This window comes from Pinus tabuliformis, chromosome 5_2 (assembly GCF_031772625.1).
Source record: "Pinus tabuliformis cultivar Carrire ecotype Pingquan chromosome 5_2, CPIR1, whole genome shotgun sequence".
NCBI classification, from domain to species: domain Eukaryota; kingdom Viridiplantae; phylum Streptophyta; class Pinopsida; order Pinales; family Pinaceae; genus Pinus; species Pinus tabuliformis.
Window position 1 is genome coordinate 486661980 of NC_142306.1, and position 132848 is coordinate 486794827.

At 37.6% G+C, this 132848-nt stretch overlaps 2 protein-coding genes across 4 annotated transcripts; one reads left to right on the forward strand and one right to left on the reverse strand.

Annotated features, from left to right (window-relative positions):
- Window positions 1–17713: 17713 nt before the first annotated feature.
- Window positions 17714–21028, forward strand: LOC149159814 (uncharacterized). Its single transcript, XM_089434431.1, has 2 exons — window positions 17714–19090; window positions 19274–21028. The coding sequence occupies exons 1-2, from the start codon at window positions 17714–17716 to the stop codon at window positions 21026–21028; spliced, it is 3132 nt and encodes a 1043-aa protein (XP_089290557.1).
- A 16279-nt stretch (window positions 21029–37307) lies between these two features.
- LOC149159815 (uncharacterized) lies at window positions 37308–111169 on the reverse strand. 3 transcript variants are annotated; one of them, XM_089436578.1, is made up of 3 exons: window positions 110969–111124; window positions 39031–39112; window positions 37308–37885 (listed from the first exon to the last, which is right to left on the reverse strand). In XM_089436578.1, the coding sequence occupies exon 3, from the start codon at window positions 37852–37854 to the stop codon at window positions 37567–37569; it is 288 nt and encodes a 95-aa protein (XP_089292704.1). In that variant the 5' UTR covers window positions 37855–37885; window positions 39031–39112; window positions 110969–111124; the 3' UTR covers window positions 37308–37566. The 3 variants fall into 3 exon arrangements, with proteins under 3 accessions (XP_089292704.1, XP_089292705.1, XP_089292706.1); XM_089436580.1 differs by having other exon boundaries at window positions 37762–37885; window positions 110969–111169; XM_089436579.1 differs by lacking the exon at window positions 39031–39112 and having other exon boundaries at window positions 110969–111121.
- Window positions 111170–132848: the final 21679 nt, after the last annotated feature.

Genomic DNA, 132848 nt, shown 5'->3' on the forward strand with positions numbered 1-132848 from the left:
AAACTAAATGGAATGACCAACCATTCATACAAACATTGCCTTGTTTTAAATGCAGTCTTCTAGGGGTCTTCTTCCTTAATGCTTACCTAGTGGTATCACTATTTGAGATCCAACTTGGTGAAGTATTTTGCACAAGTGGTCTAATAGATCATTGATCTTGGGTAGAGGATATTCAGTCTTGAATGAAATATTTTTCAATGCCTGTAGTCAATACACATTTTCCAAGTTCCATCCTTCCTTAGTATGATTGTGATAGGTTATCCACAAGGTGAGGTTCTTGGTCAAATCATCAAAATACACTATAATAAATAAATCTAGATGTGGGTATAATACATCATTTATCAATCTCATAAATTTAGTTGGTGCATTACATTAACCAAATTTCATGACCAACCATTCATATAAACCTTGATTTGCCTTGAAGGTAGTCTTCCAGGTATCATCTTCATTAATGCATACCTAGTGGTATCCTGATTTAAGATCCAACTTGAGGAAGTTTTTTTTTTGCTACAACTGATCTAATAGATCTTTGATCTTGCACAGAGAGATGATTCTTGAGTGTAATATTGTTTAATTATTTGTAGAACACATTCACCAAAGTCTCATCCTTATTTGGTACAATTATCAGGGTGACCCACAAGGTGAGGTGCTTGGTTGAATCATACCTTGTTACAAAAGTTGATGCAACTAGTTCTTCACTTCATTTGCTTCCATAAAAAAATTCCTAGATAACCAAATATTCAAAAATGGGGAGTTTGGCAATATCTTTATTTCATGCGCCACTTCCCTCTTAGTTAGTATCCCTTTAGGTTCCCTAAAACACTCCTCTATATATGCTCGTAGCAACTTATCCAACTGGAATTTTTTCTCTTTAGTACACCCTTCCAATGTTGCCTTTACTCTTATTGATTCATCAATAGATTGATTTTATCTTAAGAAAACAAAAGATATTTCTTACTGAAAATAGTCAATTTCTTGGCTTGGTTGGCTCTTACCAGTGAAATATTTTGACTTTCCTTTATGTAAATTGATGATATAGAACTTCCCATCCTTGATTAGGCAGTATTGGTTGGCTCTTTGCATGAAGATTGCATCCCTTATATACTCATGGGGGATTCCAAACAATACTCCATATACGTCAAGGGGTACTACATCTAATTCCACTTCATCGAAAAAATCAACACTTACAACAAATTTGATCTTACATTGTTTCACGATCTTAACCAAATCCGTTACTATGACTTGGATCTTAAAGTGTCTATCTTGGTCTTCTTGACTTGGATCTTAATGTGGAAGAGTTTGGTCACTCCCCTTCTCTTAGTAGTGATGAATGCTACTCAAATTCACCTCCTTTTATATTGATGTGTAGACAATCTTCTCATTCCCATCAGAACTTCTTTTGACATGATTGCTCGAATATGTGGCTAGAAGATTATTTTTGTTTTCATCCTCCTTGCGGTTTTTTGGGTTCAACTATGGATGTAGTTTCCATCACTTTTCCTCAGAGTGACCATAAATATTTCAATGGTTACAATTATTGCAAAGATCCTTGCACTGATGTGCAATTGTGGTTCTTTTCTTATCCTTCACCCCTTTCAACTTCTACTTCCCCTCCTTGGAAGCTTCTTGGTGCTTTTTCTACTTACAACTACTTGGACTATTTTTTTGTGGCATATGTTTTCTAGATATTATGCCTAGACACATGCCTCATCCACTATCCTTGGCTTGAAAATAATCACTTGCTTTCATAGATGACTATGTAGACTACCTAGATACTTGAGGAGTACATCTAAGTTATTCAATGAAATATCTAAAATGATGGCCATATTTCTGAACTTGGTGGTGTACTTTTATGCATTATGTTGTTTCCTTTGACTAATGTAGTGCCATCATATATGTTTTTCCTTTTCATACCCAATTGGGTGGAATTGGGACTAATGAGGGTTTTGAAGTCCTTCAACCTCGTTACTAAAAAATCACCCTCCAACCTAACTGTTTTCATATGACTTTCCCACCAAGTTAAAACATAGACCTCTAACTTCAATCCAACAAATGATATATTTTGTTCTTCATCTATATGGTGAATGTTAAAATAAACTTCTAGTCGTTGCAACCAATGATTTTGTTTTAATGCATTGATATCACCTTGGTATGGCTTTATGTCCACTTTCTCTTCTGCCTTGAATAGGGATTGTGAAGTGTTAATGACACTAGAACTTGGTTGTTGTTTCTTGGGCTCTTTCCTTAACTCCTTTCCAAGTCTTAATTATCTCTTTGTTTCCCCTCTAATATAATCTTTGACCTAGAACCTCTAACTTATCTTAATGGTCCAATATCGCTTGCTAAAGTCGTCATGATGAGATTCATATTGTAATTGATGTTGCCAACTTGTGCTTCCAACCTCACAAATCTCTCTTTTACTAGATCTCAAGGGTTATTGTGAACAAATTCATCGATCATGGCTAAGGTTCTACATCTTTCTTCTTAAATCAGTCCTTGGATCCTTGCAACTTCCCACAAAATGCTCCAAAGAAAATTGCTTTGATACCAATGTGAACTATAAATATTGCCGTGGATATTCCACTAAAGTAGTTTTTCACAACAAATCTAATAAAATACTAAAATCTTTATTGTGAAGGTTAATTTCTTTGAGAACTTGTAATGTTTAAATATTGGTTTTATGCTTTAAATGTATGAAATAGCTAAAATACAAAAAAAATAGAGAATACAGAAGTATTCACATGCCATCCCCAAATAAACACAAGATTTGCATTAGGAAACATGTATGGGAGAAAACACAGCTAGAAGGTGAGGTTGCTCTGCTCTCTTTTTTCTAGTAACAAAGTTACCGATCAAATGAGAACTATTACCTCAAAATGGTAACTCTAGCCAAAAAAACCCCAAAAAACATGAAAAAGCAGCCCAAAAATGAAAAGTGTTGATGTTGCATGAACACTTTTTTTTTCAAGGTAAATTTTCAACATTTTTTAAAAATGGCAGTAAAAACCAATAAAAGTAATTTTTTTGGTGCAAAAGACACCCTGAAAACGAAAAGTTTTGATGTTGGAATACATCTTCTTTTATCAAAGTAAATTTTTAATTTTTTTGAAAAATGGCAGTAAAAGTCAATAAATTTATTTTTTTGGTGCAAAAAACACCCTAAAAACGAAGTGTTGATGCTGAAATAACATCCTTTTTTTTTTTCGGAGTAAATTTTCAACATTTTTTAGCAATGGAATTAAAGATAAAATATTATGACTCTAAACAAACCTTCAAATTCCAACGATTTCCACGCATGGCATTAAAGATAAAATATCATGTCTTTGAAAAGCCTTAAAATTCCAACTATTTTAAGCCATGGTGTTAAAGATAAAATATTTATAATTGTTTTCAACCATAACATTAAATATAAAATATCATGACTCAAATAAACCTTAAAAATTTGATAATTTTTCAACCATGGAATTAAAACCAAAGATCATGACTACAAAAAACCTTAAGTTTTCAACATATTTCAACCATGGCATTATGGAAAAATTATATGACTAAAAGAACTTTAAAAATGAACACCTGAATGAAAGAGTCATTATACCAAGAGTAATTTATTTTTTAAATGCTAAAAGTATAGCTATTTTAAAATCTTATCCCCAACAACTTAACACGTTGCAACAAAAAATTAAAAATCAACCATCAAATTGACATGCAGTATAGGCGAACTAAACCCATTGCAATGAAAACTTAAAAATCAACCATGAAATTGACACATTGTGGGGCGGACTCTATCCATTATAACAAAAACTTTAAAATTGACTATCAAATTGAACATAATGGAGATGAGTTTCTAGTCGAGGATCGACATGAACCTTGCAAGAAAAAATAAAATAAAACAAAATAATAAATAAATATATAAATAGATAAAAATGAAAAATACAAAACAAAACCAAAATTAAAACATTCAAAAAACATTAAAACAAAAACAAAAACATAAAGTTGAAAAAAATAATAATAAGTAAAACCCCAACAGAAAAAATCAAATGTAAAAAAATATAAGGAAAATAAATTAATTAATTAATTAATTAATTATATATATATATGAATGAAAAAATAAGAAAATATTTCCAAAAAAACATTAATTTAAGAAATTATGGTGTAACATCATTGTGTTTTAAAAGTAAGGGATGGGGACCAAAGATTTTGATCTCACTTGCTTACCATAATAGAGTGGTTATGTCTGCCCATTTAAATATATAAATAGAGATTTTTTGGACATATTTTGTTGATTTCCTTCATTATGTTATATATATATATATATATATATATATATATATATATATATATATATTTTGCTTGTGGCTCTTCCTTGGCATGTTACTTGGAAAACTAGTCTATAGGAAGAGTTAGAGACTTTATGTTCATAATATCAGCAAAATTAACAAAGTTGAAACTTGGCCCGCAAGCATTGTCTAGGCATATGATAAATAGTGGTAGAAAACAAATATTCAATCATATTTCCACCCAAAGATTAACAAGAATCAGATCCCAATTATCTAACCAACAACAATATAAAGTGGAGTCCCTATAGGGAGAACAAACATAGAAACTAGGTGAAAAGGGAGGCGCCAACCTCAATCAAAGCCTAGTTAGCCTAGTGATAATCATTAGGGCCAGGACCGAAAAATCCCCTAGGCTCCAATCTTACAAATCATTTGTCCATATCCCGAAACTGCATAATCACATCATCCAACACCATTATAATTTCATTCTTGGTGTCACCCATGTCCAATGAGACTCGACCTAAGAGTGTGTCCATTCTCCAATAGAGTTCTATTTTGTGTAAGTACTAACTTTGTTGTCTGCATATATTACCCATGTCAGGAACCCAATATGCTATGAATGCCATTACATCATAAACTGACATGTATTCTTGTTCCACTACAACATCTTCTTCCACATCCTTCAACTCTTCTTTAATTTCGTCAAAGGTATGCTCATGGAAGGCACAAGTTGATTTTGCAACTGCATTCAAGCTCGTGAACCACTTGTGGTACCCCAACCCCCTTCACCTCTATCGCCTCCACCTATGCAAAAATAAGCTCTCCATTGCACCATGATAACCAAGAACATACTATCAAGTGATTAGCCTCATATCCTTGGATTTCCTTGGTTGCAATGGAGCTAAAGGCTAAACTATAACCAAAAAAATAGATTCCTATCAGAAGCTGACCAAACTAGAAACAGAGCATAAAGCACACTTGCCAATTACTCGAGATGGAGGAGATATCACAATTCACAGTCATACCGTATACGAAATCATACTAGTGCATTATCATGATTCTCGTTGACTTACTCCACTACCTCAAGGAACCTTCAACATTAGAAACTTAACAACAAACCATTTGAGAATCAAGCTAGCACCTGCTACAATCCAACCCTGGATACAAATCATCACCCATGAGATTAAGTTGACAAGTTGTACCATTATGACATCTCCTTGAGACCAAACACAGAACCATGTTGATCATGTATAGCTGAGGGAGGAGGCACATCCCCCATACTCATTAAGTGAGGTGGCAGTGTACCTACCTTCCTCACTCATGCTCCCTTCCCTAATCACCCCATACAAGGGAGAGAGGTCTTTACTAGCACACTTTTTACAGTTCGCTTTGAGTTGGGAATTCAGGAGGTCTTCACAATTACTACAAAGAAGATGATCAAAGGATGAACAACCTTTGTTAGTGATTTTGTCCATTATCTTATTTCCCTTTCTTCAATTGTGATATGTGGGAACAACTTGAATACTCAAAAGGATCGCTATGTGGTGCAAAAAGGATTCCAATCTTTAACTTTGTGCTAATTTAGTTGGGCTAATGTCAAATGATAGTTTTTTAATTATTGAAATCACTTGCTTGGAGTGCCCCTCAATGAAGAGCTTGTTGAAACCATTTCTATTTGTATGTTGGAGTCCACATTCAAGTGCTTTGAGTTTAGTGGAATTGTTACTTTTATGCCCCATTGAACTAGCATATACCCTTAGAATGTCACTGGTATCATCTCTAAAGTATCCCCCAAAACCAATAGCCCAAGGGTTCCCTTTTGTATCCCTCTCAAAATTGAGCTTAATGAGGCTTGGAGGGGGATAGGACCAATGATCATGGGTGCTCGAGGCGGGGCATGAGGCAAGGAGAGGGAACTCACTTCCTTGGGAATTAAATGGAGTTGGGAGAGAATATCCAATTTCTAAGTTGATGCATTCCAATCTTTTGAGCTCTAGTGATTCGAGAGGATTGTGTCTTGGACACTAGTGGTGATCAAAGACCAAATTAAATCCTTGGTGGAGCTTCAATCCTTGAATATTTGTTGATTTCTCTCCTTCCAAATCTACTAAAGGATAAAACCAAGAAGAAGCAGTCAACTTTGTTAAGACCAGGGCACTCAAAAGTTGTATCTCTCTAGTTGATGATGGTTTCCTTAGTGTTGCTAGGATTTTTGTGAGTTTTCCCAAAGAAAGTTGTGGCTTGTACCCAAAGTGCATCCACAAATTGACATGAATTTAAAAGGTTCTCTGTCATTTATTGGTCCTCCCTATAAAGGGGACACATGTATGGCCCTTCAAATCCATGCTTTAGAATTATGTGTGAAAATTTCAACTATCACAACAAATGGAAATTATTTTCCTAATTGTTAATTTATTTAACAATTTATCTGCTACAGATAATTCACACTGTGATTTTCACCAATAAACTATGGAAGAAAAATAGTGCTGGAAGCTGAGAAAATATAGCACACACACGTGAAAATATGACAGTTATTTTTGGACAAAAGTCCCCGGAGAAACCCAACTTAGGAAAACCAGTGCAACAAATGAGGGTTTTAATTATTATGCAGCAATGAAATAATTTGAGTATAGTCTAGATACCAAAAACTGGAAATCCACAACAAGAAAATCTGGCCGAAATTATCTAAGGGAATTTCCCTTCCTCTGTAAGAAACCTCGACACTCATGTTTCTTGCACTCATGTTGCATGCACTTGTGTTGCTTGCACTTACTTTGCCCGCACTCGCTCTGCCCACACTCGCATTGCTTACACTCGCTCTACATGCACTCATGCTGCCCACACTGGGAATAACTTGACCTCTTGTTGCTGCATCTCCGAATCTGGAAGTATTCCTCTGGATCAGTTTCCCTACCCCTCACTGACATTGCGTCTCTCTATGGATCAAACTTTACTATTGCTAGCTTGATCTGCAAAAGGAACTACTGTTCAAGTGTATTCTCCATCTACCCATCAAATTTTTCTTATAATCTTCTATTGGACCTCCAATGGCCAATATTAAATCTTAATCAAGGGCCGACATTATTTCTCACTCAATCTGTGTGAGTTTCTAGATGATTCACACCTTATCTTATTTAATACAGATTAATTAACCATATTCGTTAAGTTTAGACTTAGGAAATATTTGAAAATCAACTAATAATCTAATTAAGACATCTCTAGGTGGGATTTCCATAAACGATTTCTGGGTTATGGAGATCTCATGTATTATAGCCTCTCCACGAAGTTTTGATGCTAGAACACCCTCGATGGTACAAAAACTAACACTCCCTCTTAGAAAGGAAGGCGTTCTAGTGTTGCACCACTGCCGCTGCAACACCTTGTCTCTGTATCACCCCTCTGTCATGTTGTTGATGTCTGGCCATTGTGACTAACTGTGACTACCCACCAACCACTACGCAACTCTGATATTGCATTTGTGTTGTTGTTGACACTACTATACTGCTACCAACTCTACATCTGCACTACAAATCCCTCTCATCTGTTGTTGCTACAACTAAAACAACTGCAACTAAGAAGCATCCAAAATATTGAATCAACATTTTTCAATTTGATGCATATGTCTCCCGAGTCCGAACTGCTACTAGCCTTTTCACTGTCACTGAAGAATCTGCATTGCTACTAACTCTGCATTGCTACCAACTCTGCACTGCTACCAACTTTGCACTGCTGCCAAATCTGCATTATGCTCCGTCACACCTGACTGCTACTAGTATGCAGTTGTCACTCTAGAATCTGACTGCATCTCTGACATTGATCCATCCTACTCCTGAATATTGTGGGCCCTCGTAGCCAGGTAATTATCCATGAGGTGGATACCTCAATGGACCATGCCCATCTAGAACATTATAGTATCAATCTCCTCCTCCACCTTTATCTGGTGCCCAACTATCTCCTTTCAAGTCTAGTCTTTGGTTGGGACCTTCGCCTTGCAACTCGTACTGGATATCTCATACTTCCTCTGGCACCTGTCTCTGACAACTAGAAGTCGATCAACTATCCATATCTGCATTCTGGCTAACTCACACGACCTCCTCTGGAAATCTTGTACATCCATCTCTAGAAAGCTACAAAATATGCGAAGCCCAAATAACTGGAAAAAATAAACAAGAATATCCTCCTCTCTTGCTGGGCTACCTTCTTTGAAATTTGCACTCCTTTCTAGAATGTGCAGTCCTGCCTATTGGTTTGGCCTCTGCAACTGGAAATTTTATATTTCCTAAAAATGGAAACCCTCTGAGAAAACTTTGTTTACGTGTGCTCTTTCTCATCCACCCAACGTTGATTATGTTGCTGCAAAACCCTCTACGTCCAACCAAGGAATCCGCTCAACGAAAATATGAGTTGTTATTGCTCCCTCTAACTGTTGGAATCGTTATTTTGGGCAAATTGATTTTTCTTCCAACCTGCAACTAAAAAGTGAACCCTTACCTGGTAATTCGATCTGCTTGTCTAGGTATTGTGCAACCTCTGAGAATTTCGGTTTACTGTTCCCTCTTAACAGTGTAATTCCCTTCTCCGCTTCTAAGCTTCATGGCTGAACACTTGTGCTTTAATACCATGTGAAAATTTTAACTATCATAGCAATTGGAAATTATTTTCCTAATTGTTAATTTATTTAACAATTTATCTGCTACGACAAATATTAAATAATTCACACTATGATTTTCACCAATAAAATGTGCAAGAAAGATAGTGCTGGAAACTAAGAAAATCTAGCACACACACATAAAAATATGACATAGTTATTTTTGGAAAAAAAGTCCCTAGAAAAACCCGACTTGGGAAAATCGGTGCAACAGATGAGGGTTTTAATTATTATGCGGCAATGAAATAATCTGCATACAATCGGGATGCTAAAAACTGGAAATCCACAGCAAGAAAATCTAGCCAAAATTATCTAAGGGAAATTCCCTTCCTCCGCAAGCAACCCTGACACTCACATTGCCTGCACTCATGTTTCCTGCACTCGCGTTGCCCACTCTCGCTCTACCCACACTTGTGATGTTTACACTCGTGTTTCCTGCACTCACTATGCCCTCACTTGCGCTACCTACACTAGCTTTGTCCACACTTGTGTTGCCCGCAATGGGAATAACTCGATCGCTTGCTGCTACCTCTCCAAATATGGAAATCTTCCTCTGAATCATTGTCCCTGCCCCTCACTGACACAGAGTCCCTATCTAGCTTGAACTCTATTGTTTCTAGCTCGATTTGCACAAGGAACTATTGTTCAAGTGTATTCTCCATATACTCATCGACTTCTTATAATCTTTTGTTGGACCTCCAACAACCAAGATTATATCTTAATCAAGGGAAAAGATTATTTCCGAGTTGATATGTGTAAGTTTCTAGATGGTTCACACCTTATCTTAATTAATTAACCATATTCCCTAAGTTTAGACTTAGGAAATATTTAAAAATCAACTAATAATCTAATGAAGACTTCTTTATGTGGAATTTCCATAAACGATTTTTGGGTTATGGAGATCTTATTCAATCTATCCTCTCCACAAAGTTTCGAGACTATAACACCTCCAATGCTACAAAAACTAACATTATGTCCCAAGTTAGAGTCTTTTATGGGCCAGTAACTGGAGAAAGTGGGAGGATTTTGGCCAAAGGTGATGCTTCCATATTTTTACCCATATTGGTGATTTCCCAAGGTTGTCATGCCTAGAAATTAAGTGATAATATTCCTTCACTAATAAGGTGGTGCCATTTTGTTGGTAGCCCCATCATAACATGTCTTGATATCTATCCACCACTATTTTCGTTTTCTTCAAAGTTCCCCAGAAAGTATCATAGTTCGTTGAAGGAGGAAGAGGTATCCATACACTATGTGGAATGCATTCTCTCCACTGATGATCCATGTCATTCTGAATCCAATAATCTACCACTATCCTTAGACCTTTGGAGATAAATTTATTCCTTAAATCACCAAGGTTTTGCTAAGGTACTAATTTAAGGAATTTATTCCATGAATCTTCCCAAAAAGGCACCCTTTCTTTGTTCTTGAATTCCCCAAAATAGTGTTGTTGGATAATGAAGCAATCATTGTTAGCTAAATTTCAAATGGAGGATCCTGTAGTATGATGACGTTCTTTAATGTATTGTTCCTACGAGGAGATAAGCCCATATTTCATATCCTAAATTTTTCTCTGGAACTCCCTTCCCCCTTGAAGCCACCTCCACCATTTTTTAGGCCCCTAGGAATAAATCGAGAATTTCAAGGTCTCTAAAACCCAGACCACCCATCATCTTAGGCATACAAATCTTATCCCAAGCCACTAATACCCATTTCTTTCTTTGGCAGCACCGCCCATCAATTCGATCTGCTTGTCTGGTTATTACGCAACCTTTGAGAATTTTGGTCTGTTGTTCCCTATGAACAGTGAAATTCCCTTCTCCACTTCTAAGCTTCCTGGTTGATCGCTCACGCTTTGATACCATGTGAAAATTCCAATTATCACAGCAATTGGAAATTATTTTCGTAATTGTTAATTTATTTAATAATTTATTTGCTACAACAAATATTAAATAATTCACATTGCAATTTTCACCAATAAAATATGGAAGAAAAATAGCACTCGAAATTGATAAAATCTAGCACGCACATAAAAATATGACACGACTATTTTTGGAAAAAAAAATGTCCACGGAAAAAACTTGGGAAAATCAATACAGCAAATGAGGGTTTTAATTATTATGCAGCAGTGAAATAATCTGAGTATAATCTAGATGCCGAAAACTAGAAATCCACAGCAAGAAAATTTGGCCGAAATTATCTAAGGGAGTTTCTCTTCCTCCACAAGCAACCCCGGCACTCACGCTGCACTCGTGTTTCCTGCACTCACGTTTGCTGCACTCGTGTTGCCTACACTCACTCTACCCTCACTCGCAATACCTGCACTTGCTCTGCCTGCACTTGTGCTTCCCGCACTAGGAATAACTCGACCCCTTGCTACTAACTCTCCAGATATGGAAATATTTCTTCGAATCAGTGTCCTTTCCCCTCACTAACACAGAGTCCCTCTCTGGCTCGAACTCTGTTGTTGCTAGCTCGATCTATACAAGGGACTACTGCTCAAGTGTATTATCGATCTACCCATCGACTTCTTCTTATAATATTATGTTGGACCTCCAACAACTAAGATTAAATCTTAATCAAGGGACAAGATTATTTCCCAGTCGATTTGTGTGAGTTTCTAGATGATTCGCACCTTATCTTAATTAATACTAATTAATTAGCCATATTCCCTAAGTTTAAACTTAGGAAATATTTAACAATCAACTAATAATCTAATGAAGGCATCTCTAGGTGGAATTTCCATAAACGATTTCTAGGTTATGGAGATCTCATGCATTTTATCCTCTCCATAAAGTTTCGAGACTAGAACACCTCCGATGCTACAAAAAATAACATTATGTTCCAAGTTAGAGTCTTTTATGGACCAGTAACTGGAGAAAGTAGGAGGATTTTGGCCAAACGTGATGCTTCCATATTTTTACCCATACGGGTGATTTCCCAAGGTTGGAATGCCTAGAAATTAAGAAATAAGCTTCCTTCACTAAGAAGGTGCCCTTTTGTTTGTAGCCCCATCATAACATATCTTGATCTCCATTCACCTCTATTTTCATTTTCTTCAAGGTTTCCCGAAAAGTATCATAGTTCATTGAAGGAGGAAGAGGTATCCATACATTATCTGGAATCCATTCTCTTCATTGATGATCATGCCATTTTGAATCCAATAGTCTACCATTATCCTTTGACCTCTGGAAAGCAATTTGTTCCTTAAATCACCAAGATTTTGCTAAGGTTCTAATTTAGGGAATTTATTCCATGAATCTTCCCAAAAAGGCACCTTTTCTCTATTCTTGAATTACCCAAAATAGTGTTACCTAAATTCCAAATGGAGGATCTTGCAGTATGATGAAGATCTTTAATGTATTGTTCCTACGAGGAGTGAAGCCCATATTTCATGTCCTAAATTTTCCTCCAGCACTCCCTTCCCCCTTGAAGCCACCTCCACCATTTTTTAGGCCACTAGGAATAAATCGAGAATTTCAAGGTTTCTAAAACCCAGACCACCCATCATCTTAGGCATACAAAGCTTATCCCAAGCCACCAATACCCATTTTCTTTCTTTGGTAGCACACACCCCACCCCCACCCCGCCCCCCAACCCCGACCTCCCAAATAGAAAGGAGAACTAAAGATAATTGATGGCTTTGTGAATTGATTTAGACACAACCAAGAATGAGAGAAGATAGATGGCCTAAGATTGAAGAATTGTTTTGAGAAGGCGAATTCTTTCTATGTTAAGAGAAGGGAAAGCCTAGCTATCAATCTTAAGAGAAATTTTGTAACAACACCTTCCAATGCTTGGTGTGCAATGGGTATTCACCAAAGGGGTCCTAAATAGTTGATCAATAGAGAGCAGCACTAGAAACCTAACAAACGAGAGATATGTTGTTGGCTAGGAACTAGAGTATTAAGGAAAAAGATTTGTGACTTTGAATGATTGATTTTGTTCCTAAGGATTCCATAAAATCCTCAAGCACTTGGGCAAAGGCCTTTGCTTCTTTAATGGTCAGAACACCCATCAACAAAGTATCGTCGATAAATTGTTGATGGGAGATTGAGAGGTCCTCTCCAAAGAGGCAAAGACCTCAAATTTTTCCTTCAATAAGAGGAGATTTTAACACTCTCCCTAGCCCTTCAACAGTGAAGATAAAGAGAAAATGGGAGAGAGGATATCCCTACCTTATACCCTGAGAAGAATTAAAAGTACACGATGGGGAGCCATTTACCAAGGTGACAAAGAAAGTCGAGGAGATAAGAGATCCTACCCAATTAGCCCAAGTCGCAAAAAATCCAAAATCCATAAGTGTTTGATGAATGTAAGACTAGATAAGAATGTCAAAATATTTAAAGAAGTAAAGTTTGATAAGCATACATGCATTCTTGGTGTGTTTGAAAGAATGAATAACTTCATGAGTGACCAAGATACCATCGAGAATATGCCTTCCTTCTACATATCCTATTCTCTTAACAAATAATAGTGATGGAAAAATGGGCTTCAGGTAATTGGCTATTAGCTTACAAAGGACTTTATCAATGACATTGTAAAACATTATTTTCCTAAAGCCACCTCGCTCCTCTGCCTCTTCAGATTTTGGAGCCAAGGTAAGGAAGATAACATTTAGAGCAAGAAGGAGAGAGGGAAACCATCTTCATTCTTCCACCACCTTCCTTATATCTTTGCCCCAAAAAGGACCAACAAGCATGATTAAAGTTAGTTACAAATCCATCCAGCCCCAATGCTTTGTTCTTGGGAATTTCCTCTAGTTCCTCTTGCAACATGCTCATGTATGTATTTCTCATTGCCATCGATGTCCAAATTGAATCCACTCGAGGAGCAGAACTGAGTCGAAGTACCTCAAGTATGCATCTATTGTGAGAGAGTACAAGTTAATATATGCAAGCATCCATTGTAAAGTTGCACCAGTACATTTCTTCCTCCATGCTTTAGTGTAAGTTTTGCAATTTTTTGTCGACTCGCTTAAAACCCTTGTCGATAGGGATTCAAATTCTCATCCAGCCGGAATCGAACTGTAGAGATCTAAGGTATGAAGCTAGAAAAACCCCATCTGAATTTTGAATTGTTTTTATTCCACCGTAGAATGCACTGTGGTTTGAAGATTTTGGTAGAAGTGAATATTTGGAGAAATGAAGAATAATAGATAAGGGAGTGGACAAAAACAAGAAAGAAGACAATCATCAAGAGTTCCAATATGGTGGAGAATATGCAGAAATAAGCCATGAATGTGCTTTCCAAGTAAAATTTCATTAATATTTAATGCTATGTAATTTATGAGGTAATTTCTTCGAGATCAATGGAAGAGGGCCTTAGATAAATCCTCGCCTAGGAGAATTTCAGGATGATTGAAAAATGCACTATAAGGCTCAAGGAGAAGTTTGGGGGCTACCATGTTGATTGGTGGATCGGACTAGTAGATCATACTTGAAGATTGAGTGATCTCATTTATATCTTTCATCAATTAGTAAAATTGGTGATTTAATCTATTTTTATCTAAGTAGTTGGTACAATGGCATGTTATCCCCTCCACCTAGTTTCAAAGTCAAGAGGGACATTTTTTGCCCTTTGTGCTAAGGCCCAAGGAGTGGGCTCCCCTCTTTATGGATTCATAGAAACTTTATAAATTGGAATTTTCTTTCTAATATTTTTGTGTTCATTTTGCAATTTTTAATATATTTTATTATCAAATTTTCATAATTTTAATTAATTATAAAATACAATTTTTAGAGAAGTTCAATAGGCGAATTTTGTGAAAATGAAGTGTTATGTACTAAGAGATTTAATCTATATATTTATCAATTAATATAATAGGTAAATTATTACTTGTTTCTAAAGTATAGTTAAGCTTTATAAATTGGAAATTTTCCCTAATATTTGTGTCTTCATTTTGTAATTTTTAACATATTATAAAATTTTCATAATTTTATTTAATTATAAAATAAACAATTTTTGGAAGTCTAATTAGTAATACCTAAACACCTAAGGCCAGAGGTATGGTTGAGCACGTGGTTTAACTTCAATGCCACACACCCTCACGCAGCTCTGGTCATTAATCCGCCTCTGCTCTAGCTTAATGTGACTTTAATGTTGCCTGTACATTCACCTACGCCGGTTAATTTCTTGATCATGGCGCTTTCAACTTGCCATAATCGCGCTTATTCTCTACCATCTGGCTCCTCCTCCATTGCAGTTGCAGCGACGCGTTTTAGGCCTCTCTCCAAAGTTAATCGGGCTCTGGTTTGTTGGCGGAGCTTCTGGCTTTGCCTTCAAGCCATCCTCTGCCTCCCCTGCTCCTTAGTCCACCTTCCACTCGCTGCCCTGAGCTCTGAAGCCGAGTTTGTCATTTTCCTTCTCTGCTTCCGCTGCCTTCTTCGAAGCCAGGATTATCACACCCTTCCAGCCATGCCGAAATTACGACAGCGTATGAGTTGCAAAGGGGGCAGCTCGCGCGGGAAAAATGGGCGCCAAGCCGCCTCCTCCCTGATAGACTCTTCAACCTCAGGCCCAGACCTTCGCTCAGACAGGTACCCTGCTACTCGGAGTGGACAGGGTAGGGGCAGAGGCTTACAGATAACAGCTCCGAGCTCTTTCCAATCCATGACAAACGCCGCTCGTCTTCGCTTCCCCTGCAGTCACGGCTCCTCCTCCTTTATGGCCACGGTTACAATCGAGATGAGCGAGCTCAATTCAGGTCAAGGGGCTGGTTCCTTCAGAGCGACTTCGGATAGGCAGGCGGAAGAAGAACCAGGCCCCATCCAGACAAACCTCGATCAGAGCAAAGCCTCAGGTTCTGGTAAAGGTAAAGCTCCTCAAAGTATGAAGCTTCAGGAGAGCTCCTCTGATGATGACGAAGACTACAAATATGCATGCCGCATCACCGAGGAGCCGCCTGACACCTCTCCTGATGCTTAAGCAGGTTGGTTCTTTCTGGTTTTCATGGATTTTTGCCAGCTCGAGAAGGTTCACTCATCACTGTCTTAGATATGTTGACAAATGCATTAGCTCACACTGCCAGTTTTTCACACGAAAGGGGCATTCTGCCAGCCTACATCTTCCAATTTTGGTCGAAGTCACAGTCACCTCTGTTTACAGTTATGGGTTGTCGTGTAGCGATTCACAGCTACCAAGTCTACTTTTACTGTCTGGGTTGTCGTATAGCTCTGGTTTATTTCTCAATTCCAAGTTTTCGCTGTCGTATAGTCCAGGTCTATCTAAGTACTATTATGGGGTTTTCTGTATTTTTGCCTCACTCATGAACAGGCTCTCCACAGTTCTTAAGGGCACTACTCTACTGCACTTCAGCATACAGATATGCCTTGTTTGTAATCATGCCGCAATTTTGGGCTAGCTCAACGAGGTCACGGCCTCGGTGTAAAATATTTTTGTATTAATATAGAAGTAGCCTTATTCAGGAAAATAAATAAAAAATAAATAAATAAAAAAAAAAAAAAAAAAAAAAAGAGTTAGAGTCATAGTGATCAGAATCCACTCGCGATAGTAGCCAGAATCGACTCTTTATCACGCCATACAAAATCAGCCCAATTAACACTCCATTAAATAAAAAAAAATTATTAAATTTAAAAAAATAATTTTAATTTAAAAATATATATATATATATATATTATTTTCAAAAACATTAAAACAAATTGAAACAAACTAACTAACTAAATATTACACCAAAAAAAACCAAATGTTAAGAAATTTCATTGAATAAATTCATAACTCCGTACTATTTTAAAACAAAGTTAATACGGCAAGGACTATTAAGACGTGGCATATAACAATGGTTTCATGGACCATGAATATAAAATCAACGAAGACATTAGATCGTATAATTTTGAGCTAAAATAAGTGTTATTATATTTATAATGGAGCAATAAATAATATCATCGACCATAATCATAAAATAATTAAAGATATTATTGAGCCAAGAGATTTATCGAGTAGAGAGGTTCATTTTATAGTGTGATGGGTAAGTTTTTCTGTCTTTAATTTAGACATACCTGTATTCTTATTAAAATAAAAATAAAATATTCTCTAAATAGATTTATTTTTGTGAATATCAATTTCATTTATTTTTATATATATAAAAGAAATGCCATAAAGTAATATTTTAATGTTATACATAATAAAATATCCAATGTATGTTTTGAATAAAATATTTTAATATGAATTGATATTGATTGTATGCATTCAATAATACAATTTAAACAATGAAAAATTATTATTTTTTTACGCTAAATAAATTTGCATCTAAAAAAATTTGATCCTTCTAGACTCATGATAGATCCGTGCTTAAAATGGATCTATTTTGATCATAACATAAAATCATAAAAAACATTAAATGACTAAGTACTAAAAAATTTACACATAAAGGCATTTTTATTTTAATTAATTTGAAATTATTTTTATATTTAATTTATATGTTTAATAGAATTGGACTGCTATGTTTGTTATATTAATAAATTATTATGGTTAAACATTTTTATTTTGTAAGTTAATTTGAAATTATTATCATATCTAATGCATAACTTAAATTAATGTATAATTTGAAGAAGTAATTATATTTGGACTTGAGGGAGGATGCGCTCTGCTAGGGTTTGCAGGAGCCGCCACAGAAGGGCCTGACTAGAGGACATTGCTGGAGTCAGCGCGAGCAAGGCTGAAGACGACAAGATAAGGAAGCGAATCAGGCAGGAGGGGCAGACCCGTTTGCTGCGGTTCTTTCTCACTTATTGGGCCAGGATAACGACAGAGAGACAGGCACTGAGAGGAAATGGAAGAGCCGAAGGGGGGGGGAGAGATCCCCTCCTTCAAGAATGTGGTAGCCGGGGAGAACAGCGGGAGTGGAATGGGGCACAACCAGAAGGAAAGCCACGTCCCGGTCATGGGTAATTTATGGCAGAAAAGGATGAAAGGGAAATGTCTACCGCGGGCTCAAAAAAAACCACGATATGTCATCCCTTGTAACAAGCTGGAGGAATACAATTGTTATATGAAGTACCATGCCTTGATTTGTAAATTCATTGGTTATTGGCCTTCGGAGAAAGAGCTACTTCGATGGATTGACCAGAAATGGAAACCTCGAGGTCATATTGATCTGAAACTGGGAGCCAAGGGATTTTTCACAGCAATCTTCACGAACGTGGAAGACAAGAACAGGATATTTGAAGAAGGACCGTATTTTTTGAACAATGCAGGTCTGTTCATGAAATATTGGGAGGAACGGTATAACCCAGAAAAGGAAAAGCTGCTGGAGGCACCAATCTGGGTCAGGCTCTTTGGGTTGCCCGATGAATGCTGGGACCCTGAAATATTAGAAGGAATCGGCAACACAATCGGGAGTTTTGTTAAGGCTGCAGAGGCTACAAAACGGGGTAAGTATAACGCCTTCGCAAGAATCTGTGTATACATGAATTTGGCGGAACCCCTTCCTGACAGCATTGAGGTGGAATATCATGATGAGGTTTGGGAACAGCCATTAGATTACGAACACATCCCTTTCAGATGCCGAAACTGTCATGAATACGGCCATTTATACAGGCAATGCCCGTTGAACAATGAGGAGGAACAAAAGAAAAGTCAGGAGGAAGTGTCTGGGGGTTTCCAGCAGGTTACAAGAAGACGCAGGCAAAACAAGGAGGGCCCCAGATCGCAACATCAGAGGAAACCAGCTCCAATGTCAAGCCAGAACAAATTTCAGGTTTTACAGGAAGGCAATGAGGATTATGAAGTAAATTTAGAGGATGATGAGGACCCCGGGAACAGCCCAATGGAAATAGTAAAGGAAGGTAAAGGAAAGGAAGTAGACCCAGGGAAAATCGATGGAGAACGAACAGAGGAGCAGCTGGAAGATACCGCAATGCAATCACAAATGGAGGTGGAGAACCAGGCAGAAAACGAGGTTGAGGAAGAGAGAATAATGAAACGGCTTCTTCAAGAATGGAAATACCTTGACAGAAGATTCATACCTGAAAAACAGAAACAGCTGTATAAGGAAGTATTCCAGAAATATAAGGAGAAAAAAGGGGAGAATATAGTCAAGCAGGTGATGACTGGAAATGATCAGGGGACAGAATCGATGGGAGTGGACAGCTCTGGCAAAAACAGTAGAAAGAGGGGTCGTAAGACAATGAGCGAAACCATCCAAACGGTGGGAGAAGAATTGATTAATTCAGGTAAAGTGATACCTCTGTCAGAGGTTTTTTTCCCCTCTTATCAAAAGTTTTAAATGATTGTTATCAGTTGGAATATTAGGGGTTTAAACAGTAAGGGTAAACAAAGGTACATGAAAGACAAGTTGAAAAAAGAGAAACCTAGCATTATGATTTTGCAGGAGACTAAAATACCGGTTCAACAGCTTGAGGATATTATAGGAAAAAATAATCTTCAGTACGAAGTGATGGGATTGGATGCTATTGGATCTGCAGGAGGTATAGCAATTTTGTGGAACCCTAATGATATCATCCTGGATAGATGGACTAGTATGAGTCGAATCCTTACTAGTCAGGGTAGGATAGTGGGAACCAAGGAGCAGGTTGTTGTTTCAGGGGTTTATGGCCCCCCCTCCTTGGGTGAAAAAGAAAACTTCATAGCAAGCATGAAAAGTATCCGTAGACTGTATCCTGAAGCTGCCTGGATCATTGGGGGTGACTTTAACTTAATCAGGTCCTTGGATGAGAAAAAAGGAGGGGTTAGGAAGGTGGACCAAATCATGGATAGATTCAATGAGACGATAGAGGATTTAAGACTAGTTGACATTCAGACTATCAATGGGATCTTTACCTGGAATAACAGGAGAGGAGGTAAAAACCAAATCGCTTCTAGGCTGGACAGATTCCTAGTTTCAGAAGCTATTATGAATAAAGACATTTTTGTAGAAGCAAAGATTATACCCTCCTTGGGGTCTGATCACTGGCCGATTAGATTAGAGATCGACATCAAAAAGAATCGTGGGAGGAGACCTTTTCGGTTTGAATCTTTCTGGTTGAGAGACCCAGAATTCATTAAGAGAATAGAGGAATGGTGGCGACAATCTTCTATGCAAGGTAAAGGAAAAATGCAAACGTTCCAATTAAAACTGAAAGAGCTGAAGGGTAAAATTAAGAAGTGGAACAAAGAAGAGTTTGGAAACATCTTTGAGGACAAACAAAAACTCGAAGGAGAGATGGAAAGCATTCAGCAAAAGATGATACTGGAAGGTAGGACAGAGGATAGTATCTACAAAGAAGGGGTCATACTGGGGAAATTAGAAGAAAGACGAAAGCAGGAGGAGGTTCTATGGAGACAGAAATCTCGAATAAAATGGCTAAGAGAAGGAGAACGAAATACTAAATTCTTCCATCAGGCAATGATCAAACATAGACAGAGGAACAAAATCCTATCCATTAAAGATAGGAATGGTAATAGAATGGTGGAGCAGGAGGAGATAGAACAGGTTCTTGTGGATCACCACAAAGAAATATTGTCTGAACCACAGGTTGATAGATCTAGAGCCATTCAGGAAATCTGCTCGGCCATTCCCAGCCTTGTCACTGAAGACCAAAATAAGGCTCTGATGAGAGCTGCGACCCTTGAGGAGGTAGAAGAGACGGTGAAAGCAATGAAGAAGGGTACTGCCCCGGGACCAGATGGCTTCACAGTAGACTTTTACCAGGCGGGATGGCATTTCTTGGGGGGAGAGATCCTTGATCTGGTTGAAGAATCAAGAAGGAATCAAAAGGTATGGCCGGCTCTCAACGCTAACTTCTTTGCTTTAATTCCTAAAGGTGAGAACTTAGAGGATGCAAACGGCTATAGGCCCATTGCATTATGCAATGTTATTTACAAGATTGTAACGTCCCTGATAGCTAAGAGATTAAAACCCCTTTTAGACCAGCTAATATCTACAGAACAAACGGGTTTTGTTGAAGGGAGACAGATCCTTGATGGTCTTGTTGTAACTCAGGAAGTTTTGCACTCTCTTAAGGTTAAAAAACAAAAAGGCATGCTGATTAAGCTGGACCTGTCTAAGGCTTATGACCAATTGAATTGGAATTACCTGGGCAAAGTCCTAGAGAGCTTTGGGTTTAATAAGAGGTGGATTGCCTAGATCCATAGTCTAATCTCCTCTCCAAATTTCTCTATCCTGGTCAATGGAACCCCCACGAAAACTTTTAATGCTTCTCGTGGAATTCGACAAGGAGATCCTTTATCCCCTTTTCTGTTCATCCTTGCTGCTGAAGGTTTGGGTCGCTTTATTAAACAAGAAAGAGAGGCAAACAGGTTGAAGGGTCTCAAGCTTTGGGGGAATAATCTGCCCTTAACCCACCAACAATTCGTGGATGACATTATGCTTTTTGGAGAACCAACAGTCAAAGAAGTCAGACATATCAAAAGAATTCTGGATCTCTTTGCGGAGGCATCTGGCCTGGAAATTAATAGAGACAAATCATGTATCTTCATATTCAACACAATTGATCAGGTAAGAAACCACCTCACCAGACTTCTGGGTTTTAGAAGAGGGGAATTACCTACGAGGTATTTAGGTAATCTTCTAGACCTTACCTCTAAAAAGATGAAAAACTGGTAGGGGGTCTTGGATAAATTGAATGCAATGGTTGCAAACTGGGCCTTCAGAGCCTTAAACATTGCAGGTAGAATCGTCTTGGTGAAATCTGTCTTGCAAGCGATCCCAATTTATCCTCTCTCAATAATGGCCGCACCTTTAGGGGTTTGTGCTAAAATCAGAGAAATCATAAGGAACTTTATCTGGAGAGGGTCTGACCAAAAAAAGAAGTGGGCTCTTGTATCTTGGGAACAGTTAACGAAGAGAAAGGAGAAAGGTGGATTAGGGCTGAGAGACCCTGAAACTCTCAACAGGGTCCTGGGAGCCAAGTTGTGGTGGAGGTGGCTCAGGGGAGGCAATGATCTGTGGAAGAACATATGGAAGACTAAATATAACATGCCCGATTCAACGTTAGAGATCCTACGACAACAGGAAACGCCTAAAGGTTCTTCTATTTGGGACCTGGCTCGCCTGAACAGGGACCTGGTGGAAAATCATGCTTTCTGGGAGATCCGGGGAGGAGCAGAGGCAAATTTTTGGGAGGATAGGTGGCAACAGAGAGAAAGACTGAGTCGACTCCAAGATCTTAATCAAATCCGAGCCAGAATAGAAGGAAACAGGACTAGGGTTAAAGACTATTGGAAAGCTCATGCTGAGGAAGAAGGGTGGAGAGTTTGGCTTGATCCAGTGGAATGGGACAGGCAGATTGAAGAAGACCTGCAAGATAAATACAAAAAAGAAGTTGGATCCAGGAAAATCAAAGCTCGTGATGGCCAAGATATCCTTAGGTGGGGGAATTCTATGAAGGGTCTGTTTACCACCAAAGAAGCTTATTACTTATTCGATCCTCCGATTGGGGATGCTGGAAACCTGGATTGGAAAGTCGTTTGGGAAAATAATTGGTGGCCAAAAGTCTCTATTTTCATATGGTTGGCTGCAAAAAACAAGATCCTAACCTGGGATAGAATCCAGAAGAAGGGCTTCCAGGGGCCTTCGATATGTTGTCTTTGCAACATGGAGGGGGAGACCAGGGATCATCTTCTGATTAAATGTCCATTTTCTAAGCATTTGTGGACGAATATTAAGCTGACCTTCAATAAACCAGGATTGGTTATCAGTGATTTTAATGAATTGGTCTTCAATTGGAACAAGGAAGCCTTCCAATGCAAGGTCGTTAAAAGAGCTTGGAATCTTATTCCAGGGTTTGTTATGTGGATGATCTGGAAGGAGCGAAATCGGAGGATTTTCCAGAATTTGTCAAAGGATCAGGAGATATCCTGGGTAAAAGCTGTAGAGCTCATGCGGGAAACAGTCCTGGTGGAGAGATGGTACGAGGATGATTGGAAGACCAATCAGGAGGAACAAGAAATTTTGAGGAAGTTAAACTTAAAACTGGAGATGGTCCATCACATGCTATCCGTCCCCCAGGACATGAGAAGCCAGAGCCCTGACAAATTCAGTTACCCCAGGGATACCTTTGTTAAGTTAAATTTTGATGGGGCTTCGAAAGGAAACCCAGGAGAAGCAGGCTTCGGAGGCATCTTCAGAGATAGTAATAAACAGGTCAGATGGATATTCGCAGAAGGGGGAGGAGAGATGACTAATAATGAAGCTGAATTCTGGGCCCTCCATCAAGGATTAAGGATTGCAGTTAGAAATGGTTATCCTAACCTGGAAATCACGGGCGATTCTCAGATTGCAGTGGACATGGTGAGGAAATTAAATAATGGAAAAAGCTGGGAAAAAGCCACCAACAGTTGGCGTACTGCGGGAATCGTTCAGGATATTGCAGTTCTATTAAAAAAGATTGAATATAAGATAGTAAGTCATGTCCGCAGGAAAGGTAACCAGGCGGCTGATTACCTGGCCAATTGGGGCAGCAGAGGGAGGGGAAACAGGGTTGATCAACAATGGAAGGCTGTTTGTGGAAACAGCGAGTGGAACGAGTTGGCTGAGATCATTAACTCGGATTATGACCAAGCCACGTAAGCATCTTGTCGGATCATTGAGCTGGCATCAGCAAAGGACGTGGAGATCCCGGTTGTTGATCAGTGATCAATCGGGGAAGCTAAATGAAATAATGGTTGAGTACAGAGCTGTACTTTGGCAGTGTGCGAAGGTAATGGCACTCGATCTTGCGCAGGGTGAGATCATGAATTTACGTATTTTCAGTGGAAGGGATGGTGGGCTGTCAGAAGCCTCGATAACAAACAGCAAACAAGGAATAATTACCATTAATGCTGCCAACCGCGAAAGCAAATGGCGGCATTGGTTCGCCGGTGATAATCGGTATGGGAAGGTAAAAAAATCTACTTATATCAAGATCGGGGAAGGCGACCGGACATCTGTTTGTTTCCAAATTGGGAGAGGAGCGAGTAGTGTGCTGGAGTGCCATCTGGCCTGGATTGAGCGCGTGGAGTACCAGAGATCACCCAGCAAGTAAAGCAGGTGGATTATGGAGACCAGACAGCGGACTAAGGAGATTGAGGAGCAGCATAGAGTGGCGACGGAGACGCAGGATAAGAAGGGGAAGGGCATAGCCCAGGATAGTCACCCGACGAAGATTTGGGAAATTGATGATGAGTCGGAGGAAGAACTTCCGCTGGTTGGCGAAGGAGGGTGGTCGGCCACGCAGCTAAGGGTTGCTGTTAAGGAACTGCATCAGCAGGGTGAAGGATTCTCTGAACCGAAAGGGAGGAAGGAGCGGAGCCCGGGGATGAGGAACCGTGCGGGAAGTCCTGCTGAGGAAACGACGGCGAGCAGAAAAAGAGGTTGGGGCCCGAGGAAGCGGACGCGGGGGGAAGGCGAGGTTTCGGGGCGGAAGCCGAATCCTGAAAAGAAGACAAGGCATACCGTGAATTACAGACTCAGACGGGCGGAACGAGCGTTCCAGAGAGAGTCCGATCCCGCGGTTCGAAAAGTCATGCAGTTTTTGGAGGAGGAGTCCCTCCAGAACCAGTCTGCTGACGAAATGGAAGAATGGGAGTCTCTGCTCCACGACCCTGGCCATACTAGGGGGCGAATGACTCTTTTTAAACAGTCACTTCACATTTACTGGGTGATGAAGGGGTTACTGGCGAAGGCGCTCGAGCAGGTGGCTAAAGAGATGGTGGAGCTGGTCAAGGGAGAACCGGACCTGCGTAGAGAGCTCAGCTTCATTCGTATTGTTGTGGAGTGTCAGGAGGAAAAGATGGAGGCCATGCATCAGCTGCTGAGGAGCATGCAACGTGATGATGCGGGAGGGACAAGTCAACAACCAGACATGGATACTGCCTGATCTAAGATATGCTAGAAAATCTTTACTGCCTTTTTAGCTGTAGTTTTTTGAGATCCTTAGAGAAAGATACTTGTTTTTTGCAGATCAATAGCATTAGGAACTCTAATGACTGTTTAGTAATGTTGGCTAAGATCCTGAGACTGTGGGCCTTTTATTTTTGGGCTGCCATCAGAAACTATAGGTGGTTTATCACCCGGTTTCCCCATGTGGGCGGGTTTTTTATACTTTCCTGATGACATGTAATGTTCTAATTTCTATCGAGTAATAGAATGGGTTCCACCGTAGCTTACAAAAAAAAAAAAATTAATGTATAATTTAAATTGAATTAATTATATTTGTATATCAAGTTAGAACTTGTTTTCTCGTACTCAATGTAATTTCTAGTTGAACTTGGGAGATTTGAACTTGGAATCTCATAATACATAATACTTTATTTTCACGAGAATCACCAATTAATTTGCCTCCAGAGAACTTTGTCAACTTAAATTTTTAAATAAATTAAAATATGACAATTTTAAAAGATGATACTTTGATTTAAATAGTAAGATAATAAGGTATATAGAGCATTGTACTATTCATCAAAATTATTTTTGAAAGTTTATATGTGTACCTTTATTTTAATTTTAAATATATTTGCATAAAGGGGTAAGCCATTTTTAATAAAAGAATAACATTTTTATCATTGTAAAAATTAAAAAGAGTTTCACATTATAAGAATGTAATATTTCTAAAGGGAGACAGAAGCGGGAGGGGTCCTCTTCAGCCCCGATGAACGTTTGGAGCTCTTCACCTTGTGGAAAGGCTTGGATCTCGTTATCGCTCTCGAAATAAAGAGAATAAACATCATGGGGGACTCCATGTTGGCCATAAGAATCTCCTCAAATGTTCATTCTATTGACAACAATGCATCCATCGTCAAACGAATTAACTATCAGCTGGAAAAATTTGAGCAACATTCCTTATTCCATGTTCTCCATCACTTGAACGCAGTTGCCGACGAAATGGAAAATCATGGGGTTCGTTTGGGAGTTGGGAGATATGAGCTAGATGGGAGAAACGGCAGCCACCTTCCCATTCCATAAATTAATGATGATCAGAGCGGTAATTACTATCGGCATGGCTCCCGAAGCTGGAGGGACGGCACGGAGGAGCGATCTCAGAAGGCCGGACAGGTGGAGACTGAATAGGATGCATAGCGCCCTCCCGGATCTCCAAGACAATCCATCGTATGGCTTAAAGATATTGCCAATTTGGTTTTTGGAGGATGCGATTATCCCATCGTTTCAAAGAGTGTTCAGGAGCGCGAACAACAAGAATTAATGAGGAGGAGGAGTTCTGCTGCAAATTGCCTGAGAAATTGGTTTGTCAGATCCCTGGGTTAGAACGTGTATTTAATGGGGTTGCAGCTAGAGGATCTCCATGGGATAATGGCATGAGCAGCGGAGTTTGGCTTGATAGAAGAACAGATTCTATATAAGGAACCACCACCCTTTGTTGTGATGTTTGCAATTAAAGGCTTGTTGAGAAGTGGTGACAGTAGTGAGAGTTAGCAGGACACAGACATCAGTGTGCTAGGAGGTCATGCTGGGAACCCTCCCGAGGAGGACCTGGCGCACTGGAAGAGGCCACCAAATTCTTGTTCAAGCTGGTTATGGGGAGACTCGATCTCATCACCCGTCGAGTGGAACTGCTGGAGAAGGATTGGACCACCGATGCTGAGAGAATCAACGCAACGCGGAATTTGAGGCCGTGGAGGTGTCCTTGGAACCTAAAATAGTGAAGATGGAGATAGACCTCCTCACCGCCAACTCGAAGTTGGTCAGTGGCAACATATTCGTCGAGGTTAAGGAGATAATTGCAGGACTCCCGAAGGAGGTTGTGGCTCAACTTCAAAAAAATAAAGGAGTTTGTGACTCTGGTGCAGGACCGAGCAGCCGAGGCGATACTGTCAGTGAGGACGAGGGGAAGTCCAAGCTTGGATAATGTTTATTTATGCTTTTTCGATGTATTTTGATATTAGGACTGTATTTTCAACTTTAGGGTGGATTTCATTGTTTTCTAATAGTATATAAGGGTAGCAGGAAAAAGAAAATAGTTTCAAGGTTGTATTGGGACATGGAAGCCTATGCTAAGTTTGAAGAAAATTTTGTTGATATAATGTAAAATGGTTATGGCCATGAAATCCATATTTTGAGTACAAAGTATGTGTTCTGTTTTTTTTAAATGTAATAGCTCAACAATTTGATCAATTATATAACTATGTGTAAAATGGTACATTTATAATAGAATATATAAATAATGTATCTAATTGATATTGTTATTGCTTCATTTATATTCGGCTCAACATCATATATAAAATATGTAAATTATTTTTTCGGATGACATCGAACATTATCCAGATTACATCTGTGGCATATCATAAAATTATGTCTCATACAATCATATTTGACGGCCTCTTTAAAAATATATATATAAATTGAAAATACAACAAAATAATTTTTAAAAAATTATTGGTTACAATTACAAATAAACCATATCACAGCATTGCAACCAATGTAAACTTTGAAACAAGGACTATAAACTCAAAACGAGAACTCTAGCCAAAAAAAAATGAAAAAATTGTTCGAAAACGGAAAGTGTTGATGCTAGGATGGGTAAATTATCGACATGTTTTAAAAATGGTAGTGAACACCAATTTTTTGTGCAAAAAACAACATGAAAACAAAAAATGTTGATGTTGAAATAACGTCTTTTTTTCAGTGTAAATTTTTAACATTTTGAAATAATGTCGTAAAAGATTTTATCATGACTCCGAAATACCTTAAAATTTCAAAACAAAAATGAAAAGAAAATTACAAATAAAACCAAAATATATATATATATATATAAACCCAAAAAAAACAAACATAAAAATGTAAAAACAAAAAACAAAACAAAACAAAATTGACTTAGAAAAGATAAAAAATTTAAAAAATATAAAATATAAAAGAATAAATAATAATAATAATAATAATAATATATTCTAAAAAACATGATTAAAGGAAAAAAATTAATGAAAGAAACAAAACAAATAAAAAATACTTTATTGAACAATTTAAAAAATAAAAAACAAAAACAAAATAAAACTATATATATATATATATATAAATATCAACAAAATAAAAATAAAAAATAAAAAACAATAAGAAACATTTGAAAAAAACAATTATAAAAAATACTTAAATAAATATGAAAAAATAAAAACATTAAAAAAAATAATTTAAATATTTTAAGATATAAAAAATTAACATAACAAAAAAAACATAAACCCAATTAAATTTATAAAAAAACAATTATTATTATAAAAATAATAATTAAAAAGAAAAATAAAGTGCGCCCCTCGGGCCCCTGGGCAGGCTCAACCTGATTCCGAGAATCGGGTTAGGGGCCCAGCTGATTCTCATAATCGGGTTGAACCCCCCAGGGGCCTAAGGGGTCGTCGCCCCTATGGCGTTGGGCCCGTTGGGCCGCAGGGGTGGGGATGCAGCCCCCACCTGCACGACCCAACAGACCCAGGGGTGAAGGTCGATTCTCCACTGATTCCAAGAGTCAGGGCTCACCACCTGGGTCAGTTGGGCTGCGACAGTTGGGGCGTAGGGGACTATGTGCAGCCCCTTCACCCCCTCCCACCCCCGCAACCTAACGAGCCCAGGGTGTCAAGCCCACAAGTTGAGTCGTGCGCGCCCATGTGCAACAAGCGCCTGTATTGCCAACTCGAGTAAAGTGCGACAACGGGACGACATTCGGTTAGAGGCGACTGAGTTGTAGCTGGTGAGCTCATGTACGACAGGTGCCCGCACTACCCAACTCGAGTTGATGTGCGACGTGGTGAATGTGTTGAGTGAGCGCGTTGGTTAAAGGCGTTGGGCGGGCAAGACGTGCAGACGAGTCGTGCGACGGCGGTTGGGCGAGTCAGGAAAGCAGGCAACGGACTTGAGTAACCCATGGTGGAAGTGCAACAAGTCATATGAAGTGTTGGTCGAGTAAATACGATGGGTGAGCCAAACTTATATGGGAGGGACAACTTGAATATTATAAGCAGGCCGACGTGTTGGATTTATGGATGAGCCGACCCATGGTGAAGTGAAGGGTCGCGTCCCTTGGAGGTGCCACGACCGTGTGGCATGGATATAAATAGAAGATGGACGAATGGTGGAAGGATCATCATCGAAGTCAAACAAGCAAACATGGAACAAGAACTTGGGTGCAGGAAAGCGAGCAAGGAAGGCCGAACTACAACGGGCGGAGTGCAAAATGTAGGGTCGTGTTTGCTTGGCCGAAATTCGGGGTTTCTGGGTAAGACCACAGGGTGGTGCGACGGGCGGACAAAGTTACAGGCCGCTACACGCAAAAATGCAATGCGCTGACAGGTGACGCGACCCAAGGGCGACTAGACCTGAGGGCAATCAAACCCGAGGACGACCCGATGCGAGGGTGACCTAACCCGAGGGCGACTGACACGAAGGGTATGGGTGCAGAACTGTACGACATGTGCAGAACGGTGTGATGGTGCATTGAAAAGTGCAATAAGGCACGGGAGTGGGCCAAGAAGTGAAGAGGGCGTGCAATAGTGCGACAGAACTACAGAAGGGCGCGGGTAGACCAAGACGACGGGTGGTGGGCACAACAGTGCCAAGATAGTTCGAAGTTTGGGCAAGTTGTGCACAATGGTACGACTTGGTTAATGTCTGCAGGCATGACTTGTAAAATAGTAGTGTGTTGGTCATCTTTGTTAGCAGCACAACATTTGTAATTTTGTGGACAATTGAATTACATAACTTGATTTTATATTGATATTGGGTAGACTTCAATTCATGGGAGTTGCCCCTCCCATTATGATAATGTGTTGAATGTTTTTATCCGATGTGCATATTTATTTGATGAAGTTTATTTCCACTGTGATATAACACTTGAAGTAAAAATTGGCTAAGTGTTTGGTTACGAATACTCCGCACATTTGAGTATTGGTGAAAATAAAACGTGTGGCGGTGTCACACCTGCCTATGAGTGGTTGAAAGACTACCACCGGGATAGGGGCGTGATAGTTGGTATCAAAGCTTGATTCAGGACAAGTCAAGTTAATTGAAGTGAAAGATACAACTACCACTTCGTGAAAGTTGGTATTAGAGACCACTTCCCGCAGGGCTTTGATTGAAGTTGAAGAAGTTCAACAGGGGCTTTTTGCAGGGTTGAAGTTGAACGGATTGGTGTATGGTCTTAACAAGATCACAAGCAAAACTAATGGAAAACTAGGTGGAAGAACCTCAGGTGACAAGTGAATCTAGCAGGGATGTCGAGATAGCTTTTATAGATGAGGTATTGGACGGTATGGAGAAGTTTGTTGCAAAAATGGCTTCGTTGAAGGCCAAGAATGATGAGTTCTAGGATAAGTTCACGAAGTTGGAAGAAGCACATGAGAACCTCAAGGTTCGATATGAGTATACTAAATGGCAGTATGCGCAAACAGAGAAGGAAGTCAATAACATTGGGGCTGCAAGAGATCAAGGTTTGGACGAAATCCTGAAGTTGCAGAAATCTCTCAACGATGCTCGGAATGAATAAGTTGTTTTGAAGAAAGTAGTTGGGCAAGGACCAATTGGAGGGACTACTCATGTGAAAGTCAAGGAACATGATTCTTATGATGGGATAAGGAGCGCAAAAACACTTGGAAATTTCTTATGGGATATGGAGCAATACTTGGAATGCTTTGAGATAGCTAATGATGAAGCCAAGGTCAAAGTAGCTACTCAATTTCTAACTAAGGATGCTAAGATGTGGTGGAGACAGAAGTTAGATCAGATTACCAATGGTGATGCTAATGACATTTTTACTTGGGACGATATGAAGAAAGCTTTGCAGGCTCATTTTAGCCCACAAGATGAGACTTGGGATGCAAGGACGGAGATTAAGTACATTAAGCAAACAGGGAGTCTACAGGCATCAACGGGAATTCTTGAGTGCGATCTTGGAACTACTTGACATGGCAGAGAAAGACAAGGTGTTCAATTTCATCATAGGATTGAAACCTTGGGGACGCAATGAGGTGAAGAGGCAAAAGATCAAGACTCTAGAGGAAGCATTTGTTGTGGTTGATTGACTCATAGAACATTATGATGAAGGGACCGAAGAGAGATAGAAGAAGTTCGTTAAACCAAAAGAGAAGTCTACAAAGGAGGAGCATTCGAGATTGAATGACAAGTCGAAGACAAAGAAGCCTCTGAAATGTTGGTTGTGCGAAGAGAACCACACGGTGAAGAATTGTCCTTCTGAACCAACGGTGGTTGCAGCAGCACAAGCCGAGGCAAAGAAGAAGGAAGATCCAGCACTTGGGGTGATGCAGATTTTTGGAGATGCGGAAGCTACGGAAGTTGTCCCAAGGCAAGATCCTGAAAGGAACAAGTTGGAATATGTTAGCATGAAGGTTGGGCAAGGCACTTTACTCACTATGGTGGACAGTGTTGTGACTCATAACTTCATCAGGGAGGAAGCTGCGAGGAAAGTTGGGTTGAAGTTCTCACCAAACCAAGCTCATCTTAAAGCAATGAACTCTCCACCAGATACAATTATTGGCATGGCAGAGAATGTGGATGTGAACAATGGTGAGTGATCTAGGAAGATCGAATTCATGATTGTACGAATGGTTGACTATGAGGTTGTATTAGGTATGGAATTTTTGAAACAATATGAAATTATGATGGTGCCACACATGAAGAAGTTGCACATTTACGACGGACGGGATGATGAACCTTTGGAGGTATCGACCATGACAGTTATGTCAGCGCGGTGTATATTGACAACGATGAATGTGGAGGACATCAAGCGGGATGAAGAACTCTATGAGAGGTTGTCTTCTGTATAGACAAAACTTATGGAGCAGTCACAGATTATTAGAGCATTTTCTAATAGTATCGTGGATTTGACAGGATGGTTAAAGGCAATGGAAGGAAATGATACTAGACCAGAAACTCAGGAAGAGAGTCAGGAAGCATACATGCAAAGATTGGAAGAGGAGGATCTAGATAGGTGGATTGAGCTATTAGCCAAGGATGAGGGAGATCCTTTGGCCTCTACATCCTCACCTTATTCTTAGACTGACATGGGGATGAGGCTCATTGTCTATTGCTCATGGCAGTGAGTCCTCTATACTTATGAGCAGACACTTGGGGCGAGATGGACACGATTGACAGCAGGATGCGAAGATGGTCATGATGATGTAGGGAGCATGCGTTCTTGTGGAGTTACGGTTGGATTAGCTACCCAACTAATCACCATCACAAGGGGATCCAACACATGATTTTCTTGCAGAGTTTGACAGATTTGTAGCATGGAGCAGGTCATGGGTGGAGCTATCTAGGTGCCCACACATATGGATATGTCTTAGCAATGGAGGTTGTTGAGATGGTGTTGTCGAGGGCAACAACATTTTTAGAGTGGTGGAGGATGTCAAGCCCATGAGTTGAGTCGAGTGCGCTCATGTACGACAAGCGCCCGTATTGACCAACCCGGGGAAAGTGCGACGATGGGACGACATTCGTTAAAGGTGACCGAGTTGTAACAAGCGCGCCCATATGCAATGGGTGCTCGTACTACCCAAATCAGGTTGATGTGCGACGTGGTGAGCGCATCGGTTAAAGGCGTTGAGCGGGCGAGCATCGAGCAAGACGTGCAGACGAGTTGTGCGACAGCGGTTGGGCGAGTCAAGAGAGCAGGCGAGCGACCCGAGCGGCCCACAGTCAAAGTGCGACGAGTCATATGAAGTGTTGGTCGAGTTAATACGATGGGCGAGTCGAACTTATATGGGAGAGCCAACTTGAATATTATAGGCAGACCGACGTGCTGGATTTATGGATGGGCCGACCCATGGTGAAGTGAAGGGTCGCGTCCCTTGGAGGTGCCACGACCGTGTGGCATGGATATAAATAGAAGATGGACGAATGGTGGAAGGATCATCATCGAAGTCGAACAAGCAAGCATCGAACAAGGACTTGGGCGCAGGAAAGCGAGAAAGGAAGGTCGAACAACAACAGGCGGAGTGCGGAACGTAAGGCCGTGTTTGCTTGGCCGAAAGTCGCGGTTTCTGGGCAGACCGTCGGATGGTGTGACAAGTGGACAGAGTTACAGGCCGGTACACGCAGAAACACGACGTGCTGATAGGGCGACCAGACCCGAGGGTGACCTGAAACGAAGGTCGTGAGTGTAAAATTGTTCGACCGGTGCAAAACCATGTGACATGTGCATAACGGTGCCACGGTGTGTTGAACGGTGCGATAAGGCACGGGAGTGTGCCGAGAGGTGAAGAGGGCATGCAACAATGCGACAAAAGTGCAAAAGGGCGTGGATAGACCAAGACGGCGGACGGTGGGCACGACATTGCCAAGGTAGTTCGAAGTTTGGGCAAACCATGCACGGTGGCATGACTTAGTTAATTTATGTAAGCATGATTTGTAAAACAACAGTGTGTTGGCTGTGTTTGTTGGCAACATGACATTTGTAATTTTATGTACAATTGAATTACAGAACTTGATTTTATATTGATATTGGGCAGACTTCGGTTCAAGGGAGTTGCCCCTCCCATTATGATGATGTGTTAAATGTTTTTATCCATTGTGCATATTTATTTGATGAAGTATAATTGAAGTTTATTCTCATTGTGATACAACACTTGAAGTAAAAATTGGCTAAGTGTTTGGTTAGACGTAGTCCGCACATTTGAGTATTGGTGAAAAGAAAGTGTGGCAGTGTCACACCTGCCTATGAGTGGTTTAAAAGCTACCACCGGGATAGGGGCGTGACACAGGGTTGCTGGATTTTATTTTTTTTTAATTAATGTTTTTTAAATACTTATTTTTTTATTTTTATTTTAATTGTTTTTAATGTAATTTTGTTAAATTTTTAATTGGAAGTTTTATTTTAATTTTTTTTTAATGGTCTTTTATTTCTTTTTTAATGTTTTTATTTATTCATTTTTAATTTAAATTATCTAATATATTCATAAACCTTTGTTTTTCATTAATTTTTTTATTTTTATTTTTATTTTTATTTTTATTTTGGTCTTAAATTATGTTTTTTTTTGGAAATATTTTCTTGTATTTTATTATTATTATTATTATTAGTTTTGTTTTTTTTATATGATCATTTTTGTGTTTTTTATATGTTATAATATATTTGCCTTTTGGCCATGCTTTTTAATTTTGTTATGTTTTAATATATATTTTTATTTACTTATTATTATTTTTTTAATTGTTCTCTTTTTTTTCAATGTTATAACTTTTTTATCCCGGCGATTTGAAAAATGGTTAAATAATCCAGATTTAAAAAATAAATAAAAATTGTGCATACTTGGACATAAGAAAATTTAAAATGTCAAAAATGTCTTAAAAAAATGTTGATGTTTTTCAAAATCCATCTGAAAATTACCAAAATTTTTAAAAAAATATCCACTTAATACATTAGAAAATTTAAAGTGTTAAAAAATAAACCCTCTGAAAAAAGGGGTTGATGCCTCATCAACACTTTTCAAAATCAGCATGAAAATCATTAACATTTAAAAAAATAGTTCATACTTAAAAAATAAGAAAATTTAAAATGTCAAAAAAATGCTAAAAGAAAGGGTGTATTATGAATCAGCGCTTTTCAAAATCAAATCATTTTTTGCTACCTCAAAAAAACAAGTGCTTAGTACAGTTCTCGTTTCAAAGTTTACATTATTTGCAACTGAATAGATGGTTAAAGAATCTAAAAAATGATCAATGAATGAGAACACTTACTTAGTTCTCAATCTTCATACTTCGATGAGTTCTCAATCTTTATACTTCGATGCTACTGCAGTTTTTTTGTATATAGGTCTTTGGGTTTTATTGGATATGCTACTTATATATTTAATACTACTTGGTGTTTCTTCTTGTGGTCTATTGCAATAGTTTATCTGTGTCAAATTTTATGACACTATTTGGCTATGATTTTGAATCTATTTTTAAGAAAATAACCTTATTTTAAGTATTAATCTTTTTTTTTTTTTTTTTGAAAAAAATGGCTTCGTTTTGAGAATAGATATAGGGAAGGTAAATAGGCCCTCTTTAAAGGTTATTTGTGAAATTTTATGACACCATTTAGACATGATTTTGAAGCTCTTTTTAAGAAAATAGACTTATTTTGAGTATTGAATCAAATCATGAATTTTTTTTTCCAAAATAGACTTATTTTGAGTATTGAATCTCTGTTTAAGAAAAGTCTTGTTTTGAATATAGTTATACAATAGGCTCTCTTTAGAGCATAGGAGAACCTAATACTATTCAACTAGATTCTTCATCTAATTAAATGCTTTTTTTTTAAGTTTGCTTTCTACATTATTACCAGATAAATTATTTATCTAATCACGTGCTTACTCTTTTAATTTTATGAGTATCAAGGCTGTTTTAATTTTTGCTTTCTACCGAATGAGTATCAAGGCTGTCTGTTATCCAGAAAAGAAAAAAAACAGAAAAAAACGAACTTTAATTTACAATATATATTTTTTTACTATCAAAATCTTTAATTTAAATGACTAATTATATATGCATTGTTTATATGACCAAAAGCAACTCTATATACTATTATGCATTGTTTATATGACCAAAATCTTTAATTTAAATGACTAATTATATATGCATTGTTTATATGACCAAAAGCAACTCTATATACTATTATGCATTGTTTATATGACCAAAAGCAACTCTATATACTATTGGTCTGGTTTTCCAGATGACAGGCCAAGGCCAATACCCACAAGGGGAATATTTATAATTTTGTTATGAGATAATATAAATCTCCACATGATATTACCCCCCACATATATATATATATATATATATATATATATTAAGGAAAAAATACAACAAGTTGTTGAATTTTTTTATGACCTTTGTCCCTTGTGAAATAAGGTATTTGACTTAAGGTAATCATGAAAATAGTTCTCATTGACGCCATTTTCTCTTAGTAAATTTGAAATATTCAAAGGTAAATTTAATGCAATACATAGTTAAGTCTTCTTTATAATCCCTAGAAACTAAAGACAGTGATTCCAGTGGTAACCAGCCTCATTTTGGCGTTTACTTGAGAGCCGTGTCTTTGCTGCAAGGATGAACAGCATTCCATTTCACCCTCTGTTGTATTCGTTCTTATGGAAAATTGAATTCCTTGAACTTAATTTTAATTAATTATTAAAATTATTTGTACACCTGAAAATTAATTGAATAGTGTCTAAATGGGTACTTCAGAAGTAGAATACAACACAAATAAACTCTGATCAGAAATCTAATGTGCCCATGATAATTAGTGGAAATTATTTAACCAAATATATGTTTAAATACGCACTTTAGGAGCAGAATATACGTATATATATAAAATAACAAAAATGTTGGTTTTTAAATCTTTCAATTGTGTAAGATCACAGTTCATTTTCTGTTCCTGAAAAGTATGCAGAGAACTGTAGACTGTTTCAGTGAATTTTGTTTCAGACCTACTGTTAGTTTTGTATTGGTTATTTTTTAGAAGCTATGTGAAGTTTGAAAAGCCTACTAGGTGGGATAGAGAGTTCCATCTTTTTGGAGATGTAAATCTTGAGGAAGGCTAGCGGTTTTAAAACTCTCTGATCTGATTTTTGCATTGCAAGTGCACCTTCACATTATAAGAATGTTTTTCATTCTACTTGAATGGAAAACATAATTTTATTCTTTGAAAAATAAAATGTAAATAAAATATCAAAAATCGGGCATGTCTGCTAATGAGCGTGCTTTTGATTAGTATATAGAAACCTTGTGTGAGTAGCTTACGGTCCCCGCTATGAGACTATCCTAAACTAAGCTAGGTAATCATTTTCATCGATAATATTTTCTGATATACCATAATCTTAGTTCCATGCCACCATAATTACTCCAACATTCTCAACGACCTGCTAACAGTAAAGAAGCAGGCGAGAATCACTCAAGTTGTAAACTAAATTTCTGGACTCTCGCAACTCTCGTGCTCTGACAATCAAAATGACATAATGCATATTCTACAAGTTCAGATGGTGCCCTGCCCTGGAAGGGAGAGACAACTTAACAATTTCTCATTGCTCAAGTCCAGTGACATCTCCAGGAAGACTGAAAGAGGTGTAACATACACCATATATGCAGTTCTGGACTGCAGGCATTGCAAATAATCTATATTAGATCAAATCATATAATACCATTTTCTGTTACTCAAAAACACAGTTTGAATGATAATAGAGATCTAATCAGTGGAAAGTCAAGTTCGTCTCTCTTAACAACAGAAATTGCACATTACAAAGAAAAATGACATTATACATCATTACCCCAGTGGATATGGTCAAAGAAGAGAGCATTACAATAAATTTGATACTGGCTTGCTTTAATACTTCTAACTTAACCCACTTTGCCAAATATAATTGTATTACCCAGGATGCCTTTTAAATAAGCACGAGTGCCAAACCCACATTTTCATTCATAAAAGAAGAAAAGACGAACAGGATTTGAAACTGCGTGCAGCAATCACATAAAAACTGCTTGAAAACAAAGCAAGTCCATGCTCAGAAGGGCAATTAATTTCTGTTATACTATATCCAATCTTCAAGTACCGAACCAAGATTTAAAGCTTCTTATAGAAAAAGAAGACATGGTATACATTAATACAACAAAAAGATTCATACTTGAAAACAAGAATACAGAATTTTACCCAAAATCCATCCTAGAGCAAGACCAGTCCACCTAACAATAAACAATTTCCTTCATCGACGTAACTGACGCCCTTCCATAGCCATTTCTTCAAAGTGCCAGTCCCTAAAGATATCCCTTCTCAAAGCAGGACAACGTAACAAACGAGGTGTTACAGCAGGTTGGGGAGCCACCTTGGAGCTCATTGCGCTATTAGTAGCCACTCCAGGAGTCTTTTTCAGCCAGCAATTTCCTACTGCTCCACATCGTGCATCACTCTCAGAATCTGAAGAGGTCGAGTAGCTCCTGAATGAATCAGTCGAATTCCCTACACCATGGCACGCTATACATCCAAGGCTCATGGCTTAGAACACTAAACAAACAACAGAAAACCTGTGATACACACAAAACAGAGTAAATTAAACAAGAATGAGTAGTTGCCAAAATATTGATACTATAAATGCGAATTTAGTGACAAATTATTCAAGTTTAAAACAAATACATCAGAAATCTAGACCTGTCTCCAGCTTTTGACAAGGTATTTAGAATGTAAAAGGACATAAACAAGGCTGTGGTTCACGGACACCCTGGTCAATGGGTGGCACTACATCCACGGAAATATCTGGGCTGATCAACCCTGAAGGGAATCTAGCCCCGCGGCCCACTAGCAAGGCCTGACCCCAAGGGCTTCGGGGAGATTGGACCCTGTGACCTCCCGATGGCGAGGCACTGATTTTGACCAACTGAGCTAACCCTTGGGGCTATAAACAAGTTAGTGTTATTTCAAGGGCTTTTCATATCCAGAGCCACCAGTCATCCCAATATAAAGAAGTTGGCAAAGAAGGAAAGGTTAAATACACTTGGCTGCAGTGCAAAGGAGATCACATACTTGCTCGCTATAAGCCTTAAGGTTAAAGGAGTAAAATATACACAGAGAGAGTGCCAGGGAGATCTCAGATTTGCACGCTATAAACCTTACGCTTAAAGGAGTGAAATCCCCAGCAAGTCTATCTTTCTCCCAGCTAAACTGAAACCCAAGTCCCCAATCATATACAGGCCAAACTCTTAAGGGTGAAATATACCCAACAGCCGAGCGCCCAATTGTATACAGGCCAAACTCTTAACAGTATATTGTGACTTACAACCATTCATAATATTTCAAGAAATAAAATTCAATAGGGTACCTACCCGCTTTCTCCCGGTGAATAAGAATATTTCAAACAAGTCTATAACATTAATTTCACAACCTTGTGCGCGATCAAATAAAACTGATAAAAAAAATACACTAAAGCAAACAATAAAATTGTTATCAGGATAGACTATGTGTAAAGCCAGAGGTTTATTCAAGGATATCCCAAAGTTCAATAAAACCTCTACACTTAACTGCATTACACATATTGACCTAAAAGATCCAAAAGACAATTTAAAAGGGCAAAATTTAAATTGCAGTGGAGCAATATTAATGGCATAACAGAATAAAGTACTCTGAACTTCTGAAGTGAAGGAAAGAAAATGGACATTTTTTCCATGTTTACTACCTGTTCCAATTAAGTGTTCTTTTTTCTTTCCAAAGGTTGATCCAAGCACCCAGGCATAGGCTTGATGCGCAACAAAGGATTCCTACAAGTTCCAAGGTTACAATTAAGTATTAAGGTGACTATATAATAAACTAGACCAAGCATGATGAAATAGTGAGATAGCACTTTCAAACAAGGACAGCTAAATAATATAATACTAATGTTTCACCAAGTTTCTAGGGCGTGAGGACACAGGAGCAGGGACACACATCCAGGTGATGTGTGGAAGCACCCCTAAAATTAAAACATAAATCATAGAAATTTTATACATGACAATGCTCTAATAACATGCTACATTACATGTCATAATAGATCATAAATGATGCATGTAATGATATAACAACATAATAAATCATAGATGATGTATGTAACAACACAATAATCATGATTCACAAATCATCTATCACCATTGCATTTCTCATTATATTTATAAAATTCAGAAGATACGGATCTAAGTATTAAGCTAACTGTTCTAAGAACAGAGCAAATGACAAGAATGAGCATCATTGCTCAAAGCAATGCCCCACTAGACTCTACATCAAGCTACTGCATGAAGGAATAAGGACCAGCCATGGGATTGTCATTATTTGAATCAGAATCATTTGCATTCACCAAAATACTCAATGGCACACCAACCAAATCCTTAAGAAGCTGGAGATTTATAGGAAAAAGAGGTCCATTCAGTAATCATAAATCTGAAAGTCCCCAAACAATGTTGAGAAAATAGTTATTCATTCATAAGTAGACAGAAGAAAGAGGATGTTAAGGAAGCAACTAGTGATGAAAAAATATGATATATCGATAAGCAAACCTGCAAAGGCGAAGATGAGCATAAAACAATTTCTCCATGGAGATAATAGTGATCAGCAGGCAGTATTACTGTGTGAATTTGATAGCAATGATGTTGAACGACCACCACCCTCAGATGTCAGATTAAGAATGACATCATGTCAAGGAATCATAATTTCAGAACCTATTCAACAAAATTTAATCCTCCTATCTAACAATAACGAATATTTTGAAAACAAAAATTCGTTAGTTCTGCAAGACGGGTCCTAGGAACAATTTCAACTTCACCACCTTCCAAAGGAAGCATTCTCGAATTTTCAAGGTCATCCTCCTGATTCACGTCAAACGTATGATACTATTTTGATTGCCTGTGGACATCAATTCTTCCAGTTAAAGACATTCCAAGCATAAAGTTTCTTGGCCATTCTGGATCAAGAATATGACATCCTTTTTGTTGATAATGCATCATATATTACATAAAAAAACAGTATGCCTCAACAGTGGCTTGCCATGTCAATGAAAGTGGGTAGCTAATATAGTCCCCACCCAGGGTCAAGTCTATCCAAGTGACATGCTTATGCTTGTGTTTGTGCTCACACTTGTGGATGGGCACCCCACACATGTGACAGCAGTTGATCTCAAGTGTGAATCCTTGGTGACTTTGGTGGAATAGATACCCTCCACTTGCAGTTGTCTAACCTAAAGGCCACCAGTTTGAATGATGCTAATGGGTCCCCCATAATGATAAATCTGGGTGCATTAGCATCATCCTGTTAAACGGAAGCTTAGTTCAAAAAATTCAATATACATGTACATCAAGAGTGACATATCCAAGCACCAGAAGAATAAATCTTGCTCTCTTAGAAAAGGACACTCAAGTTTTGCTTCAGCAAAACACTGTCTGATCTCTTAATTGAATATATATTTATTCTTTATTTCTGAAAAGATATTATTATTTCAGACATGTTGAAATAATCTATCATTTTCTATAGAAATCATCATAGTCTGATACATTCAAATTGATCAAGACAACTGAAATGTTTAAGCCCAACTTAATGACAAGTAACTAACAGGGTGTGAACCATCTATCCTTCAACCAAGGTCCAGATTGTATCTTTTGGATTTGTTCTATCCAAATTAACAAGGGCATTAAATGGCATTATTGACTCTCATATACACGTCCATTACGTGAAGATTAAGCAGTTCCAACCAAATTATTTTGTTTCATATGACAAAGTTTGGCCATTTAAAGTTCAGTTAGCTACCAAACAGCTTTGAGTACACACACGCACAGTTTCAGCCCCATGTGACACCCCAATCAGATTATAGAAGAGGGACCAAGCCTCAATATCAAGAGGTGTGTATAACTAAGATGCAAATCACTATGGCTCAAATACAATCACCATGTTCTTCATGGATGAACTCACTCTCCCTTCTCCTTGTCTTCAAATACCATGGTTAACAAAATAGCATATATAGATAAATACTCTTGCTTAGACTTCATCCCAGAATTGAGGAACCACAGAAAAAGTAAAGAACCACTTTAGGGTTCATATCCAAGACTGTTCATCATTATTGAGGTGTTTTCTAAAATCAAGAAACACACCCAAGTCATTAATTATCCCATATAGATAGTTGTCAAGTTCAATTTGACTAGGAATTTGGGAACCAAAACAAGATGAAATTGCTCAGAATCCAGATTTGGCACCCCAAGATGCTTTCTAGACTTTAGAAATGCATTTGGTTCCCATGGCTAAACCAGGGACCTTGGTTCTACAAAACACTTCCCGTGGTTTCCGGGCTACATTTGTCAATTCAGGAAAACAATTCTGCACCTGGACTTGTGTATGCTTCATCTGTTGATGATCTTATGCAAGATACATAACCTCCATTATCCTATTGATCCATACATAGTATATTCACCAAATAAACCCATGCTAAATCATTTTGGTGGCCCCTAAGAATTCTAGATCGTGTGCACTCTAAGTTATCAGGATTCGGATACAGATACGGATCCGGATTCGCTAGATTTTTGAAAATCCAGGATCCAGATACGTCAAGTACAAAAAAAATATAATATTTAAAAAAAATTAATTGAGTTCAAAAATCAAATCCATTTATAAATCACAACATTTAGAACTGAAACCATTAGATATATTATAAATATGAAGAATGAAACACTGAAATGATGAATCCTCCCAAGTACAAAAAGGATGATATCATAAATGATAGTAGTAAGTACAAAAATGAGTATCCCATCCATGATCACTCTATTAATATCATAATGTGCAGTACGTTTAACTACATATCCTCAAATGGATCTACATTCTCTTCAAATTAAAATTTATTATCAATACACAAAACTAAAAATTAAAATACACAAAAATTAAAACTTAAAAAAAATTATCTAAGTGGGAGTGCCTGCTGTTGATCACCAAGGGCTTATATAAAATTTATATGATTTTAAACATAAGTTTAATTTATAAATGTAAGTCTGTAACTAAGATTTATGTTTAAACTCTTAGTTTATAGACATTTTGTATATTATAAGTTGGGAGCAGTGTTACTTGGGAGCGGGAGCAAAAGCGGGGAGGAGCAAAAATGGGTGCAGGAGCGACATTTTCAGAAGCTCCCAGTTTGGGAGCGAATCCCGGAGTGTTTTTTATATAATATATATATATTTTATATTTTTATATTTTGATACATATATGTCAACAAAAACATGTAGAATGATGAATTAGATATAAAAAACATAGATTGAACCATATAACAACAATCATCTAGAAGTTATAATCTTCATCAACCACGTCCACAAGTTAGTAACATAGTAACATACAACATATTGAGTCTCATGATTCATCAATGTTAAAGTTTCAACCTTTCAAAATTCAATATATAACATTTATCATCATTGATCACCAAAGTTGTACTTGTAAGCTAAGTGTAACCTTTACAACAAATAATATCTAACATGAAATGAAATGTTATAAAATGAAATGAAACAACTTTCAACTTTCATGAAGCATCATATTCATAATTCATTACTAATAAGTTATAATTGCCAACTTCAAACTTAAATTGTCATATATTGTTTAAAACAATATCATAATAAATATGAAAGAGTCAATAGTTATAAAAACTACTAGAAACTATAAAAGACATGTATATCTATTATCTATTGCTTATGCTTGGGCCTCTTGCCACCACGAGAAATGTCTAATTTTTTAGTCTTGTTGGAAAATCAGGATCTTTGTCATTAATATCACCCTCTTAAGAGTTAATATCCAGAGTTATCTTTGTCATTACCTCTGTCTCTGTATAGGGATCTTTGTCATTAATATCACCCTCTAAGCATTAATATAAGATAGAAAAAGCATAGCATGTCAAGTCAAGATTTTGTTTGAGTGATGCGTACATTTTTAGGAAGGTCATGATAGAGGAGTTCGACAACCAATGTCACTAACATCAAGGTACATAGAGGGATTGGTGCTCTTGATTAAATATGAGTTTCATACCCTAATACATGACAAAATTCAATGGAAACATTGTAATCCTGAAAAACTGATAAGTCTGCTAGATTTTGAATGAAATCTAAAATTCTACTTTCTGCATATGAAATCCAATGAGGTCAGAACCACTCTCAAACATCCTGAGTCATTTCATGGTAATATTAAAAATTTAAGTAAAAGGATGGAAATGAAGATTACCATGAATCGCATATCAATACTAGGGCCATAGACTTGATCATTAAGCTGCCCCACTCAAAACTTATTTGTTTTTTTGAAAGAAAAAAAAATTGCATTTGGAACATCATTGCAAAAAAGGCAAAACACTCCCGAAATCACTCCCTTTTCGGGAGCGATTTCGGGAGCACGCTCCCGACCCACTCCCAAGTCGCTCCCGCCCGGAGCGCAGATTGGGAGCAAGATCGAGGGGGGGGGAGGCGCTCCCCCACAACACTGGTTGGGAGTATGTAAGCATCAAGCCCATATGTATCCAGCTTCTCAATAGACTTGAATTGTATGCAAATTTGATACCAGCAGTTAATATAAATTGTTTTACAAAACTTCAACATAGGAGAAAAGGATCCTGAGCTCCCTTTCTTTTAGCAGAGGGAAAAACAAGAACATTTTTGTTGGCAAATAAGCGAGTCAAATTTCTGTGTGCGGCAGGTAAAAGAGAGGCTGTTGAATCTATTTAGGGCTGGTGTGAAGAGGTGGTAGATTTACTCTTGGCAACCCCAGAGGAAATTCCACAGAATTCCTCTTGAGGTCTGCAGGATCCGTCTATCTAGCACAGGATCCGTTTCCTCAGCATATGATCCATTTCCTGCAAGCATGGATCCGCCATGTCGCCGTATTTTTCACAGATCCGGATCCAGATCAGATCCACAGATCCTGGACTTCCCTGTGCCAGATCCAGTAACATAGTGTGCACTATGTTCAATCTTTTGCTTTTAGAGTACGTCTTGAAACCCTCGAATATTATTAATTTGGATACCTTATCCCATTGGTCGACATATTACTTCACCCATTGTGGTCTTTGAGTAGCCTTTGGTGGATTAAGTGCTTGGACACTAAATCCTGCCCAACTGTAGCTTCTCCCAGATAATTAGGCCAATTAGGATCCTAAACCATTCAAATTAGCAAGATTTTTTTAGTCAACCAGAAGACTTCTGTAATATCCCAAATTTGGTTCCCTAGTTGAATAAGGTTACCATGTGTAAAGCTATGTTATGCCTCTTGATGTAATTGGAATAATACCCTATTATTTGTGATTGTTCCATAAAAGGCACTTTATGATGTATATTGCAATAAAAGGAAAAAGATCCATGCTTTGTGAATAAAACATAAAAGCACAACAATTGCCTAGGAGTGAAAGTGAGGAGAAGGGGTGGGGCATGCAAGACAGGTGGCACAGACAAGTGGCAACCACCTATACCATGCACCCACTTACTGGTTTAAAAGGAGGCTTACATGCTGCTTCTGCTACCCATACGTAGTCCAATTGCTACTTTGAAGAAAACCACTTGCATTAAACAGGACTTTTCTGAAAAACAGCAACTAGATTAACATATACAGGCATTAATTTCGAAAGAAGAATGGTTCTTCCAACATTCATTTTGGTGGCTCACTCATTGGGTTGACAGCTCTCTCATGCTTCAAGAAAGTGAGCTTGGATTTCGCTTGTGATTGTGGGCTGGTGATTTTGATCATTTCTGCAGGGGATTATGGCAAAAGAGAAAAGCAAAAGAATTCACTGCAGCAGTGGTGCTTCTCCTAATCTCCGTGGAGTTGCAGCAACAAGAAGCAAGGAGGAATCTAATTGCTTGTATATTTGTGAAATAGCAACTCATAGTTGGGGCCAACAGGAGGCACTGCATACAGTGGGAAACTCATAGTTAATTAACTGGCCTTCAATCAGTTGAGGTCAACAGGAAGCACTGCATATGGTGGGAAAGAACATCAACTTGCAAGGTTGAATAAGTGGTCATTGCAAAGTGCTTGGTGGAGATCAGGATGGTTCTCAAGTCTTAGATAGCCACATCCTTGATTTGGTAAATCTAGAAAGGATTTTATGACTGAAGAGTTGCATGTCTTTCCGAACAGATGCTTGGCATTTAGGATGAGAAAGAGATGCCCTTGTCACACTATGGCACATAGCTCAGTGGTGGCTCAGCAAGATGCAAGCCAAGGGCTGGATAGAAAATCCTCTAGAGACGGTTCATTGTTGCAATGCTTTAAGATATGTATTTGTCTCTTGGTGTGTGTGATTTTTGCCATTTGCCTTGTGAATTTATTTATGCAATTGTGATTATTTAGATTTCTAGACCTGTCTATTGAAATATCCATGCATGTTAAACTTAAATATATCGTTACATGCAAAGATTCTGGATTTAATGAATCCACTTAAATAATATCATGAGTAGATCATACGTTGTGTGTTTCAAAGTTTCTGGTGTTATGCTCGAAATTGAAGGGATGTGCATATTAGATCAGAAAATCAAAGACAAACAGTGTGGATTGAGGCAAATTGATACCCCTGTTAACCCCTAAATTTGCCCCTTGCAAATTTGAAGGTTTAAAAACCAGCACATTTCATCAGTTTGCTTAGGCTGGGGGTTCATTCCCATGAAAACTAGTGGATTTCAAACAATTTTTGCATAGATTGGAGAGAGTTACTAGCTTTAGCAAGTCCCCTACTTTGTAAGAGACAGAGTTCTAGGCCTTGTATGGTGGCACTGATTACAGATTCAGAGTCCTTATAAACTCAGGATTCCAGTGAGGCTTCTCCAAGCAACATGCATGGCACTTAATAATTTTAGGTTTCATCCAGAGACTTGCATGTTAGAGATAATGGTACATTTGGAATCCTTGCAAGATTTTGAGACCAGTGAGCTACTTTCAGGCAACATGCAAGCAATATTTTTAGCAGTACTTGCATATTGATTTTGATCACGGTGCATGTTAGAGATAATGGTACATTTGGAATCCTTGCAAGATTTTGAGACCAGTGAGCTATTTTCAGGCAACATGCAAGCCATATTTTTAGCAGTACTTGCATATTGATTTTGATCACGGATTCAGATTCCTTACAAAAAGACAAATCCAATGAGTATGGTTTAATGAGAATCTGAGCACTTCCAATTTTTAGCAGTGGTCACATGTCAAATCTGGTTATGTATTCAAACTCCTCATTGAGTTACAAGTCCGATGAGAGTGATTTCATTATAATCCAAGACATTCATTTTTTAGCAATATTGGCATGGCACTGCTGACAACCTATTTTGATTCTTCATCAAATTTTGAATCTAATAACATTATGGACATGCTGTCAGATTCTATTTTATTGCGGTGCCTATTTTTAGGCGTACTATATATGGCAGGGTCGCCTAATATATTCCAGTCATTTTCTAGGGGGGCTGCTATTTTTGTCATGTCTATTCATAGCAGGCTGATGTGGCAGTATGGGGGTTGACACATGGCAGCAGATGGAATGAACAAATAGCAATATTTCATGAGTCATCCATGAGGTGGAAAAGCACATGGGTGTGACATCACAATAAAGGAAATTAATTTCCTCCACTATATTTTTCTCTGTCCTAGTGCATTTCCCTTTCCTCTTTTCTCTCCTATTTCCACTCCACCTATCACTCTTTACTTTCCTCATTTCCTCCTTGTTTCACTCGAACCTTTCCTTAACAAAAAAGCACATTTTTCCCTCAACAACTCAAACTCCTAAAATTATATCAATTCAAATTTACTAAAATTTGATTGAGGGGGGAAATAAGCTAGCTCAAATTGCTTGAGATAATATTAGACAACTCGACCTGTAACAAAATTGCTTGGAGGATGTTCTTATCACAGCGGATTTGCATGCACCCAGATTCAGATTTTTGGGGACTCCATGCTCACTATTAACTGACCCAATAAAACTCAAGCTTGCAAGAATATTATTCTCATGCCTATAATGGAGGAAATCATGTGAATTATTAATATCTTCTGTTTTTTTCATATGCAATCGTATTTACAGGGAAAGGAACAGGACTGCAGACAGCCTCTCTAAAGAAGGCCTCAATATGGACCAAGGCCTGTGGGGTATTACAGAACAGATAGATGGACACGTGTATGAGTTTTTTCACCAGCCATACAGGGATCTTCCTCTTGGACCAATAGCAGATTAATCCTTCAGATATCCAAACAGTTTCTGATTTTTTGGAAAAAAAATCTACTTTCAGTGCCTACAGATTGCACTCTTTTGTTTCTTTTTTGGACAGATTTCTTGGGTTGTAATCATTAGTCTCAGTTTCATGGTTCCCAGCACAAAAATGTTGTTTATAATGTAAATGGGCACTTAGTCGCAGGAGCTCCTTTTTATCCCATGAGCTCTCACTGTTATTTTTGGTCTTTTTCAGAAAATAAATACACACAGAATGTGTATATGAAGAATGTAATTTTCTATCATCTCTCTGAATGAAATTACTGTTTTTTTCCTGGGCAAAATTCACAGTGAAATTTACTTGAAATATTCCAAGAAGCTTTTTACCAAGTCGAATTTGTTTAGCCTCAAGGATATTTTTATCTCATGACAACTAAAAGATACTCCAGTTAAACTCAAACATGTGCCACTTCTTTTGATTTTATCCTTCAGTTCAAGCTCATTTGACTCAGCAATCTTTTTTTGAAGCACAATGATAGCCCATTATGGAGAATTCAACATCCTCTTCTCACTAGTACGAGTTTAAGGGGGGAAACATTATAAATATAAGGGAAGGCAAGCATCCAGTTCATTTTGTCTTGAGCAAGCAATTAGCCTTACTCTCTTTTCTTCATCATCATTCTTTCTTCTCTCCTCTAGATTTTTGCTATCTTGTGTCTGAATATCATTGCCTTCAATTCTATAATAGTCATCTTGGAGCAGCCAACCTTTTGCCTCTTGCGAAATAAAGCTCAGTTTTGATCCAATATATCCCTCTGGGTTTGTTTGATGTTTCAATGATACTTCATGCAATTTAGTAAGAGTTATTTCAGCTATATATTTTGGTATTTACCATTCAAATACGCTTTCTATTCCCTCTATTTTTCCATACAAAACATTGATTTGCTGAAGATTATTACACATATTAGACTTTAAGAATTTTGCAATCTTGTTTGGTCACTAATTTGCTGGCCAAACAGCCATTACTTTACTGTTTTTTCTACATTATATCACAGATTTTACAAGTTAAACAAGTACTAAGGCTAGGAACACCCTGCTAAGATCAGTAAGCACCAACCAAAATTGAGAAGGAGATTCACTACTAACACTTAGAGCAGATTTTTTCCTATTTGTTCGTTGATTTCTAAAATTGATTTTCAAAGATCATATTATTAAAAATGGGTGTAGAAATTAGTGCTAACAATTTGGCGTTGTTGCCAAATTGTCGCCAATCCTCGATTATTGCAATGATATTGGTGAGTTTTTTTCAAATTGCTATATTTTATTTTCTCACTTGGCAACTCCATTGTAGATAGGATCAAATCATATTGGTTGAAAGGAGTAAATCCCCACAATTCAATCATACTAAGGCATAGTTCCGAGCCTGAGCAAACCTAAGTCGCTTTTTTCAAACAAGATTAGATTTCGACCAAGAATTTCAGCTAGATTCTTAAGTGTATTATATTCTTTAGTAAGTTCACTGCACTCCACATTTAATTTTCTCAAGCTCTCCAATAATTGTATCTTCAACCACTTTTTTCTTTGGTTTCATGCATATTTTTATCCAAAGTAAATATTATGGTTGCATTTTTTCTTATTTTCATCTTTGTCTTTCAAAATGGGTATCAATTGGAAATCCACTAAGGTCTACCCAAATTGTTTAAAACCCATCAGATTTCACTGGATTTTTTTATCAACCTCATGATTTGCCTTTAGATTAATTATTAGAAGTGTTTGCCAAAATTTGCAGGAAACAATACAGTCACAATGGACGATCGATCACCTTGATGCATTTTTAAAATTTGTGGACAATTTTGAAATAGAATATGAGAATGTAGTGATGAAGTTGTTCAAGCAAACCCCTTGAGGGGAATGCACGGACATGGTACAAATCTCTTCCTCATGCTTCCATTGGTAGATGTTATCCATTTCAGCAAAACTTTACAGAAAAATGGGACCACAAAGAAGACAATTCATTCTTATTAACTAAACTTGATTATATACTTAAAGAGGAGGAGAAATCTGTATTTGAATTTAATGACCGTTTTTCTAAACTTTATTTTAAGATTCCCCAAAATGTGTATCCTAATGATGAGTTTGCATTGCATTGTCATTTCAAAGCTCGTGATGAATAACTTGGCCTCTTGATCAGGGAGAAAGATGTTCATAATTTGGAGGAAACACAAGTTGTTGCTATCAAACTAGAGAGAAATATTACTGCAACTTGGAAAGGCCAAGCTGCCCAATCCAAGTTATTTGATCCACGGAGTACAACACCACAGGAAGTGAAGAAGGAAGCTACCAGTGAGAACACTAAGGTAGCAAAACAATTTGTTGATTTATTGGAAAAGTAATCCAATAAGGTGACCCTATCAGAAAGAAATCAACAGAATCAACCATCTGCCCCGCAACAACATGATCCATCATTTTTGCTTATTTCGAGCTTATGCTTTAAAGATCGTGAACTATTAGTTGCACCTCTTGATTCATATACAGAACTCCATGAAGATGAAGCTGAAAAGCCAAATTTTTAAGTGGGTTCATTGGTTCATTCAATTGATAAAGATCAAGAGGAAGAGAAACAAATCAACCATGCAAATAGATCAACAAGAGACTTTGTCAGTCTATCCCCATGGTACTTCAGACACAATTTGATCAAATACCATTGCCGTAATGAGAGGAACTTTTGGTTCAACCAGAAGATGATTTTTCTTACAATTCACCCATAGTCCCGCATTCAGATTTTGTTCTTCGAGGAGATCTTCTTACAAACTGTTGCTTTGGTGACAAGGTTACTCATGATGCAGTTGAACTCAAGATGAAGAAGGTGTTTTAGCATGCAAATTCGAATGGTCTTGGCTCTTATACTCTATTGTCGATCATTGTTGAGGTACCATACTCCAGATTCCATTCGATAATTTATATTAGTTTCTTAAGCAACAAACACATGAATGCATACTTCCGGCTTATGAGACTTAATGATTGGTTGCACTGGAGGGTTGACTATGTCAATCTTTTCCGTCTATCCAATCACTTGGCTGCATGGTTACATTGTTCATTCAAGTACATTGGTTCATCATGGCAACGTTTGAAATATTATTTCCAGTGATATCTAAAAAACAAAGAGAAAAGGAAAAGATTTAAGGCAAAGTCTTGGGTTATGGGAAGTACATTTGTTGCTGACTTTTTAGTGTCACTTTTAGACTTCCAAATCGTTGATTTTAGTGTTTTAGGATAGCAAAAAGGGTCTTTTCTTTGCAGATTTTTCTTTTACTTTGGTAGCCATTCAAAGCCAGTTAGTAATATGCGGAAATTTTTTCTTTCACATCAGCATAGTGTCTTGTGTCGTTGCAAATAAAAGACTTTATAAGGCTGGTTGGTCCTTCTTTGAGTCGTATAGGTCAATAACCTTGTTGTCCAGTGTTGTTAAGGGTTAAACCTTGAGTCCTATGTCATTTGTTCATCCAACCTTCTCTTCAACTTGTGCTTAGGTCAACATGGATAAGGTCCATTCACTGCTTACTGCTGAGTTTTGAATCTGAGTGTTAAGGAGATAATAGGATAAGTCTTGAGTCATATTTTTGTCTTGTCTCTTTAGTTTGCATTGAATCATTATTCTCGAGTGAGTTCTCCTCCCTCATCCAATACTAGGGACATGATGCCATATATTCATACTTAATGACAATTACTTTGATTTGAAGAAAAGGAATCCATCATTGCCTTTCTTTTCAACAAGTTATACCCCATCAGCTCCAATACATCATCTAGAGGGTGATCTAGAAGTTGAGCACCTTGGTGGTCGTTAGCCTCATTAGCGATCACTTCGCATCTCACAAGGTCAATCATCATTGGACCTTGATCGGATGATCTTGTTAGTTGTTCAACTCTAGCACATCTATCATAGATTGAGATTTATGCTCATACCTTAGGGCTCATTAGCTTCATTGGTGGGTTCCTTCATGATTAATAGGTGTTTTGCTCATTTGAATTTGACCAGACGGCTAATTTCATTGTGTGAACTATAACACATCATCCACTAGAAGCAATATAAGAGTTATGGCGTAGTAGATTGTGCTTTTGAACGAGCATGTGTATGGATGAGACTCCCTTTCAACTGATTAGTTGGGGCTCCATAATTGTTGACTCCATTGTCCACTGGATAGGATCATTGGATGGGGGTTATCGCACAGTTTTTGTCAAAGTTCCAAGGAAGCAGAAGTACCAAATTTTTCAACAGGATCGGATCATCTATCAACAATTTATGTGTCATTGTAAACCCATTCTGCAAGTTATGTAATGTAAATGATGCTAGTAAGACCGTGAATGTATGTAACAACCTAGGTAAGCCTATTATTTTGGCGAGAGTTTCATCCTAGGAGGTTTTTCGTCTCACTGATTCATTTGTGTTTCTAAACACGGATGGTTGGCAGAGTTTTTCCCTCCAACCTCACCCCAAAGCTAGGGTGGAATTCTTCGTCAAAGTCTTAGGTGAGTCCTAGTGTTCTAGTCGAGTCTTATGTAAAAGTGATTTGGGAATAATTTAAGCTAGTTGGCTAAATTATTTTATTACAAATCACTTGGTCTACTAGATCATATTGTGTCGCAGATTGGGTATGTAATTTGAGGGTCTAAGCCGAATGGTATTCCCCTTTGAGAGTTGAATTGTAAAAAATCTTATGTAAAAAATATTTTAATGCATAGTCCTTAGACACGATGGTTAAAATATTAGAGGGTGGAAAAAATAATTAATTCCCTCAAGTGTCAATTAATTAAATTTTCTGGCAAAATTAAATTAAAGTCCTAAGCCAGAAATTTAATTAATTAAAGTCAAATTAAAATGTCTTGGAAAAATGAAATTCTCCAAGTGACAAATTCATGGGTCTTTAAAGAATTAATTTTTAGAGGTCCTCCACCAAGGGAATATTGGATATTTCAAGAAAAATTGGACCCTTGGACCTTGGTGGTTAAGTCATTTGAATTAAATTAGCTCAAAATAATTAATTTTGAGCTCATAAAAATGGAATTAAATGATAAATTCGAAAATTCCTCAAAAATGAAAATTCAACGACTAAGATTAAAAGATGATCAAGTATTTTTCGACAATCGAGATTATTTTGACGAGGATTAGGCAAAATAGCTATTATTTTTCACTTGGAGGATTTATCTATCAATAAATTAGAGTCATTTGAGTTTCTAGCGATCTAATTTTTGGCTAAAAAATTGTTACTGAAGTACTTGTGTAAACTATTGTCCCATTGGGAACTTTTATTTCTATCATAATAAAGACTTTGGAAAGCAATTCAAGGTGTTCCATGTTCATTGATTTGTGGTATGTATTGACTACGAGCTTTCCTATGTTGTGCTAATAAATGGTAAGATCTGTTTTTTTTCATTAGATGGAGATAAAATCATTCTATTGATAGTTTTGGGCTAATCTTAGGTGATTTGATTCGCCATATGATTTAACAGATTTTCTTGAGATAAATACATAGTGTTTGCAGGTACTTCAGTCCTTAGTCTCCAAGTTCACAAATTGTGGGCAGAGGGATCAACTTTGCTTGGATCCTGAATATTTATGTGGTGTATTTAATCTTGATAACGCTATAGTGTGCACGAGGTTTCTAAAGTATTTTTAGCCATTTATCAAAAAAAAAGCCATAAAAAAATTCTATTTCTCAAAAAATTAATTTTTAAAACCCTTGTATATTTGTATATTTGTAAAATAATTTTGTAAATTAATTTGTAAATTATTTTTGCTAATTTGGGTTTTGGGTTTTTGAGATTTTGTATATATTTGGGGTTTTGGGTGTTTTATTTCCATTCTTGCAAGTGAGGTCAAGAGAAGAGGTTGAAGTAGAGCTATATCTAGGACCTTGAGGGTAAAATTTAGTCTCTACAATTTCATGTGGGGCCAGCTATTGGAAAAATTGCAGCAAAATTCAGATCTGGAAGAGAAAAAAAAATCTGAAGCAAGGGTTTCATTTTTTAGGCCTCCCGAGCCCGGACCAGCGTCTCCCTTCCCTTGGCCTGCATCAGCCTTTTCAGCCTCTGTGTCATCCTTTATGGCCTCTAAAGGGTCCGCGTCAGCCCTTTAGGGCCTTGGGCCTCCTTTTTAGGCCCTGCATCAGGGTTTTAAGGCCTTCCTAGGCATACCCATGAGGCATAGTGGCCTCGGCCTCCCTCTGTGGCCCTCCTTCCTTAGGTCTTGGCCCTTGTGGGGCCCACGACATTCCTTTAGGGCTTTTTCCCTAGTCATCCAACCCTCTAGGGTTTCCTCTCTCCTGTGTCAGCCTTTTCTTGGCCTCTTCTACCTTCCTCAACCCATTCCTCAACCTCCTAGCCTCCTTAGCCCTCAATGCTAGCCCTATTTGGCCTAGCGTTGGCCCTCCTTGATCCTAATCTGCCCTAATTTCATCTCTGATTTTTTTGGACTGAATACTTAGTGGTTTTGCAGGTTTTGGGCCTCAAAAAATCTATTTTTCAGGTGGCAACTTGATCCCAAAGTTTCAGCAAATTTTGACCAAGGGATCTTCAAGGCCTTGGGCTTAGGGTTTGCTCTCTAAACCCTAATTTTCATTGTTTTATTATTGCTATAATTTTCAGTTTATAACAATGATATCATAAGCCCTAAAATCACATTTAAATTCATAAAAATAACTTAAAATTGCAAAATTTGAATTTTCCTAAATTTTGGCCACTTGGGCATCAAGGATTTAGCCTAGATCTAAAGTTTTGTTTGCTAGAATTTTCTGCATAAATCACTGAATCAATTCTGAAATTTTCTGAATAACACTCTAAAAGGCCTAAAAACTTGATTGTTCAATTTTGGTAAATTTTTCCAAGTTTTGGGTTAATTTTGGCATTGGTTCAAGCATTAATAGCTCATTGTCCATGCACTTTCCTTACTGCTGTAATTAACATTTCAGATCTGATATAACAGTGGCAAAATATATCTTAAGAGGGCTAATACATCTGATTCTTGAGTTGGCTAAGTTTATTTGGTAGTTGGGTTTCTCTTTATGACATTGGGCAAGCATATACACTTTGAATTTGATATCTAAAGCGAATTTACTTGTTGTCATAAGTCTCTTACTGTTGTCATAATAGTCACTTATTGCTCATAAAAAGATCATTGGAACATAAAGTACATAAGTGTTTTCATAGTTCTATATTTTGTTGTCACTTGTGCTTAGCATTTACATTGTGAAAGTGGCTAACATTGTGTTTTTCTTATGAGTTTATGTAAGAATTCATATTTCACATCTAATTGCCTCACTCACTAAAGCACTTAAATCATAAATCATCTTGGTGATAAGTCTCTTTGGTATATTGGGATCTTGTGAATCCGGTTGAGTTTCTCTTAATAATTGGCATTCAGTAATAAGATCACACATTATCTTGTTTGGAAATATCTTTGGTAATTGTGGCATTTTATAACTTTGTGGCTAATTGATAAGCAGATAAATTGCTCCAAGTTCTTGTCAAGAATTGGTTAAGCATCTTGTGGATTAATCTATAGTTGAAGCTTGCACTTGTATCTTTAAACACTTATCTTGTTTAAGATTGTTATCTAATCATTGTTAAGTACTCTTGCTACAAGATAATTCACATTAAAGTACTTAAATAACATAAAATAATCTTAACTCAAGATAATTTCACTCATAATCATTGCACAAGCATCCTAAGACTTAGTTTGCATTAATAACTTACCTCCAAGCATAAGCTTGGTTGATAGACTCCTAGGGCAACCCTTTTCCAATTAGCTTGAGGGATTCAACCCTTCTTAGTGGTTAACACAGTGACCTTGCAGTCACCAAAGCCACGGTCTCTACAGCGCTGGAAGCACCAGGTGGTTGGAACCAGTGTTTTCAGAAACGGTCGGCTCGGAACCGACTCGGCCGAGTTGGTCCAAGCCAGACCCTCCACCTATGACCCGGCCTAGGAAACGGTTCGGCCGGCCAGGTTAATACCGAGCCAGCCAAGTTGTCTAACAACTCGGCCGAATCCGTATTAACTCGGCCGGGTTGGGACAGCGGCCCAATAACACGTAAAAACAACGATTTTTTTTAAATGATTCTTTTGGGGGGACTCCAAACCGATTTTTTTTCTTGTCTTTGGGGTCCATTCCCCTCTCCTAAACCCTATTTAACCCACCCAACCCCTCTCATTTCCTTACAGCCATCTCATGCATTTCAGTGAGAGTTTGTGAGGAGTTGTTGAGTTTGTTTTTGGAACAGCAATGAGGAGTCTTGGGCAAGCATTGTAGCTGGAGTAAGGAGCTTATTGGGCAGCCATTTGGAGCAGCATTTGCCATTGAGGAGTTAGTTTCTTGGAGCAACCTTGAGGAGGCAGTTTGTGCCTAGAAGTATTTTTTTTTCACTTGTAAAAATCTATTTTTGCTTATTAAATTTTATGTGAAAATCTGGAAATTGAAAAGAGTGTTTTTTGTGAAAGAAATGAACATTGAATCAATGTTTTTTTTTTGTTTTCATTTTCATATTTTTTGCTTTCATTTCCAAGTCAAAAAATGGCACCTAGAGTGAAAGATGTTGCTTGGGCATATGTTGAAATGGTTGATAGTCAAATGCAATGTAAATTTTGCCATAGGAAAATTAAGGATGGTCCTAGGGGCATTAATGGGCTAAAACAACACTTGGCAGGGATTAGAGGCCAAATTAATCCATGTACCTCACCAGAAATTGGGGATATTATGAAGGATTTGTTAGCTAGCTTTGGGAAGTTTAAAGAAGATAAGGCTAGGAAAAAAGAGTTAGAGGCTGAAATTGGGAGGAAGAGGAATATACAAAAAATGTTGGCTACCAACCCCCATTTTGATTTTGAGGGTTCTTCCTCTATCCCTTGTACTAATGCATCCAACCCCTTCCGATATGTTCCTCCCTCTTTTAAGTCTATTCAAGAAAAGGGAAAGGGTAAAATGAAAAAGGGTGATATGAATATCAAAAGTTATTTCACTCCCTCCTCTCCATCAGATGCACATGGTCCTCAAGCTAGTAAAAGTCATATGCAGCCCACTTTAGATGACTACTGGAAGAAAGAATTGAGGGAGACTACTTGTGATTACATATGTAGATGGTGGTATGATGCTGATATCCCCTTCAATGCTTCTCATTCACCATATTATGAACCTATGTTTGATGCTATACATGCTGCTAAAAAATGCTTCAAAGGCCCTACTATGCATGAGCTAAGGGGATATCGTTTGCAGAAAGAAATTGCCTCCATTAATGAGTATTTGAAAGATTTCAAGGACTCATGGGCAAGAACAGGATGTACTATCGTAGTATCGTGTCAGATTGATGGACTAATCAAAGAAACCGTACCATCATAAACTTTCTTATCTTCTGCCCACTGGGAACCATGTTTCTAAAATCAGTTGATGCATCTGATAAGGTAAAAGATGGACAATTGTTGTTTCAGTTATTGGATGAGGTTGTTGAGGAGGTGGGGGTGGCTAATGTTGTTCAAGTCATCACAGGTAATGCCTCTAACTATGTTCTTGCTAGTGAACTGTTAGAGGAAAAACACAAAACCATCTTTTGGACCCCATGTGCTGCACATTGCATAGACCTCATGCTTGAGGATATTGGCAAATTAGATTGGGTCAAAAACACTGTAGATCATGCCAAAAGCATAACAAAATTTATCTACAATCATTCATGGATTTTGAGCCTGATGAGGAAACACACAGGGGGCAGGAATATTATTAGGCCTGCCATCACTAGATTTGCTACTCATTTTTTGACATTGCAATATATGCTTTCACAACATAGAAACTTGCAAAAGAATTTTTCCAGTGAAGAATGGAATCAAAGCCAGTGGTCTCACAAACTGGAAGGCAAAGAATTGAAAAAGAAAGTTAATGAAGAAATATTTTGGAGAAAGGCAGGGAAGATTGTGAAGCTTGCTAAGCCACTGGTTAAGGTGTTGCGGTTGGTGGATGGGGAAATATTGGCTATGGGCTTCATATATGAGGCTATGGATCAAGCAAAGGAGCAAATAAAGATGGCATACAAGGATAAAGTGGCTAAGTATGGGCCCATTTGGGCAATCATTGATGAAAGATGGAACAATCAACTCCATGGCCCTATGCATGCAGCTGGGTATATTTTGAACCCATGGTATCATTATAAAGCTAAGGCAATAGGAGCTTTGACAGGGGAGGTTAGAGATGGATTGATTGACTGTATTGATCACATGATCCCATTGGAGTGTGATCAGCTAGAGATACATTGACAGGTCACAACCTTCAGCAATGCCTCAGGTACCTTTGGGAAGAACCTAGCAAAGATTGCAAGGGAAGCAGATGAGGCAGGTAAACAAAATTTTCAATTTTCAAATTCTTAATACTTATTTTGTTAAATCGTTTATAATTTGAAAGATGGACATAATTTGTAATTTTGTTGAGCCAACTCATTATACTCTTATGTTTTTTGCAGCACCATGGTAGGAGGCTTTTGGTAGTTGTCGTCCTGAATTGCAAAAGTTTGCAATTCGTATTTTGAGTCAAACTTGCAGTGCTACTGGGTGTGAGCGCAATTGGTTTGTCTTTGAGAGGATTCACACAAAGAAGAGAAACCGTTTGGATCAAAAATGGTTAAATGATCTAGTCTATGTCCAATACAACCTCCGACTCAAACGCAACCAATCGTTGAACAAAAGACCTAATTCAGATCCCATTGTGTTGGAAGACATTGATCCAATATCAGATTGGGTAGTGGAGAGTCATCCAACAGAGTTTGCTTCTGATGAGGATATTGATTATGAATTACAGACGATAGCATCACTCGAACAACATGTTCAGTTGAATGCAGATCCTAATACACTTGTACCAGCCTCAGCCTTAGAGCTTGCAAGTCCTCCAGTTGCAAGCGCTTCCTCTGCTCAGCCACAACAGAAGTGCATATCTCGTCTATCTCAGCTTGCAGCTACTGCACAACCTGCTAGTGCTACCACTTCTACAGTCGCAGTTGGAGATGATGAGGAGGAGGAGCCATGGGGTCCCCTGTCTGACTTTGATCCAGAGATTGATCCAGATGATCTTGGCTCCTCTGGCAATAGCCAGTAGTACTGGTCACAATCTAATTTTGTTGTAGAGGCCATTTCTAGCTTCCTTGGTTATGTGTTTTTGTTTTGATCTCTATATCATCATCATGTATTTATTGGACAGTGCACTAGGTGCCATTTTGATATAATGGATATATTCATGAGCCTACTTTGATCATATGTTGTCTTCTATCTATAGTTTGATACTGCGTGTTTGGAAACATGAATGAAAATCTTTAAACTTATGTTTTTTATAAATAAATAAAAAATTTAATTATTTTTTACAACGATCGAATCATTGAAATCGAGCTGACTGAGTCGATACCGAGTTGGAGTCGAAGTCAGAGTCGACCCTCAGCCGACTAGGAGTCCAAGTCGGAGTTTTAAAACATTGGTTGGAACACCGGGAGGGTATCGGTAATTAGGCAACTACCTGCTTCCCATTGGCTTCCATCTCACAACCTTCTCAAAATAGTTAAGGGAGAGGTCCAACTTAGACTAGGCATTTAATCTAAAATTAATCAATATCCTTGCATCACACCTAGTTCTTAGGAGTCGCATCTCATATAGGTTAGTCTATCATATTAAGCAGCGGGTGTCCATCCGTTTAATTGGTCTAAATTTGTAATAAGCAAGAATTATGACTCCATAAGGCACTGGTCTCATCTCTAAATCTAATTAAATCCTTAAGTCTTGCTAATTTTAACCAAGTAGCTAGGCGACTCATTCGTGTCTCCCAAGCGAGTTGGTTCCCAACTCGTCTGCCATTGCCTCATTCCATAGGGACTACCCCCCATATCCTGTTGTTGGGAGACAGCTAGAACGAAGTGGGCGGGGATCAGAGTGATAGCCCCTACCCTAAGCAGTTGTCTCGGTGCCTGTAAAATCCAGGTGACAAGGGTCATTCTTTATATCATGTTCTTTAGTGTACATGCACCAATTCAAATCTACCAGATTAATTGGTATAGGATGTCATTCATGGATAAGTTTACAAAGATCACTAGGTTCTCGGCCTCTGTCAAGGGGATCCTGTCCCCTTAAGTCGTCATTGTTAACCCCTAAATTTTCCCCTTACAAATTTGGAGCATTAAAGACCAGCACATTTCGTCAAGTTGGAGGTTCAAAGATATAGTTTTTCTTAGGTTGGTACTAATTACATATTATGAACTCAAGCTTTTAGTGAGGCTTCTCCAAGTGACATGCACAGAAATTACTAATTTTAAGCAGGTTTCATCCAAAGACTCGCATGTCCATTGTCAATTATAATGTTTATTTGGAATCCTTGCAAAATTTCGAGTATGATGAGCTACTTTCAGGTGATATGAGAGCAGTGTCTATTTTTAGCAGTACTTGAATGTTGATTTTGATCATGGATTCGAATTTCTTACAGAAAGATAAATCCAATGAGTATGGTTTCATGAGAATTTGAGCACTTCCTATTTTTAGCAGTGGTTGAAATGTCAAATCTGGTTATGTATTAGAACTCCCCATTGAGTTCTAAGTCTGATGAAGGTGATTTCATCAAAATCCAAGACATTTTTATTTTTAGCAATATTGGCATGGGAGTGCTAACAACATTTTTGGGTTCTCCATCAAATTTTGAGTCTAACAAGTATAATATTGTGGACAGACGATCAGATTTCTATTTTTAACAATCCTTAATTTTAGTTGTACTATATGGAAGGGTCCCCTTATCTATTCCAAACATTTTCTACTTTTTTCCTATTTTTGAGGGTTGCTATTTTTGGCATGTCTATGTATAGCAGGGCGATGTGGCAGTATGAGAGGTTGACACATGCAGCAGATGGAATGGACAAGTGGCAAAATTTCAAATGAGTCAACAATGAGGTGGCAGAGCACATGGGGATGACATGCCAATAAAGGAAATTGATTTTCCACCACTGTATTTTTCTCTCTCCCAGTGCATTTCCCACTCCTCTTTTCTCTCTTACTCTCGCTCCTCTTTTATCTCCTATTTCCACTCCTATTTTCCCTCCACCTTTCATTATTTCCCTTTCTACTTTCCTCGTTTCACTCCACCCTTTCCTCAACAAAAAAGCATGTTTTTCCCCCAACAAATTGAACTCCTAAAATTATACCAATTCAAATTTACTAAAATTTGATTGAGGTGGAAAATAAGATAGCTCAAATTGCTTGAGATAATATTAGACAACTAGACCTATGCCAAAATTGCTTGGAGGATATTTTTATCACAGTGGAATTTACTTGAAATAATCCAATTTCCAAGAAGCTTTTCACCTAGTTGAATTAGCTAAAGTTAACCTCAAGGATATTTTATCTCGTGATGACTCAAAGATACTCCAGTTAAACTCAAGCATGTGCCACTTCACTTGATTTTATTTTTTAGTTCAAGGTCATTTGACTCAGCAAGCTTTCTTCTGAAGCACATTGATTGCCAATTATGGACAATTCAACCACCTCTTCTCACTAGTATGAATTGACGGGGAAAAACATTATAAATACAGGGAAGGCACGCATCGAGTTCATTTTGTCTGAGCAAGCAGGCTGCCTTACTCTCTTGTTTCCATCATTATTCTTTCTTCTCTCCTCTCGCACTTGCTATCTTGTGTCTGAATATCATTATCTTCAATTTTATGACAGTCATCTTGCTGCAGCCATCCTTTTTGTCTCTTGCAAAATAAAGCTCAGTTTGATCCAATAAATCTTTCTGGGTATGTTTGATGTTTCAGTGATATTTTATACCATTTACTAAGAGATATTTCAGTGATTTATTTTGGTAGTTTGTCATTCAAAATTCAAATACGCTTTCTATTCGCTCTATTTTTTCCATACAAAAGGATGATTTGCTGAATATTATTCCACATATTAGAATTTTGCAGGCATGTTTGGTCACTAACTTGCCGGCCAAACAGCCATTTCTTTGCTGTTTTTTCTAGGTTATATCACAGCTTTACAGGCTAGAACAGCATGTACTAAGACTAGGCACACCCCCCTGAGGTTGGCAAGCACCACCCCAAATGGAGAGGGGCATTTGCTAGTGACATTTAAGGCAGAAATTCCTATTTGTGCGCTGATTTCTACTGCTGATTTTCAAAAGACATATTATTCACAAGCGGTGTAGAAATTAGTGCTCACTGCTAACAATACCCTGATCCGCATGAGTGGGTTTTAGGTTCTAGAAATTTCAAGAATCTGCCCAATATGAAATTTCCACCACACTTCTATGAGGCCACAGATCTACTTCATAGAGTTTTCAGCCTTGGTGTTAAAACTAATTTCTTCAACAAACCTGCAAGAAACTTTAAATCTGCCCAACACTACTAGGCAAACTCAAGAATGTAGATACCACAAAGACTTAAAGAATAGATCATTTAGCAGCTCCTAGAGCAACATCTGTCTCAATACACAGATCTGAAAACTACTTCAACTACAACAGAAATACAACAGCAATAAATCAGATTTGAAAGTTCCATTAAGCATGCTAAAACAAATAGCATTCAGAACAATGTTATTAGGACTGAACTGGTCTCCAAAACAGTGGAGCCCAAAACCCAGAACCAGAAACAAAAGGACTAAAAATACATAAAATATTCAAATTTTGATTAAAAATATATTCATGTACATCCACATGAACCCAAACCATTATACCAATTTCTGAAATTCTTTTCATCTGGAAGGGATCTAATTGCTCAATGAAAACCAATCCACAATCACTCCCAGATTAAGTCACGTGTTTCATGTGTCCATGTTCGAAGTCAACTACAATGAAATTTGAAAGAAATTTTCCATATAATTCAAAATTTAAAAAAAAAAAAATATATATATATATATATATAGATATGAAATATGTCTTTATGCTACTATATAGCATTATAAAGATTTAAACTTTTAATTATATAGAATGTGTAGATTTTTGCCAGATCATATGTATATATAGATATAGAATGTTTAATTTAAATATATTTGTGTGTGTGTGTGTGTGTGTAGAATTTTACTTTACAAAAACCATAAATTTTTTATTACATAATATATACATATATAATATATATAATGTTTTAACTTCAAAATTCTATATATGTATAATATACAAATTTTTAAAAGATACATGGCATATATCTCATGACAGAAAATGTAGAAGACTGTAAAATTTAAATCATATGAAAGATAGGGATTATTTTGACTAGCAATCAGGTGTCTATGCATTCCAACCAGCAAAGGTTCCCATATGCATTTCGACAGAATTATTCCAACAATCAAGCAGAGAGAGTATGGAATTCCAGCAAAGTGTAGAATCATGTATGCCTTCCACCATAACCACTCCAGCAATATGTGTGCAGTTCACCTGTAATGTATACCCAACGAATGCAGCGCAGGTAACAAAACAATTTTTAGAGGATTAACACTTTAATATTTGTCAAATTTGAGACAATTTTCATCTGAGAAATCGATCAAATAGACTTTAAATTTGTAGATTTTTGAACTTCATCCCAGAAATCAATAATATTGAGAGAACCATCAGTCTGTATAGAGCATACAAACTGCCCAGCTTCTTGTGAAACAGATCATTTCCAGTTTGAAACACTGGTACTACCCAGAAACCCTCGAGAAGTTAGAACCAGTCTGACCAGACAGTTAAGACAAGTACAATCTGGTTTTGATAACATTGATTCAGCCCCACTGTCCTAGCAATCAGCATACTAAAACAGCAAAGAAACTTGCTCAATACATGAGAAAAATCAAAAATCAGATCTGCAACCACAAATTTAGGACAGCAATGGTATACTTCATATTATCAATGAATGAAGTACAATATCTCAACTCATCCCAAGCTGGTACAACAGGTACTTTCAACTCTTTTCAAGCAATGATTCTTAAATGCATTTCAAAACCTAGCTTGGGCATCCACAATCACTACAAACCTAACCAGCAATACCTAGGCCAAGTAAGGCATACCAACAAGCTCTACAAGCCAACATCACACCAACAGTCAAACCCTATGATCTCCCACTTGCATCATACAAATTAACAAAGAGATTCAAACAGTTGCATCCCACAAGCTACAATACTCAACACTTGCACCTTAAAAGCAAAGGAACCCTAGAACTAGCATCCCACAAGCACTAAGCCTTGTTAAAAGCACAACACGTGATCTCTAAGATTCCCCAAACAACTAACAACCCACCATCGATCTCTCAGATACAAAATAGTTATATATAACAAAGACACTCTCCTCCCTTTCTATAAACTAAGGTGAGAGGGGCCTATAATAAAACATAGACTAAATCCACAAGTAACCCTGGGTTAAGTTAACAAACAAAGCCATAAATTGAGCACTCCTCAAATCAAGGTGTCGACATGTCACATTAGGGTCTGTCCAACAGCCAATGTGGTGCACTATCTAAACTAGGTGTCCACATGTCAAGCATTCCTCCAAGATGGTGTGCCCTCCAGACAATGGATCCAACTCAAGCATTCCTCAAACTATGAGTAAGGTGATTACATGCTCCTAGGGCCAACCACCCAACCTCGAGGTGCTTAACATCCTCCTCCAAGGTGGTTACTCCACATGTGCCAAGTGCCCATCATCCTCAAAAGGTGCACCCTCATATAAGATGCCAAATACAACACATGTATCAACTACCACATCAAGAAGTGTGCCTCTAGCACTGAGCCCAATGCAAGCAAACACCCAATCTAAGCTCTCTAGATGTAAGTTAAAAAAAATGAAGGGGCTACCACAAGCCCTTCACATCCCATGATGCATGCTCATAGCTAAAGGAAAACACCTTTGAAGAGACCAAAAACTAGCATAGGTATGCTGCATGATGGTGTCAAAGTTGAGCTCTCCATGGTCCAAAATTATCAATTTATCGGCAAAGCTAATGCCAAAACAATTTGCACAAAAAAGCAAAAAAAGACAAAGAAAAGCATTGAATAATCTTACAAAAGAACCTCTAATTAAAAATAGATCTAGTCACTTCTCGAAATTTTTCCTTGACACGAATGATAAGCTCAAACTCCACACGAGTATGAATTCGTTGAAACAGCAGGTTATAAGTACTAACCTCTGAAACTGGATTTGCTCTTAGAGGGCCACGTGTCCGAATCCGTCGAATCCGATACAATTTGACCTAAATCGTGTCCGCATTTCATGACACGTCATGTCCGATTGGGACATGATTGAATCCGGATCGTGTCCCAAAATTCAGACACGAATCCAGAATTCTGGGACCTGCGCGGCCAATAAAGGGCGAAAATGACTATTTTTTTCCTCATTTGTTGTCATTTCTTTTGCAATAGTTGAGTTGTGAGTTTGTTGTGAGGAGTTTGGAGCAAGGAGCCAAGGGTTTGGAGCGTTTTCAAGGAGATTCAAGCAACAGGTAAGTGCATTTCGTCTCTTTTTTTTGCATTTGTATTACAACAGTTTGTATATGCATTTCTTTTACAAATTTGTGCATGTTTGTTTAATTTTTTTTACAGCATTCATGACTCAATCAAGGGCAGCAGGTAAGGGGCGAAGGAAGCGGAAGAATGTCCTCATTGGAGATGCCCCTCCTCCCCCATTATCATCAGAGTCTGCTGCAAGTAATGTTGAAGGAAGACTTCCTCCTAAAGGTAACATTGAGAAATATCCCTTGTGGAAATATGTCACAAGAGAGGATGGGCCAAGCAACAAGGGGAAGGGAGGAGGCAATGAGAATTGGAGATGCAACTTTTGCCACAATACTTTCACAAGCACATATTACCATGTGAAAGGCCATTTGTTGGCTTTTCCAGGATGTGGAGTTGGAGCTTTTACACAAGTTTCTTTACAAAAGAGGAAAGAAATGGAAAAAGAGTTCACTGTTGGTATGGCAAATGTAGCTGCAAAATCAAAAAAAACCAAGAATGATGACCCCCTTCCATTTTTTAGGAAAAGCACCACCAAATTTCCATTTGAGAGTTCTATCGGGTGACAAGCAGCAAAAGGAAAGGCAATTTCACTTGGTCCAATGGACAAGATTTTTCAAAAAGAGAAACGGGAAGAGCTTGATCTCACCATTGCCTTTCTTTTTCTATCAAAACTTCATATCCTTTAATGTTGCATGCTCGCCTCTATTTATTGAGATGTGTCGAGCTCTAACTCACGAGTCTCCATCATGGTATGTGCCTCCTGGTTCAGAGAAGCTTAGAACCACATTGTTGACAAAGGCAAAAAAAGAGGTGCAAAAAATGCTTGAGCCTATTAAAGCATCATGGCCAACATTTGGGGTTAGCATTGTTTCTGATGGATGGACAGATCCAGCACAACACCCACTCATCAACTTCATGGTGTCTTCCTTGAATGGTCCAATTTTCTTGAAAGCATTGGATACACTTGGAAAATACAAGGATCCACAATTTATGGGTGAGTTGTTTATTAAAGTTATTGAAGATGTAGGTGTTGATTCTTGTGTGCAAATCATTATAGATAATGCACCTGTTTGCAAGGTTGTTGGCATGTTTGTGGAAGCTAAATATCCACAAGTGTTTTGGACACCTTGCATTGTCCATTCATTGAACTTAGCACTGAAATCCATTGCTTCTAATGTGCTTTGGATTGGTAACATTATTGAGGATGCACGGCATATCCGTAACTTTGTGCAAAATCATACAAATGTCCTCACTATCTACAAGGAGTACAACAATCTATCATTGTTGAAGATTGTTGATACACGGTTTGCCTCTTCATTCATCATGTTGATGAGGTTGAGGGAGGTCAAGTCCGCTCTTGGGGCCATGGTTATTTCAAAGTTTTGGTCTTTTTGGAGAAATACAGATTAACTAGCCTCTAAAAGAGTGAAGGACACAGTGCTAGATGATGCTTGGTAGGAGAGGGTAGATCTAATTATTTAGACCATGGACCTTATCATTTATTTGCTTCGATTTTCAAATACAGACAAACCCATCCTAGGAGAGGTTTATAAGGGATGGGACTCCATGATTGAGTCTGTGAGGAGCATTATTCTACAGAGTGAGTGCCTCGAGTATGAGACATCAGCAGAGGCCTGCTGTGGTAGTATGGTACTATACAGGATATTCTTGTCAACAGATGGGACAAGAATTGCACACCTTTTCATTTTTGGCTCACTCATTGAACCCAAAATACTACAGCCATGAGTGGTTGAGTGGTGGACCTTTCAGCAGATTCCCTCCTCACATGGATGGTGAAATATCACAGGGGAGGAAAGATGCTTTCAGTTAAGTTTTTCAGGATAGAGCATTGCATGATGAGGTGGAAGATGCCTTTGCAAAGTTTTACACTGGCACTGGTCGATTTGCAAGATAGGATGTGATTAGAGATGGGGGGGCTAAGAAGCCCTATTCTTGGTGGGCAAATCATGGGGCAACAAGCCCCCCTCTATAGCAGTTAGCCATGAGGTTCCTCTCTCAAGTGACTTCATCCTATTGTTGCGAGAGGAATTGGAGCATATATGGGAATTTCTATAGTGTTAAGAAGAGCAAGCTTAAGCAGTCCAGGGCAGAGACAATGGTGTATGTGCACACCAACCTTCATCTTATTTACAGGCAGAGGGAAGAGTGGTTGAAGGGAAAGACAAAGATTTGGGATGTCTTTCTTGATGATATGGGTCTGGACAATAGTGTTGAGTTGGCATTGGCCAACATGGATCTCAATGATCCAGTGCTAGAGCCTGTTAGATTTGACGATGGTGATACTATAGAGGGGTCATCCTCCACACCAGCAAATGCAAAGACGACTATGGATATAGGGGGGAGGAGGATGCAGAGGAGAGGAGTGGTGACCATGATGATGAGGACAGTGATTCTGATTTTGATGATGGCTATGAGGATTGATGACTCATGAGTCATGGGCTACCTACTGCCTTGAGGCTTTTATACTTGTACCTGTTTTGTATTTTCTATTTCTATTTTCCATTGGCATTGCACTACCTATGTAACACATTTTGATTTTGATGACCTAATGAGAAAACTACAACTGTCAGTGTCTTTATCTTACTATCTTGTCTTTCTCCTATTGGATCATTGATGAATTGAATATGTATTATGACTTATCATTTATGAATTTAGAATTTATCATTTATGTGACATGTATTTGAATTTTGTATGTACTATGCATGCTATAATGTTACTAACTTACTTTGTAAACAGTAAAACTTACATCTAAATGAATATCTATGTTTGAAATCAATGAATTTGTATCATTAATGAGAATTTGTGTAAGAAATATCTAATTTTTAATATATATATCCTAACGTGTCCTATTCTGGGGGGTCAACGTGTCCAAATCCGACACTCGAATCCCTGTATCTGACTAATCCCGAATCCCTGTGTCAGGTTACTTAGTTACTAACCTACATTGGATGCCCAACCAAATCAATTTTCAAGGCTCAAGTCTACAAAATCAAGCTAGCTCTTTAAACTTTGTACTCTCTTAAAAGTTAAAACCCTTTTTGTGGAGCTGAAATGCCCTAGAATGGATTATATAAGTTATCATCTAGCTTGGTATTTTATGGGTTGAAATATTGGAGCAACTGGCTAGTAGATCCCAATTTAGGGCAGGTACAAGTTTAATGATTTAAGGTCTGAAACGTTCCAAACCCAATTTGAGGTATCAAAAGGCATTTTTGGGGGTCAAATATTTGCAACCATAGCTCCCAACCCCTTGACGTTGTTCTACACATCGCAAGCTTTCCAACAGTGCAAAAAGCACCTCAATCAAAGTTAGTATGCAAAGGTTATGCTTCCCGCAAGTTGATCTACCCTATTAACCACCATGGTACCAAGTGTATGCCATGTCAACCCTCATTACTCACACATTTGGGGCTAGTCACATGTGGACTTTCAAGAAGATTCTATAGGGTCTAGAACCCTAACACTAATTAAGGGTTGAGCCATGCAAAAACCCTAACCCTAACCCGAGATGACTCTCACACTATGTTAAAAATTGGGCTACTAGGAAGAGAAGGGGTTCGATTCTTTTTGTATTGTTCCATAGTTGAGCAAAGAATCTAGGGGTGGGATATTTCAGCATAACAGAGGAGGCAGAAGGCTTTGTAGTGCCCACTCAGGCCATAGTGTCCATGGCAACTCCATAGTGTTTGTTTTGATCGTTTTAATGGCTTTTAAACCATGCTTTTATCTAGATTTATATTGAACACCCACATGGCCCACATTTTTTTGTATATATGCCATATATGCAAATGCCTTGGACATGTTTACAGTTAAAGGAAGCATTTTTTTCCAAAAGAAAAAAAGGAGTCACCTTATTAAGCAGGGTAATCAATAGTTATATATTTAAAGTAATTTGACTAATATAAGATTCAATGTTGAACTGCAAATTGGGACCCTACAGCAAAATGCTAGCAGCTACCAACAGTGACACCACATTTTGCACTCACTACACCAAACTTTAACACTTTGTGAGATTGTCAAATTGCAGCAATAACATGTACGAATGGCTCTACTACCTTGTTTTTCAAGTTATTGGCCTACATAATTTACTTTTTGGTTTCCACTGCATGAAAGAGGTGGCAGACTCCACATTTTAATGCTTAACTAACTAAATAAATATCTGATGTCCCAATTCAAGAGATAAAATTATCAACCCATTCATTATTGTACTCTCTCTACAGTATGATTTTGGGTATTGCATTATTTGTATGATCTATGGCAATAGCAATTTTTTTGTTCTACTCTAAATCAAATGTACTTGCTACATTATTCATTCCAAAACAGTTATTCTCACTCACATATGCACTCAAAAAAGAAAATACTCTCTCGATTATCTACTTCAAACAAAAATACTCAATGTCAATAATGTCTCTGCAATATGGTCCTCAATTATATCCAATGTGATCTCCATGTCACAAATAGATCTTCTTGTGCACAAGAACCCCAAAAATTTATGTTCAAAATAACTCTTCATGCTTAAATCTTCACCGCTCACTTCAACATATCAAGTTTCCTTCCAAGAAATCATTCACTTGCTCTAATACCACTTGGTACATTACTAATTCATGAGAGTTGCACGACAACTCAAAGAATAAACTGAGATAGATCCAAATAACCCAAGTACAATATCTTTATCAAATAATCAAATAACTTGTATATATTAATGAATAGCCTAGGCCAACATGCATTTTATTACTCAGTTAGGAAAACACTGCGACCTCTCCTAATGTTAGTTTTACTACAAACCTAGCAGCCAACACTTAAACCCTAGCAGAAAATTGATTTACTAAATACACAGCTAGGTTCCTAACACAAATTTAGCGAGAGCAAATTCACCAATCTCAATCACATAAATGAATCAGATTTTGCCCAATCCAAGTTCTTCATTAAGCTCTAAACTTACTTGGGCTTCCTTCCTGAAAAATGGCCCAGCTGAGGAATTACATACAACATTGGATCTGATCTAACTGATCTACCCCCCATGGTTGATATTAATATCCTTGTTGCCCCTTCCTTGGATCCAACACACTCACTGAGAAGGCTCTCTCAATCTTGTCATGTTATATTGTGTCTTCTCCCTCTCTCTAGTGTGGCTTTTATAACTTTACATTGAGTTATATCCCTAACCCTAACCCTAAGCACCAAAGTGAATAACCGTTGAGATTAGTTCTCACCTCACTTGAGATCAACGACTAAGATTAAAACATAATCACTAAACCAATTTACTTTACTTTTCCCAAGTTTCTTTAGCTCAATTAGCCAACATAATAACTATTTGCTTCTAAGTTAAAATTACATTACTATCTTGCTCACACTTGAGCAAGTGTTCTAAGGAGATCATGGGCAACTTCTTGCACACCTATACACATAGGTTTGTGCTGAAGTATCTATCCAAGCTACAAACATCAACACCTAGCCTATGACATGCATTCGAGTATTCATTGAAGGAGGTCAATATATGAGTGTCCCTATTTTGTTTGGGCATAGAGATATCATTCCAATTAAGCCATAACAAGTGAGTGATTGGTGTAAGGAAGTTCTTTGGACAAGATTCATTTACTTTCAAATGTTGGAGAAGCAAATTACACACTAGATTGTTGTTTCATTGGTTGTTCACCCATATCATTTAGAATTTCCTAATATTCATTGATTGTAAATAAGATGATGTGTTTAATGGGTTTTAACATGCCGAAGGGCATTATTGGGAGAATCTAAAAATCGAAATAAAAAGATTAAATTAATATAACCATGTGGTCCTTCAACATCTTATTCAGTGTTTTGGTAATCATCATAGATGGAACAATGATCATAAAAGTAATCCTTTACAACCAAGATCTGACAATAATGCATTGTTACTACACCACACTTTGCCATGTTTGGAAAAGGCTCAATGGAAAAATTGATGTTGTAAGCTTGGCGTATTCATTTTAATTGTCCATCGACCTTGCCCTATCCTAGATTTTAAGGATGTGCATAGCAACTAATGAGGAAGGTTTCCAAGCTGAAATTTTTAAACATATTATTCCCTTCATTTTCACATTGTTGGTCGCTATAACCACATTGTTTTCATGCGTTTTCTTTCTTCATCATCTCAACATATTATCCACCCCATTCAGAAGTCAAATGACACTTATAATCCTAATAAGCATAGAACCATCACGATTGGGCACACCTTCACCAAACTCTACGCCATTGTTCTTAACATATTGTTATCTAACCACTTAGAGAGGTAGAGACTCAAGGCTAAGGAAAAAAGAGGCTTTCATAGAGAGCATCAAGGTGTTGACCATATGCTCACTCTCCAAGCTATCATTGCACAGGAAAGGGACCATTCTTCAAATGTCCTAAGTTGCTTTGTTGCTGCAAGCAACCTATTGACTCAATTTCAAGAGTGATGTTTTTTGAAAGTTTTCAAGACATTTGTATATCTAAAACCCTGTTAGCTACTATCATGAAAAATTGAGGTCATTCACCAGTAGATTTTGCACCTCTCCCAATTATATAAGTTTGATGAGCTTCATACTTCTCTCAGAAAGCATACTCAAGAAGGAGACAAATGTTTATTACACCATGTCCTAATTACATTCATCTTTTTGTTGATTATGTGACCCATATCACCTTCCCCCCATCCCCTAGAGGGACTTCAAAGACAATTTGATGCCTTGGCTGATTTTTTGTGACCTTAAATAATTGATTGTGAACCTTAAGAAAAACTAAGGTTATCGTTTTCAATTGCTCCAAGGGCTACTAAGCAAACTATCACTTTTTCTTTAAGGGCACCAAGATTGAGCTTACCACATCATATACATACTTGGATGTATAATTCATGGTTTTCTTCTTACCCACACTCAACAAAGGTTATGGATCCCTTTTGACGGTGAAGCAACCATGCTTTCAAGTACATTTTTATGATATTACTACAAAATTACTATCTTTCTTACTAAACTATAACACCCATAAAACTATGGATGTAGGGTTCTTTCACCTCACAAGGTCAAAGTTTGAGAAATTCCAATCACTAATGCTATAACACATGATTCACTGTAAGTGGACAATTCTACAGGGCATTGTCTAGGCCAAGTTCGATGCTCACTCTCTATGCCTAAAACCAATTTTCAAATTGGTCTCCTTTCTCTGTGGAAAAAGATCTCTAGGTCACTTAGCTTCAAGATGAGAGCAATACCCTTTCCTAGTGTTGAAGAATGTAACTAGTGTCGGTCTTCATAATTGTTCTTGAGTCATGATGTAATGTATTTGTCAAAAGAAAGAAAAGGAAATTTTATTATTGAATTATTAAAGCATGGGTTTCATGTTTGGGTCAATGGTTCTTAAGTCAAAGCCTCCATTGTAGGCTTCTAGGGTTTATGCCAAGTATCCTTGACCATATCACATTGTAGAATACCCTTCTTGGGATTTAATTGTCAAAGAAGAAATTTATTTTATTATAAAATAAGTCAATTAGACCTCCACCAAGTCAACCTCAAACTGTACAAGTCGGCCTAAACTAGGGGGCAAAATCACCATATAAAGGTAGCAACTCGACCTCATTTGTCGCTCACTCACAAGAAGTCCAATCTACAACTTCTAGGGCCAGAAAAAGTGTGAATTCCGAGGAAGAAGGAAAAGGATAGCGAAGGAGAAGAATGTCTCTCACAAGCAGCATAAGTTGAAAATTCTCTCTCTTTTTCCCACACGTGTGAAGTTGTGAAGTTGTTGGAGGGGCCGACGTTTTGTCGTTGCTGGGAGGCCGAAATTCTAAAGTTGCTAGTGAAGTTGGGGGCCAAAATTTATGGATTGATGTTGGGTTGTAGTTGCTGGACAAGAAGAGACTACTGAAGTGTGCTAAAACATATTGGAAAGTTGACTTGGTGGAGGAGTAAGGTCTGTTGGTCTAGGATCTTTGTCAATCTCACTTGAATTACTGAAGGAAGAGTTCTTGATTGGGTTTTCCCCTATATAGGGGTTTTTCCCTAGCTGTACGCCTACATCTAGTGTCCTTGATCTTCTTGTTTTGGTTTTGGTAATTTCTTTATGAACTAAGATAAAAGAAGAACATAAGAAAGATAATAATAATTCAAAAAAATCACAAGTAATTATCAATAATAGAAAATATTTCTGCCTTTCCGAGTTTCTAACATGGTATCAAAGCTAAGGTGAAGACGAACGAAAAAGGCAGCTTGAAGATCTATTGAAGAAAAAGGAGATTGATAGAAGGTCATTAAGGAAAAGGATTATATAAAGAAGAAGTCTACTACCTACAAGAACTATGTCAATTAAGGGAGAAAACAAATTAGAAGGAGCCTCCAACTACAGAGCCTAGAAAAAGAGGATAGATTTCATCCTCGAGAAGAACAAAGTTTTGGATCTAGTTCTAGGAAAAGTCAAGAAGCCTACAGATGAAGCAGAGAAAGCAAATTTTAGAGAAACTGAAATCTTGGCCATGAACTTAATAGTGGATGGAGTAAAGGACAAACTCATTCCATATATCCAACATAGATTCCGCTCAAGAAATGTATGAGGCTTTATCCAAATTATTCACAATCAAGAACATTGGTCAAATTGCAAGCCTCAAGAATGAATTAAGAACTATTAAGATGAACAAAGGACGATATTGTGGCATCCTTCTTTAGAAGGATATCTAGAATCAAAGATGCACTCCAAGCAATAGATGAAGTTGTACCAGAAAAGGAGCTCGTAATCACTGCTCTTCTAGGTCTACTGAAATCTTGGAGTGATTTTGCATCAGGAATCAACAATTGGAAGGATACTACAACATTTGAACAAATTTGGAATGCATCCAGTCAAGAAGAAGCCAGAATATCGCTGGTAAGCAACAAGGAGGATGAAGAAGAGAAAATCTCAAATGCCTATTCCGCTCATTACAAGAAGGGAACCTTTAAGAAATACAAGGGACCAAAGAAGAAAGTAGACCTATCAAAGATTGAATGCTACAATTGTCATAAGATGGGTCATTATAAAAATCAATGTCCAAAGAATCCAAGGAATGGGTAGAGAGAAAGAGAACATGTGAATATTGCCAATGAAGCTCCACCTAAGAAGAGCAACACTGAAGAATCGGAATTCAAGGACTTGTACTACTAAATCCCCTCTCTCTTATTAGTCTTCTATTTTTAAAGTTTTGAATTGTTCTCCTTTATATTTTGATTTCTAGCGTTTGTAGGTCTAACATGTCTTGTAAGAACATTTTTGAATTATTTTTTAAAGTTGTGGGTTTCCCTCAAGATTGGACTTAGAGGGAGCCTCCACTATTTTTCCAAAAAATAAGTATTTTGTTCTTTGTTTCATCTTTTCATGTTTGGTTTCCTTCTCACATCAAAATTTTGTTTATATTATATGCTAATAGCCTTTGTATTTTCCTTGGTTAGGAAAACCTGCTAAATACTCTAAGTTTATGGAGGAGACTTCAAAGGATAGAGTTTCAGTTGCAAAGGAAGCCCTTCAAGAATTGATGTCCTAAAAGGTTTGTAAGAAACAACTCAAGGTATGTCTTAAACATTGTTATAAAGTTCTCTTCGTGTAAAAGGTACGATCATTCTTGTTTTAAAATTTGCTCTACATCACTGACATCATCATGTCTAGCGTTTTAAATCACAAAGATTCTTGTTAGGGTAATTAATCATTGATTGAATCTACCCACATTATATTATCATTCTTGTGGAACCCTAAAAAGGTTCACTATAAAACCCTAACCTAAGGGTGTGTCAATATTGATTATGAAACCCTAGTCTATTTAAGGTTGTTATTAAAATCTAGGAAACCTTCATGTTTAATGTTTTGGTATTGTTATGATAAAAACCCTAGTCCTTTAGGGTTTGCTATTAATATCTAAGTTATGTATCGAAACCCTAGATATTTAGTGTTTGGTGAATTAAGGTTTGTGAACAAAATCCTTGAAAGTAAGATTCTAGGAGTGAAGCCCAAGGAATATGTTTGTATGTTTGATCGAAACCCAAGCCCCATGAAAATCATTGTGTATCTGACTTTGATGTATTAATTTGTGTATCTTAGGTTTACTTAGTAGATAATTTCATGAAATACAAAGGCATGATTATGAAATCCTAGATATGTATATACGAGTATGCTAAACTAATTGTTGTTGGTCATGTTTTAGTCTGTAAATTCTAAGGTTTGTAACAAGCCCTGGGTTACAAGGTTGTGGTTCACGGACACCCTGGTCAACGGGTGGCACTACGTCCACGGAAATATTTGGGCTGATGAACCCTGAAGGGAATCTAGCCCTGCGGCCCACTAGCAAGGCCTGACCCCAAGGGCTTCGGGGAGATTGGACCCTGTGACCTCCCGATGGCGAGGCATTGATTTTAACCAACTGAGCTAACCCTTGGGGCTTCCTGGTAGAGATTGTTATCCTAAGATACGATGATATGGTTTTCGATATGATTTAGTTTTATTATAAAATCTAGGGTTTGCAACAAACCATAGTAGAATTTAGCATTGTTGGAACCTTAGCTACTTGGTAGGATTGTTATTAGTTGTTGACATCTAAGGCTTTGTGTCTCGAAGATGGAATCTAGGGTTTGCATTAAATCATGGTAGAGTCTGACATGTAAATTCTAAAAATTGGTGAAACCCTAGTGCTATGATTAATATCTTGATTGAATTGCTTTAAGTCGTGATGATGGAATCTAGGTGATTATGAACCTAACTAGGTTTAGGTGTTTATCTAAAGTCTAAATGCTTCCATTATAGTAACATGATTTTGGTATAGTTAACTTCATGCTTTTGTATGTTTGTATTTGGTTGTACTTGCCATTTAAGTTTTGCAGGTACATAATCTTCAAGATGATGAAGATGTTGTATAGGTATGATGATGATGATCAAGATGACCTTGATGAAGTCATAAAAGATTCTCTGATGTTATAAAAGAAGGAAGTGGTTGATCTCCCTAAGTTGAGAGGGAGTCTGGATAGAAGAAAGGGTATATCTCCCCAGTTGAGAGGGAGGGCATATTATGACAGTCATAATAAATACCTTGAAGAATAAATAACGATAGATAAATGTTCATGTTTCATGAAGGTGCAAAAAGACTTGAGAAGATATAAAGATACATTTGGTGTTGCTGAAGAAATGAAAGAAGAAGAAAGCTTCCAACAAATTGTGTAGTATCAAAATGAATGAGGACCCCGAAGGTTTGTGTTTACTTATGTGTATGTCTGAAAGTTTATTATTGATTGGGGTTTGTGTTTGTATAGGTAAAATCTCTCCATAAGAAGGTTGAACACTCTGGAAGCATGCTTGGACAAATGGATATATCTAGTTTATTAGGGAGAGATGAAGCGTTTAATGGCGGATTCTTGGGAGGACATCCGGCAGGCCTATGTGTTGGTGTCTAGAACTCGAAGAGGGAGGGTGGTGTTGGTCTTAGAGCTCTGAGCTTGGATACACACTTAGATCCCTGGGTTGATGGTTAGTGAGTAAGCATGATGGTACCTAGAGTGGCTAAAAGCTCAAGTCCATATCAGTCCCCCCTAGATAGATTACCCTGGTGAGGTATCTAGTCCGCAGGACTGAGTGTGCTAGAACTCTTCGTAGTTCATTTTGGAGATCTTTCTTGCACCTCTATAAATATAGGTAATTATGAATACCTCCCTAGTTAGGGAGTGTTGAAGAATGTAACTAGTGTCAATCTTCGTAATTGTACTGGAGTCATGATGTAATGTATTTGTCAAAAGGTAGAAAAAAGAAATTTTATTGACGTATTAAAGCATGGATTTCATGTTTGGGTCACAATGGTTCTTAGGTCAAAGCCTCCATTGTAGGCTTCTAGGGTTTATGTCAAGTATCCTTGTCCGTGTCACATTGTAAAAGACCCTACTTGGGATTTATTTGTCAAAGAAGAAATTTATTTTATTATAAAATAAGTCAATTAGGCCTCCTCCACCAAGTCGGCCTACACTAGGGGGTAGAATCACTATATAAAGGCAGCAACTCGACCTCATTTATCACTCGCTCACAACAAGTTAATCTGCAACTTCTAGGGCCATAAAATGTGTGAATTCCAAGGAAGAAGAAGGAAAAGGAGAGTGAAAGAGAAGGTCTCTCACAAGCATAAGAAGTTGAAAATTTTCTCTTTTTTTCCCACGCATGTGACGCTGTGAAGCCGCTGGAGGGGCAAAAATTTTGCAGTTGGTGGGAGGCCAACATTTTGAAGTTGTTGGTGAAGCTGGGGGGTGAAATTTCTAAATTGATGCTGGGTTGAAGCTGTTGGACAAGAAGAAACTATTGAAGTGTGCTAAAACATATTGGAAAGTTGACTTGTTGGAGGAGGAAGGTTTGTTGGTCTAGGGTCTTGGTCTATCTCATTTGAATTACTGAAGAAAGAGTTCTTGATTGGGTTTTCCCCTATATAGGTGTTTTTCCCTGGCTATGTGCCTACATAAGAAAGATAATAATAATTCAAAGAAATCACGAGTAATTATCAACAAGAGAAAATATTTCTGCCTTTCCGATTTTCTAACACCTAGCACTATCTTCCCCAACAATGATTACTTCTAGAATCCTCCCCTAGAGTGATGACGACGACAATTCTCTGAACATCTTTTCTCCTCCAATTTGTTGGCATTTCTATTGGTCACCTCCTCATTGATTTACTCTCTTGATGCTCTTGATTACATCTTTCCCTCCAATTAGGAGTAGAATAAGGCATTGCAAGAGGTTGACAAGCAATACATACATGTCACCTATATTGTCCCTCCCAAGAACCTTAGCCCTAAGATGGTTTTTTATATTGTGCATTGCATACAGTTGAAGGATGGACTTATTAACCTGAGTATACTTGAGAGTACTAGATGCATTGCCTCAAGATTTACCTAAGGCCAGTTCAAAGTTTGGTCCCATAGACTTTGGATTGAGACATATCATCACACTCCATGATTAGAGAGGCTCTATCACATTTGTCATTTACAAGACATTGATCAAAAGAGCACCACCTTATATTTTGTTTCCCTATTGATTATGAGATCATGTGAAGGTTCCATTATCTCTACAGAGAGTCAGATGGTTTGATGTTCTCAAACCTTGTATTCACCCCTGAAATGAAGAAAGCAACTCTTTTGGCAGCCAATTACTTGTTCTAAATGAATTTAATAGTTTGATGTGAAATCTTATAAAGCGGTGAGATTCAAATAACAGTCATCTCACAATTTTATCCTCTTCTTTTAAGCCCAATGGACTTGAGACATTAGCCAGAAAACACAAAAAAATGAATTTGTTTCAATGTTTTTGCGTGTTTTACTTGTAGATCTGCAACTTTTTGTTACAAAGCCAAAGCAAATTTTATGAGGATAAAATTTGATTTAACATTCTCATGTGTAAATTTGAAGTTTGTTTGTCGATTTCAGGTATTTACATGCAAAAACGTAAGTAATTTTTGAAGAATTCAGCAAGTACTTTTGCAAATTTAAACTTTTTTGCAAGGCATACTTCAACATTTTTGGTTTCAGATCATTAGGAATTATCCCCTCAAGGCTAGCAAACACTAGCCCAAAGTAAGATTGACTCTACAAAACACTGGCACTTCCCAAAATGTAAATCCAATCCTTCCAGCTTCAAGGGATAAAATGTATCAACCCCTTCTTTGTGATCAATGACTTTATTAGGAGTCATCTTCTTCTTCCACCCCTCATTTTGCTTCTAGCTCCAACCGCCTTGAGATGTCTCCTCATTCCCCTTTATTAGTTGCAAACATGAACCCATTTTGTTTTGTTTTGATGTTAACATCCTATGTTCAACATGGGTTTTGTCACTGCATTATTTTTATTACTATTGTCTATAGCTTTAGTTATTTTTCTTTTCTATATGTTAGTGATAAGAGTTGATTTTTCCCTCCCTTATATGCACTTACACTACATGTACTTTTAGTTCCAATTGACCCACTATGGTGGTTATTCATTGGACAATAATAAAAGTATCAAATATCTTAGCATTCTCCCAAACTTCTCCATAGCTATAATGATGTCTCTCATAGAAGTTGGATGTTTAGTTTCATAGGCTTTACTATAAGATTCTATCTTGAGAGAAAACTAATTACCTCTTCCTAAAGGCTCCATAGGCTTCTTCCTTCTTGCAACAATAGTATCCATGCAATTTTTGCGTATAAGAAAAATTAATAGAGACATCTTTTAGCTTTAGTTTACTACCGACCTTTTTCACTGCAGTTCCCTTTGGCAATCTAAGAAAGGGTGCTACATTCATTGTTAGCATCAACAATGCACCAAATCTCAAGTTTCTCAAATGGAAACCCTTCATTGTCCATAGAGTCTCAAGACACTATGGTGAAGAAAGGGAGGAAAGGGAGGGTGGCAAAAGGATCAAGACGAAGGGGCATAGACGCAAACAAATGGCCCAAAGGGCATCAGGGCAATGATATGGTAATGAGATGGTTGGTGAGATTCAACAAATGGAAACCCTTCATTGTCCATAAAGTCTCAAGACACTATGGTGAAGAAAGGGAGGAAAGGGAGGGTGGCAAAAGGATCAAGACGAAGGGGCATAGACGCAAACAAATGGCCCAAAGGGCATCAGGGCAATGATATGGTAATGAGATGGTTGGTGAGATTCAAAATCAAATAAGGGGAGAGATAACGGAATATGAAACCTGGATGGACTCAAAAGCACCATAAATGTTCAATGCAGCAAAGAGGGATGGATCTAGAGAGAGCATGGTGGAAGTACTCTTCCCATACAAACCACTAATGCCAAAATGGCATGCAAGCTTCTAAGCCATGGGGACAAGACCAATGCCCTGGTGTATCATAGTGCAATGGTTAACACGACCAACAAAGATCCCTCATTGCTTCCTAAAATGGATTTTGACATTGTTATAAGAGAGTTTTGGAAATAAATTGTGCTCAAAATTTGAAATATCTGACGTTTCGAGTGGAAAATCCATTCATCACCAGGGACAAAAGAAGCTTCAAACACAATTTATTTCCAAAAATATCTTACAACAATATGACTAATTGTGAAAATCTACACACCGACTTTTCAAATGTTGTTATCTAATACTCTACATCACTGATCAATTGTTGTGATGGCCCATTACATCCAATGATTTTATGATGTTATCCCCACCATTAACCTTATTTTCTAATTTCATAGAGACAAGTTATGGTCCCATTGAACCATCCAATTTTGTCACATCAACTTCCCTACTATTAGGGGCTATCACCAAGTCATTTCCCTTGTCAACATAGATATTATTTTGTGTTAATGTTGGTGATTATGCTTCACACTATTTGCAATATTCCTTACGTAGACCCGATCTTCCCTAGGATCAATATCAAATTCATTAACCCTCATCAAGGTTGTTAGTTTGTTCTTTATGCCCGTCTCTCCCAAATCATCCCAGTGAACAATAAGACAAACATCTCCACAATTCCCCTAAGCTCCCGCATTAGCTAAAATGGTCAACCAATTATTTCCTACACATCAAATGTGATGAAACCCAAGTCTTTATAAAATCATATTTTAGATGCATTATGTTCTTTAGCAATGTGATGAGACACTAGTTAACCTTAAGAATGATGTTGCAAAGATGAGTTAGAACTCGTTCTAACATTCACATAACCATGGAGTCTCCTTCAATCACCATTGAAACTCCAACTTTTTTGCATAATTTATGCCTTTCTTAACAACCTGTATATATGCCATATTGTTGGTGTTATGTCCTATTTTTCAACAAAAACATAAAAGGGCTTACACATGTCATTTATAATGATGTCGTGAATGCTTGTCCACTAGGATTCCCTTATGAACAATAGACAGTCAATTTGTGGGTGAGGAGATTTAGGGGCTTCCAAATTTCTTTTTGTCTCAGATGATGCCATTTATGTCTAGTTTAAATTTTAATCTAAATTCTTGGGATCATTATCCCCCACACAAACAATGGACTATACTCCTCTAATAAGTATTACAAATCCTCCTATTCCCAAATTTGGATGCAAAGGTACCCCTCATGCTTTTCTCAATTCTTTTCAAAATGGTCTCCTATGGATGTGACTTATCTTGGAGAGATCTATTATTTCTTTACTTCCAAATGTTCCAAATGATGAAACCCAAAATGACATCCCGCACCATGGTTAAGATTTTGGGAAGGTATTCCCTTTAGGTGAATGTCTCATTACAACAAGGATATCTATAATAGCTTCCCATTTGTCATCATCTTTCCAACAACCATGTCCAAACATTACCATTTACTATGATTTTACTCGTAAGCAATATCATCCTATGTTTCTTTGACATAAACCACGTCAAAATGTTCCTTGGAAACCTCATTTCATGAAATTGTTCAATATTGGAATTTTTCTTTTGGAGACCAACCAAAGGAAGGATACCACCTTGGGCTAGAGTGTCGAGTTCCACCCTTTAGAGTAGGATTTGTCCTTCCTTCCTATGGCGCCTTATTGAAACAAGTATCGATATCCAAAATAGATTTTGTTGTTCTTGCATATGGCTCCTTACTGGAGCAAGTATGGATAGGCCCGTTCAATAAAGTATCTCTCATCCTTTATGTATCCACGTCTTAAACAATCTAGTCTTTGTTTACCTAGTATAACTCCTTTGTTAGTTCATTCCATAACACACCCTTCACTTCTTCTATTATATATAGGGGACACGAACCCAAAGGTTTTGAATTCTAGTGTGTTGAAAGAGGGGAGGGACCTCTTGGATTTATGACAAATATCTGCTCCATCCAATATCCACAAAGGTTGTTTGGGCTTCCCTTAGATTTTCTAGATTCCGTAAGGGTTCAAATTGATGCCAGACATCCTCCCAAAATAATGCAAACTGGGTATTCTTAATCTCTAAAAATCAAAACACTTGTGCTCAATTAAGGCTTTGTTTGGTACTATTCCAAATGAAGAAGGATCCCTTGGGATTGAATTATAGTCGAAAGAAATCCCTGAGTATATCCTGAGGCATATTTTCCTCACCAAACCTACCATAAATCATTCTCCTCCTTCAACCAACCACATGACTTTGCCACTCAACACTATGCATGATCTTAGGGTCATGAATGCACAAATCACCTAGAGATTTTGGTCAATTGATTTCCTTCCAAGCTACCAATGTCCACTTTCTTTCCATAGTATCCTCTCCCCACAAAAAAATTTCTAGAGCTTCTCCATTGCCTTGAGAACTTTTGTGGTGTAATGTCCCATAATAATAAATCAATAAATAATAATAATAATATAATAATAATAAATGAAATAATATTAATATATAAATAAATAAAACAATAAATACGAGAGAAAAGATGATAATAGCAAATAAATAAAGAAAAAAGATAATAATAGTAAATAAATAAAATAATAAATAATAAACAAAAATTCTAAATATATATATATATATATATATAAACTATAAAAATAGTAAGAATAAGTAAAGTTAATAAAACGTAAAATGAAATAATATAAGCAAGAGTTAAAAAAATTATTGAGTTAAGTAAAACTTAAGACAAAGAAATAAAAGTTGGCATGTTGACACATGGATTGTGTGCATGCAGATCCCTTTCCAATCCCTTTCCATTTTTGGAACTATTTGTTCTATTTAATGGATGAAAAGGGGGATAAGAAGGATTATTCATTCCTTTGGAAGGAGAGTGTCGTGAGACAAAGGATTCCTTGGCAATAGTAGTTGGTTGAGGGCTCGGGAGTGGCTAGCTGTAGAAGATTATGTGCAACTGAGCCTATGGTTGGGTGGAGAGTCATCCCCAAAACTTTGTTGAGGTCAACACGATCTGAGTAGCGTTACAACTCTGGAATCACAAGTAGGGTGTATCATCACTATGGATAAGTCTTCTTTGCTCGTGGTTTTTCGAAAATTCTATGTTAAATAGTTGAATAGTTATGTTGATTATTAATCACATGAGTTGATATAGTTAGTTGTATATTTTAATTTCGAGTTGTTACTTATGGTATCAGAGTAAAGTTACAACTCATGATGCCTATAGACACTTATCATGCCTTCCATAGTGTTATGGATTTTTGAATTTAGTTGAATAAAAACATTAAAAAATCCTACCAAATAGAAGTTCATCTATTCATAATTAATTAGTTTTATTACAAAGAAGAAAAAGTCATATATATTTGAAAAATTAATTTGAATATATTTTAATTGAAAAAAGTTAATTTGATATATATCTATAGCAAAGAAGTAGAAATCTATTTGGTTTGTCATGCATGTTTATATATAAATAATTTATATATAATTTAAATATACATTTATTTAGTTACTAAATTATTATTATTATAATGTAATTGATGTAAGTAACAACTCAATTTACAGAAATCAGAATTATAAAAAGGAGACATGTATTTAATTGTTTTATAGGAGAATGGAGGATAGGTCCAACAAACATATGTTTAAGAATCTATTTCAAAACCTCGTTATTTAAATGTGTGAAGAGAGAAAAATTCAATGACTCTCGTCGTTATTTCTTACGTAGTGTATACAATTGAGATCGCTTTCGTTGTATATGCAATTGACAGAAAATCACATTATGATATGTTGATGCCATAACTCAAACATCTTATGTAACTGAAAAGAGAATCGAATTTTTTTTCTTGAATGGTTTGACAATGAAATTCAACGTTGAACGGTTTGACAATAAAATTCAACATTGAACAGTTTGACAATAAAATTCAACATTGGTCCTACTAGAATCATAACAAAAATAGTGGTTGAATGAGAACTACTAAATACTTAATGGATACAACAACAACAACAAAAATCCGCCAAAAATCAAATAAAATAAAATACTAATTTATGCTCTTCTGCATGCCATGATGAATCCGCAGTGATCTGCTATCCTCTGTAGTCGTGTCTGATCTTCCTTATGTTGAATTGATGATTATTTATTATATACATGTATATGAAATAATATGTAATGCCATAAATCATTTTATGTAATAAGCGGGGGCTTTAAAAAGTATACGTAATGTCACCTTCTAATAATTGAATTATCTCTCTCCACAATTTGGAACACTCCATGCAATGCTATAATTTAATATTTAATACTTGTGTTTAATATTTGAATTAATTGATAAACTTAAAGTAGGAATTGGGGAGCTAGGGGTGAAACAGCATCTTTTACCCTTGCCTATGTAGGATCTACAATTGGGATTAGGGAGTTGTATAACAGTTACAGAGGGAAGACCAATGCATTCGATGAGTAGTTATCCTTCGATGATTAGGCACCCAGACAATTCACTTAGAACCAACAATCCTTGATGTAATTAATTTGAAATCAAATGGAATTTATGTATTTAACTTTTTTTAAACTTTGACACTAAAGTTGGAAAATCCATGGAAATAAAAATAAAATAAAAATCAGTGTTCCACGAGGTCACGTTTCCCCACCTGGGGGTCGAGTTTCCTAGCTCCCTCGCGCCCCAAGGACTTGGGGACGAGAGGGGGTCGTTTCCCCACGCTCCAAAAAATAAGGTACGCAAGGAAACATGAAAGGGGTCGTTTCCTTCATTTTTGGGGTCGTTTCCTAGGCGAAAGGGGTCTTAAGGGATCTTGACGGGTTGTTTCCCTAGAAAAAATTCACAACTTTTTTTTTATGAAACAAAAAATCGTAATTTTTAATATTTGTTGACCGACCGGGAAAGGTTTACGTTATGTTCATTTCACATTTCATTTTCTGTTTGCTCCTGATTTTAAGGGGCATTACCTTAAGCAATTATGCTCATTTATCTTTTGATATGTTCTTATGTTATTTTGACTCTATAAAATTAAAAAAATTGACTCTTGATGTATCAGACTTGACTTTTATAATTTTATTTCAATATTCAGTTTCCAATGTTCATAGTTGGAAGTGGAACATCAATGTGGTTTAAAGTTTGAAGTTTAAAACTTTAAACATTTATAAATTTATAGTTTATTTTCATTGTGCATTGTTATTAAGTTAGTAGACTAGTAGTTACATTGTACAGTTACAAACTTACATGCATGATGTATGATTATAATTTATATGATAATGATATCAATGATCATGCTTTTCGTTTTAAATTTGTTTCAGTTATATGATTCATCGATTTATATTTTATATTTATATTTTCAGTTTTTAATACCTTGATGTCCCCCCACGTTTCCTAAAAATTGGTGGGGAGCTTTTGCATAGGCCGCTCCTACGTATGCCCGCTCCCTCGCCTCCTCATCTCGAAAACTTGGTGGAACATTGATAAAAATAAAACAAACTTAGAAACCCTTTTTTTTTGTGTAAGTCAAATGTTTATATTATATCACAAAATATAGTACAAAAAATCTGCGAAAGCAGATCGAGAAGCACTGAAATACTAGAGACCAAAACGCATCACCTGCTCAGAGAGTTCAAAAAGAAACTGCAAAGTGCACACCGCGCAGGGTGGCTCGAGCAAAACTGATGCCTAATTACCCGACACTAGCGAAACTTGACAATACATGACATTAACATTAAGAAACAGAGGCCGAAGCATGGAAGGAGAAGAGGGAAAAAGTGAAGGGGACGACCCTAGATGAACTTGCCCATGCGACTGACAGTGTCCAGACCAACCTCCCGAACATGTTTGTCCACTTTTGCTTGCAGGGCTTCGATTGGCTCGTTCTCCTGCACTTCTGTTGTGGCCTGCTGCTGATTCATGGGTGTTGGGTTCACTGTGTCCCTCAGGATCCTGATGAGCAGAGTAAGCTTTCTGTTGACTGTTTGAACGGCCTCATGCACAGTTGTGATTCTGCGGTCCAACGAACTGTTGTAGTCGATGATTTTGGCCATTTGTGCCTCCGTCAGGTTCACCTCATTCACGACTTGCTGCTTTTCTTTCTCGATCGATTCCAGGGCTTTAGCAATGAGAGTCTTGGTGCGCCAACTCTCTGCTTTTGTTCTGACATACTGCGTAGCTCTCTTCGAGGGAGTGCCCGGGTCCTTCATCCAGTCAACCTCTTCCGCAATCTCCTCCTCCGTGCGCCCAGCTTCCTCCTGTTTAGCCTTGGCTTCCAGCTCGGCAACTTTGCGTTTGTTCCTACTTGTCGTTCTGGTTTCATACCCTCTCTTCGCATCTTGAAGGTCCTGATTCGCAGCAGCGCAACGACAGCTCCCCGCGTCCATGGCTAACTTTCTATACTCGTCCCAACTGATGCAATTGCCGATGAAGGATGCGTACTCAGCAATAGATTGAAACACTATGGAGAAAACAGGGTGTCTGCTCTCTGATTTATAGTGCATTCCCTTGTAATTCCTCATGAGGCCTGTCTTAATCCAACCGGTAGTGGGAGTACTGTTGTAATAAATTTGGTTGAGGTTCGCACAGGCCGAGCCGCTCCAGACCGAATAAACTTGAATGTGGCTGATCTTGATACAAGTTGAGTTATGCCATGTGTCCTGTACTTCTAAGCTGTTGATATGGTGAATGGTGGTGTTTGAAATATCCCGATTACCTGCATGTCTGGCCTCCTTGTGCAATGACTCGGGCCAACCCGCTCCTTTCGAAATCACCATAAATGTTGCTGATGCTTTCCCATACGGAACCATCCCAGGTGTCTCAACTTTCATGCTGTTGATGCTGTGTGCTCTGTGGCGCGATCTATTATGATCATTCGTCTGGCTGGCCTGCCGCCGCCAGGAATTCCACCGCCAAAAATGTCCTATCATCCCATTACCGTGGTTATTATTGCTGCCATAACCGGTATCTTCACTCCTCCGGTAACGTGACCCAAAACCGTCACCGGCTAGGTTTGATCGGCCGGGATTAAATCTTTCTCTGCCAGCTGTGCGCATGTCACTTTGAGGATTGGGCAGTCCACCTCCTGCCAACAGTTGTCCACTATTTTGTCCTGGTTGTCTACACCATGGTTTGCCAAGTAGTCTGCCAACCCGTTCGCTTTCCTTCTGACTGTTTGGAACACCAAACCTCTCATTTCTGCTATCAGCTCCGCTATGTTCTCAGTAACCTTAGCCAGCCTCCAATGTTTGGTGGCTTTACTAGCTCTGGTCCCTGCTTGTAAACGTTTGGCCGCCGTGATAGCCAAGGCGGAATCCCCTTCAACGATTACATTTCCTTGTCGAATTGTCCTTAGAATTTTCAAACCTTGTTCGAGCGCAGCAAACTCCACTTCATTGTTTGTGCTTTCACCAAGCGCCCTACAGTAGATATGTAAAATTTCACCGGCCTGATTGCGAATTACGCCTCCGATTCCTGCTGTGCCTGGGTTGCCCCTCGATGCCCCGTCAAAATTCAATTTTAGGCCTCCCTCCGGCGGGCATTGCCATCTGAGGGTTTGCGATGAAGGTTGTGACCTGTTTCCCCCATTCGGTGGATTGCTGGATGCCTCCAAGTGAAAGTTCTTCAGGATGCGTAAGTCCTGAGCCGACGATTTTTCATTCGGTACTTCTTTGCATTTTGTTTGAATGAGCTGTTTGATGTTAAGTAGGATTGAGTCTTTGGCAAACTCTATGTTTCTGAATTCCTCTTGAAATATCCTTCGATTACGCTCTTTCCATGTCGTCCATAAGATGAAACCTGGGACACATTTCCATATGCTTTCAACTCTTCGAATGCGAGAAAAGTTTTTCCTCCAGTTAATGACAGTTCCTTGAATGGAGTCTCTGTCCCGATCGGATGCGCCTAGCAATCCTTCCATCCAGTGCCAAAGCTGGTTAGCCCACTCACAAGAGTTAAAAAGGTGATTCATTGTTTCCGCTGCTTCCATACACATAGGGCACCTTGAAGGTCCCCTGAACCCTTTTTTTAGTAGGTTTTCCCAAGTCAGAGTTTTCTTTTGCATAAGAAGCCATAAGAAGGTTCTGATCTTCGGCCATTGAAGGCTGTCCCACACCTTGTCAGACCAGGGCACTATTTCAGGCTGCTCTTCCTTCTCTATTATACTCCTGGCTTCTTTCAGGGAGAAGTCTTCGTTGCCTTTCGGACCCCATCTCAGCTTATCATTCTCTTCGGCAACTCGAATTTTCCTTTTGAGGATTTGTTGATTTAAAGCTTGAATGATTTCCTGAATGTTTTCGTTATTGCTTGAGTTGAAGACTGTCCACTCCCTCCAATCCGGGTCTTCACTGATTGGGTTCCAGTATTGATTGACTCTGAGTTTGCCCTCATTTTGATTAATTTGCTTCAGGGGTAATAGCTGTGGGGTTTCCAGTTTGGGGGATTGCTGCCACGCATCCTCCCAGAAAAGAGCTTGAGTTCCATTTCGTATCTCCCAGAAACTATGTTCCTGAACTATGCTTCTGTTGTTTTTGGCATGGTTCCATATTGGCGAGCCATTGGGAGCGTCCTGCGTTCTGATAAGGTCTAGAATGTTACCATTCGGCATATACTTTTCCTTCCAATGATTGGCCCAAGGTAGGCTTGTGTCGGTGATCCATTTCCACCAGATTTTGGCCCCACAGATTCTATTTACCACTGAGGGATCAACCAGATTTAGTCCCCCCCTATCCTTAGGTTTACATAATTTCTGCCAAGCAACCAGAGACCATTTTTTCTTGTCACTGTTTCCACTCCATAAAAAGGATCGTTGGATAATTCTCATTTGATTTAAGATTCCTTTTGGAGCAGGAAGAATAGATAACAGATAATGAGGGATGGCCTGCAAGATAGCTTTGGTTAGGATAAGTCTACCTGTGAAATTTAGAGCTCTGTTTGTCCAATGTTTGCACTTCCTTTCCATACTGGCCAAAACTTTCTCCCAATGAACCTTTTGCCATGGTTTGAGAGTGAGAGGGGCTCCAAGATATCTCGAAGGCAAGGTTCCAATTTTAAACCCCAGAAGCCGAGACAGATGAGATTGGATAGCCTGATGAGTATTGAAGAAGAAAATTGTAGACTTGGAGAAATTGATCTCCATGCCCGAAGCTCTGCTGAACAAATTGAGAATGTCCCTGTAAGCTAATGCTTCTTTTACTGTTGGAATACCATGTAACATTGTATCATCCACAAACTGTTGATGAGTTGTGGCTGGAATGGATCTAATAGGTTGCAGACCTCTGATTTGACCCTCTGCTTTCTTCTTGGCTATTAATCTACTTAGGCCTTCCATTAGAATAACAAACAAGAAAGGGGACAGGGGATCACCCTGTCTAATGCCTCTTGAGGGGCTGAAGGGGGCTGATGGGGCGCCATTCACAAGGATAGAATATCTAGGAGATTTTATGAGGGCTAAAACCCATTTGATCCATTGCCTACTGAATCCAAAAGCTTCTAAAACTGCTTCTAGGTACATCCAGCTTACTTTGTCATAAGCTTTAGATAGATCTAATTGCATAAGCATTCCGGCTTCTTTCCGCGAATGAAGTGAGTGAATCATCTCCTGTGCCAACAGAATATTGTCTAGAATTTGCCTTCCTTCAACGTAGCCAGATTGCTCCTGCGATATTATGCCTGGGAGGACCGACTTCAGCCTGTTGGCTATGACCTTAGAAATGATTTTGTAGATGACATTACAAAGGGCTATGGGCCTGAATTTCTCTGGTTTGTTTGCTTCTTCCACTTTGGGTATAAGAGCAATGAAGGTTGAATTTAGAGATTTTAGGATAGTTTTGGAGCGTCTTGAATCTTCCACGATTTCCCATATATCTTGCTTTACAATGTGCCAACAGGCTTTATAGAAGTTGATGGTGAATCCATCCGGTCCTGGAGCTTTGTCGTTGGGCATGCTCCGTACTGCCTCCTCCACTTCTTCCATAGTGATTACTCTTCTTAGGGCCCAGTTCTGATCCTCTGTGATGGATTTAGGGATGACATTAGTGATTTCTTTGATGGCTTCCTCTCTGTTGATCCCCGGTTCTTGCGCTATGAAGCTAAAGTGATCCGATAAGGAAGCAGATATCTCATTATGATTTTTGAGGAGTTCTCCCTCACTATTTTTTAATTCTAAGATTTTGTTGGCACTTCTGTAATCCATGGCTGATCTATGGAAGAACTTAGTATTTTGCTCCCCTTCCTTTAACCATTGAATTCTTGATTTCTGCCTCCATAAGGATTCTTCCTGCTTGCATCTGTTATGCCATTGCTGAGTAAGCTCTTTTTCTTGCTCCAAGGTTTCCTCATTTCTGCATCTTGCCGCACCATCCTTTTGAATTTGTTCCAGCTTATTTTCGATGGTGATTTTCTCCTGAAAGATATTTCCAAATACTGTTTTATTCCAATCTTTTAATCTTATTTTGATGTTTCTTAGTTTCTTTTGAAGATTGAACATTTTGGAGCCTGTTTCATCTAAGGGTTCTGACCACCATTTTTCCACCATCGAGAGAAAGTTGGGGTGTTCTATCCAGAACTTTTCAAACCTAAAGGGTTTATTCCTGGGGGTGCCCTGAAGCTCGACAGTAAGTGAAATCGGCCAGTGATCCGACCCTCCACTTGGGAGGATGTTCGATTCAACTACTGTTCCATCTAAAATTATGCTTTCCGAGACTAAGAAACGATCCAGTCTGGATGCTATCAATCTTTCACCCCCCCTTCTGTTGTTCCAGGTAAATTTACCACTTTTAGGGAGTACATCTACCATTCTGGCATTTTCAATGAAACTTATGAAAGCCTCCGCATCCCTGTTTAGTTTTCTGAGGCCTCCTTTTTTCTCCAGGAGGGAGGTGATCATGTTGAAATCTCCCCCCAATATATAATTAGCATCTGGGTGCCTTTCTATGAGTTTGGATAACGAAGCTAGGAAACTTATCTTATCTTCTAAACTCTGAGGGTTGTATAAATTAATGCATAGGAAAGATTTAGAGTTACCTGTAGGTTGGACTTCCAGTGCTATGTAGTTTTGGCTTGCCTCAGCTGTTAGAATCTGGAACTCCCTTGTGTCCCAAAACGTGGCTAAGCCTCCTTCTCGCCCTTGGCTCTCTATCTCTAGGACTTCAAAATTTCTCCCCAGCTTGTTGCGTAGGCGATCTATAATGACTCTATTACATTTGGTCTCTTGTAGAAACAACATATCTGGGTTGTATTTCTGCATCTGCCGCTTCAGAATTCTCTGTTTAGCCTGGCTGTTGATCCCCCTTGCGTTCCATGAGACAATCTTCATAATTAAACAGTTAGTTGGAAGGACGGGAACTCACTTAGCTGCTTTATCTTACCTGCGTTAAACAACATCTCACCAAGCTCCTGCAGATGTTCTCCGCTTGTTTTGCGGCCTCTACGTCGTTTATGCCTCGAACCGGAGGTTTTTCCCAAGAGTTCTTTATAATGTGGGCTGCTTCCTTTGACTATGCCTAACTTTCTCTTTTGTTTTTCTAGTTCTGCATTCTGCCGTGCTATGAATAGCTCATTGACCTTCTTGATTTCTTCCTCCGGTGCTGCCTCAATCCCTCCGGCTCTCCAGCTCTCTACAATCGCTGGTAGGTCTATTCCTTCCATAGCTAGGGTTTCTTCCAGCTCCAGATCCTCACTCCCCCCTTCACTGACTAACATATCTGTTTCTTCTTCCGTGTCTGCTGTTCTTTCCTGCATGTGGATTTCATTGTTAAAATCTCCTTCCTCAGTCCCTTTTCTTGCTGGTTCTTCCTGTTCTTCTTGCCCTGCCTCCACATTAGGTATGTTTTGCTTGTCCTCCGAATCAGTCTCAAGATCTAGGATCTCAAAGGGGTTACTGAAGTAATTTCTTTCTGTACTGCCTTTGTTAGCTCTTCTTCTGTTGGCTCTCTGCCTGTTCTTTGGTTTAGTGAAATTGTTCTTGTCTTTGTTGTTCTGTAATTTCTCGTCTTCTACCTCCTTTCTATTCAGTGGACAGTCCCTTATCAGATGCCCATGCTCGTGGCATTTACGACACCTAAAAGGTATTTGCTCATAGTCTAAGGCTTGAAAGTATTCCTCATCCCTGTATTCGAGCCATAAACCTTCATGCAATGCGCCAGAAACATCCAGTTCCACACAAATTCTGGCGTATGAAGTGTATCTTTTCTGCATGGTAGCCTCCGAGGCTTTAACAAAGGTGCCCAGCTTATCTCCAATCTGTTTTAAGGCGTTCAATCCCCAATAGTCTATTGGGAGAGAGAACAGTCTGATCCAAACCGGGACTTGAGTAAAAGATTCCTTTTCCGGGACAAAGTTTGGCTTCCAATGTCTCATATACAAGCCCGCAGCTGCTAGAAAATAAGGACCACCTTCGAATACTCTGTCTTTATCTTCTAGATTTGTAAAGACTACCGTAAAAAATCCTTTAGCACCCAGATGCAACTGCACATCCCCTTTCGGCCTCCACTGTTGTCTTATCCATTGGCACAGAGTCCTTTCAGACGGCCAGACTCCCATGAATTTACAAATGATGGCATGTTCCGTCATATGCTCTCTGTAAGCCTGGATTTCAGGGTCATTGATTATTACCCTTAGGTTGTCTTTTTTCTTGGGCTTACAGGCATTATTATTCATAGAGGTCTGGTTGGGGTTCGCGCTGGTCTCCCCCTCCTTCTCCGGTTGACCCTCGTTGTTGCTTTTTGGCTCTTTGTCTTCTTCTGGTCGTTCCTCCTCGTTTCCTGAGGGTTGAAACTTTGCGGCTGTTTTGTCTTTTGTGTTTACTCGGTTCTGCTTCTCTTTATTCCTGACTTCTGAGGTATTGTCTGTCTTGTCAGGCATCATTGGTATCTTCTCCTTGTTTTTTCTGTTGTTTTGCATCTTGCTGTTCATTCCATCTATTCTAACTCCCTCTTTCATTTTCTGTTGTTGCTTCTGCATGACAATCTGCTTAAACGTTGGGGTCCCACTGGACCCCTCTGCTCCCATCCGGTCCGACAGCACTTGCCCCTTTCGAAACAGTGCTGCCAATCTGACTCTGTGTTGTTCCAGCACTGTCTCAAACGCTGGACCGCAAAAACCCTTGCTCTGGTTCTCTAGGGTTTCGTCGCCATTGCCTTCATGTGCCACTTAGATATCATGCCTTATGAATTCACATCGTTATGCATATTTCTATCACCATTGTCCAAACTTAGAAACCCTTTATTAGTATTTCTAAAATGGATTTAATTTTTATTTATTTTTTAGTAAATTTCAAATATTTATTATTTGATTTTTGTATAATTAATTAATTTAAATAATTTTTTTGGTTATATTATGATATAGTGGATATATGTTAAAGAAAAGTCATTGGATAAAGAAATTAATTGTGAAGCACTTACAATAAAGTAGCTTGAAGGATAAAGGTATAAATAATTAAAAAAAAAACTCATTGTGTTGAACATGGTTATAATATTAATGAAGACCATAATATTAATGAAAAGGTAAAGGTATTTCAATTGCTTAAACTCCGAAAGATGAACATTAAGAGGATGTTATATTCTTTTGCAATTAATACTGGTTGTTACTATGATTTATGGTTTTCTATGCATAAAAATGTTGAGAATTTGGCTATGGTGAGGATGATGTGGTAGTTCATAACAAGGAGTAAATTTTCATGATATTGGAGTTGGGAATTTTTGTTTTTTTAATTTTCTAAAACATCTAAATCATGTCTAATTGCTTAAATTTTATTGATACACTAAGGTATCATGTATGAGATTATGGTTTCAGTTATTTGTTATGTCAACATGGAAATGTTGAAGTATAATGTTGTGATGTGATGGTATGTGGCAACTGGATATAGTTATGACGAGAGGTTAATGATGCCATGCATATGTGGTGCTTATTTATTTATTTTGTTGTGATAATGATGTTATATACTCATGATGGATATGGTATGCATGATGTGGTATATAGATTATTTTCTATGATGTTATGATTATAACTAATGCATTGGCTACATGTTGAGATGTGATGATTGAGAGGAAATCCACAAATGGGCCAAGAGGGTCGGTTTATTTGATGATCTCGTGGAAGCCCATACCTGCAAGGAAGAATATGTATCACTATACGGGCTAGAGATAGACTCAATCAACACTACATATGCTAGTGGTTCCTTTGTCTTGTATAGCTCTTGAAGGGCTATGGGACCATCTTGAGGAGGTCAGGTGCCTGATATTAAATTGGGATGTCGAAGTCCTAAGGGGGTGTGAGGACTTCAACGCCTGGGGTTGTGCACCTTAGTGAGTGTAGACGAAGTGGGCCAACCTTGCGAGATGCCCGTAGTCATTGAGTATTGGGGCCGGATGCCTACCTTAGGGTAGATGAGGTCTAAGCATTGGGGCAATGGTATAGACCAATGAAGCTTTATGCCTGGTTCCGAAAGTTGGGAAAAAAAACTAAGATTCCTTGGGATTTACCGAGTGTTGTGTAAACTTTCAATGCCCGTTGGTATCCTAGTTCAGCTGAGAGTGTAGGGCAAATGTGAAGTAATAAATAACTATATAAAAATAATAAAAAGTTAAATGATTAAACCTAACTTCGGGACGAAGTTCGTTAAAGAGGGGGGTATGTAACGCCCTGTAATAATAAATCAATAAATAATAATATATGAAATAATATTAATATATAAATAAATAAAACAATAAATAATAAAGAAAAGATAATAATAGCAAATAAATAAAGAAAAATATATAATAATAATAAATAAATAAAATAATAAATGATAAATTGAAATTCTAAAAAAAAATTATATATATTAAATTTAACAAAAAGAAAAATGAAATAAAATAAGCAAGATTTAAATTAAGAAAAATATTGGATTAAGCAAAACTTAAGACAAAAAAAATAAAAGTTGGCACGTTGACACATGGATTATGTGCATGCAGATCCCTTTCAAATCCATTTCCATTTTTTAAACCGTTTGTTCTATTTAATGGAGGAAAGGGGGATGAGAAGCATTATTCATTCCTTTGGAAGGAGAGTGTTGTGAGACGAAGGATTCCCTGGCAATAGTAGTTGGTTGAGGGCTCAGGGGTAGGACGAAAGCGAGATGAGAAGCATTATTCATTCCTTTGGAAGGAAAGTGTTGTGAGACAAAGGATTCCCTAGCAGTAGTAGTTGGTTGAAGGCTCGGGGGTGGCCAGCCTTAGATGGTTATGTGCATCTGAGCCTATGGTTGGGTGGTGAGTCGTCCCCAAAACATTGTTGCGAACAACAAGATCCAAGTAGCATTACAACTCCGAACTCACAAGGTATATCATTTCTACGAGTAAGTCTTCTTTGCTCATGGTTTTTCAAAAATTCTATGCTAAATAGTTGAATAGTTGTGTGTTGATTATTAATCGCATAAGTTAGTTGTATATTTTAAGTCCGAGTCGTTACATATTTTAATTTTGAGCATGTCCTGAGACATATTTTCCTCACCAAACCTTCCATAAAGCATTCTCCTCCTTCAACCAACCACATGACTTTGCCACTCAACACTATGCATGAGCTTAGGGTCGTGAATGCATAAACCACCTAGAGATTTTGGTCAATTGTTTTCCTTCCAAGCTACCAATGTCCACTTTCTTTCAATAGTATCCCCTCCCCGCTAAAAACTTTCTAGCGCTTCTCCATTGCCTCGATAACTTTTGTTGGGGCAACCAAAAACAAGAAAACATAGACCAAGATAGCTTGTAAAACCAATTTAATAATAAGAAACCAACCAACAAGGGACAAAACTCTAAATGATGAATTGTTCAACTTGCACATAGTCTTGCAAATGATCCTTTCCAAAGATAAGTTCCTTCAATTAAGAGTATTTGAGATACTTGTTTGGCAACGAGGATCTAGGAAAATCCATAACCTTGCATTTATTACTTTGGATAGATATCCTAATATTAAAGAGTGATTTCCTCTTATTTATCATCCTTCCTAAAGATAACAAAAGGAAATTGATGGACTTTTTGAATTCTTCACTTTTTGAATGGTTGCCTCCCCATATGAGTGTCATCGACAAATTGCAAAGTGAGAATGCATCAACATATGGGGTTAGTTTAATGCCTTTGAGTTATCCTATGGACTTTAATTTGGATAAGGTCTCACCAAGTCCTTTGGCCGTGAAAATGAAAAGATAGGGAGACGATGGGTCTTATTTTTTAATACCCTTGCTAATATTGAAAGTAGTAGGGGTCCCATTCACCAAAGCTAAGAAGAAAGATGTCAAGACCACTGATAACCAACGTAATTTACTTAGAGTTGAAACCAAAGGCTTTAAGCGTTTGGCTTATTGAGTCACAATTAAGCCTATCATGGACTTCAAACATGTCAAATTTGATCAACATTTTAGGCCTCTTATCAAAATTTTGATTGTGTACTATCACAAATTTGCCTCCTCTCAATAAAAAGCCCTTGGCTATGATTTTTTCTAGAATATGCTTTAGTCAATTGGTCATGAGTTTGTTGATAATCTTACAAACATAGTGCATAGAGTAAAGGGTCAAATTCCATCCCCAATTGTAGGATCCCTTCGTTGGGGATTAGAGTGATGAAAGTAGAGTTGAGCACTTCTAAAATTGATCCCATCTCTCTTTCCACGTAGTGTCTCCAACAATATCCCAATATTCATGCCTGAATTTTGAGGAGAAGCTAATCTGGACCCAAAGCTTTTCCTCCAACTAAGTCAAAGTAACATTCCTTAGCTCTTCTTTCAAATTTTTTAATCAAAACTATCATTCTAACCCTTAGTGACAAAGGGTTATATATTGTTGTATATATGTTTAATCATTTCCCTCATATCCATTATCGATTCAATAAGCAAATCTTCAAAGAAATTCTTTAGTTCTTCTTCAATTTCCTACCTCAATTCCACATATTCCCTTGACTATTTCATTCACACTCCTACGCTTCATTGTTGTTAGAAGAAAAAAATGTGATTTTTTCTCATTTTAGCCATCTTAGTCTAGATTCCTGTCTCCAAAATATCTCCCTCCCCAACTCTTCTTCATCAATGTTTTCATGGATGAGCTTTTACTAATTCCCAACTTCCTTTCTGAAGGCTTTTTTCAAGATCTCTTCTTGACATTGTCCCATTTGTTCCTCCAAGGATCTCTTATGTTGAGAAATATATCAAAGACCCTAACATTCAGATAATTTAACTTCTATCGAAGAGTATAGATCTTAGATCTGCCACACTTGCATGGAGTCCTGCTAAGGTTGTTTTCTTTGCACCCTAAATGGATGAGCCACATTTTCTCGAACCAAAAAGAGTTATTCATTGATCTAAAATCATAGATAGAAACATGGATATCATAGATAGAAATGTAGATAGCTAGATAGATAGAAACGTAGACAGATAGATAGATAGATCGACAGAAACATAATAGTTATTTGTAGAGTGTTTTGGAAATCAGATATTGTAGAGGACAGTAGCGATGCTATCAGAACTAGTGAAGTACTTATAAATTGACATATTTTTTGACTTATGGCCAAATCTGGTAAATAATGATGGATCCTTTTTGAGCATCTAGGATCCCAACATGAAATTGATGGGCTTAAGTTGCCATATGTTCATATTTGTTGGCTTATGGCCAAAATTGGAAAACAATGATAGATCCTTTTTGAGCATCTGGGATCCCAACACAAAATTGAACAGCCAGGTTGCAATATTTCTTTCTATATGCAAACCTTGTTGGTAGCCAGTGATACAGTAACTGTGATACTCATCTAAAAGCCAATATCTTTTTATCAACATTAATTTGGAAAGGGCACTAAAGCAAGCAAATGGACTCAGAAAGTACTTCAAACAAATAAAATTTACACATGTTACAGAGAGTCTTAGAGAAGAGGTGAATAAGTTGGCTAATCAAGCACTGGCTAGAGAAGAAGGAGAAGCAGTGATCTATCACCATTAAGGACAATTTCAGCTTAATTTCAAAAGTTTTATCACAATGGTTCACACTTCTTGTGACTAAAAACCAGCTCTTTTCAAAAGACTCTACGATCTCTCAAACCACATTTAGTTGACTTACAACACCTGCAAGCAATTAAACATAAGGGTGGAAATCTGAAATTTTAATTCAGTTACTCAATGGTAACCTGCATCAATACACAGATAATAAGGCAAGTAGCAAAGAGTAACTGACAGAATGGGAGAAGAAAGTGAACAAAAATTAGCTAAAACTGAATATCTTGATGACTTTGAAGGGAGATCAGAAGGGCATATATAAAAAATTCATGCTTTAGGATTTTGGACAGACTACATAAGAGGACTCTAATAAGAACAACTTAACAGAAAATCGATCTCAACTCCTCCCAGTTTTGCGAGGTATTTTCAATTGTTCTTTTGATTTAATATGTCAGGGTTGTTACATTTTGAATAAGCTGTTTTAAAATGAGACAGCCAGTCTCAACTTTTCTCTCTGTGATGTTGCAATTTGCAAGTTATTTTACTACACTGGCATGTCCATATGTTTTCCACATTAATACTCCCCTTCTATGTCTAACAAAACTATCAAGTATATAAAGCTAGGTTGTTCAACAAGGAAGCCTCAAGACTTACTAGTTTCAGGGAAAAATTTTCCCTTCGGCTATAACTATAACTATGGCGATTTATACTATTTTGTATTCCCTAAAGTAAATATCCTTCTTGTTTTTTACAAAAATAAATGCAGGTAACCTTCTCTTTCAACTTGAGAAAAGGTAAGGATATGAAGTTATGAACCCATATTTAGATAAAACAAACAGCAAGAGAAAGGAAGAGAATTAAAAAAAGTTCCCCAAAAAAGAGAGTCTCACTTTAAAGAAGGAAAAGAATAACCTTCAAGTAAATTGACAATAAAAAAAAATTAGATTTAAAAAGTAATATACTAGGCATATTCTAAGTTTAATATATTTTGATTTCTAAAACTCGCAGTCTTTCAACTTCCTCTGCAGTCACTTTATTATAACTCATACAATCAAAATGTAGGCTCTTTCTTCATTCAATGCCAACAAATGCAACTACACTCATACTAGTAGGGAATCCTTGCTCATCAAGCAATTCAAGATGTGGCTACTGTTTGTAAGCAACATCTAAAATGGGCACCGTGCACAAAGGAATTTGAAATTTCAGAGGAGGGCATCAAATGGTAGAACCATGGAATTGTTTCATAGCTATTGCCGACAGAAAAATGTGGGTAAATGTGAAAAAACAAGCCCCATGTCACTCCCAACTTTCAAGGCATACACCAACCACAAGAAGAAAAGGTTATACATAAAATCCCTTTTAGGGACATGACAAGCTTGCAATAATATCTCTATCAAAAGGGCCAATTAAGGGAAATATAACAACTTAAAACAGACCCTTCAACAAGGATCAATGCAGAAAACAAGGCAGCATCTTGCAGTAGCTTCATCAATAGGACCTGTTATCGCTCAAACTAGCAGGGGACCTAAGGGGAATCCCTAAAGGGCAAATGTTAGGCCAAGGGCAACAAATTGACTCTTAGCCCACTATCACCTCACCTAAGGCTCCCTTCTATTTATGGACTTTCACCGATGGGAGGGATCCCGATATGTATGGGGTACTAGGAAATCCTAGGAAAGGAAAAGAGAGGATTTGAGAGTTAGGTTTATGGGATAAGACTTATGAAGTAGTTTACCAATCCCTAAAATCCTTGTTAGAATTGGTACCCCGGATGGTTCTTGAAGAAGGGCCTTTCAAAGGAGCAGGACCACACGAGGCCAAGTTGACCTCGTCTAGGGTATGAGGAAGGAATGTAGAAACGAATGATATTCTTACCCTAAACAAGGTGGGGAGATGATCAAAGAAAATATAATTACTCAAAGATGTTGGTTTGACCCTAGAAAGTGTTAACCTTGGGGATGGCATGGACCCCGTCTAGGGCACGAGGAAGGAATGTAGAAACCAATGATATTCTTACCCTAGACAAGGTGGGGAGATGATCAAAGAAAATATAATTACTCAAAGATGTTGGTTTAACCCTAGGAAGTGTTAACCTTAGGGATGGTAGGGTAAGTTTTGGTCTCAAAGCTAGGGCTTGGCTTTTCTCCCAACTCCACCGTCGAAATGTCTTCAAATTTGGAGGAGGGCTAGAGAAAAGGCTAGTACAAGAGACCCTAGGAGATTGAATTTTTTTAGTGGCTAACTTGTTGGAAAATCGATGCCCTAGGCACCCCAATGTGGCTAGACTTGGGAGAAGGTGAAAAAATAAGAGTTTTGGTGGCCACCCTTGGTAGATCAGTGCCTTAATCCTTGGGAGAATGGAGTCTATGTTGATTATGTGTAAGGTTTCTTGGTTCCCAATCAAGGAAGCCTCAAAATTACTTCACAAACCCTCTAAGTCAAGTGAAAGCAATCTTGCAGCTTTATACTTCAAATGCATAAGAGGAATGGCTTATCAAGGTCAAATTTACCCCTAGGAGATTTCGTTCACACTACATGGCCCATACATGGAGAGAACGTTATAATAGAGACAATTCCACAAAAAGTAACAAGAATAACATCAAAATTTTGTACTTACATGCAATAGAGTATATCCAACCATTCACAAATGACAATAGAGAAGCTCCAAGAGAAGATAGACCAACAACCATACATCAAAATTCATCCATAAAAGCTCCAATTCATCCTCTAGAAAACGTGTGAATTTCTCTAAAGAAGAGAGAGATTCAATCCAAAGTGATGATGAGAAATGAACTCATCTCACTCCTATTTAATCACAACTTAGGAGTCCGAATTAGCCTCATTGGCCTACATAAGCGCCAAAAATAAAATATTTTGCTAATAACACAACTTTTGCTGACAAGACCACCAAACTAGCTCATAAATGAAAAAGTAAGCCTCTCAAGAGGTCAAATAATAATCTATGCATGTTGTAGGGCCCTCTAAGAGGCCTAATGAGGTCCATGGGTGCCACAATGAAAAATAAGACCCTCAAAAGCAGTGGGACAAGGGGTTGGCCGCTTGTAATAACCTGTGGTGCTCCAAATGACATGAGGGGGCACACAAGTGTCCTCGTGGGTCTGTAAACAAATCGAAGATGTTGTAGATCGTCTGCAAGGGCTAGGATGATGGTGTAGGTGATGCCATATCATCATGGAAGTCCTGGATCATCTGCCAAGTGTATGGTGTAGATCTGGGGCCGACTGGGCATGATGGATCAGGTGCATCCTTCTCATCCAATAAGCGAACCACGAGCAATCTCTGAATGGTTGTGGAGATCCATAGAGTGCAATCTGATGTTGTGGAGGCCCATGGCTCTCAACGCTCACCCTACATGTCCCAATCTAGCCCTCTGGGGATTAGGACCCCATATAGGGAGACCAAACTCCAAATGGAAACCATCTGCAATCCTACATAAGATCCAATGCGTCCCCTAACCTTCCAGTACAACAAGTCATTAGAGAAATCGAGTAAATGAGCTTACCTAATCATGGACCACCGATGGGGACTTCATAATGGCCTCCCCTTCCATAATGGGCTTCGGGATGTGCCAATGTCTCCTAAACTCCAAATGGGGTTAACCAAACACCCTATTAGGTGGTTTCTACTTCTAAAGGGGACAATATTAAAGGTACATCCTTCAAAAGGTGGTGGCATGTGACAAATACGTGAATGAAGTAGGGGATGAGAAGAGAGACAGCCCTAGGTCACCTGTTGGGGTACAAGGGTATCTAATAAGAGGGAAGCCCACACTTGGGTTTATAATGTGTAAGAGGGAGCAATTGTGGTACATGAGGTGCCTCTGCCTTGATTTTTCCACCCTTCTTTATATGCCTTTTGCCTTTTTATGATTTTCTTTGATTACTTGCTCAGGGCTCAAGGGGTTAGAGCATGATGTGTAAGATATAGCAGTGGAACCCCCCTTTTTAAGGTGGGGTGGTTCATCACCCACTAGGGGTTGGTACAATCATGGGTTCCTATATGTTGAAGAAGGTTCATAGAACCTGTAGGAACCAGGGTTATGGCCATGATGATGGAGTAGAGCTCATGTATTGGCTTTTGCCCACGTGCTAAAATGTTTTTGTCCCAACCATCTTTTGCATTTTGTGGTACTTTTCCTGTTAAATGTGGCCATATATGCTTTTAACTTTCTTTTCAGCTGCATCAACCTCCGGGCTTCATTCCAGGCCATGACCCAAGGTGTGGGCAAGGGGAAGGGGCAAGCTAACCCTATGTGGACCCAATGGAGGGATGTGGACCCAGGGGGGGAAATGATGGATAAGGCAACAATGGATGGAAAGGGGGTAATATAAGCAGATACGGGAGCGGGACCACGCAACCAAAATCAAGGTTTCCCGTGAAATACCATCCCTAGAACCAAATGGTCAATAAAAGAGATCTCGCGGGACTAGAATCTAAGTTTAATTCCTAAAAGGGGTCTAGGGGACAGAAGCACAGACCTAGCCCATTCTTTCCGCCGAATACCCCCATTAATCCATGCCCAGAAGTGTCCATGCTAAGTAAACTACAACACTCAATTTCCAAATGACAAGGCATATCTTTAGATTTGGGAGGCCCACCTTCAAACATATGACCATGGTAGATGTGCGAGGGACCACATGGTTGGCTTAGATGGCGGAGAAGATGGCACAATGAGCTAGCTAGTGGCTGCAAGGAGTTGATGGATGTCAGCTAAGGACCATCTTGGAGAAAAAAATTCTCCTAGGGATATCATCCACAAAGTGGTGGGTAACAAGACCAATAAGTGTAAAATTTGACCTAAAAGCATTGACCCTCGCCAAAAAGCATTCCACAATAAGAATTGCTAAATTGAAGGTTTCTATAACACCAAATTTTAAACAACGATTAAAAGTTGAGGGAAAAAAAGAGAGCCCACAATAGCCAACGCTCCAAAGGATAACGCAAATGTGTAATATCCAAAACAATAACAGTTGGTTATTGCATGGACAATGAATTTCTAATGAATAAGCAGGTTTGTAGCAAAACAAAGGTAATGAAGGCAATCTTGGATGCACAAACAAATTCCCTATGAGAAGAAACATGTGCTAACATTCTTATGGGTGAACCATGGAAGCATACTTATTAAGAAGCCTAGCTGGAGAAATGTAAGGTCTAACAACAAAATCAGGCTCTAATAGTAAAACTGACATGAGCTAAGATGACAGCAAGATGGAAATTGAAAGCAATTCAACTGTGGAGACACAGGGCTTATTGAGAAAATGGAAAATGGCATCATGTTAAAAAAATCGAACTTCTTTTTCAAAAGGAACTGAGGGTCTTAAATAGAAAAAGGACTCTTTTATACAGTTTATACCTTATGTAACTCCTAATAATCTAGAAAGACACTACTGTCATTCCTAAATGGGAATTATAGATTTAGTTGGACAAACACAAAAGGGCGACAATTTATGCAAGCAAACAAAAACTCATTACAAGAGGAAAACATCTACACTTTACAATGAGACAAGATTGACATTTACAAAATATGTTGAGCAAAACAATTATGAACAAAAGTACTTATCCACGAATCAAAATTCCCTTTTGAGAACAACAGAATACAAGGAAGACCATTTGAAGAGCACGTTAACTAAGCATGTTAGACAATCTAACATGGATCCACAAGAAGCATGCACTTACATTTATTTTAAACCATGTATGCCATGTTGACTAGGATTTTAGATAGCACCAAAAGAAGCGTTGTGGACCATTTACTGACATTTGCAAATTTCAATGACACTAAGAAAAGAGTTCATTGAACATCTTAAAGACATTTTCAATTATTTTAAAAACTTTCTTGTTAAACAATCCAACCACAAATTCCTTTATAACTTACAACCACTAACATAAGCAATGATAAAACTATCATTTTAATAGCCAATTGTAAAATTTCCTTTCATTTTGCCACAACACAAATATTTCGCACACAAGATTTTGTCTAGGAATTGAAAACCCTTGCTTCAATGTGATAGGCAAGAGACCTTGGGAAATGAAAGAGTGAATTGCAGGTCTCTAACTGGATGGTTGAGTAATGAATGAAGGTGAGAGGGGAGTCCTATATGCTAGTATGGCGTGCACATTATATATCAGAGAATCGTATTTGTCCACATAATATACATAGTAATTCCTGAAAATGAGTTCGCAATAGCTGCTCCATAATATATAACTCACGCCCACGTCTTCATGAAAAATAGTATTATTTTTTAAGAAAATTTGACATCAATTTTATAATTGTTGTATTCTCGCAGTATTTATATATGCGATATGTGTGTGTAAGCAAAGGAATTGTATCATTTCTCACAAAACTTGAGGCAAGTTAATTCTCTAATCATTGTTGCCATTACACTTAGTAGTTAAGAAAGTCAATCAATTACAACCCATTCTTAGTATTGCAGAATACATTGAGATGTAGGAAGTAAACTCAATCCATTAAATTAGGTACAATTTTCATCATCATAAACAAATAAATAAATTCATCTATAACCATAGTCCCATTAGTGTCATTTGTTGATGACTAATTTCTCATTGTTAGAATTTCCGAACCCAGCACCTGGTATTCTATTCCCAGCAATTATTAGTAGAACGAAAACACGACCAAATTTTCAACACATAAAAATATAGCAAAAGTAAAAAAATAATACTCAATCTAAATCACACACACATAAATAGATTTTTGTCCAATCAATAATTCTTCATTAATAAACTAATCATGGAACTTACTTGGGCTCTCATATCAAGGATAATGGCCCAACTGAGAAAACACAATACTGATCACCAGCCTCACTAAACTCTCTCGAACCCAGCACACGCTCACCAAGAATCCTCTCTCAATCTTGTGTTCTTGTTGTGTGCCTTAGCACCTCACTTTAGGCTCAATTTATAACTTTCCTAAGCTAAGATTGACAGGCAAAATTAGATTGTCAAGTTAATTGAAGATAAGTGGCATTACGTTAGTTAGCTATCCTATCTTTAGCTTTCTCTTCTTTAACTCAAGTACAAGTCATAAACTTAGCTTGCCTTATATGAACATCTCATGCATACCACACGCAACACATCAACATGCGTGCAACTCACTTGCATACTTTGAATGTCGAATGCAAGCTCCTAACGAGGCAAATCAAGATCCTTCTAGTCGAGACACAAGACTAGAATCTGTCTCCAAGCCCATCTCAATATGTGTAGCTACTACCTTTGACACTAAAGCTTGTACTGCTACCTAAGCTGAGAACTTGTCACATCCAACCATGCTCCTAGGATCCTACTCTTGAGCATCCATCAATGTCATAGCATACCAACTGAGGCTCTTGGCAGTACCTAAAGAATCACTCTTCCTTGCCACTTGCTCCCTCTTAGCAACTGACATTGATCCTGTATCCAAGATCCCCTCGAATATACCCACAAGTTGTCCCAACAACCTATATGGTTGCCCCTGTCTAATGCCAAGCACTACAGTTGCATCCAAGGTCACTCCCTTTGAATATAGAAGCACGTGTCCATCTCAAAACAAAACTCTATATCAACATCCTCCAAGGTTGATAGTCAGAGAACACGTACCATCAACCCTGCAACAAACAACATCCCTATCACGTCTAGAAATCATCCTGACTCTAGCTGAATCTGACACATCCAAGTTATCCAACCCTCTCCACGCATGAGTGGTGGTAGCTCCATAACTCACATGGCACACTCAGTATGTCTTTGAAACATTGCGGAACACTGACCTCATCCTTGTCATGTGACTAGACACTCTATTGTCCACTAGCCATAACCCACTTTCCTCATACACAACAGTACCATTGTCAAAAACACAAGCAACTAGAGAAAATTCCTTCTTGTATTTCTCCGTAAAGACATCAATCTTAGTTGATGATGATTCAGGCACTTGATCCTCCTTCTTCTTCTTATGTGGACATTGACTCGCATAATGACCAGTCTTGTGACACGCAAAGCACTTCACTTTGCTCATGTCCTTCGTGGAAGCAAATCCCTCACTTCCCTCTACTTTACCTTTGCCCTTTCCAACAAGAGAAAAATTCTCCTCCTCATTCTTTCCATCATGTTCACCTGCAATTTTGGAATGTCTCATGGTCTCCTCCTGTACGAAGTCATCCCACAATCTAACCCAAGTTCCAACTAGGCAGATTCTCTGGTGCGATGATCCCATCAACAAAGGCATCCCACTTCAGAGGAAAGCCACTCAAGGCTGATCTAACCAACTCTTCACTATCATTAGTTTCCCCCACTACTGCCAAATCATCTCTAATCTAAGTGATCCTGGTTAGGTATCATGTAATTGTCTCAGTTTCAGACATCTTGATGTTTCTCAATTTCTCCTTCAACACCATCTTCCTGTTTTGGTTTGTGCTCTAGTACAACTTGGTTAAGGATGCCCACATCTCATAATCATACTTCCTCCCCGTCACATGAGGTATAACATGGTCTCTAATGGAGTCCAAGATTATTCTCTTGGCCTTCATGTTTATCTTATTTAACGCAACCAACTGATTAGGATCTACACGGAATTTGTATTGCCTTCTCCACGATGTCCCACGACTTCTACTCCTCAAATAATAGAACAATCCGCTCCTTCCACGAACTAAATTTTCCTACCCCGTCCAACCTATCCTCATAACGTTTCCCAATAGCCATCTCTGTCAAACTGACCAACAATTAACTTTTTGCCTATTCTCTGAGACTTCCTACACACTTCCCAAGGTTGCCCAAAGCCTTTTTGCTCACTGCCTGGAAATCCTCAGTGCTACCTGGACACTTCAATAGTCTAGCAACAGTTTTTTTTTAATTTTAATTGTGGAGGTTGTGACTCCTCTTGCCCAATCTTACCAGTATTGATGTGTTTGTATGTCACTACCACTATGCATTGTCTCTCCCTCACGTCCCAAATGTCAACATGGTCGATCTCATGGTCGACTATCTATTATGGCCCTATACTTCCAAACTCTGTCGCTCGACGCCAAAAAAAAAAACTTGCATGATTTGAAACTTGTGGACACTGGTGTGGGCTCTGTCTCTTGGCCCCAATCATTGTACTCCTTTGTAGTGTCCCTACTGCAATTGGTCCCTTGTCTATGACCTGCTGCAACCATGTCGACTTGTAGTTGTCAACTTACACACACCTCTCTCTACAGCGCGACAAAGACTGTCGACACCTAAACGTCTCCCTTGCTGCCACAACCTATCAGTTGTCGTCAACTGCATGGCCCGTCAGCCCTCCAGCTTCCAGACTCCTGCACCGCTACTCTCTGCCCCAATCACTGCATTGTTTCGATTTTGGTCGAATCAGTGTTGCGGGGGAGCGCCCCCCCCCCCCCTCGCTCCCGCTCCCGATCTGCGCTCCGGGCGGGAGCGGGTCGGGAGCGCGCTCCCGAAATCGCTCCCGATTTCGGGAGCGCGCTCCCTAAAAAAAATTTCGCTCCCTGCCTTTTCGGGAGCGTTTTCGGGAGCGTTTTGCCTTTTTTGCATTTTTTTTTTTGTAGTAATGTTCGAAATGCAATTTTTTTTGAAAGAAACAAATAGTTTTTGAGTGGGGCAACTTAATGATCAAGTCTAGGCCCTAGTATTGATATGCTATTCATGGTAATGTTAAATTCTTAAAGTAAAAGTGACATTTTCTTTAATTTTCATTTTCATCCTTTTACTTAAATTTTTAACATTACCATGAAATGACTCAGGATGTTTGAGAGTGGTTTCGTCCTCATTGGATTTCATATGGAGAAAGTAGAATTTTAGATTTCATTCAAAATCCAGCAGACTTATCAGTTTTTCAGGATTTCAGGATTGGGGGATTGCAATGTTTCCATTGAATTTTGTCATGTATTAGGGTATGGAACTCATATTTAATCAAGAGTACCAATCCCTCTATGTACCTTGATGTTAGTGACATTGGTTGTCGAACTCCTCTATCATGACCCTTCTAAAAATGTACGCATCACTCAAACAAAATCTTGACTTGACATGCTATGCTTTTTCTATCTTATGTTAATGCTTAGAGGGTAATATTAATGACAAAGATCCCTATACAGATACAAAGGTAATGACAAAGATCCTGATTTTGCAACAAGACTAAAAAATTAGACATTTCTCGTGGTGGCAAGAGGCCCAAGCATAAGAAATAGATAATAGATTTACTTCTCTTCTCTAGTTTCTAGTAGCTTTTATAACTATTGACTCTTTCATATTTATTATGATATTTTTTTAAACAATATATGACAATTTAAGTTTGAAGTTGGCAATTATAACTCATTAGTAATGAATTATGAATATGATGCTTCATGAAAGTTGAAAGTTGTTTCATTTCGTTTCATTTTATAACATTTCATTTCATGTTAGATATTATTTGTTGTAATGGTTACACTTAGCTTACAAGTACAACTTTGGTGATCAATGATGATAAATGTTATATATTGAATTTTGAAAGCTTGAAACTTTAAGATTGATGAATCATGAGACTCAATATGTTGTATGTTACTATGTTACTAACTTGCGGACGTGGTTGATGAAGATTATAACTTCTAGATGATTGTTGTTATATGGTTCAATCTATGCTTTTTTATGTTTTTTATATCTAATTCATCATTCTACATGTTTTTGTTGACATATATGTATCAAAAATTAAAAAATATAAAAAATATATATATTTTTAAAAAATCGCTCCGGGATTCGCTCCCAAACCGGGAGCTTCTGAAAATGGTCGCTCCCGCTCCCGCTTCCGCTCCCGCTCCCCGCTTCCGCTCCCGCTCCCAAGTAACGCTAGGTCGAATTCAGCCTCTGCAATGTTCCCCTGCGCCAATGGGTGGTTTGCTACTAGATCTAGTGTCATTGCGGCTGGTTGGCCCGTTGGTCGGCCACCCAAGCCAATGCCCCTTTTTTATATTTTTTTTCCTTGAAAAAAAAATTGCCCCCCTCCCCTTGTTTTTTTTAATCATAAATATTTTTCTCGACCCAAAAAAGCCTGTTAAAAAGAAACTCCTTGACCCTTTAAAAAATCTCGCCACTTTACAAAAAAAAAGTGTTTGTATGATCTCAGCCAAGCTGGCTCCAGCGATCCAATACGAACCCTAACCCACAATTCTGAGATCGATTCAAAGTTGGGGCTATGATACCATGTTAGAATTTCCAAACCCAACACCTGATATTCGATTCCCAATAATTATTAGTGGAATGATTACACGACCAGATTACTAACACATAAAAAATATAGAAGCAAAAAAATAATAATCAATCTGAATCACACACACATAAATAGATTTATGCCCAATCAATAGTTTTTCATTCATAAATTAATCACGGAACTTACTTGGACTCCCGTACCAAAAGTAATGGCCCAACTGAGAGAATACAATACCGATCACCAGCCTCACTACACTCTCTTAAACCCATCACACGCTCACTAAGAATCCTCTCTCAATCTTGTGTTGTTATTGTATGTCTTAGCACCTCACTTTAGGCTCAATTTATAACTTTCCTAAGCTAAGATTGAGAGCCAAAAATTGGCTCATCAAGTTAACTGAAGATAAGTGACATTACTTTAGTTAATTATCCTATCTTTAGCTTTCTCTACTTTAACTCAAGTACAAGTCATAAATTTAGCTTGCCTTACATGCACATCTCATGCATATCATGCACAACACATCAACATGCGTGCAACTCACTTGCACACTCTACATGTCGAATGCAAGCTCCTAACGAAGCAAATCAAGTTCCTTCTAGTCAAGACACAAGACTAGAAGTACCTTGCAAGCTACAAAGTTCAACACTCATCAGTTTGAATAGAACACTTAGCACTCATTTCATCCAGTATTGCTCGCAAGGGTGAAGAAGTGGCATTAAAACCGGTTAAATGAATCAACGCATCAATCATCACCTATGGGACTTGCACCAAAAAACAAGGTCTTCCTGGGAAAGTCATCAGTCACAAATAAATGCCTTTGAATACATAGTTAATCCCAAAAAGTGATATCTCATAATCTTGGACTGTGAAAGCTCTCCTCATTTTTCAATAAATAAATGTCAAAGAACAGATGATAATAGCCTATAAATGTCATTCAAATGAATAATGGCAAAGACAATTCTCCTGCCAGGGTCTCACCACCGCAGCTCCTTGACAATCTAAATTTATGATGTTGATATTATTCTGGAAGTTGCTTCAAGAAACATGCCTCAAGGTTGAGGGCTACTTTTAGGTGCCAAGTCAGGCGTATCTCTTCCACTAAATTCACAGGGGACTTGCACCTGACCTCATCCCGTTTTAACATGCCATTCAGGAAGGGATGACTGCAGTGAATCCAACCCCAATGGACAGTTTAGTACTCCAACTTCATCAGTGTACGAAGTCCCCGCTAGCTGATTTTGATGATTATAATCTTAGTTATCCATTCCAGGATGGTAGTCTGAATTTTAAGGTTCCTGGACTTTATTGCACGCTAAGTGGCACTTTGGAACATTGGATTTTATTATGGCCGTTATAAAAAATCATCACAAATTTCGTTCACCAGACGAGCAAATACTGAGTTTAAATTTTGGCAGAAAATATTCCATCGTCGGTTGCTTCTCAAGTGAACGTCCAATAAATTGAGGAAAAAGACGGAGGGGGAGAGAGATGAAGAGTTTTATTCATCAAGCACAACTTTTCTGAAAGCAACGAGATCTGGAACCTTGTGTCGCTTGAAGTTATTACATGCTTTCAGATCTTCTATCATGTCAGAAGATTAGCGGATTCTACACATACCGAGTTCAAAATTTAAGCAGTAACGATTATATTAATAGTTGAAATTTCCAAATGATTTTTTTTCGCATTAGCAGGCTTCAGATCTTCTCTAATTCGCCAACTCAAACAACGCAAACCACAGATTACAGAATCCCGTCAAATACTGCTAGGGTTACCAGTCCTTCAGCAAGATTTAATATTTTTTCCTTTAAGGCGGTTGAGTTTTTCAGAACGTATTTTTCCAAATTTAGCAATCCCTTGCACAAAATCAGTATAAATTTTGTATAAATCTTCCTATTACCCATTAAACCAGAAATCCTAATCCAAATTTTATTTGATTCATAAGAAGCGCCCTGGAGGTTTGCAACCTCATTCGGCTCAAGCAAATAAAATTGAATAATAAATATGTGTGTGTTTTACTGGGCCTGTTAGACATACCTGCCACTTCGTCAATAACTGCGCAGAAACCCTCGTCCTGTTCAGGAAACCCTCGTCCGATTGCGCAGCGAAGGGAAGCTCGCAAAGCGTTTGCGACCGCAACATGTGATCGAGCAGAAAAGAACCTAAGAGCCGTCAATGCGTCTTAATAAAGGCACAACAAGGATCCCTGACACAGATACGCCTACGCCTACGCCTACGTCTACCTTTTGTATACCATACCATTGTTGGTACACCTACTACGTCTACCTTTTGTATACGCAAAATTATCCATGTGCACTTTCACCTCCGAACTTTGAAGTCACATGGATTTAGATTGCTTATACAACTTTTATAATGTCATGGTTCCCACTTATCTCTATGGTTTTGCTAAGTGAAATTCTGTAGCGCGGATAATGTGTTTATGAAATCTCAAATTGTAATTTGTTTTATTTTTTTATTAGGATTTTAAATTGTAATTTGTTTTATTTTTTTAATTAGGTTTTTAAATTGTAATTTGTTTTATTTATTTTTAAAGTATATTTTAGTTAGTTTATATTTATTTGAAATTTGGATTTATCAAGTGTGAAGAGGATTAAATTTATTTTAACTATAGGAGATTTTAGAGGTTTGCATCTTAAGAGATTTGAGCTCTTGGTATTTAGTAGATTTGAAGAAAAAAGATTTTAGAGGTCTCCATCTCAAGAGATTCGAGCTCTTGGCACTTAGTAGATTTGGAGTTAAAGATAGATCTAGGTTGATTTAAGTTTCCCTTTATTTTATTTTTATGTAATTTGATCCAGTGAAAATGTTTTATTTATAATTATAATTATTAATTATTTTTATTTTGTTTTATTTTATTTTGTCATAGTCTAATTTATAGAGAAATGGTTTTTTCAGGATTTTTTAATTAATTTTAACGAAAATCTTGAGTTTAAGTTGTTTAATTTGTAAAATTCAAGTGCCCTAGGGGTTTTTGAGGGTGTTCAATCCATTTATGCATTAAAAAAAATCACATTCTTGCTTAAAATTATATCATAAAAAAAGTTATTTTGTTTATAAATTAGACTATGTCTTTTATTTTATTTTATTTTATGTTACAAGACATTGTAGCATCTCCAATACTTCGGTGAGTGCCTCTCGCACAATGATGAATTCTTTAAGTAAAAAAACGTAAAAAGGATGATGTTTGCATATAATTTTTTAAATGGTAAATTTGTTTTGTATTTTTGTTAAAATCTTTATGATGTTTCAAAATGTTAAAATGTTGTATCAAAGATAAATTCATAGTTAACATTTTGAAAGTCAATGTTTTGAGTCACAATCACAACTCATAATCTTTGTGATATTTTTAATGATGGAAATTTAATATTTTTATAAATTTGTGATTTAATATTATATTTTTTTATTTTCTTTTTTGTTATAGGGAAATGAGCAATTGGAATGGTATTGTATTTCTAGGTCTATTATTTATATAATCCCTATGTGGGATTGATTACGACAGCTACTATTGCGTTGATTACGACAATTATCATTGTGTTGATTACGACAGTTACTACTATGTGGATCCTTAATACTTGTCACTCAACACAAGGCTAGGCATTAGATATTCGTGATTTGAAGATGAGACCTTGTACTCATGTTTACTTTGCATTTTCACTCACTTGCCAAGTGTACTCCCAAAAAAAAACATTGTGACTATTTTGAAAAAGATGAAAACTAAATGTTATTAGCAAAATGTCAACCATTATTATTATTATTAAGGTCATAGCCAAACCTGACACCAAATTGGTGTATGAGACCCCCTTGTTTCTGGGACAAGGGACCCACCTCCAGGCACCGATTTGGCTGCTAAGTCTGCGAAGGCATACATACTTTACCCCCTCTCGTTTTGAACTTGTAACCTCTTAGAAGGAAACACATGCTCATAACCATTGAGCCCACTCAAGTTGTCCAATATAACTTATAATGTTTAACTTTGAAAAACAAATATTTATTTTTCAATATTACCAGCCTAGATCCATCTTTACTCTGAATCTACCAAGCCCAAAGAAGGATAAAATCTCTTGAGATATAAACCTCATTTAGAGTGAAAAGAAATTTGACCCCTCTTGGTGCTTGGTAGACTTGGAATTAAGATCAATCTTTCCCCCTTTAAATAGGCTATATTCCACATGAATACCATGAGTCATTTTTATTTTTATAGGGTTATTTTTTTTTAATTTTAATTTTGGCTAAGTTAAAATATTCACATTACATTACATTATTTTTTTAATTTTATTTTATTTCGTCCAATTAACAAATCCAATTTTAAATTGAACCATAACTTGAAGATCATGTTTGCACAAGATAATGTGATGTGGATAACTTGTCCAATTAACAAATCCAATTTTCGAACATTAAATTGAACCATAACTTGAAGATCATGTTTGCACAAGATAATGTGATATGGATAACTTGTCGCACCTGTTTTATGCCACAATTTATGGATATAGTTGCAATATTCATGCATTATTTTTAGATATTTGTGTAGTGGTTTTTTATTCTTAAACTTTGAAGGAAGTAAATAACACATTTACTATTAGTTACTTCCCACGATAATTTAAGCAATTATTTGCATAAAAATGGATAGGAATAAGATGTAAATAAATATATTTACCAAAACATACTTCTCACCATTATTTATGTTTTCCTCAACTCTTATATAGGAGTAAAACTGTAAATGTGTAGATTTATTAATGGTTACTACCAAGCAAAATTTATGCAAGTCCATGTGCCTAAGTAAACAATTAATTTATTCATTTCACATATCAATTTATTAGTTCCTCCCAAAGCAATATTATAGGATTCCATTTGCATATTAATCACTATAAATTTAGCTAACATTAACTAATGTAGGTTATAATTTTGTATGTAATTTTTCCCATAACATAATTTTTAACTTAAGTGTAAGAATTGAGCTACCATGTAATACTTATTAGTTTTATTATTTTGTGTAGTGTGAATAATTGCACCTCCAACCTGGTATGGTAGAGATGTTGTAATGTAATGTAATATCATATTTAACCCTAAAATTAAAATAACCCTAAGGGAAAATATTTGTACTCAGTGAAAATAATAATAATAATAAAACATTAAAAGAATAACTTCATGGTATTGACCCATGATATGAGAACCCATGGTATTCATGTGGAATATAGTCTATTTAAAGGGTGAAATTAAACTAACCTCTTGAGATGTAAACCTCTTTTAGAGTGAAAAGGGATTTGATCCCTCTCCATGCTCGATAAATCCAGAATGAAGATGAATATAAACTGATTATATACAACTCTCTCTTTATAAAATGCATATAATTTATAAAATAGTACATGTGCTACTAAATTTTATCCTTTAAAAAATATATATATAATAATAATGTAATTTAATGTTACATTAATGAAAATTTACAAATTTAATTTTTAATATATTTATTATTAGGATATTTTCTAATATTCATATTTTAAAATGAGTGATGATGGTTTTAAAAAACATAAAAAATTAAATGTTATTGATAAAATATGAATACACTTTTTAGTTTTGTTATTTTATGTATTTGGAATGATTTTACACCATTATATATGCATGTATTTTGTATGATATTGCATACATTAAAATGTTTTTCCAATTCCAGGAAGGACAGCCCTCGAGAGTACAAGGGCAGAGATGGAAAGGAATGGAAGAGGAGAGGGCAGGACAACAAATCCAAGGACGGGTAGCGAATTAATGGCAAGTGGCAGGGCGGAGCCAGCGACCCGACAGCAAGAGCAGTCGGGAGATGAAAGACATAAATGAAGGACAGCGGACAAGACAGGAGGGCAGCATCCCAAGGTAGGAGGGAAGTGAGGCGTGCTAAGGCGAAAACAGGACAGCTGGCAGTAAAATCACGAGGAGGTAACGAAAAAGGGATAAAGTCTAAGGAAAAAGGAAAACAGGCATTTTGCATGTAGACAAGAAAGGAGAAAGGTGGTGAGAACGAAAGAGCAGGCAGCAAGCAGGAGCAGAAGGAGGTAGCAAGGCGCAGCACAGTAAAAGGGTATGTGACATCTCTCATCCCAATCTATGAAAGAGTAATTGGTCTAAAACATAGGTTAGGAATGCAGAATGGTGTGCAGAGCTGGGTGGATAATCTCAATTGTCATAGAAATTTTAGAGACATGAAAGGAAATTATCGTGAAGAGTTCTTGGGTGCCAGGGACGGAGAGAAAGTTAAGATAAAGGGTGAGGAGTATGAGAGCAATGGCTTGCAGGACCCAATTTCACCCGACCTCCACCTTAGAATAGAGGCCCTAGTAAATCATAGTCCAGGGAAAGGAAGAACGACTGTTGCGTTGAACGACGACAGAGGGGATAGGAAAATCCAGAACCCCTGGGGGATGGAGTTGCACCTTATGGTGAGGGGAGAAACCTTAGCTAATCAAAACCCGGCTGGTCACACGGAAAGACCCATACCAAGGAGAGGTTCTCGCAACCCAATTCGCACAAGGAGTGAACCCTTGAGAGAGAAAAGGCAAACGAACCAGAAGTGGGATTTTTGCATGGACTAGGCTAAGCAAAGTAAACATGGGAACCCCAAGGCCAAAAGAACTATAATGACCCCAGCCATTCAAAACAGGGAAGGAAGCCAGAGGTCAGAAACTCAAAGGGTGGGAAACTGAAGGAGTGGAAATAAGAGGGGGGGCAAAGAAAATCCATGGATAATAATGCAAACTTAAATGATATGACTGACAATTGTGTTTATTCTGTGATAGGTCTCGCCTCAGCACAGGGCAAGACTATGAATCAGAACAAAAAGCAACAGGAAAAGAGAGCTAAAGGCCAAGAGGAAAGAAGAATGGCCCCCAGGAGGAGTAAGAGGACATTAAAAAAAGAAGAAGGCACTAGCAGTAAGGGAAAGAAAAGGGGCAGGAAGCCCGACGAAGAGCAAATGAAGAAGATCATAGACTCCTACATGGAAGGAAACCCAAAGGAGGCCAGAGACCAAATTTGGAGCTGGGAGTGAGATTTAAGAAACAACCTCAAGTGCAGAGACTTACCCATGGAAGAATGGGAAGGAATGTTGCAGGACCCGGGGACATCAAATGGTAGGCAATCATTGTTCAAAAAGACCCTGCAGCAATACTGGATCATGAAACACGTTGTAGCTCGGGCTATGACTCTTCACCATGAACACATGGAAGGCGAAGTTCTAGACAAACAGGAAAGCAGCAAGGAGAAAGACCCAGTTCGGGTGGAAATTCTCAAAGACATTGCGACTATACAGATCCAGACCTACAGGAATAATCTTGCACTAGACAGGATTGAGCAAACCCTAACCGAGATTAAATAGAAACTGACACAGGGACGCGAGCTTCTAGGTCCTGGGGTAAAGGCTTCAAGCCCTGGGGTAAAGGCTTCAGTTCAGATAACATCCTCTGATGAGGATTAGTTTAGAGTATGATATTTTGTCTTTGAACTCCGTTGGAGATGCAGGAAATAAGTATTTATGTTCTAATCGGTAGAGACAATAGTAGAGACAAGCATGATAGAAGTAGATGGTTTCTCATGAACTTATTCAAATTTTGGAATGGTTATAATGCTGACCAGTGGTCACCTGGTTTCCTCCAAGCAGGTGACTAACCCAAAGATATGGATGTAAATATTTACTTTTTTTATTTGTTTTTTTCCTGAAATAGTAAATACAGAGAGCTCTACAATGTTTACAAAAAAAAAATTCCAATTCCAAAAGTTAATTTTGAAATGAGTCCAGATTGATGTGATAACTTTCATTTTTTAATTTATTTTTTTAATATTTAATTATATATATATATCTATATATATATATATATATATTATTTTTTTTAATATTTGTGTTAAAAAAAATTATTTTTTATAAAAAATATGGCTATAATTTATTAGGATGAAACATGAAATATTTCAATTTAGAAAATTTGTCATTATATTTATCATAAACTTTCTCAAATCAAATTTTGAAACATTTTTACATTTTCTATATCTTCACTCTTCTCCATATTACTATTATAATCAAATTAAGATTTACTTTCGCTAACTTGGAATCAGCACTAATTTATCTCATGGAGAGATGTGACCTATCAATAATGTAATATATGAAATGTTTTTGAATTAAAACTAACCAGCTTATCTAATAGAAAAATGTAATCTAGCAATAATTTAATATATGACATAATCAAAAGAACATTTAATTTTTAAATATTTTTTATACAAAATTATTTTAAAAAATCATTATTTACACAAACCCAATTTTATTAAAAAAATCACTAATTTCTTTTCACTTATCTTTATTATGTATTAACGTAATAAATAGTAGATCTATTAAGGAGGCAATTAAAAGTATTAATTTATTAATGAGGCAATTAAAAGAATTAATGTTATTTATTAATAATATGAATTAAAATTAACATAAATTATTTATTTAATTAAGTAACATAATATAATAAGATTTCATATTAAAATAAAAATTAAAAGAAAGAAATAAATTCATGAATTAATTATCTAATAATTCATATTAAATTAAAACAATAAAAATTAAATAGGTTATATATTTTAGAATTAGTCGGCTTCTTCTTTAACTTATCAAGCCATTAGGTTTCTATTTATCCGTCCTGGTCGGCAAAATTCTTCTCTCAGTCTATCACTCATTTTCTATCCTGATGATGGATCCCCTTTGGGGTTCGAAACGTCGATCTAATGAACAAAATACTGTGGATAATCCGGATCATATTTTTCCAAGAAATGACCATAGAAGTTTAAAATTCAACATAGTTTAATTTTGTTTTAATGTTTTCTAATGTTGATGGGAAATTTAAATATCTAAAGAGATAAAAACGATTTTATTTTTTGAGAGAATGTTTTTTTTACAATGAACTCAATACACAAGACAGTAAGTACAATTAAAATTAAAAATTATGATTTAGAGAAAGTCCATTGTGCATATACTAAAAAAAACTCAGAATTTTACTAGTGCAACATTTCTTCCGCCTATTAAGTCATTAGGTCATTTTTTTAATGGGATTTCAATTTCTTAGTAACCTCAAATTGTGCAATAAAATGAGATTCAAATACCTCATTAATCCAAAAACCATGAATAACACCATATTACTTGATACTTCACCAAATGGTACTTAAAAGTGTCATATAATTTCTATTTAAAAAATAATAATAAATTATTGTGTGGAAAAGAGCATTCTATAACCAATATAAGAGAGATGTAATTTATTTAGTGCTCGAGAGAGTCCACACGTGTGGCTTCTGAGATAATCAATAAAAAAACATGTTAGCTTTATTTAAAAATAAAAATCAACATGCAATTAGTATTACACAAATTAATATTATTTGGATGTTCTAAATTAGACATTTTTGTGATTGTGTTAGACACCTGGTTTTACCACATTAAATACAAGTATGAAAATGTTTCAATTTAACAAAATTATGATGATTCTATTTTGAAAACTTTGTGATTTTGTAAAATGATTTGGACAAAAGAATATTAGTTATGAAACAAGGAACTTAAAAAAGATGATTAATTGAAGGCTAATACAATCAAACTCAACCCTTTGCACATAAAATTTAAAACTATGGCTTATACTTTGCCCATTATTATGAAAAGATGATTAACTAAAAGTTAATACAATCAAACTCAACCCTTTGCACAAAAAATTTAAAACTAAGACTTATACTTTTCCCATTATTATGATTACATCTCTCTGAATCACCCCCAATGAAAGTCTCGTTTTTACTCTAATTCAACTATATTTAAACTAAGCGAGAGTATATGTAATGTAGCCCTTGTTCAAATGTGGTTATTGGTTCATACCTTTCAAAATTCAATAATTAAACTAAGCGGCAGGGAACACTAGCTATGCGGCCTTGTTTGAGGTGGTTAGGGGGGATGGTTGTTATCTCTCCCACCCATGTATGACTTAATGATGAGAAATATTGTTGTAATGGCTACATGGTTTTGAATATTGTTATATTAACCCTCACTTCCACCCTAAGACTAAGGAAGAGGATGATTTTGCTTGAAAAAATTAAAATATTTTTCTTTAATATTAATAGAAATTATACTACAATTTTATTAATATATTTTTTATTTGTAATTTTTATAAAAATACTTAATTTTATTTTAAATGTTTTTTTATTATTATTTTTTATTTTTTTTATTCTTTGTTAAAAGAATTATAATTTTAAAATGAGGGATTTGTGATGGCAAAGATTTGCAGCGATGGAGGATCTCAGGCATTGGTGATCTGTGGCAATGGAGGGTGTGAGGCGATGGCGAAGGTTTGCAATGGACGATATATGGAGAGAGTGAGCCTCTGCGGCTCCCTCCTCCAGGATGATGTGAATTAGATCTATGTTTGTCTTCAAAGGATGGAGAAAGTTAGGGTTTCGCAACTCTCTGCATATGTGGAGATTGTTGACATTAGGACTGCGTCTCTTGCCCAGTTCGTAGATGGACAGATCTGGAACCATTGTATTGAGCCGGATGGATTAGGATGTCATGAGATCTCCATCTAATCTCTTATGGACATAGAAACTGATTTGGTTACTATCCGCAGAAGAGGGGAATTTTTATCTTCTAATCAATTTATTGTTCTGGGTTAGATATGCACATGTAGAGTCATGTCAATGCACACTCGTATCTCCCCTCTATGTTGTATGGGTTTGGATATATGCATCCGTGATCACACTCACTGGGAGATCTCATCAAATTTCTGAGGTTTTTCTCTCTGTCGATGCAGTTGGACATTTCGCCCAGGCTCCTCCAGAAACGCAGATAGCCTGTATAAAGTTAAGTCGATCTATGATAGATCTGTCCATTTTAGATCCAAATTTTTTTTCTTCAAGGCAAGTCGGATCAAAAACAAATCTATGGCTATTGGAACCCTTTTCTGCGGCTCGACCCTCTTTCGTCAGAGAACACAACACAGTATGGCTTATGCCCACAATGCAAACTCCGTTGCAGGCTTCTGAGGCGCCATATGTCACTGATACCAAACCTATATCTTACGTCCCCCTGGATCAGGAAGAATTGGAAGACCAGAACACTATCCAAATTTGTTTTTAAATCCTGCTGGCAAATCAACATCAGTTTGGGTACAGACATCTGACAAGGTTTCTCAATTGAAGCATAACATCATGATCAATCTAGGCTATCCACTGCACCTACAAAACCTGATCTATGGTGGCATATCTATGTAGTATGATCGAAGTCTTCAAGATTACAACATTCGTCCTTCAACCACCATCATCCTAAATCTGAGACTGAGAGGCAGAGCAGCGAGATCAAGTAAGTCAAAGGCAGCAGGTGGGGTTGTCGGATCTAGTTTACCCAAGGGTACAAAACCAAACAAAGAACATATCAAGGGTGGTCTCTCCTATAAAAACATTCTACAAGGAGAACCAACTGCTACAACAAAGTCAGAACATACACCCAACACTCCTAGTCCCTACATAGTGGAACAATTGAATTACATCCCATAACTGGTCATAGATATTTCAAAAATAAACGATCTTTGCACAAATTATGAAGCCTAATCCATCATCTACAGATTTAATAGTTTATGGCCAAAACCAATGGATATTTTCCATTGGATCTTCACAAATTGGACAACAAACTGTGAAATACATCTTTGCTCTAAAGGATTCTTCATCATAAAGTTTGCATCATCAGAGGATCGAGAAATTGTACTTCAGGAAGGCCCATGGTTTTTGGGATCAACGAAATTTTTCATTACCCCATGGTTCCTAGAATTTGATGCAAACACCATGATTGTATAAAAAATGTCGGTGTGGGTTAGGCTTCATAACCTCCCCCTACACTTTTGGCATGACCAAGTGCTAGAAGGCATTGGGAATATTTTAGGACGATACATAAAGACAAACACACAAAGAATGGAGGAACGAATCTATACTTTTGCTCGAATATGTGTAGAAGTGGACCTCAGTAAAGGCCTTCCAGATCGCATACAATTGACACACAACAAGCAGAACTGGACTCAGCTCCTAGATTTCAAGAACACAGCCTTCAGATGCTGAATATGCCGACAAACATGACATCTACAAAACACGTGCCCTGAAGCCAAGAAAGAATCATGAAGGAAGAAGAAACCAGGAAAGCAACCCAAAGGATGGCAATTTACCCCAAATGAGCTAGATGAGGAAGAGGACGAAGCAGAAAAAGCTCCCATTCCCAATGTGGAAAATCAGAAATCGCAAGAAAAAGAAGGAAAGGGGGAAGTATCACAAGAACCAACTGATTTACAAGTCACTGCAACAAATCTAGCAAGGATACCAAAAGAAAAGGATTCTAGTGGATACAAACGTCATCATGCATCAGACAATTCTAATTCAGATAAGGAAATTTCAAGAATAGAAGAAGGAAATCAGCTAGTCATTGTCTCCTCCTCGCCATCTCAAGGAGAATGGTGAAAGGTTGAAAAAAAGAAATGGAGAAAAGTTTAACCTTCTCCCTTCATCTATTTAGTTGATTATTTTGTATGAACTTATGATCATCAGTCTTTAACTAAATGATGGAATGCTTTCAAGCATCTACAACATGTAATTTTGTTTTCATTAATAAAATTACGATTTTCCCTTGGGGAAAATATAATTTTCAAATATTTAAACACACACACACACACACATATATATAGCTACATCATATATGACTATAGCTGTGATTTTTCCGCCATGGTCTACCATTAGGGACATTATATTAATGGCAAAAAAAATGGTGTTTTTGTCCAAAAAATCACATAATACTCACAGTAACTAAGACGCATCCAAAGCATGTTATTAGCCTCTGATTTAATAAAGTAATACATAGATTTAGACCTAACAAAATTTTTGTGATGTTTCCCATAGACCACAGAGACAGGAAACATAAAAGAGTTGAAAAGAGAGCCACCGTGATCAAAACTGTGAGCCATGGTGATGCTCAAGTAGAGGTGGAAACATCAATTAGAGTCAATGGAGTACCAGGGGATGTTGGGCCTTTGCCTCTAGAAAGCATAGCCTCAATTCGAACAAGTTGAAGGGTTATGTCACGATGCTCGAGAGACATACCACAATGTTCTTCATGTATATCATCTGATTGAAGAGAGATTTCTCTCTTGGCTTCATTTCTCTAGAGTGGGACTTTCTCCAAGATAACATTGATATGCTAGTATAACTCAATGGTACAAAGATATCGATTATGTCTCCCGTGGGTGTGATCAGGATCAAAAACACTCTAAACAACTCATAGGGGATTCATCAGGGGGAGCAATACCATACCATGTGCATTCAGATTTGGGGATATATATTGAGGAAAAAATGACATAGTATATTGAACATATAATAGGGAGTAAACGGTTTTTATATTGGAAGGTATAAAAAATGGAGCTCAAAGTTAATGAAAAAATATAAAGGGGTATAAAAAATGGATACCTATAATATTTAGTGAAAGTAGGGGTTTTTTTAATTGGAAATATGTATTGGGTTCATATTGGTAGGGGTTTAAATATTGTGATTTTTAGAGGTATTTTCCAATATGTAGTCAAATTAGGGGTATTGTATAGTATTCCATGAACACACGTGATATGCCAGAGGTTCATTGAGTGAAGCCCCCATGCAACAACTTAAGTTAAAATGTTTGCATATGAAAATTCATCTTAGTTGACCGTGGCTTTTGTTGATGAATGGTTAAGTTCTAACTAAATGTGGTAGGGTGCATGACAGTGATATCGATGGGTAGTAGAATGGGCACACTGACAACCTCTCACATTTCCCTCAACTTTGCTAAGGAATCCTTTACGACCTTGCTCATTGTTAAGACATGTCTATCAAAACAAGGGAAGGAGTGATGTTGGAAGGAGTTCAAAGGTGTCATTCGGGAAAGGCAATTAGTGTCAAATCAACAATGCAAGGGTGAAAGGTGTGAGGAATCGAGAGGGTGTGAGTCAAAGTGGCAATAAAGAGACAAGACGGGCTAGCTAGATTAGGGTTCCAAATGGTATGATAGGAATGAGAGGAAGCCCTGAAAACCAAAGCAACAAAACGAGAAGATAGGCCCAAGAATCTCCAAGACAACATTGGTTGAGTAAAGCAAATATAAGGCCAAAGAAATAATCATAGGAGGCAACATTGAGCACAAATTGAAACAATGGAATAGAGTACTTGAATCTAAGTGAAAAGTAACAAGTGGGCGTTGGAAGGTAAGGGCCAAACTAATTTGCGAACTGAGCCACTCCAAAACTGGCTAGCCAACCCAATAATAAGCACCCACCACCCCTGGTTCTCACATTGCAGACAATGTCGATTCTATAGCAACCACCACTTCCTTGCAAACATAAATGTGCCACAAATTGAAGTTCACGGGGGAGGCCAGGTAAGGGGGATGTGGTCTTGCTCCCAATGGAAAGATAGAAACTAGAGATGAAAATAGTAAGGCGAATTGAAGGGTTGCAAGTTGCCATAGTGAAAAACAAAAATGGAAAATATGTCCTCCTCATTGAACATAATGAAAATCACATGCATTTTCAGTTCCTTTGAAACACCTTTCATGATGCACAATGAATTAGATGTGTGGAGCACCATTGAATCCATGATGAGATCAAGTTAGGGATAAGTGGATGGTGGCATGGTCATGCCTCCCCCCTCTGTTGAGTGGGTTGACAACGATGAGCTTATTGCCCCACCCCTGGCATTTAACATGAAACCATTCACTTGCTTACCCCAATTGGGGGAAAAGAACAAATATACATTTAAATAGCATTAAGAAATGCATATATAAAATGTATTTGTCATTTCTTACTCTTTAAAAAATAATTATTAATTCTTCTCTTTTTTGGGTGACGTGGGCCTATTCCCCCCATGGCATTTAACATGAAACCATTCACTTGCTCACCCCAATCGGGGGGAAAAGAACAAATATACATTTAAATAACATTAAAAGATACACATATAAAATGTATTTGTCATTTCTTACTCTTTAAAAATTAATTATTAATTCTTCTCCTTTTTTCTTTTTCTTTTTTAATTTTTTTGAAACCTCTTATCACTTATGAGAGAGTGGTCTATAATAACTAACTATAAGTTAAAAGGCGAGATATTAGAATTAAGAAAGAATCAACTAATTCCTTATCTAAATAAAACGAATCAATTTTGTGAAGTCTCTTTGTTCCACCTAGATAGTCTTTGCTAACAATTAATTCCTTTGATAATGAAAGCTTGGGAACCATGTCCTCTACATCAACTCCTAAATGAGGAGTGGATTCTCCTTGTTAGCATTTGATATTGTCAATCAACATTCTCACAACATCATTATTTGAACAATACCGACTATTTTATTTTGATTTAGTCCCTTATTTCCTCGAAGAATCAACACAAACATGTATATAAATAACTTATGAATGTCCTAGTAAATAACATATTTGACAACAAAATGTCATATTCTCATAATCTAAAACTTAACTATGTTAAATTTGTAAAACACTTCATCTTAAAAATCTTTACTAAAATTTATCACTACACAAATGCAAACATATCCCTATAACTTCTTCATATTTTTCCAAAATATCAAATAAACCTTAAAAAAAAAATTCAATATCTTAAAATTTAATAATACCCAAAATATAATACAATTAAAAAAATCCAAATTACAATTGAGAATGTAATCTCTACCTCCTTCGTATTACTTTATAATTTCGCGTTACTGTCATTATAATTAATTTTCATGTAATCTCTACCTCCTTCGTATTACTTTATAATTTCGCGTTACTGTCATTATAATTAATTTTCATGTTACTTTCATTATTAATTTTCATGAAGAAAATTGCTATCCAGATTTGAATTGACTTAAATTTAATTTTGTTACTATCATTATTATTAATTTTCATGTTACTTTCATTATTAATTTTCATGAAGAAAATTGCTATCCAGATTTGAATTGACTTAAATTTAATTTTGTTTCACATATAGACTCCCTTTCACCTCCTCGTGACTCGATGATTGGAGATGAAAAAAAGGATTGTTATTCAAGGAAGGAATGATGTGGTTGTGTTATAAATGAAAACCTCATGTCAACATCAATATTTCACCAAATGAAAACCTCATGTCAACATCAATATTTCACCATTTCTTGATTTGTCCATTATCATGTTATCGTGAAGGAGGGCCCAATGGACACCTTAATCTTTATTTATTAATTTAATATGGGTTATAAATTTGGTGTTTTCACATCGAAGAATAACTAAACTCGTGACTTGATTGGCGCTCTCCTCACGTTGTTGTCACACATATTTTATTCATAAAACAATTATTTAACACAATTTATTCAACAATCTTTAAAGTTGATGATTATAAAAGAAAGAAACTTGGCATCAATAGTCAGGTCAGATTTCATCATAAATTTGGGTGCTTAGAATATACTTTAAACGCGTCAACCTGCTTTGTATTTTTTTAAGGGAAAAGTGTGTATAATTTTATTAGTTTTAGTTTAAGTTTATGAAGTTGCAAATGTGATATGGATTTTGAAATGAGGGGATATGTTTTTTTAATGAGGATTTGAATGTAAGTTAGTAAGACAAGTAATTTTTCAGTTTATTGGGTTATGTTAAACCATGTTATGTTTTTTTTAATTAATATTAGGTAGGTTGAACCATGAATGTTTAATGGTGGATTGCATTTTTTAATCAAAATCAAGTTTTATTTATATTTAAAAATTGATTAACTTATTTAGTGTGGTTTGCAAGTGGTTGCATTAGACTAAAGAGTATAGGGACAATTTTTCAATTCAACTCTAGACCTCTTTAGTGACAATTAGGAGATCTATCGATTCTCCTAGTACAAAAAAAAGATAGGTACATCTTTATTTTGTTCAAGGTGGATTGTTTCCATGCATGCTATTTATTCCTGCATACTTTCATAACTTTCCACTTACCATATTTTTGTACCTTTCCACACTTTTGTACGCAATGAGGTAACTCAAAGTCCATTGTAGTTTACGATGTTAATCAATATCTTTAGTATAATCATCATTAACTAATCTTCTAAGAGCTATTAAAAAAAATACCTCTAATTTCTCTAATTAAAGTTTCATCAATTATTTATTTAAAAACCCCAAAATAACCTCCATCGCTATAAAAAAGACTCAATTCCTAACTATAATCCTAAATCATTTGATAACATTGAATTTTAAAACCCAATATCACATAAAGTCCTAATTTTAAATAAGACCATATATAAAGTAAATATACTTGGATTATTTAGAAATATTGGTTCCACTATCATTAAAACTTTTAGGATACAAAAATTAGATTATAAGACTTTAAGATAAAGAATTAGATTATAAGACACTCAAAAATAAATCTATATTAAAGAAATTATAAAATTTCATTATGATAAATTTATCTTTCTAAAACATCCAACATCTTCATCAAACAACAATGAGTCATTCCACTCTTTATTGTGAAATTGAAGTGATTAATAAAACAACTTCACTGTAAAAATTAAATTATAAAACTTTAAAATAAAAAATTATATTATAAGACACTCAAAAATAAATAAATAAATATATATATGTATATATATTTTTGACAGAAACGGTTAGGATGATATATTGATTCTTGGCTGGAATGCCTCAATTCAGATTACAAAGAGGTAGGCAGAGCTCAGATTTCTCCTCGGCCAGGAACCATATGACTTCCCCACTAATGAGCCTGCGAATTTTGCAAACTATATTACTTGTAATTTTCTCTATCTTTCCTAATTTGCAGATACAAACAAACTGCTCCAATAAAAGACAGTAAAACATTTTAATCAGACAGTTAAGGGATGGGATCCCAGCCTTCGTCTCCGTCTCTTAGAAGAACTCCGAGGGGGAGAAGAACCGCTTTATTGGCTTCAGCATCGGCTTCTTTGTTGTTGTCTCTCTTTACATGAAGGAATTCCAGACTCTGAAAGGAATTTATCAGGGATTTAATTCTGCTCAGCAGTCTTGATAGTCTTAAATCTGAAGGAGAGGAATTGTCCACAATGGCCTTTATAATAGACTGGGAATCCCCAAATACAATTGCATCTTTGATACCCAGGAAAATGAGCAGCTTGAGCCCCTGGAGAAGAGCTAGTGCTTCAGCTTGAATGCTGGTGTTGAAGCCCACTCCCCAAGCGTATCTAGATTCAATTCTGCCCTCTGCGCTTTTAATAACACCACCTGCTCCGGAAATACCAGGATTGCCTTTTGCTGCACCGTAAAAAAAGAGAACTTTTCTTGCCTTCTTGATGCAAAACTCAACGAATTCTGCAGCCTTGAGACGGATTTGCCAGTGTTTTAGCAGAGAGGGGAACCTGACTCTATCAATGAAATGGAGATCAAGAGAGGCGCCCCATACAACTTCTTGTTCACTAAGATCTGCCCTATCTAGCTGGTCTCCCAAACAGTCTTTTAGGTGGCTTTTAATTTTTACCTAGGTTATCTTGGGATCGCTCTTCTTGTCTCTGAATATCCTTTGATTTCTTTCTAGCCATATGTGCCAGCAGATTAATTTGGGAAGGGCGAGCTAGGCTTCTTTGATATGAGGATTCTGAGCAGTGCCACCAGGGTACATACGCTTCCAGTTTGAGAACAGATCTGAGCAGTGATTAGGGGGAGCGAAGTCAATGCTCCAAGGGCTTAAAGCCTCCTTCCAAAGGTCTGCAGCAAATTTACAGAAGAGCATCATATGGGAGGCATTTTCTTCATGTTCCCCACACAACGAGCAGCGAGAGGGTCCTATAAAGCCTCTTTTCCGGAGCCTATCCTTGGTCAATATTCTGTGATGCTAATAGGAGCCATCATAACTGCAGCCTGATAAATGGGAAGGTTGTTCAAGACAACTTTTATTAGCACTGTCTTACCTGCTAGATTGAGCCAGTTGAATCCCCAGGATTGAATTTTAGACTTGAATTTTTCCAACAGAGGCAGCCAGTCTCTGCTGATAGCCCTTTTTTGGAAGACAGGGAGCCCCAGATACTTGAAGGATGACCAAGAAGAGGTGGCTGCAAAACCAAAACAGTTGGAAATGGCTTGAAGCAATCTGGCCGTAGCATTCCAGCAGAAGATATGGCATTTGCCTTTATTGAGGCTGCTTCCTGAGTCTTCACAATAGGCATCCACCACATCTTTAAATCTTTTAGCCAAAGGTAAGGAGGCAGCACCCAGCAAGAGAGAGTCATCTGCGAAAAGCGCATGGTTTATGCTTTTGACACCTCTTGCGATGTTCAATCCCATTATTTCTTGATCAGACTTCTTTTTATTCAAGAGGAAGCTGAGAACAGAAGCTTGGAGGACAAAGAGCAAGGGGGAGAGAGGACACCCTTGCCTCAGCCCTCTAGAGGCTTTGAAGAAGTCAGTGGCCCTCCCATTCACCAAAGGGGCAATCCATGGCTCACTGATACAAGCCTTGATCCAGTTGATAAATTTGAGGCCAAACCCAAATTTGTGCAGGACATCCAACAGAAATCTATGTCTCACCCTGTCAAAGGCGCTTTCAAGGTCTAATTTGACAACCATTCCTTTCTCTTTCCGGGTCAAGCTTGAGTGAATCGCCTCTTGGACCAGGATAAAATTGTCCACTATCTGTCTTCCCTGAATAAAACCTCCCTGATTCTCAGGAATAATGTCAGGAAGAATAGTTTTCAGTCTGTTTGCGATCACTTTTGTTATCAGTTTGTAGCCTATATTGCAAAGGGAGATAGGGCGTAATCTGGAGAAGGAGTTGGCGCCTTTTTCCTTAGGGATAAGGGTCAGGAAAGTCGAATTGGTACTTCCCCCTATTTTTTGACAAGCTTGAGATTTCCGGACCATTCTTCATAAATCTTTTTCCACTATCTGCCAACAATTCTGCAAGAATCTGGCAGTGAAGCCATCCGGGCCCGGGGCCTTATCAGGCTCCATAGCAAAGAGGGCGGTTTTGATTTCATTATTAGTGACTTCTGCTTCCAATAACTGATTCTTTCTGGCAGAAATCAGAGTGGGAACCTCATTTACTAAAGTTGAAGTATGCCCCTGACCCTCTTTTTCACTATACAGATTTTTGAAATGAAGGAAGGCAGCGTTTTTTATGCTTTGTATATCTCTGTGATTGATGTTCTCTTCCTTGATTTCGGAGATGGAATTGAAATTTTTCCGAGCTTGGGCTTGCTTGTGAAAGAAGGATGAGTTCCTATCTCCTGCCTTGAGCCAAAGCCTACGAGATTTGATCCTCCAATACTCTTCCTCGGCCGAGCTTGCTTTGAGAAGTTTTTGCTGAAGTTCCGCCTCCTTGTCGAGAACTTCTTTTGTGATCTCTTCATTTTCCAAATTCAGGTGATGGATCTCGAGACATTCTTGTATCTTTTTCCTTTCCACTGCTGGGTTAGGAAGGGATTTTACCCAATTTTCAATGCAGCTTTCACTCTCCTGAGCTTTTCCTCCCAAACAAAGAAGGCAGAGCCATTGACTGGTTTCTTCCAAGTATCTTTTACTAATTGCATAAAGGATTGTTCTTTGACCCAAAGGGGACTGAATTTAAAAGGGATAGGGCCTTGATCCATATGGGCCAGAAGATCAAGTTTGATGGGTCTGTGATCAGATACACTACAAGGGAGAATATGCATTCTAGACTCTAAACCAAGAAGAAGAAAAGTACTTTGAACAAGAAATCTGTCTAACCTTGCAGCAATATGACCCGAACCGAGTCTTTTATTGGACTAAGTGTACTTGCCCGACGAAGGTTTGATGTCGATCATGTCCCAATCCTGAAGCAGATCCTCAACCCATTCTCACGCTGGATCCCTTACAATGCTTCCTCCACGTTTTTCAGCCAAAGTTAATGTGAGGTTTAGATCCCCGGCAATGATGATGTTTGCTAAATCTTCAGAATCTGCCAATCCTCTAATGGAATCCCAGCAGTTCTTTTTCTCTCCTGCGCTGACTGGAGCATACACGTTAAAGAGACAGAGAGTCTCATCTGAATCAACGTGTTTCAGCTTTGAGAACAGCCAATGAGTATTGGCGACCTCTTTAACCCTTGAAAATTTGTTTGCGTTCCAGAGGGTGCCTAGGCCTCCTGAGGCACCCCGGGCTGAGACAGCTTGCCCTTCACTTCTCTTCCACATATTTTTTCCGATATGGAGGAAGGCCTTGTCCTCCATTTTAGTCTCCTGGATGAGGAGTATATCAGGAGATTCGGATCTTATCAGACTTTTGATGGCTTCTTCTTTTATTTTGCTCCCCATACCCCTACAATTCCAGGAGACGATCTTCATCACTTGCTTTTGGAATGGAGAGCTCCTTTAGAGCTCTGGGACTGATTTCTGGTCATCTTCGGTGTTTTAGCCAAGAGTTTCTCGAGGGTAGGTTGGCTTCCTTGGAGTTTGTCTTTATAAGTCTCCTGCTCTCTTTTTTCGCGGGCAGATTTTCGGCCTCTCAATGATCTTCTAGCTGAGGTTTGCGAATCTCCTATTTCACCTTCTTCTTCTGAGTCCTCCGAGCCTTGCACTTCCTCAGCCTCTTCTGTGGGTATCTCTTCCGTTCTGTCTGCATTACTTTCGACTTGCTTTGGTCCCGAGGGGGGCTCTTTGTGGGGCGATCCTTCATTTTGCATCTCTATTTCTTGGGTATCCTCTAATGCTGAGCTTAGCTGTATAAATTTATTTCCTTGTTCTTCCATGTGAGGTGTTTGAAGCCCTGAGCCTGCCTGGGGAGCTTTGCCATTGATATTACCAGTTCTAGGGGCTTTGTTTTTGGTCCTTTTGACCTGCGTCCATCCTTCCTCCTTGCCTTTCTTCGCTTCACTATTTTTTGGACATCCTCTAGCAAAATGGCCGTAGACCTGGCATTTCCTGCACTTGAACGGAAGCTGCTCATAATCCAGCTTTTGAACATGCGTCCAGCTTCCAACCCTAATCTTTATTGCCTCAGGCAGACCGACCTCAAGGTCAACTTCAACACAGATTCTAGCACAATCGTATTGGTCTTTACTGTTTGCTCGATCAATGAATTTGCCCAAGGTGTTTCCGATGTGCTTAAGGGACTCCCAGTTCCAACAATGCATTGGCAGATTGGGCAATCTAACCCACACAGGGACGGCTGTGGGGACGTCAACTGCTGGATCAAAGTCAGGCGTCCACTTATTGAGATACAACCCCTGAGGGCCCATGAAATAGGGTCCATTACGGAATATCAGATCCTTATCTTCCTTTTCAGAGAATTCAAACAAGAAGAATCCCTTCCCCAGAAAATATGAAGTGACTCTGCTTTTAATCAGCGGCGCCCAGTTCCTTGCGACCCAGCTCTCCGTGGTTTTGGGGGAGGGCCAGAGTCCAGTGAACTGTCCAACCAAAGCACGCTCAGCCAAAGAAAGGGCGACCTGAATCGGTTTCTCAGGAGGAAGCGAGATCTCAGGGATGTCATCCAAACATTTCACAAATTTCGCAGCCTCGGTCGTTTTCTTTTTTTGGAAGAGAATTCAGCAGTTTGATAAAGGCCTCGGCTTCAGAAAGGGGGGGCGATGATGACTCCATTGAAGCAGCCTTAGCTCAATCGAATCAAGCTCCCCCAAGTCCCAGCGGACATAGTCCTTCAAGTCTGCTCAGAGAAAATGCCCCTAGAAATCAATCACTAAAGCAAAGGGCCGAAGCACCGCAAAGTGAGACTAGAACGCCTCGCAGATCGAAGCGCCTCGCGGGAGAAAGGCAAAGCCCTCCGAAACGGCCACAGGGCCGAGGCGACGGCCTCAAACACAGGGGATCAGCTGCAGAGCGGCATTCGAGCGCGCGGTCGAGTTCCTTGTTGCCCAAAAATAAATCTATATTATAAAATTATAAAATTTCATTATAATAAATTTATCTTGTTGAATTGAGGCTTTTGTGATCCATATCAAGTTTATGAGAAAAAATTTGGCGTAAATCACATGAAATATCATGTGATTTACGCTGAATAAATTTATCTTTCTAAAACATCCAACATCTTCATCAAACAATAATGAGTCATCCCACTCCTTGTTGTGAAATTGAATTGATTAAATAAACGACCTTACTGTTTGTAAAGATGGAAACTCTTAAATTTTATCGCTTAATAAAATAAATTATTTTACAATTTTTAAATTAACTAAATTTTACTATTGTTTTTTTAATACATTGATTCCTTTCCTCTTCGTTTACAATTTTGTTTCCATTAGAAAAACAGTGTTTTTAAAATCCATGGTCTCCTTTCATCTTGCCATGGACGTTATTTCCATTTACATGAACTTTATTTCCATTTACAAAGAGCTATAACTTTGTCTTAATATGAAGGAAGCTCAAATGTCTTGAAGATTCACGAGTACATACATTATGGAGAAGGCAAAGATAGCTCTATAAGAAGATTTGGGCGATACTCTAGATTGTTCCTATGAATGTTCTCAACAAATATATGGCTCGATATTGTCTAAAGACTATTTTAGTAACAATCACTGAGCCACTCCAAAACTGGCTAGCCAACCCAATAATAAGCACCCACCACCCCTGGTTCTCACACTACAGACAATGTCGATTCTATAGCCACCACCACTTCCTTGCAAACATAAACGTGCCACAAATTGAAGTTCATGGGGGAGGCCAGGTAAGGGGGATGTGGTCCTTCTCCCAATGGAAAGATAGAAACTAGAGATGAAAATAGTAAGGCGAATCGAAGGGTTGCAAGTTGCCATAGTGAAAAACGAAAATGGAAAATATGTCCTCCCCGTTGAACATAATGAAAATCACATGCATTTCTAGTTCCTTTGAAACACCTTTCATGATGCACAATGAATGATATGTGTGGAGTACCATTGAATCCATGATGAGATCAAGTTAGGAACAA

Coding starts and splice junctions, on each gene's coding strand:
- LOC149159814 (XM_089434431.1), top strand. CDS start 17,714: ATGGAAGAGCCGAAGGGGGGGGGAGAGATCCCCTCCTTCAAGAATGTG. Junction 19,091..19,273: donor TGAGCGAAACCATCCAAACG/GTGGGAGAAGAA, acceptor ATGATTTTGCAG/GAGACTAAAATACCGGTTCA.
- LOC149159815 (XM_089436578.1), bottom strand. CDS start 37,854: ATGAGCCTTGGATGTATAGCGTGCCATGGTGTAGGGAATTCGACTGAT.